General features: G+C 42.5%; 1 protein-coding gene and 1 non-coding gene across 2 annotated transcripts; one reads left to right on the top strand and one right to left on the bottom strand.

Moving 5' to 3' along the window:
* Positions 1–55,752: 55,752 nt before the first annotated feature.
* On the top strand, positions 55,753–115,888 carry LOC124606587 (facilitated trehalose transporter Tret1-like). Its single transcript, XM_047138573.1, has 6 exons — positions 55,753–55,765; positions 59,741–60,102; positions 73,606–73,752; positions 80,973–81,278; positions 99,336–99,444; positions 115,596–115,888. Exons 1-6 carry the CDS (start codon positions 55,753–55,755, stop codon positions 115,886–115,888), a joined length of 1,230 nt encoding a protein of 409 aa, XP_046994529.1.
* A 2,403-nt stretch (positions 115,889–118,291) lies between these two features.
* Trnat-ugu lies at positions 118,292–118,366 on the bottom strand. Its single transcript has one exon. It is a non-coding gene; the product is annotated as a tRNA-Thr (tRNA).
* Between the last annotated feature and the right edge of the window lie 25,813 nt (positions 118,367–144,179).

Here is a 144,179-nt window from a genome sequence, read left to right as displayed (position 1 = left end):
CTCATCCCTAAGGCAGGCGCGAGAAGTTCACGCACGCAGCCCACTGCATCTGTCAGGGATCAACTTACGCCCTCACACCTATGGGATTGTCGCGGAGCGTGCACACGGGGTCGAACCAGTCACTGAGTGCTGCCGCATAGTGTTTAAGGTGTTCCCGAGTGAGAAATGCGAAGACGACGCCGCTGTGAAGAGCCCATAGGCACCCAGCGTCTCATATCATAAACCACAAGTAGTCAATTGCTCGCAGGACATAGTCCAGGTAACCAAAACGTTTGTTATTTCTCTGACTGTCAGGGATATAGTCCGCTCGCATGTAGCATCTTACACCAGACACTCGACCCTCTCCATGTTTAAGTCTTTACTTTCACGAAAATGTCACAGGAGATACACTCTCGCAAAATGGTTCCCCATAGACTTTATTGTAGTTCCCACACACTATTTTCGCTTTGTAGCTTGTTGTAGTTGTTTTTACATGGGACAGTAACAATTCAGATTCGTCCCTGCGTATTGTGAGTTAACGGGCATATCGACGTCATTTAACTATATGGTAGAAAGAGTCAGCCCTCAGGAATTGTGAAACGAAACCTATCGTCCAGGACCGTGTGCCACAAAGAGCGCAGATTCGTCACGAGATGGGGAAATTCACGCGCGTCTATTGTGCTGAATGAGGCCTAGGCGCTGTAGTCTGCGAGTGACACAAACGAGAACCTATGTCATAGGGAAACCCCATAGAAGCCATTTATGGCCAGGGAGAGGTAGCAGTGTTAAAATATGGTGGACCTAAGATCGGTTACAAAGGGAAATATTTATGAAAACTATTTAATTCTGTAATAATTCAGGGAATGAAGCCACAGTAATTTTAATCTACCGTCCTTCATAAATTTTCATGAAGATCCCAAGAAAACCTGAATATTGATAATATCTAAAATAGTTTAGGATTAATTGTTAAAGAGAAATTGACAAGTTTTGTAGCAAAACCTGAATGCTTAGATCAGAACGCTTTGGTAGATCTTAACGATCGACATTTCATATAGAAGCGCATCATTGAAATGAAAAACGTTGTAAATATCGCCGCGCGGGATTAGCCGAGCGGTCTAGGGCGCTGCATTCGTGGACTGTGCGGCTGGTTCCCGGGGAGGTTCGTGTCCTCCCTCGGGCATGGGTGTGTGTGTTTATTTAGATTAAGTAGTGTGTAAGCTTAGGAACTGATGACCTTAGCAGTTAAGTCCCATAAGATTTCACACACACTTGAACATTTTTTTATTTTTGCAAATATCAACTCTGTAATTTTATTTATTTAAAAGATATACTGAATTTAAATTATCAGTATTTTTCAGTTAAGCATCAGATCATCATTTCATCCACACAAAACACATTGAACGATGACACTATGACAACTTATTGAATCATTAGGTAATAGAATATTTGTTGTAAACTTTAGTGCATAATAATTACTTTTGTTCTTTAATTATTTATCAGAAAGCAAATTGGGGCAATGCTACTCCCTGTGACATTCAAAGTTAAGAAGGAAATTGTATTGATTTTATGTAAAAGAATTAGGTAATGGATATTATTGTTAGTTTATTTAGGACGTGAAAGTGGTCAAGCTTTCGTTATTTAAATATATTAAAATGTAAAATAATGTAGAATAAGTTGTAGCCAATCATATGGACGGCTTCAGTGATGGGAACTGTCCTAGTCAGTTGAGCGAGGATGTTCAGCACGCTGGAGACGCAGTCGGGGACGGGCAGAGGGACAGTTTGTATTGGGATGCGAAAGCGGACGGTCGGTCTTTAGGCAGCTACACTACTGGCCATTAAAATTCCTACACCACGAAAAAGACGTGCTACAGACGCGAAATTTAACCGACAGGAAGAAGATGCTGTGACATGCAAATGATTAGCTTTTCAGAGCATTCACACAAAGTTGGCGCCGGTGGCGACACCTACAACGTGCTGACATGAGGAAAATTTCCAACCGATTTCTCATACACAAACAGCAGTTGACCGGCGTTGCCTGGTGAAACGTTGTTGTGATGCCTCGTGTAAGGAGGAGAAATGCGTACCATCACATTTCCGACTTTCATAAAGGACGGATTGTAGCCTATCGCCATTGCGGTTTATAGTATCGCGACATTGCTGCTCGCGTTGGCCGAGATTCAATGACTGTTAGCAGAATATGCAATCGGTGGGTACAGGAGGGTAATAGGGAACGCCGTGCTGGATCCCAACGGCCTCGTATCGCGATGGTGTACTCAACGACGAACTTGGGTACACGAGTGGCAAAACGTCATTTTTTCGGATGAATCCAGATTCTGTTTACAGCATCATGAACGCACATTGGAAGCGTGTATTCGTCATCGCCATACTGGCGTATCACCCTGCGTGATGGTATGGGGTGCCATCGGTTACACGTCTCTGTCATCTCTTGTTCGCATTGGCGGCACTTTGAACAGTGGACGTTACATTTCTGATGTGTTACGAATCGTGGCTCTACCCTTCATTCGGTCCCTGTAAAACCCTACATTTCAATAGGATAAAGCACGACCGCATGTTGCAGGTACTGTACGGGCATTTCTGGATACAGAAAATGTTCGACTGCTGCCCTGGCCAGCATATTCTCCAGATCTCTCACCAATTGAAAACGTCTGGTCAATGGTGGCCGAGAAACTGGCTCGTCACAATACAACAGTCACTAATCTTGATGAACTATGGTATCGTGTTGAAGCTTCATGGGCAGCTGTACCTGTACACGTCATCCAAGCTCTGTTTGACTCAATGCCCAGGCGTATCAAGGCCGTTATTATGGCCAGAGGTAGTTGTTCTGTGTACTAATTTCTCAGGATCTTTGCACCCAAATTGCGTGAAAATGTAATCCCATGTCAGTTCTAGTATAATATATTTGTCCAATGAATACCCGTTTACCATCTGCATTTCTTCTTGGTGTAGCAATTTTAATGGCCAGTAGTGTAGGAAGTGAAACGACTTCGAAAATTTCGCGTTATAAGGTATCGCGGGACTTAGTCTCTGAGCGTTGAGCAGCCGCGCGCCTCGTGTGAACTCTTTAACTTTTCGTGTGAATATCGAGGTGGATTATTGGACTTGTGTTTCACGATTACGTTGCGAATGATCAAACTGTGTCAAATGGATATGCGCTCGAGTGTAACAGTAACCCTAAATAAGACCATTTTCACTAATAGTTTGCTTTCGGAATAAACATTATTCTAACCAAATCGCAACTGTGTGACCTACATAATTTATGGGTCGTTAATTCGCGATATTGTTATTACTGTTATTATATGTTATATTAACTTTGTATTTCGCAAACTTGCCATTAGCCATACAGTTTAACCAAAGAGTCACAGGTGTCTAATTTAGGGCGTGTAATGCGAGACGTGCGGTTCAACCCCTAGACGAGTTTGAGCCTAGACATTTCGGGGAAGAGGAACCGCATGTGAGCCCGAACAACTCAGGGATGATAGTTCGCAAGATCTCTGGAAGAAATAGATTTACTTGTTCCGTGCATTCTACTTTGAATCAGTTTTCTTTTGTATGTAAGACTCTACTCTTGTTCTTTACAGAAGTGTATAATTTGTATCTCATTAAACCATGTACAGACAAGTAAATAGCAGTTAGGCCGATCTGCGTTTCTAAATACTCGTTACGATACAGACGCCACACTATTTCAATTCAGACATTAAGGCATACCCTATATCTCGCAGCAAACGTCTGCACGCGGTAGAGCAAGAAAAACCGACAACGTGAGTTAAGTCAAAGCAAAGAAAAGCTCAAACATGGAGCATCACTGGACAGTGTACCTACAATCCACTTCAATAAAACGTTCGTCCACCAGACCCTGCTAGTGTTTTACTCTGCCTAAAGCTATCAGAATAAAGCCTCAAATAGGTTCTGAAGTTTCTTAGAAAAATTACACAAGAACAAAATAAGTACTTTTAGAGAACTGCTTCATTGTAAAACATTTACATAAAGAAAATTTCTTTGGTGCTCGCCATAAGAAGTTACGTCATATGTAGTCATGGGCGTATAGCAGTTTAGTTCAAATGGTTCAAATGGCTCTGAGCACTATGCGACTTAACTTCTGAGGCCATCAGTCCCCTAGAACTTAGAACTAATTAAACCCAAATAACCTAAGGACATCACACACATCCATGTCCGAGGCAGGAGTCGAACCTGCGACCGCAGCGATCGCTCGGTTCGAGACTGTAGGGCCTAGAACCGCACGGCCTTTCCGGCCGGCAGCAGTTTAGTCAGCACTACTCTGCATAGTAAAACTTATACATTAGAATGTACAACCATACTCATACTAGTCTTCAACGTAAAGTCATAGTAGTCACTAAAGACAGTATAATTGATGCCTCTTTTTCATAGAGCACAGTGGTCACGTATTACTCATACAAGTTGCTCCTATTGCTCTGAGTGTCCACATTGGTTATACAGTAGTACCATGGAAGCAACAAAACTTTTTCACATTCAAGTCATGCTTTCACGATGTCGTAAATAAATAGTGAAACGGAGACTGATATCTCAGAACATAAGTCCATGTCTTTTCATACTAAACAAAATAATAGAGGTACAGAATAGACGTTTAGATATCACACTGCTCCTTATTCTTTCATACAAACAATTCTACTTCTTCAGTATACCGCCAATAATGACTTTTCAGAGAATGTATAGTTGTATGTAGAAAAACTTACAGTTATTGGTAATAAATAGATATTTTTATGATGTTCCTCGCCTTGAAAACTTGGTGGCTAGTTACATAAATATCTGTTCAGATCCTGACGGGAATGTAAACGCTTAATTTTCTCTGATACTGCAAAAGCCAAAAAATAACTGCCAACGTTATGCACACTAACGATATTATACGGACAGGGCAGCGGAGCAGTTGCCATTTGTTATTGCGTTCATGCACTGCAGAATATTTCGGATGTGACCTCAGCAAAATTATTTGTCCGACAATGTATGTCTGAACTCGTCCTAACGCTTTATCGTGTGTTTTCTTTCGAATTCCGGCGTGTCCTGCCAGGGCGATTAGTGTGTCTCTTACCTTTCCTTGTAGAGCGACTTCCTCTTTCGACAGACGTGGCAGTGGGTTTATCTAATCGTTTGCTTCTTTGTTGTTGCTCAGCAATTCAGCAGGCGTGTTCGGTGTCGTGTTAATTGGCAGTTTATTTACTATTTGCTCAAAAGATTGTATAAACTCTACCCAGAGCGTGTGTTATGTAATTGCACATGTTTTTATCAATCGGTTAAATTCCCTAAAACTGGCTTCGACGGGGTCAGATAACATTCCACGATAACATTCTGCTAATCTTGCGACGTACAGCCTCACGTTTCGACCACGGGATGCGGTACGATTTCCTACCAAAATTATCATGTGGGGCCACGTCCATATCGTAGACATAAGTGTTTGTTACTCCAGGTTTTTCATCGAACATGTATAAATGTGCCGTTAGTAATTCTATCAGCTGTTGTTGTTATTGTTGCTCATCAAGATGTGGTGATTTAGATACATCATCAAGCACATTAGTGTTATCGGAATAATTACTAGAACAGTAACCCGATGTATCTTCTACAGGTGCACTCTTAGTCTTTAAAAATCGTACTTGTATTCCTTGATAGCGTTTACCAGGTTTAACTGGAACTCATATTAAGTCGACTCCAACATGTTCACTCTCACTCAGAAGCAGCACTTATCTTGGCAGAAGCCTGCCGTTGCGTCCTTATCCTTCATAAACTCAATGCGTATCAGATAGTCAGCTACAAAATTCTTTAAAATTAGCAGTGGGCGTATAGTCACAACATTACCTATAGACCATTTACTTGAGTTTGCCATTTGGCAGGCTGCGACCTTGAAACCAAGAGCTCCTATTATCCGACAGTTCTGTACCATGCGTGTTGGTACTTTGTTGATGTCTTTAATTCTATTAAATTGATTTTGTGATATGACAGTCACAGAAGCAAGGGCTCTAGAACTGTTCTTACGGTTGCACTAATAGCCGGCCGTGGTGGCCGAGCAGTTCTAGGCGCTACAGTCTGGAACCGGGCGACCGCTACGGTCCCAGGTTCGAATCCTGCCTCGGGCATGGATGTGTGTGATGTATTAAAAAAAAAAACTAGAAACCCGCCTCGATTGCGAGAAAGCACCTAGTGTTAACCTTGGTTTCGGCGTATATAACTACACCTTCTGCAGAACAATAAAACCCACAAGTGCCTAAGAATACCTATGTCAATGATTAAAAGAACACCATAGCTGTACATTTATAAAGGAAAAAAAGCGAAACACAAACAGTACAAGTGTACAAAGTCTAATCCGTTACTTAACTTAATCGTGTAACCTCCACCTCACACCGCCCTATGTTCGATCGGCCATGACCCGCCATAAACTGCAGCTACCAAGGTGTAGTTATCTACGCCGAAACCTAGGTTAACACTAGGTGCTTTTTCGCAATCGAGGCGGGTTTCTAGTTTTTTTTTTCATATATTAACCAACGATTGCTGAAGCGCTGCGATGCTGAAGGTTCTTAAATTGTGTGTGATGTCCTTAGGTTAGTTAGGTTTAAGTAGTTCTAAGTTCTAGGGGACTGATGACCTCAAAAGTTAAGTCCCATAGTGCTCAGAGCCATTTTTTTTGCACTTATAGATGCTTGCACCATAACTTACATATGTGCGAATTTGTACGCTGATCATTATACAATTCTTCTCAGATTACCTTCATTATAGCGCAACATGTAACATTGCACCCACCCTGCAATTCGACCATCATCATGATGCTTCATGAGATCGAAATTGGGCGTCTATGTAAATGGTTACTATTGCAATTCTCAGTCACATAGAGTGGGCACCGGCGTGCAATAGTATTGTTGGTGTTTGGTGTTGTTACCAGGCCAGGCAGGGTATATTAGGATGCGAATAGAGTCCCGTGTTGAGTGTGATCGCAGTGGAGGACACAGTAATATCCCGAACTCTTATGAGTCAGCGTAATCAGCAGCTCACAAAGTTTAAACGGAGCAACATTTTGGGTCTCCTTTCGGCAGGCTGGTCGAATCGTGCAATATTCAAATCTCAGCCATTTTCACATGTGACGGCAGCTCGATGTCGGACTGCATGGGAACGTGAAGGTAGTGAAGTGGAACAAGCGATGTATAGTTTGTGAGATACAGAGACGAGTGAGTGTGCCGGGACTTGCTCCAGTTCACTGCTAGTAGCACCACGTCATCTTAACGCGTCTGCACGTACCGCACAAGCATTGCACCATGTTGTTATTGTTGTTGTGGTCTTCAGTGCTGAGACTGGTTTGATGCAGCTCTCCATGCCAATCTATCCTGTGCAAGCTTCATCATCTCCCAGTACCTACTGCAACCTACATCCTTCTGGATCTGTTTAGTGTATTCATCTCTTGGTCTCCCTCTACGATTTTTACCCTCCACACTGCCCTCCAATGCTAAATTTGCGATCCCTTGATGCCTCAGGACATGTCCTACCAACCGATCCCTTCTTCTAGTCAAGTTGTGCCACAAGCTTCTCTTCTCCCCAATCTTACGCAATACCTCCTCATTAGTTACGTGATTTACCCACCTAATCTTCAACATTCTTCTGTAGCACCACATTTCAAAAGCTTCTATTCTCTTCTTGTCCAAACTATTTATTGGCCATGTTTCACTTCCATACACGGCTACACTCCACACAAATACTTTCAGAAACGACTTCCTGACACTTAAATCTATACTCCATGTTAACAAATTTCTCTTCTTCAGAAACGCTTTCCTTGCCATTGCCAGTCTACATTTTATATCCTCTCTACTTCAACCATCATCAGTTATTTTGATCCCCAAATAGCAAAACTCTTTTAGTACTTTAAGTGTCTCATTTGCTAATCTAATTCCCTCAGCATCACCCGATTTAATTCGACTATATTCCATTATCCTCGTTTTGCTTTTGTTGATGTTCATCTTATATCCTCCTTTCAAGACACTGTCCATTCCGTTCAACTGCTCTTACAGGTCCTTTACTGTCTCTGACAGAATTACAATGTCATCGGCGAACCTCAAAGTTTTTATTACTTCTCCCTGGATTTTAATACCTACTCCAAATTTTTCTTCTGTTTCCTTTACTGCTTGCTGTATATACAGATTGAGTAACTTCGGGGAGAGGCTACAACTCTGTCTCACTCCCTTCCCAACCACTGCTTCCCTTTCATGTCCCTCAACTCTTACAACTGCCATCTGCTTTCTGTACAAATTGTAAGTAGCCTTTCGCTCCCTGTATTTTACCCCTGCCACCTTTAGAATTTGAAAAATTCTTCCAGTCAACATTGTCAAAAGCTTTCTCTAAGTCTACAAATGCTAGAAACGTAGGTTTGCCTTTCCTTAATCTTCCTTCTAAGATAAGTCGTAAGGTCAGTATTGCCTCACGTGTTCCAACATTCCTACGGAATCCAAACTGATCTTCCCCGAGGTCAGCTTCTACCAGTTTTTCCATTCGTCTGTAAATAATTCGTGTTAGTATTTTGCAGCTGTGACTTATTAAACTGATAGTTCGGTAATTTTCACATCTGTCAACACCTGCTTTCTTCGGGATTGGAATTATCATATTCTTCTTGAAGTCTGAGGGTATTTCGCCTGTCTCGTACATCTTGCTCACCAGATGGTAGAGTTTTGTCAGGACTGGCTCTCCCAAAGCCGTCAGTAGTTCTAATGGAATGTTGTCTACTCCCGGGGCCTTGTTTCGACTCAGGTCTTTCAGTGCTCTGTCAAACTCTTCACGCAGTGTCGTATCTCCCATTTCATCTTCATCTACATCCTCTTCCATTTCCATAATATTGTCCTCAAGTACATCGCCCTTGTATAGACCCTCTATATACTCCTTCCACCTTTCTGCTTTCCCCTCTTTGCTTAGAACTGGGTTTCTGGCTCTCTTTTCTCCAAAGGTCTCTATCTTACCCCTAGTGAGATAATCCTCTACATCCTTACAATTGTCGTCTAGCCCTGCATGCTTAGCCATTTTTCACTTCCTGTCGATCTCATTTTTGAGACGTTTGTATTCCTTTTTGCCTCTTTCATTTACTGCATTTTTTATATTTTCTCCTTTCATCAATTAAATTCAATATTTCTTCTGTTATCCAAGGATTTATACTAGCCCTCGTCTTTTTACCTACTTGATCCTCTGCTGCCTTCACTACTTCATCCCTCAGAGCTACCCATTCTTCTTCTACTGTATTTCTTTCCGCCATTCCTGTCAATTGTTCCCTTACGCTCTCATTGAAACTCTGTACAACCTCTGGTTTAGTCAGTTTATCCAGGTCCCATCTCCTTAAATTCCCACCTTTTTGCAGTTTCTTCAGTTTTAATCTACAGTTCATAACCAATAGATTGTGGTCAGAGTCCACATCTGCCCCTGGAAATGTCTTACAATAACCTTGTTCCTAAATCTCTGTCTTACCATTATATAATCTATCTGATACCTTTTAGTACCTCCAGGATTCTTCCATGTATACAACCTTCTTTTATGATTCTTGAACCAAGTGTTAGCTATGATTAATTTATGCTCTGTGCAAAATTCTACCAGACGGTTTCCTCTTTCATTTCTTAGCCCCAATCCATATTCACCTACTATGTTTCCTTCTCTCCCTTTTCCTACTGTCGAATTCCAGTCACCCATGACTATTAAATTTTCGTCTCCCTTCGCTACCTGAATAATTTCATCAATTTCTTCGTCATCTGCAGAGCTAGTTGGCATATAAACTTGTACTACTGTAGTAGGCATGGGCTTCGTGTCTATCTTGGCCACTATAATACGTTCACTATGCTGTTTGTAGTAGCTTACCCGCACTCCTATTTTTTATTCATTATTAAACCTACTCCTGCCTTACCCCTATTTGATTTTGTATTTATAACCCTGTATTCACCTGACCAGAAGTCTTGTTCCTCCTGCCACCGAACGTCACTAATTCCCACTATATCTAACTTCAACCTATCCATTTCCCTTTTTAAATTTTCTAACCTACCTGCCCGATTAAGAGATCTGACATTCCACGCTCCGATCCGTAGAATGCCAGTTTTCTTTCTCCTGATAACGACGTCCTCCTGAGTAGTCCCCAACCGGAGATCCGAATGGGGGACTACTTTACCTCCGGAATATTTTACCCAAGAGGACGCCATCATCATTTAACCATGCAGTATAGCTGCATGCCCTCGTGAAAAATTACGGCCGTAGTTTCCCCTTGCTTTCAGCCGTTCGCACTACCAGCACAGCAAGGCCTTTTTGGTTAATGTTACAAGGCCAGATCAGTCAATCATCCAGACTGTTGCCCCTGGAACTACTGAAAAGGCTGCTGCCCCTCTTCAGGAACCACACGTTTGTCTGGCCTCTCAACAGATACCCCTCCGTTGTGGTTGCTCCTACGGTACGGCCATCTGTATCGCTGAGGCACGCAAGCCTCCCCACCAACGGCAAGGTCCATGGTTCATGGACCATAATTAAGTATAAAATTCAAAGTCCAAATTTCTTTTTCTAAACTTGTCAACATGTACTTTAACGTGATAACGGTTTAAATGTCAAAAAATTCTTCAAACGGCTCTAAGCCCTATGGCACTTAACATCTGAGGTCATGAGTCCCCTAGGCTTACAACTACTTAAATCTAACTAGGCTAAGGACATCACACATATCCATGACCGAGGCAGGGTTCTAACCTGCGACCGTAGCAGCAGCGCAGTTCCGGACTGAAGCGCCTAGAACCGCTCGGCCACAGCGGCGGGCCTTAAATGTCAAGTCTTAAAGTTATGAAAATCAATAGTTTTCATAAAAATACCGTTTTAAGAAAAAAAGTGGCACTAAATAATAAATCTATAAAGCCAGAATTCCGTCAGAATGTGCCAATGCATGTCAAAAATAAATGGTGCAAGTTTCAACAGGATAGAGTAAACATTACCGTCAGAATCTACATTTTTAAGAAAAATTGAAGGCGCTAAATATTAAACTTAAAAATGTAAAATTTTTTATGATGCTTCAGTTCAACCTAAAAATAATAACTAAGAGACCACGTTAAGCTACCTCTAATAGTTTTCAAGTAATTTAATGAAAACCAGATTTGTAACTAAAACATACCCATTTGTAGTAGATTAAGTTCCTGTAATTTCAATGCTAGAAAAATATGATTACGGCACATGAGAAAATTTCAAATGATTCAAATGCCTATGAGCACTATGGGACTTAACTTCTGAGGTCATCAGTTCCCTAGAACTTAGAACTACTTAAACCTAACTAACCTAAGGACATCAACACATCCATGCCCGAGGCAGGATTCGAACCTGCGACCATAGCGGTCGCGCGGTTCCAGACTGTAGCGCCTAGCACCGCTCGGCCACTTCGGTCGGCTGAGAGAAGTTATTAGGTAATAGAGCTATTACAAATTTTAGGACCGAAATATTAATAACAACCAATACAAGGTCTTTTAAAGTAATAGTTCAGAGGTAACGATCTACTGTTAGTTCCACTATAAATAATCCAGAAGGCAAAGTTTTTATTCAGGCTGAAACTTTTTCTGTAAACAACTTAACAGAATGTATGTAAAATTAAGAAGATTCTAAATTAATTCGTAACTTGGTTATTAAGATTATGTTTTCGAGAAGGTGGTCATTCAGAGGCTGCTGCCGTGTGCATAAGGCAGTTGACAGCAGGTGTCCCTAGGCCGTCCGCTGCGGCACATATATCAATACAGCGCGAGAGGCAGGAAGAAGGTTCACTCCGCACTCAGCAGCGTCTGTTAAACGCCGAAATTGCGCTCTGCCTCGAAATTGTGCGTATTTTCTGTAATAACTGATTGTGAACTCGCGAAGTCTGTATACCGTCCTGTATGGCTTAGATTTGTGCTAAAGTATCGTTTAGTGTGCTGTCAGTGTTAATTCTTCAAATCCGCGTGGCAAGTGGTGACTATTATTTCCACTTTTGTGGCGAGCATTTATTTACAATAATTATTGGAGTATTAGCAGTCAGAGCGAAAGACAATTTGGTAGCAACGTACCGTAGAGGTTGCCTCTGAACTGATAATAGTGCTGTTTACGATAGAAAGATTTACTATCAATTGAACATAGTGACTTGCAAATTGTCGTGCATGAGATGCTTTACTAAATATATGTATGAAATGGAACTCTATACCTTCATTTATAATCATAGTCATGATCCCATTAAGCAGAAAGAGAATAAAAACATTTCTTTCAGTGGGATGGACAAGAATGTGGACGTGCAGACTGGAAATTATTATTAGTATGTTCTCAATCACTTTCTGGCTAACCACGAAAGTACACATCTGGCCATTAAAATTGCTACACCACGTTGATGACGTGCTACAGACGCGAAATTTAACCGACAGGAAGACGATGCTGTGATATGCAAATGATTAGTTTCTCAGAGCATTCACACAAGGTTGGCGCCGGTGGCGACACCTACAACGTGCTGACATGAGGAAAGTTTTCAACCGATTTCTCATACACAAACAGCAGTTGCCGGTGTTGCCTGGTGAAACGTTGTTGTGACGCCTCGTGTAAGGAGGAGAAATGCATACCGTCACGTTTCCGTCTTTGATGAAGGTCGGATTGTAATCTATCGCGATTGCGGTTTATCGTATCGCGATATTGCTTCTCGCGTTGGTCGAGATCCAATGACTATTAGCAGAATATGGAATCGATGGGTTCAGGGGGGTAGTACGGAACGCCTTGCTGGATCCCAACGGCCTCGTATCACTAGCAGTCGAGATGACAGGCATCTTATCCGCATGGCTGTAACGGATCGTGCAGACACGTCTCGATCCCTGAGTCAACAGATGGGGACGTTTGCAAGACAACCACCATCTGCACGAACAGTTCGGCGACGTTTGCAGGAGCATGGACTATCAGCTCGGAGACCATGGCTGCGGTTACCCTTGACGCTGCATCACAGACAGGAGCGCCTGCGATGGTGTACTCAACGACGAACCTGGGTGCACGAATGGCAAAACTTCATTTTTTCGGATGAACCCGGGTTCTATTTACAGCATCATTGATGGTCGCATCCGTGTTTGGCGACATTGCGGTGAACGCACATTGGAAGCGTGTATTCGTCATCGCCATACTGGCGTATCACCCGGCGTGATGGTATGGGGTGCCATTGGTTACACGTCTCTGTCACAGCTTGTTCGCATTGACGACATTTTGAACAGTGGACGTTACATTTCAGTAGTGTCACGACCCGCAGTTGTACCCTTCATTCGATCCCTGCGAAACCCTACATTTCAGCAGGATAATGCACGACCGCATGTTGCAGGTCCTGTACGGGCCTTTTTGGATACAGAAAATGTTCGACTGCTGCGGTGGGCAGCACATTCTCCAGATGTCTCACCAATTGAAAACGTCTGGTCAATGGTGGCCGTGCAACTGGCTCGTCACAATACGCCAGTCACTACTCTTGACGAATTGTGGTACAGCTGTACCTGTACACGGCATCGAAACTCTGTTTGACTCAATGCTCAGGCGTATCAAGGCCGTTATTACAGACAGAGGTGGTTGTTCTGGGTACTGATTTCTCAGGATCTATGCACTCAAATTGCGTGAAAATGTAATAACATGTCAGTTCTAGTATATTTGTCCAATTGTAAGTAGGCTGTGTATGTTTTCTTATTGGCAACGTTACGTAGCACTCTGTATGAAAATCACTGGCTGTGCTGTGTGCAGTCTGTGGCTAGTTTGCATTGTTGTCTGCCATTGTAGCGTTGGGCAGCTGGATGTTAACAGCGTATAGCGTTGCGCAGTTGGAGGTGAGCCGCCAGCAGTGGTGGATGTGGGGAGATTGATGGCGGAGTTTTGAAATTTGTAATACTGGATATCATGAACTGCTATATTTATTATGACTTTTGATGACTATTAAGGTAAATACATTGTTTGTACTCTATTAAAATCTTTCATTTGCTAACTATGCCTATTAGTAGTTAGTGCCTTCCGTAGTTTGAATCCTTTATTTAGCTGGCAGTAGTGGCGCTTGCTGTATTGCAGTAGATCGAGTAACCAAGATTTTTGTGAGGTAAGTGATTTGTGAAACGTATAGGTTAATGTTAGTAAGGGCCATTCTTTTGTAGGGATTATTGAAAGTCAGATTGCGTTGCGCTAAAAATATTGTGTGCCAGTTTAAGCACAGTCATGTATAATTTTCCTAAGGGGACATTTCATATGTCGACCCTTAGCTGAGGATGCCTCACTGGAATCTTCTGATTTTTTCTTGTAGTTTGTGTAATTAGTGTAGATTTCGTTTATTGCTAGCGCGTAATTGTAGAGAGAATCTCCTTTGTAGTTGCAGTCTTTCATTGTTGTACAGTAAAACAGTTGTGGCATGCATGTAAATTTGCACCAAGTATTTTGCAGCTGTGCTTGCAATTAACTAGATATTATTTTCAGTGCTATGTTAATGTGTTCCCTTATTTTTGCTCTTCAAATTGTGTTTTTATGTGTTGTCGTGTGAAATATTGTGACAATAATGGCGTGTGAAAAACATAATACTAGGCTCCAAAGTAAACTGAGAAATGACAGTGAAGACGAAAGCAGTGTGTTTGCGCCACCATGTAATGAATTAACTAATGTTCAAAGTAGTAATTTGGTAATTGTACATAGGGAAATGGAGCAGGCTGCAAATAATGGTGTAGGCAGTGAAACAATTAGTGAACAGGGAACCATTATCGATCGATCGGTCGGCAATAGCTCGCCTCAGGAATCCGAAACGGCAGGACACAATTTCGCAAATACTGTAGATTCAGGTTTTGGGTCCTCACCGTTTTCTCAAATAAGTCAAAACACATTTTCTGCTTGTCAAAATGTGAATGCTGCCGGTGCAAATGCACTGCCGAAAAGCATAGAGGAACAGATTCCAGACACTAATACTTTATTACTGCAATTAATGCAGCCAATGAAACAAAATCAGAGACAAACACAGCAACAGTTAGACACAATGGAACAAAATCTTCAAAAGTTAGACACAATGGAAGAAAATCTTCAAAAGTTAGACACAATGGAACAACACCAGAGACAAACACAGCAACAGTTAGACACAATGGAACAAAATCAGAGACAAACACAGCAAAAGCTTCAAAAGTTAGACACCACACTTGAACAAACACGTGAAGATTTAACTACTGAGTTGCATAACATTGAATCGAAATGTCAAAAAGTCTGTAATGACATAAAAACACAAATTTGTGAGCATTTTCAACCTATTTTTTCGCGGCATGAAAATGCATTACAGAATCACGAAGCAGCCATAAAAGAACTGCAAACTATTGTTCATGAAAATCATGAGACCGTGCAAGCTAAAATTGACTCAGTTGCATCTACCAATTCGGTTACGCAACTTGCAAAAACTCAGGAAAACTTAAAGGACACAGTAGATACTCTGAAAATTGGTTCAGAAAGACACATGGAGGAAATTAGTTCATTATCAGAGAAAGTAGTTGAACTTTCGGATCAGCTAAATAATTTATCTACAAAGGTAGATGATAATCTGAATGACACAAAACCGGTAGTCTTTAATGACACAGAAGAGTGTGAACAAATTAGGAAATTCAAACAAAATCAGAATCAAATTAATACGAAACACCAAAGAGAAATCCGGGAAGTACAAGATCAGATGACACAGGTAATACAAGAACTACGTATTTCAGAGGACACTCGCGCCCCAGTATGGGAAGAGGGACATAGAAATACGGAACAGCCACAAAAGAATAACACAGCGCAATTCGGAAATTTCGAAAGAAATTGGCAAGGTGCACCGAATTTTGAAATGGAACCGCCGAAACGACGTAACAATGACCGATATGCGACTCGCCGACATGATGATTTTGACTATAAACTGTTCATTACTACACGTAAATTTAAAACATCTAAGAATTCTTGCAACGACATTCATCCACAAGCATGGCTCCATCAATTCTCTCATTGTTTTCCTCCCAACTGGTCATTAGAGCACAGACTAGAATTTATGTGTGGCTATTTAGAGAATGAACCAGCTGTAAGAATGCAATCGGTCATTCACGACTGTCACAGTGAAGGAGAATTTTATCATGCGTTCCTCTCAGCATATTGGTCTCAAGCTACACAAGACTGAGTAAAACATAGCATCATGATGATGAAACACTTTGAACAATCTGAATTTTCCAGTCTTGTGAAATATGTTGAAGACATGTTGCACAAGAATCAGTACCTGTCAAACCCATACAGCCCCTCAGAACTCATCCGCATTTGCTTAATCAAATTACCTGAACATTTACGACATATTATTTTGTCAGGACGTTGCAAAGGCGACATTGAAGCTTTTCAGGGACTCTTACAAGAATTAGAAATTGACACTGACAATCGCGGAACGCGAAAACAGGAACACAACAATAACAGGTCACATCCGTCGCAATTCCGCGATGAAAGAAATAATAACTGTACACGACAAGACTATTCTCACAACACAAATCGTGACCAAAACAGACACCACCCGTATAACAACCATTGGCAGAGTAGTAATAATTACAGGGAAAGATCACCTCTCCGCGGTAGTGACTATCACAGAGACAATCAGAGAAACAGACAATATGGGAACCAAAATAATTATTATCAAGGGAGACAGAATAACTTTAGACGCAACGGTCCAGCGCGCAGTTTCGATTCAGGGAGAAATTCTCCACCACGTGACCGACAAGAAAGAAACTACAGGAACTACCGACATGACGACAGACGATATAATCATAACGACAGACCTGAATTTCATCAGAACTGACGGGATTTAAACAGGGCTGGGCCCTCTGGGCAAGGTGAATTTGTAGAAGTTAGACCTCCAAATCCCAATAATGACGTGCGCCAACAAAGAAACAGACAATGACTCGCACCGCAGGCAGCCACGTGCGCCAGCTGGCTCAGAGAAAAATAACATAGATGCTAACATTGAGAAAAATTCCAGTATTCTTTACCGACGTATACCAGATGATAATTGCGTCGAAGTTGAAACACTGCGTACTAGGATGAGTAAAGATTTACACCACATTTCACATGTAAAATCATTTATTGAGAGATAATCTGCTTTTTAACTTAGTCTTTGCTATAAAATTTTTCACTTTACATTACTAGTATGCTTTGTCAGACTTAGAATCTGTTAACATGCAACAATGTCTGAAGTTAAATATCCAGTCAAGAACCAAGAGAACTTATTTAAACAGAAATTACCACTGCATTGTGATAGTGAACAGAGGACACAGTGTTACTGTGTGTGTACATTGTTGCTTGTTTGTTGCACGATTACGTAACAACTATAAGGCTCACATACTTAGAACATTTACCAGTACTGCTAATGAGATTTTAATGCAACATTTTGGTTTACTTGAAAATACATTCTGGATTTAAAGTACTTTCTGTGAGACACCAGATGACACAGTGGTTAGTTTATTTGACAGCTACACGATTATATCACGACGCTACTAATGAGTGACACAATTTATATTATTGCTTTTGCGCTGTATCTGTTTTATATCTGCACAGTTTTTCTGAATTATTCTGGAAAGCAAAACATGTTTAATAGTAACTTTTGTGGTATAGCTTTCCGTAGCACAACAATACATTACAGCACAGTACTTTCTTCATCACGGCAATAAGCGTAATAACTAAGATATCTATATGCAAAGTATTTCACTTTCGTTTATGATGAGGTAAGTACATCGACTTCAGCAGAGCTTTGCTTACAGAGGACGATAATTACGACACTTCCACAGAATTATCTTACAGCAAGACGCACATTTAGCGCTACAGGACACGCAATTGAGTGATTAATTTTGTACTTAAACCATTTATTTTTCAAGATTTTTGCATTTCAAAGAAAGTTTCCCGTGATACATTTCATTCCATTGCTGTAATCTGTAACACCTGAGGGTATAATTACATTAATCCTCAGGGGGTACACACCTACTTTGTGTACCATGTGTTTGGCAAGCACAAGGAGCCCTAGCTAATATGGTATTTGCTTATACAACTTTACACATCGGTTCCATATTTCTCTAACACAGAATTACACAGCTGTCTGATTATTTAACAGAGAAACAAAATTTTTTTTACTACGTCAGTGACACATGTTTACGTAATTACACAGTTGGATAACTTCACACTTATGAAATTGTATTTTGTCTGTACTTTGTGAACTGTTCATATTTTTTCGTAACCATTGTGATGCTATGAGAGCTTTGAATGATGTATTTGGTATGGGATCATGGTTTTTAAAGTACGTTTGAGGTAGATGACACTATTGAAGTGGCAGAGAATTTTCTTTAGGTTTTGAAATTATTGCAGAAAGCTACGACGATTTTGAGGTTTGACTGAGGTGTTATGATGTTATTATTACGACGACAATGTGTATTATGCTGTTGAGGTATGTTTATGATCAATAAGCTGATGCTATAAGAGGAATTTGATTATGCTACGTATTTATTATGATGAAATATTGAAGAATGTCGACGAATATGTATATATGTAATAAGGTAAGGAGTAATGAATAGTGGTTAGGGACTCTGACTCGTGAAAAAGTATGTTGGAAACCAAGAATCGTACTTTAAAGAGTTATGAGATGTATGTAAATGCGTGAATGTATCACAATGCTGACGAAAATTTTTCTGACACTGTTATATCAATAGGATTTTGTTTCTACAGATTTGTAACGCAAATTCTTGACCGGTGAAATATTTTTATCTGAGACTGTCACTGTAGCGGAAACTGCTGTCGTAAAAATTTCCGTAAGAAAGTTAAGTGACCACCTGCACGTAATGCGTTGTGGGCACCCAGCTGTGTCAGACACCTGGAGAAAAAGCCATTAGTGTGTGCCTTTTCAGAGGCACAGGTAGAAAAAAAAGGGAGTTCATTAACCTCACTATTGACATTCCTTTGTAGAAAGCATCGCAAATACGACACGCTCGTTACTTGGAAATATATCGTACTTCCTGATATTTACTGAAATGCCTAATGAAATGACGAGAAATAGTTTATGTCTACACACCTGATTATGACTACTGTCTTTCTAGATGAGAGATTTTTTTACTACTTATGAAATGCCACATGACAATTGAATGATAATGTTATGCTTTGCTTTACATAGTTGGTTATTTCATTTTATATCTGTTTTCCAGCTGTGCTGCAGCATTGATTTTATAAAATTAAATTAAATGCATTTGCTAATGTGAACACTTTCTGTCAACAGATCTATTAAATAATAATTTTATGACGCACATTCTTCAAAAAGGAGCACTTGGAAAGGAAAGAACAATAAGAAGTAACTAATAACAGTAACTGCATACATAATTTCCTTTTCAAGTACTTGGTAATTTCTTTTGTAGAATAATTTGTGGTGCACCACTTTAATGACATAGATATTAAAATGTGAACAGACATTTCCCTTATCTGTGTTGTTGTCTTTAGTGTACTGCACTCCTGGAAATTGAAATAAGAACACCGTGAATTCATTGTCCCTGGAAGGGGAAACTTTATTGACACATTCCTGGGGTCAGATACATCACATGATCACACTGACAGAACCACAGGCACATAGACACAGGCAACAGAGCATGCACAATGTCGGCACTAGTACAGTGTATATTCACCTTTCGCAGCAATGCAGGCTGCTATTCTCCCATGGAGACGATCGTAGAGATGCTGGATGTAGTCCTGTGGAACGGCTTGCCATGCCATTTCCACCTGGCACCTCAGTTGGACCAGCGTTCGTGCTGGACGTGCAGACCGCGTGAGACGACGCTTCATCCAGTCCCAAACATGCTCAATGGGGGACAGATCCGGAGATCTTGCTGGCCAGGGTAGTTGACTTACACCTTCTAGAGCACGTTGGGTGGCACGGGATACATGCGGACATGCATTGTCCTGTTGGAACAGCAAGTTCCCTTGCCGGTCTAGGAATGGTAGAACGATGGGTTCGATGACGGTTTGGATGTACCGTGCACTATTCAGTGTCTCCTCGACGATCACCAGTGGTGTACGGCCAGTGTAGGAGATCGCTCCCCACACCATGATGCCGGGTGTTGGCCCTGTGTGCCTCGGTCGTATGCAGTCCTGATTGTGGCGCTCACCTGCACGGCGCCAAACACGCATACGACCATCATTGGCACCAAGGCAGAAGCGACTCTCATCGCTGAAGACGACACGTCTCCATTCGTCCCTCCATTCACGCCTGTCGCGACACCACTGGAGGCGGGCTGCACGATGTTGGGGCGTGAGCGGAAGACGGCCTAACGGTGTGCGGGACCGTAGCCCAGCTTCATGGAGACGGTTGCGAATGGTCCTCGCCGATACCCCAGGAGCAACAGTGTCCCTAATTTGCTGGGAAGTGGCGGTGCGGTCCCCTACGGCACTGCGTAGGATCCTACGGTCTTGGCGTGCATCCGTGCGTCGCTGCGGTCTGGTCCCAGGTCGACGGGCACGTGCACCTTCCGCCGACCACTGGCGACAACATCGATGTACTGTGGAGACCTCACGCCCCACGTGTTGAGCAATTCGGCGGTACGTCCACCCGGCCTCCCGCATGCCCACTATACGCCCTCGCTCAAAGTCCGTCAACTGCACATACGGTTCACGTCCACGCTGTCGCGGCATGCTACCAGTGTTAAAGACTGCGATGGAGCTCCGTATGCCACGGCAAACTGGCTGACACTGACGGCGGCGGTGCACAAATGCTGCGCAGCTAGCGCCATTCGACGGCCAACACCGCGGTTCCTGGTGTGTCCGCTGTGCCGTGCGTGTGATCATTGCTTGTACAGCCCTCTCGCAGTGTCCGGAGCAAGTATGGTGGGTCTGACACACCGGTGTCAATGTGTTCTTTTTTCCATTTCCAGGAGTGTATTTTTTCTGCTTGAGCTATGTCATGTTTAGATATAAGTTATTTCATTTGCTGCTGCTGCTTGCCAGGCATAGTGTTACTGAATTTGACTTTGTGTTACTCTGCTAAGCCAGTTTACTATTTTTCTTGTTTGCTGCTCATTGCCTTATATTAGTTGTAATATTGTTCCTTACTTTGCCAATTTGTATTTTTTTTGTCCGTGCTGTTTGTGTTAATTTGTTATGTGCTGCTGCATTGCCTCATCCCTTGGTATATATATCTGAGCTCAGTAGATTTAAGTTAGCTTAAGAGGGGGTAGACTATATAAGAAACTAACTATGATGAATTGGAAGAAATGCATTAAGAAGCTATAAGAAAATAGTTTGGCCAAATAAAAGTAGTGCACAATGGAGAAAAACTATTTTTGAAAGAGGATGTGAACAGAATACAGAAAGCATGCTTGGATAGGATTTTTTTTTGGCTGGAGCAAATGTTGAAATAAGAGGGACGATATATGGAATGAAACTTTGGGTTGGACAGCAGTACCAAATGTTACACTGAAAACGAACCCTATCCTTTCCATTGTGTTATCCCCGTATGTGTTTGTGTACTCTTGTATATTTGTGTTTTTCCTGTCTTTATGTGTTCAGCTAATAAGAGTTATGTTGTAGAATTTTTCTGATAATATGTTATTTTCTTTGTAAAGATGTTTAGACATTATGTATTCTGTTCTGTTTTAATGCTCATGTGTGAAGTTGATGTTTCGAAAGTTATTCTGATCTTTTATGTATGTACTCATGTCATAATTCCTGTAACACTGATGTATATGTTATTTCGATTCTTTTGTAAAGCCTGTACTACAAATGTTATCTGTATTGTTATGTTCTTTAATGATGTATTTTGTACCTTTGTAATTGTATTCTATTGTTATAAAATTGTAATTGACACCAGTTCATTATATTATTAACTTGTAAGTTCCATTTCACTGCACACGTTTCTGTTGGTCATAGTATATGGACAATATGTGAGAAGTAGGGACTGTTAGTGTTTGCACGTGTGTTAATAATTCAGCAAGGGACTGGATAACAGCATTGCTGGTTCTAAGGACAATTCCAAAAACTTTGTGAGTGCACAAGTGGTGGTTGTGGACTTGCTATATTGTCCGCAAGACTCTTCGATGGTGATTGTGCACCTGCACAGTCGCAGCAGATGGCTGCTGGCCATCTCTACAAGGACTACAGTGGGTCTACACCTGTGCTGACTCACCAGTACCATTATTTCTACAAGGCCTGCAGTGGGTCTGCACCTCTGGTGGCCCACCAATATCGTAATCTCTACCAGGACTACGGTGGGTCTGCTCTGTGATGACCTACCTACCAATATTCATCAAAACTTCGACTGACTCTGCAGTGGGTTTGCTCTGTTGTGGCCCATTACCTGTCAGCATGTCGAGAGTCAGCACTGTCTTTCCGTTGGAAGGACAACACTACTTCTTCAAGACAGCATGGAAATCCACTACTTCTGTGTGCATTTTCTTTTACTGCTCAGACTTTGAGAAAATACTGCAATTTTACTATGATGAATGATCAGGACTGTCTTTATGGACTGTGAGAAAATTTTAGCTTTTGACCAACGTTGTATAAATAAGTGTGTGCATTTGATATCTTTGTTATTGTAATTATGAAAAATTTTATCAAATCATTATTGGCCACTGCCCAAAACAATTTGTAACATTTTTTTTTGGGGAGCATGGGGGCTATGTAAGTAGGCTGTTTATGTTTTCTTATTGGCAACGTTACGTAGCACTCTGTATGAAAATCACTGGCTGTGCTGTGTGCAGTCTGTGGCTAGTTTGCATTGTTGTCTGCCATTGTAGCGTTGGCAGCTGGATGTTAACAGCGTGTAGCGTTGCGCAGTTGGAGGTGAGCCGCCAGCAGTGGTGGATGTGGGGAGATTGATGGCGGAGTTTTGAAATTTGTAATACTGGATATCATGAACTGCTATATTTATTATGACTTTTGATGACTATTAAGGTAAATACATTGTTTGTACTCTATTAAAATCTTTCATTTGCTAACTATGCCTATTAGTAGTTAGTGCCTTCCGTAGTTTGAATCTTTTATTTAGCTGGCAGTAGTGGCGCTTGCTGTATTGCAGTAGATCGAGTAACCAAGATTTTTGTGAGGTAAGTGATTTGTGAAACGTATAGGTTAATGTTAGTCAGGGCCATTCTTTTGTAGGGATTATTGAAAGTCAGATTGCGTTGCGCTAAAAATATTGTGTGTCAGTTTAAGCACAGTCATGTATAATTTTCCTAAGGGGACGTTTCACAATGAATACCCGTTCATCATCTGAATTTCTTCTTGGTGTAGCAATTTTAATGGCCGGAGTGGCCGAGCGATTCTAGGCGCTTCAGCCTGGAACCGCGCTGCTGCTGCGGTCGCAGGTTCGAATCCTGCCTCGGGCATGGATGTGTGTGATGTCCTTAGGTTAGTTAGGTTTAAGCAGTTCTAAGCCTAGGGGACTGATGACCTCAGATGTTAAGTCCCATTGTGGTTAGAGCCAATTAGTAGTGTAGTTGCCAGGCTCCAATGAGAAAGACGGCGAACTACAACAACAAAACAAGTTACAAATTGTACCCGTCGCCTCACAGTAGGCATACTTGGGGTGCCGGTTCCTCTAGACCGTCATAGGACAGGATCATCGTACAGTGCACTAAGCGTATTGTAACTCGTCCATATCTGCGCCTGCCTTTAGAGAACAAGTACTGGACTCCCTGGAACATGCAGTGTTGTTTCGCTGCATTGGCTGGAGACTTGCGGCAGCCGGATTAGGGGATTACCGCCCCATGCGTAGGCGATCCTCAACATGGCACATACGGCTGCGTTTTCACAGACGCCATGAGCAAGAAGCAAGGAGTGCTGGTGAACGGTGTCGCATTATATTCAGCGACGTGATGGTTCTGTACTCTCTGCATGAACATCGTCAGCGAGTCTACTGGCGACCTAGAGAAAGGTCGAATTCCTCCAATGTTTTGGAGAGGCAGAGCAGTGTTACTTCTGGAATCATGCTGTTTGGACTTCAGACCACGGTGGTAGCGGATGAGGAGACAGTGACTATACGATGGTGCGTCATCTACACTCTTGGAAATGGAAAAAAGAACACATTGACACCGGTGTGTCAGACCCACCATACTTGCTCCGGACACTGCGAGAGGGCTGTACAAGCAATGATCACACGCACGGCACAGCGGACACACCAGGAACCGCGGTGTTGGCCGTCGAATGGCGCTAGCTGCGCAGCATTTGTGCACCGCCGCCGTCAGTGTCAGCCAGTTTGCCGTGGCATACGGAGCTCCATCGCAGTCTTTAACACTGGTAGCATGCCGCGACAGCGTGGACGTGAACCGTATGTGCAGTTGACGGACTTTGAGCGAGGGCGTATAGTGGGCATGCGGGAGGCCGGGTGGACGTACCGCCGAATTGCTCAACACGTGCCCGTCGACCTGGGACCAGACCGCAGCGACGCACGGATGCACGCCAAGACCGTAGGATCCTACGCAGTGCCGTAGGGGACCGCACCGCCACTTCCCAGCAAATTAGGGACACTGTTGCTCCTGGGGTATCGGCGAGGACCATTCGCAACCGTCTCCATGAAGCTGGGCTACGGTCCCGCACACCGTTAGGCCGTCTTCAGCTCACGCCCCAACATCGTGCAGCCCGCCTCCAGTGGTGTCGCGACAGGCGTGAATGGAGGGACGAATGGAGACGTGTCGTCTTCAGCGATGAGAGTCGCTTCTGCCTTGGTGCCAATGATGGTCGTATGCGTGTTTGGCGCCGTGCAGGTGAGCGCCACAATCAGGACTGCATACGACCGAGGCACACAGGGCCAACACCCGGCATCATGGTGTGGGGAGCGATCTCCTACACTGGCCGTACACCACTGGTGATCGTCGAGGGGACACTGAATAGTGCACGGTACATCCAAACCGTCATCGAACCCAACGTTCTACCATTCCTAGACCGGCAAGGGAACTTGCTGTTCCAACAGGACAATGCACGTCCGCATGTATCCCGTGCCACCCAACGTGCTCTAGAAGGTGTAAGTCAACTACCCTGGCCAGCAAGATCTCCGGATCTGTCCCCCATTGAGCATGTTTGGGACTGGATGAAGCGTCGTCTCACGCGGTCTGCACGTCCAGCACGAACGCTGGTCCAACTGAGGCGCCAGGTGGAAATGGCATGGCAAGCCGTTCCACAGGACTACATCCAGCATCTCTACGATCGTCTCCATGGGAGAATAGCAGCCTGCATTGCTGCGAAAGGTGGATATACACTGTACTAGTGCCGACATTGTGCATGCTCTGTTGCCTGTGTCTATGTGCCTGTGGTTCTGTCAGTGTGATCATGTGATGTATCTGACCCCAGGAATGTGTCAATAAAGTTTCCCCTTCCTGGGACAATGAATTCACGGTGTTCTTATTTCAATTTCCAGGAGTGTACATCATCTTGTGTTGCCTCTCATGCGGCAGTATCATGTGCTCCTCCACACGTGGCACATGTCTCTATGAACTGCCGGCGTCATGTTAAGGTACTCCTATGGCCAGCAAGAGCCCCAACTCTGTAACTCATAGAACGTGTGTGGAACCAGGTAGAAAGTCAACTTCATCCTACCTATCCCAGATATCCACTATATTAAGGACCAGTTTCAACATTAGTGGGCCAGCTTGCCCCAGGAGAGGATACAACAATTTTACGACACCCTTCCCAACCAGATCAGTCCATGCATCAAAGTCATACTGATAACTGGGCTCATAGTATCAAGTTCTTCTGAAATCTGACTCGATTTTGTAACCAGTGAAATAACATTACATACCATTCAACCATTTAATTTTCATTTAGTTTTCTCCTCCCCTGTGGGTGCCTCACTTCGTTGTCAGACAGCATGTTTCTGGTGTAATGCGGTCACACATCTTGAGAGCGAGTTATTTTTACAATAACTCCTTCACGTCGCATTTACACACATCAAAAATATGTCCGCCCCCGGTAGCTGAGTGGTCAGCGCGACAGACTGTTAATCCAAAGGGCCCGGGTTCGATTCCCGGCTGGGTTGGAAATTTTCTCTGCTCAGGGACTGGGTGTTGTGTTGTCCTAATCATCATCATTTCATCCTCACTGACACGCAAGTCGCCGAAATGGGGTCAAATCGAAAGACTTGCACCAGACGAACGGTCTACCCGACGTGAGCCCCTCGTCACACGACATTTCATTTCATTTACATCAAAAAAGTTTTGCATCACCCCGGTTCCCAGATCTCCTGAAGATAGACGTTGCCTGTGGGTATCGTATCACAGACACAGCCCCTTTGACTGTTCAGATATGTCATTAAACACGCCCAAAGATGTAAACAACGATGCATGAGCATCGCCTATTAGACGGAGAGGGTCCGACACCAATCAGCTCCAGTCGTTCCACCAGGAAGGACGTACACGGTTCATGTTGTCTGTAATTCAACCATGCCTAGACGGTCAATTCCGCGGTTCGATCGCGTCCGCATTATTACTTTGTGCCAGGAAGGTCTCTCATCAAGGGAAGCGTCCAGGCTTCTCAGAGTGAACCAAAGCGACGTTGTTCGGACATGGAGGAAATACAGAGAGACAAGAACTGTCGATCAAATGCCTCGCTCAGGCCACCCAAGGGCTACTACTGCAGTGGATGACCGCTACCTACGGATTATGGCTCGGAGGAAACCATGTTGAATAGTGCTTTTCGTACAGCCACAGGACGTCGTGTTAAGACTCAAACTGTGCGCGATAGGCTGCATGATGCGCAATTTCACTCCCTACATCCATGGCGATGTCAATCTTTGCAACCACGACACCATTCACCGTGGTACAGATGGGCCCAACAACATGCCGAATGGACCGCTCAGGATTGGCATCACGTTGTTTTCACCGATGAGTGTCGCATATGCCTTCAACTACACAATCGTCGGAGACGTGTTTGGAAGCAACCTGGTCAGGCTGTTCGCCTTAGACATACTGTCCAGTGAGTGCAGCAAGGTGGAGGTTCCGTGCTATTTTGGGGTGGCATTATGTGGTGCCGACGTACGCCACTGCTGGTCATGGAAGGCGTCGTAACGGCTGTACGATACGTGAATGCCGTCTTCCGACCGATAGTGCAACAATATCGGCAGCACATTGCCGAGGCATTCGTCTTCATGGACGACAATTCGCGCCCCTGTCGTGCACACCTTGTGAATGACTTCCTTCAGGATAACGGCATCGCTCGACTAGAGTAGACATCATGTACTCCAGACATGAACCCTATCGACAACGCCTGGGATAGATTAAAAAGTGCTGTTTATGGCCGACGTGACCCACCAACCACTCTGAGGGATCTACGCCGAATCGCCGTTGAAGAGTGTGACAATCTGGACCAACAGTGCCTTGATGAACTTGTAGATAGTATGCCACGATGAATACAGGCATGCATCAATGCAAGAGGACGTGCTACTGGGTATTACAGGTACCGGTGTGTACAGCAATCTGGACCACCACCTCCGAAAGTCTCGTTGTATGGTGGTACAACATACAATGTGTGGTTTTCATGAGCAATAAAAAGGGTGGAAATGGTGTTTATGTTGATCTCTATTCCAATTTTCTGTGCAGGTTCCGGAACTCTCGGAACCGAGGTGATGCCATACCCATTTTTGATGTGTGTAGTATAGGTGAGAAACACTTGGTCAATATTTTACGATGGCTATCGCAAATGTTTTTTAAGTAACTCTCTTTATAGGATGATTTCATTTACCCAATAGCAAACCAGTGAACCGAAGTCTGCGAACTGGTTTACTTCTGACTGAGCATATGCTCTCCTATATCCCTACAAACTGTTACAACCTGATGTTCCTATGAGCTGACCAATACCATTTGTGACTTACTGATTTTCCAGTCATGAGGTACCACTTTTTTTCGTTGTGTGAAGTACACACTTTTTCATTTGTCAACATTTAAAGCAATTTGCCAGTCTTCGCAATACTTAGAATACTTATCAGGTTCTGACTGAACATTTGTGGAGCTTTTTTCAGGCAGTACTTTATTATTGATGACTGCATCCTCTGAGAACATTGTCAGGTTTCTATTAACATAGTCCACCAGATCATTAACATGTAACATGAACAGCAAGGGTTCCAACATACTTGCTTGAGGCACGACTGAAGTTAACTTCTGTATCTGTTGGTGACTTTCCATCCGACAAATCATGCTGCGTCCTCCGACGAAGAAATTCTCAGTTCAGTTGCAGATGTAATCTTACACCGCATACGATGGTATTTTCGTGAATAAACGTACCGAGTCAAGTATTTGGAAGTCAAGAAATACTGTATCTCTCTGATTTCCGTAGTCCAGAATGGCTTTCAAGATGTCATTTGAGAAAAGTACGAGTTGGCTTTGTTGAACTTTCATCTTCTTTTACTTCCTAGTCACTTTTCTGTATTTAAATACCCGTCATAGTTATCTCTCATTTATAGATGTTAAGATCCTTTACGGAGATTTGCATATCAGCTTTATCACTGAAATTCAGGATGTCTACATTACTGTTTCTATAGTCTTCCTCTTGTTTGTTTGGGATACTTACCACAAACAATTTTGTTATCGCTTTCCGCTTCTGTATTACAGCAAAATTTGGATTGGATGCAATGAAAGTGAATTCGATGTTAGAAAATTCTTACACTAAACTAAGTCTACTAAGTAGCTTTTAAATTTCCCAGTTTGTTTCGTTTGGAAATGATCATAGTTGTTAGTCTAGAAAATTAATACATTCACTCTCAATCCATCCCGGATAATAGATAAAACCAGTCTGTATGAACAAAAAAGACAATGATTATTTTAATGTATTAAGTATTAGCAAAGATTACTTTCTTTTCTTTACCGTTCTCTGGTATTTATAATTTAAGGTACGTAATTATCTTCCGATTTAAAGTGTTATCGAACGGTATTAAGTTGTATGATGCTTTTTTGTCGCCATAGTTAGAATTTAATGAATACCTCATTAGCCTTGAACAGTTAGTGCAAATACCAGCTATTGTTCTGGCCTGCGCAAGGACGGAATTGACTGATTATCTTGGCTTTTGAGATACGGCAGATACCGTTTCTCTCGTTTATATACACCGAGTTGTAGTTGTTCGATGAAGATCTGAAGAGACACTTGTCGACTGTTGTCACACAAAGCCGGTGCAGACGCTACAAACTTTTACATCTCCTCATGCTGCGTGGGGGCCTACGGAGACAGCTCCTTGCTGTTTCAAGTAGTAAGTAAACACATATTTTCGTCATTTATATTAATAATACTTTTGTATTCTAATTCGCGCTTGTTCAACAAGTTCGTGTTCCTTTACATAACTTCTCGATTTTAACTCTAATAACCGAAGAAATATCTTATTAAATTGTCAACAGATGACTTCTTAACCATCTTGCACTGTATTTTAATAGTTATTTTCTTCCTTGTAGCATCCCGCAAAGCAGGGGCCCAACCAATATTTCACTGCTCCTGACCAACCTGCCCTTTTTTCTCCTCTCTGGGAATATTCTCTGACGACACAGAATCGTCTTAACTGACGGAAACCTACACTATGTGATCAAAAGTATCCGGACACCTGGCTGAAAATGACGTACAAGCTCGTGGCGCCCTCCATCGGTAATGCTGGAATTCAATATGGTGTTGGCCCCCCCCTTAGCCTTGATGACAGCTTCCACTCTCGCAGGCATACTTTTAATCAGATGCTGGAAGGTTTCTTGGGGAATGGCAGCCCATTCTTCACGGAGTGCTACACTGAAGAGAGGTATCGATGTCGGTCGGTGAGGCCTGGCACAAAGTCAGCGTTCCAAAACATCCTAAAGGTGTTCTACAGGATTCAGGTCAGGATTCTGTTCAAGCCAGTCCATTACAGGGATGTTATTGTCGTGTAACCACTCCGCCACAGGCCGTGCTTTATGAACCGGTGCTCGATGGTGTTGAAAGATGCAATCACCATCCCCGAATTGCTCTTCAAAAGTGGGAACCAAGAAGATACTTAAAACATCAGTGTAGGCCTGTGCTGTGATAGTGCCACGCAAAACAACAAGGCGTGCAAGCCTCCTCCATTAAAAACACCAGCACACCATAACACCACCGCATCCGAATTTTACTTTTGGTAGTACACACGCTGGCAGACGATGTTCACCGGACATTCGCCATAGCCACACCCTGCCATTGGATCGCCACATCGTGTACCGTGAGTCGTCACTCCACACAAAGTTTTTCCACCGTTCAGTCGTCCAATGTTTATGCTCCTTACACCAAGCGAGGCGTCCTTTGGGATTTATCGACGTGATATGTGGCTTATGAGCAGCCACTCGACCATGAAATCCAAGTTTTCTCACCTCCCGCCTAACTGTCATAGTACTTGCAGTGGATTCTGATGCAGTTTGGAATTCTTGTGTGGTGGTCTAGATAGATGGCTGCCTAGTACACATTACAACCCTCTTCAGCTGTCGGCGGTCTCTGTCAGTCAACAGACGAGGTCGGCTTGTACACTTTTGTGCTGTACGTGTCCTTTCACGCTTCCACTTCACTATCTCATTGGAAGCAGTAGACCTAGGGATGTTTAGTAGCGTGGAAATCTCTCGAACAGGCTTCGACACAAGTGATACCCAATCACCTGACCACGTTCGAAGCCCGTGAGTTCTGCGCTCTCACACGATGACCAAAGACTACTGAGGTCGCTGATTGGTGTATCTGGCAGTAGGGGACAGCACAATGCACCTAATATGAAAAACGTATGTTTTTGGGGGTATGAAGACTGGTGTCTTTTGGTTTTAGAACTGTTTATGTTTTCGAGGTACCCTGGGGAACTTTGTCGCTTTTATTAATCATAAATATATAATATCCGTTCCAAATCTCTGACGCCAGAATCAGTATCTCTGGAATCACTGACGTCATCATCATCATCATTCTTGGAAATCCTTCCCCTCCTCTCTCATTTCCCAGAATTCTGTCCACCCTCCCCATCTCCCCTCTCACAACGAACATGGCCAACAGCGTTACGCATATCATGCTCACAGCCAAAGGCCTTAGGACTCTTGTGCACCAATGTTTCACCGAATGGCGCACGTATTCAGTCCCTCACCCTTGAGCAATTTTAATTTTTATAATTCGATTGCGTCAATGTCATGATTTGTGTTTGTGGTTCGAGCATGAAAGGTCCTTCTGCCATTGGGAAATGTGCTCTCCATTGTCGCTCATTGCCTGAGTATTTGTTATAAGAAAGTAGTGCATTATTATTAGGTGAATTTTGTCATTCGCGGTAGTAATAATAATAATGACTGGGGGCTAGGACCTCCCGTCGGGTAGACCGTTCGCCTGGCGCAGGTCTTTCGAGTTGACGCCACTACGGTGACCTGCGCGTCGATGGCGATGAAATGATGATGATTAGGACAACGCAACACCCAGACCATGAGTGGAGAAAATCCCCCTTCCCAGCCGGGAATCGAACCCGGGCCCTGGGGATTGACATTCTGTCACGATGACCACTTAGCTACCGGGGGCGGACATTTGCAGCAGTGAGATAGCGAGATACTTCAACACCACAATGTGTGTGACGCCGTAGCATATCCCGCAATATGTTAGCCCAGTAGCACCAAATCCAGAGAGAGGATCTGTGCCCAAAAGTATCTGAACTATCTGACAGTGTCGCACTGGTGTCATGACAGCGTCACACACAGCGTTATGCTGGCGTTGCTTACATCACACCACCGTTACACCAGCATCAAACTGGCTTTCTGTTGGCTTCACATTAGCTAAGTTCATAACGCACTGCTGAGGCCCTTGATTAATTTAGTGCTCAAAAACACCTCTATTATTTATCTACCATGCACTGCTCCTCCACATTAGATGCATGTGCTCTGTAGTTAGGGGATCACACTCGTTTTCCAATTATACAACGCTGTAGTGAGACGCATAGATTAAAAAATGGTGAAGTAAGATACTTCGCCATTGCAGTTTGTGTGACATACTAGCATATTCCACAAAATGTACGTCGAGTGGCATAAAATCTAGAAACTGGTAGTACTGGCTGTACAACTGGTAACCTGGTAGGATGCCAAATCTGCAAATTCGTAAAAGTGGCTGCAACGATGGTAATTTTGTAGGACTCCAAACGCAGAAATTGACGGTTTGGAAGGACACCAAATCCGAAAAATGGCGAACTGGTAGGACAGCCCAAATTTCAGGTGTACCAGCCAATTAGGTTCCTTTCGGCGTATGCTGATGCATTAGCTCCATACTTAACAATCATATACAACCGTTCGCTCGACGAAAGATCCGTACCCGAAGACTGGAGAGTTGCACAGGTCACACCAATATTCAAGAAAGGTAGTAGGAGTAATCCACTAAATTAACGTCGATATGCAGCAGGATTTTAGATCATATATTGTGTTCGAACATAATGAATTACCTAGAAGAAAACTGTCTATTGACACACAGTCAACATGGGTTTATAAAACATCGTTCCTGTGAAACACAACTAGCTCTTTATTCACATGAAGTGCTGAGTGCTGTCGACAAGTGATTTCAGATCGATTCCGTATTTATGGATTTTCGGAAGGCTTTTGACACTGTGCCACACAAGCGGCTCGTAGTGAAATTCCGTGCTTATGGAATATCGTCTCAGCTATGTGACTGGATCTGTGATTTCCTGCCAGAGAGGTCACAGTTCGTTGTAATTGACGGAAAGTCATCGAGTAGAACAGAAGTGATTTCTGGCGTTCCCCATGGTAGTGTTATAGGCCCTTTGCTGTTCCTTATCTATATAAACGATTTGGGAGACAATCTGAGCAGCCGTCTTCGGTTGTTTGCAGATGACGCTGTCGTTTATCGACTAATAAAGTCATCAGAAGATCAAAACAAATTGCAAAACGATTTAGAAGAAATATCGGAATGATGCGAAAAGTGGCAGTTGACCTTAAATAACGAAAAGTGTGAGATCATCTACATGAGTGCTAAAAGGAACGCGTTTAACTTCGGTTACACGATGAATCAGTGTAATCTAAAAACCGTAAATTCAACTAACTACCTAGGTATTACATTTACGAACAATTTAAATTGGAAGGAACACATAAAAAATGTTGTGAGTAAGGCTAACCAAAGACTGCGTTTCATTGGCAGGACACTTAGAAAATGTAACAGACCTACTAAGGAGACCGCCTACACTACGCTTGTTCGTCCTCTTTTAGAATACTGTTAAGCGGTGTGGGATTCTTGCCAGATAGGACTGACTGAGTACATCGAAAAAGTTCAAAGAAAGGCAGCACGTTTCGTATTAGCGCGAAATATGGGAGAGAGTGTCACAGAAATGATACAGGATTTGGGTGGAAATCATTAAAATAAAGGCGTTTTTCGTAGCGACGGAATCTTCTCACGAGATTCCAATCACTAACTTTCTCCTCAGAATGCGAAAACATTTTGTTGACACCAACTTACATAAGGAGGAACGATCACAAAGACAAAATAAGGGAAATCAGAGCTCGTACAGAAAGATATAGGTGTTCATTCTTCCCGCGCGTTATACGAGATTGTAATAATAGAGAATTGTGAAGGAGGTTCGATGAACCCTCTGCCAGGCACTTAAATGTGATTTTCAGAGTGTCCATGTAAAAAAAAATGAGTTGATGGATGTTTATCTGACTACCACTTAATCGAAAAGAAAAAAAAAGTCGCTGTGAATATTATTACGTTAGATGCTGTAACACTTCTGCTACTAAATGTATCTGGATTTTCTCTTTTGGTGCTAGTCAATTGTCAGGATGAGCATTACTGCAATGGGCATTTAATTCTAAAGCATTATGTCAGGGTGAAAATACTAAATAAACTAATTTTTCTCTCTTAACAACATGTGGGCAGGGTGGGTTCTTCCTTGGCTCGGGTATGGGGTAGAATGAAACAGCATTTTTACATAAGATCACTTTTATTGAAAGTTTGGTACAACTGTTTCCTTATTGGATCTTCTAGCTCGGAGAGCGGCAGCTGTGTCCTTTGTGAAGCCTTCTGCTGCGGCAGCGGCGGCGTCTGATTACGCGTGGCGGTGTGTATCTCGTGTCACCGTTTCGCCCAGTTGACTGGAGACGCGCCTCGTGCGGTGGTCCGTTTAATTATTGCGAGCGAAGTCGTGCATCGGATGGTGATACCTTGGATGTGGCGTCCCAGTGTTTGTTTCTCTTCTCTAAGCGGCCGCGTGTGTTGTGCGTCGGCCAGCGGAGCGGCGCGGCGGGGGAAGGCCAGTGTCCCGGACTCGAACAACGGACTCCCGCTTGCCACTCTTCGGCTGTCAGACCTTCATCCCAGCTCACAGGTGACTGCTGATGTGAGGCCGTCTCCTTCCCGTCCTCACGAGTCACCCGGGTACGTAAAAATCAGACTTCAAATACCTTTTAACTTCTGTCTTCTGGCGCCGAGGCTGCTGCTTGGTATTCCATTACAGCGGCGGACTTGGTGCGTCTGTGTATGATGTAGTCTCTTCTTGCATGACGGGCTTCAGCACCGAAACTGACTGAAAACTACTGCTACTCTTGTCGGGCCCAATGCGTCTCGCGTATTTATTCACTTCAGTTCACTGGAGGTGAACGACTTCAAGGTCATTGCCTCTTCTGTCTCGTTGAAAAGCTTCTCGATGAATCTTCTTAACGTCGGTCATTGGCTCTTGGAATGTAGGTCAGGGTCTTTGATCACATGTGACAATTGAGAAACACGTGAGCCGGTCGGGCGATGCCCTGACGGCTGAATCGACAGCATCCGCTTATGTGTGGAGGGCGATGGCTTCTCCTGAACTCGCTGACTTCATGGTCATTGGCTCTTCTGTCACTGGTGCTCTGCTCGCTGTTTGCCCGTGTGTAGCTCTTCTAAACTAAACTAAGTTTTTCGTTTATTTTCTAATTTCTACTTCACATTGATTTCACTAATTTATTCACCTTTCTTAAGTACCACTCAACATTCCTCCACTCTTCGGAGAAATTCGCCCTCGAATTTACCACTCAACAATATGTTTATACTGCACGTGTTTGTGATGTCACAGCATGTTCCACAAAAATGGTGCGAAATATTAACGTATGATGAAACTTCCTGGCAGATTAAAACTGTGTGCCCGACCGAGACTCGAACTCGGGACCTTTGCCTTTCGCGGGCAAGTGCTCTAACAACTGAACTACCGAAGCACGACTCACGGCCGGTACTCACAACTTTACTTCTGCCAGTACCTCGTCTCCTACCTTCCAAACTTTACAGAAGCTCTCCTGCGAAACTTGCAGAACTAGCACTCCTGAAAGAAAGGATATTGCGGAGACATGGCTTAGCCACAGCCTGGGGGATGTTTCCAGAATTCTGGAAACATCCCCCAGGCTGTGGCTAAGCCATGTCTCCGCAATATCCTTTCTTTCAGGAGTGCTTCAGGAGTGCTTTTAATCTGCCAGGAAGTTTCATATCAGCGCACTCTCCGCTGCAGAGTGAAAATTCTCATTCTATTAACGTATGATACTGTGACATTACGGTGTGAATTCTACAAACAATACTAGTCCTCAAGCTCAGGATTGGGCAACCTTTGGTGACCTGTGTGTCAGATTCACGTACTAATTTACGTTCACGGGCAGCCTCGTCACGACGCGACAGCAACGCTCCTAGTGAATAAAGTCACACCATAGTGTCTGTGACATTAATGTTTATGAAGTAATGCACTGATACAAAGGGCACTCCTTTCCAGACACGCCAGCTCAACAAATTAATCCTTAAAACACATATTTTTAAGAAAACAATCATTTTATGTTCACCCAGAATTTCTTGCTCGGGCCGAATCAAAGCCAATCGCAGGCCATCGGTTGCCCACGTGTGCTGTAGGTGAATTGTGTGTGACTAAACCTAAAACTGGTAGCCAATATTACCATAATTAATGGCATTTGTATCTTAATAACACAGCAGCAGAGTATTAGGCTTTTTTGTAAACACTATACACGTATCTGCTCTAAGTATCAGACTGGACAGTACATTTGTATTCAATATTCGGTTGCTGTGAAACGGCCTTAGCGATCGCGTATGTAAAAGCATTTGTTTGGCTAAAATGTTGATTACGTGACGACAAATTCAAATTCGCATTTTTTGCAGGTCCCTACACACATGCATTTCTGTCAAGTCAGTCTTTGCTGAAAGTACCAAGTACTTTTACAAGCCCCATCTTTTCAGGATGAACACTCTATCTGCCGGGCCTGCATAAATGTTGTATTAAAGCAGCATCAAAAACTGGTTCAAATGGCTCTGAGCACTATGAGACTTAACATCTGAGGCCATCTGAGGCCATGCCTCGGGCATGGATGTGTGTGATTTCCTTCGGTTAGATAGGTTTAAATATTTCTAATTTCTAGGGGACTGATGACCTCAGATGTTAAGTCCCATAGTGATCAGAGCCATTTGAACCATTTTGAGTACACCGTAAAAGGTGTCAACACAGCCACACGCCACCATTATCGAGAGTGACCAACAGTAAAAAGTAGTGGAATAGACCAAAATGTAAGCGTTAGAAATTGGTATAATTAGGTACCTGACGTTAAGATAACACATCTCCGTTTGAGCAATTCCATGGCTGCCTTTAACATAATTAGGAGCACTGCCTCCAGTATAAAGTGCTCTAGAAAAGAAGGGAAACTTTTACTACTTACTGAAGAGTTAATACATTGTCTGTAAGCACTACAAAGTATGACGACCACACATCTTTCTTCCACCATGTATTCATGCATTAATATGACACCTATATACATCATCACACAGTAAAGCGATCTCTCTATCAAAAATGTTTCACGTATCTATAACGTTTTTGATGAATGTGACTCTCTGGTAAATTAATATTGTCCTGTGGCTGCAGAGCACTGGAATAATGTGCATCCCACATCTACATATGTACCACCACCAATTCTTAATTCACAGCTATAAATTAACATAGAGAGACTGTGCAGTTGTCACACAGCTGGTCATCCATATGCTGAGTGCATTTCACGAGGTGCAGCATCTCCCCTCTTACCTCAGCTAGCTGCTGCACCACACGCACATGTCCCTAGCCTTGACATCCGTATCAGATACCACATGCGGATGGTACACATCTTGATGCAGTGCACTCTCTTTCCACTGTGTAGAGTTCAACCGTTTGTATAGATGCTTTGGTAGTATTTCCGTGTTAAATAATTTAATGTGTAGATAACAGAGCATAGTTTTATAACCTGTTATAGGTCCTGAAACTTCCTGGCAGATTAAAACTGTGTGCCGGACCGAGACTCGAACTCGGGACCTGTTTACCTGGAATTGTGTACTTTTACACAACTCAACCTTCATCTTTAATGTATTTACATTAACTCTCCAGAAGGTGTTGCTTTAGTTCCCACTTGAGTCTGTCGTAGTATTTTTATACTTGTAGGGCAAATATACCAAGGCGTTTTAGTATAGCAATGTAATCTGAATGGTTGATGCTTTCTTGCTGATGATGATTATTCGAATTGGTAGTAAAAATCTGTAGACCAAGGTGGTAACACTTCTACTCACATGTTCTTCCTGTTATGTGGTTGTACTTGCGATTCAATTACATTATTGTGTGTGTGTGTGTGTGTGTGTGTGTGTGTGTGTGTGTGTGTGTGTGTGTGCTGTGATATGCATACCAGTCAGGGCCGCTTTTCGTTTTAAGGAGTTATTCCACTTGAGGCTGAATCCAAATATTTTACGATTCCAAATTCTCGTTACTTGCAACTCGTATGCGCTGGTAAAGAAAACCACAGCATGTGGAATCCGAATACAAAGTATCTTAAAAAGTCACTCTACATTACCAATAAAACAACTTAAAGTAAGAAGACATGGTGCATATCAGCGAGCTTTTTTTCCGTATATTCTTATGTATAGAAAAGACGATGAGCAAACAGATGGATGCCTACCACTTTAACTCAGAACACAGTCTTTTAGCTGGGAACAGAATGAATTGTGTATTTCACCCTGTCGAAAGATCAACAAACACTATTTAAAATCTGCTCCGTGGTACTCTAAGCCAATCACTTCCATGTAGTATCAATTAGCAAATAACTATAAGAACAGCTGCTGCGTCGTGTTTAACAGTGTACTGCAATTTGTTTGGTGCGGTTATAAGAACACCCAAAAAATTGACTGGCGTTCAAGTAAGCCTTCCAAACACGCAACGAGCAAAGCATGTAAGTTACCTACGTCAGCAAACAATTTTAACTGTCTACTTGTAAACCACATGGAGTATCTTAACAGGGGCTTAAGTATTATTGAGAAGTGCAATTTTAAACAGGCAAAATGTATTTTTTTCAGTCCAGGATATTATTCTCCAGGGTACCATTAAATATGGGAATTTCCGAATTGGGATTGATTCCTATAAATAATGTTATTCTATAGGTGTTAGGAACAGGAACCAATGTGTCAAACAGACTTAAACCATTTCCCTGTGTAAGAAATTATTCCCACACGTATGATTAATGTGTTATGCTATGCAAACGAACAAGAAAACGGAATATGGTGAACATGAAAGTCAAGAAGGAAATCTGGAGAATATGGCGAAGACTACTGCCGTAGAGGAAGAATATAAACTGCAAATGGAAAAAGAAGACTCTATTTCAGATGCGCAAGGAAGGTTTACTTATTGCTGTAAACACAGAATATGGAGAAATCTGAATGCAACTGGGGAATACATGATATTTGCATTTACTGTAAATAGCAATGCTAAGTGACCATACATTGGAGTACTGGACGAACAATATCGGAATCAAGACTGCTTACCACATTAACGTATACACGAGATTTCGTTTATAAAGCCCCAGTCACATCTGGATCTGCTTAAGAAGTACGGCTACACTGCTTTCAAATGTGGTGGACTTGATATTTTGCTCCTAGAAGTATAACAACCATTTGCATAGTTTAAAATCAATAGAATAACAGCTTTTAACGGTGAATCGTTTGCGAAAATTGTTAACTTCCTTTTAACGGTGAATCATTTGCTAAAATTAACAACTTAAATTCCAAACGAAATTCCTCAAGAACGAGATATAAAAGAGCTGGCAGCGTACAGACGGGTCGATGTAGATGGTTTTAACAACAGCATCATGCAAGAGATAAGAGGTAAAATAACATACCTTCTTGTCAAATTACTGGCTGGAGAATGAAATATATGATTCAGATGTACATTTACATTATATGCTAAAAATAAATCTGAGTGTTGTTAAAACTACACCAAACAAAAATAAGTAAAAAATCGTTTTCACATGTTGACTCTCTCCATTTGCACATAAAACTAATCAGCAGCTGTCAGCCATCCTTTCATACTCTAAAGAACGAAGAAAAACGTACTTTGGCGGGTTACGGCAGGTTTTGTGACATTAAGGTGCTAGCACAACCATTTTAAGGAGAACATCTAACTCAGTTGTGCTGATTTGTGTGCAAGATGTGGGTTGCAGGGAGAGAGGCATAGGTTACAGGCAAAGGAAACTGTTTGGGCGTTTCCTCCAGGCTCTACGCACAGAGGTGATGAACAATCAATTCTGGGGATGTGTAGCAACAGTGCATCTCGTTCTTAGAGCAGATAGTTGTGGCGTTATTACTGAAAAATACCCAATACTTCACTGTTAAATGTATTAATTAAGATACCAAATTTGGATCCAACGATATTACGAACTACGAAACCATTACTTATAATAATAATAATGGCTGCCATTTTTAAGTTAGATAGCTCCTCCGTTCACACACAATTCGTCTAGAGCGCAGGCGCATGGCATTGCAGCAGAGCCCTAGTTCTGTGTACATGGTGGCAGAATGGCTGAACGCTTCACTAAATGCCACATAGCGTTTCGACTTCTAAGAACTGCACATACGACCCCATGTGCAGATGACTGCTATCACATATTAACACATGCAGTTGAAGATCGAAAGATTGGATGTGATGATGATGCTGAGGAACGTGTTCATTTGCACTAACTACGACTGCCTAAAGCAGGGCTTCACAACATACGTGCTCGCGGAGCAAGCTGTGAGCAGCAAGGCGCGAGCACGGAGCAGCGCGAGCACGCTACCCCCCACTACCGGACCAGAGCGGTGAGTGGGGAGAGTCACATGGGGCACACAACAGCTGCCGCCAGTCAATGTAAATCCGCGGCCGCCTGCAGCGATATCACTCACGAATTATTACTGTGACAAATGAAACAAATAAGGGAAAATGTACACGTGCCACATAATTTTATTAGCTTAGTGTATGCCTCTACATTCGCATTAATTTGTGAATTGTTACACAATAAAAGGTGTCACTGAAGTGTGGGATTCTCGGTTATCTTGTACTTTTTGCCCATTACAATTGCGTCTATGTTCGGAGTAATTGTTCTTGTGCATTTTAGGCGCAGCGTGCAGTTTAAATTTCGATCAGACAATGCGTTTCTCAGGCGCGTCTTGTTACATTTCATTGCAGAGAACAGTTGTTCACAAACATACATGGAACCGAACATTGATACTATTGTCGCCGCCAGTTTGTGCAAACGAGGAAATCTATCCTGAGGGAAGTGTCTGTAGAATTCCAAAATGTTTTTCTTGTTCTGAAATTGGTCTCTGTATTCTCTGTCACACTGCAGGTCAATAATTTCTTGCTGCAGCTCAGGACGAATCTCTTAAATATTCGCTGAATATGGAGAGAACAGATCAAAATCACTGTCTAGTGCTGTCAGATTTTGAAAGTGCTGATCAACTAAACTATATGAATAACGTTCACAGTCTTTGTGAACATCTTGCATGGATGATAATTCAGGAAACAGAGCTAGGTTTCCTGTTTCCAGCTGACTCACCCAAAGTGTCAATTTCATTTTAAAAGCTCGTATTCGATCGATGAAATGAGTAATTAGCAGATCTTTACCTTGTAGTAAAATGTTCAAAGCATTCAGATGGCTAGTTAAATCTGCTAAGAACGCGAGATGACGTTCAAACGTGCGCGCGCATTTCCCCTCCCTCCCCTCCCTCCCTACTCCGCCACCTTGCACCTGCTCGCGAGCACGTGCCTGAGCAGCCGCGAGTACTCGCGCTCAAAACCGGCCAGTTGTTAAGCCCTGGCCTAAAGCACCCCTTTTCCAGAGGTTTTCTAAGAAAAACTAGTAAGACTCATTGTATCCGTAGTAGTAACTCCGAGAGTGCAAAGAATAGCTATAAATCTCTGCTAACAAAGGAGAGGCCTGACGGTCTTACTGGCGAAGACCTGTTTTTTGTCGTCGGTCTTCTGACTGGTTTGATGCGGCCCGCCACGAATTCTTCCCTTTTTCTAACCTATTCATCTCCGAGTAGCCCTTGCAATCTATGTCCTCAATTATTTGCTGGATGTATTCCAATCGCTGTCTTCCTCTACGATTTTTGCCCTCTACAGCTCCCTCTAGCACCATGGAAGTAATTCCCTCATGTCGTAACAGATGTCCTATCATCCTGGCCCTTCTCAGTGGATTTTCCACATGTTCCTTTCCTCTCCGATTCTGAGCAGAACCTCCTCATTCCCTCACCCTATCAGTCCACCTAATTGTAAACATTCGTCTGTGGCACCACATCTCAAATGCTTCGGTTTTCTGTCCCGGTTTTCCCACAGTCCACGTTTCACTACCATACAGTGCTGTACTCAGACGTAAATTCTCAGAAATGTCTTTCTCAAATTAAGGCCTATATTTGATATTAGTAAACTTCTCTTGGCCAGGAATGCCCTTTTTGCCATTACTAGTCTGCATTTGATGTCCCCCTTGCTCCGTCCGTCATTACTGCTTAGGTAGCACAATTCCTTAACTTCATCTACTTCGTGACCACAATCCTGATGTTCAGTTTCTGATTGATCTCATTTCTACTACTTCTCATTACCTTCGTCTTTCTTCGATTTACTATCAATCCATACTCTGTACTCATTAGATTGTTCATTCCGTTCAGCAGACCAAGTAATTATTCTTCACTTTCACTCAAGATAGTAATGTCATCAGCGAATCGTATCATTGATATCCTTCCACCCTGAATATTAATTCCACTCCTGAACCTTTCTTTTATTTCCATCACTGCTTCCTCGATGTACAGATTGAACAGTAGGGGCAAAAGGCTACATCCTTGTTTTACATCCTTTGTAATACGAGCACTTCGTTCCTGGTCGTTCCTGGTCGTCCACTCTTATTATTCCCTCTTGACTCTTGTACATATTGTATATGACCCGTCTCTCCCTATAGTTTACCCCTACATTTTTCAGAACCATTTTATATTGTCGAACGCTTTTTCCAGGTCGACAAATCCTATGAAAGTGTCTTGATTTTTCTTTAGCCTTGCTTCCATAATTAGCCCTAACGTCAGAATTGCCTCTCTCGTCCCTTTACTTGTCCTAAAGCCAAACTGATCGTCACCTAGCGCATTCTCAATTTTCTTTTCCATTCTTCTGTATATTATTTTTGAAAAGAAACTAGGATGCATTAGCTGTTAAGCTAATTGTGTAATAATTCTGGCACTTGTCAGTTCTTGATATCTTCGAAATTGTGCGAATGATGCTTTTCCTAAAGTCAGATGATATGTTTTGTTGCCACTTACCCCAGTGATTGTAGAAATTCTGATGGAATGTTATCTGTCCCTTCTGCCTTATTTGATCTTAAGTCCTCCAAAGCTCTTTTAAATTCTGATTCTAATACTGGATTCCCTATCTCTTCTAAATCGACTCCTGTTTCTCCTATCACATCAGACAAATATTCCTCCTCATAGAGGCTTTCAATGTATTATTTCCACCTATCCGCTCTCTTCTCTGCATTTAACAGTGGAATTCCCGTTGCACTCTTAATGTTATCGCCCTTACTTTTAATGTCACCCAGGGTTATTTTGAAATGCCGGTTATCTAAATTTTCTCAGTAGAGTTTCTCGAAAAGAATGTCACCTTCCCTCCAGGGTTTCCCATTTGACTTCCTGAAACAGCTCCGTAACACTTCAGTGTTGTTCAAAAGCCCGCCTCTGAATAGCTTGGATGTCTTCCTTCAATCCGACCTGGTACGAATCCCAAAAACTCGAGCAGTACTCAAGAATAGATCGCACCACCGTCCTACATGCAGTCTCCTTGACAGGGGAACCATTCTTTTCTAAAATTCTCCCAATAAACCGAAGTCGACCATTCCCCTTCTCTACCACAGTTGTGACATGCTCATTCCATCTCATATCGCTTTGCAATGTTACTCCCAGCTATTTAAACGACTTGACTGTGTGAAGGGGGACACTAGTAATACAGTATCCGAACATCACAGGTATGTGCTTCCTACTCACCCGCATTAACTTACATTTTTCACATTTAGGTCTAGCTGCCATTCATCACACCAACTAGAAATTTTGTCTAAGTCGTCTTCTCATTCAACTCCGATACCTTACCGTACACCACGGCATCATCAGCAAACAGCTGCAGACCGCTGCCCACCCTGTCCGCCAACTCATTTATGTATGTAGGGAACAACAGTGGTTTTATCACATTTCCCTGGAGCACACCTGACGAAACCCTTGCCTCTGATGAACACTCGCCGTCGAGGAAAACATGCTGGATTCTGTTAGTTAAGAAGTCTTCGAGCCACTCACATATCTGTGAACTTAGTCCATATGCTCCTACCTTCGTTAACAGCCTGAAACAGGACACCGTGACAAATACTTTCCGGAAATCTAGAAATGTGGAATCTGCCTGTTGCCCCTCATCCATAGTCCGCAGTATATTATGTGAGAAAATGACAAGCTGAGTTTCCAAGCTGAGTTTCGCACTAGCGATGCTTTCTACAACCATACTGATTCGTGAACATAACATCGGAAACTACTTTTCATGTGTCAGCTAACGAATTAAATGAATTCTTCTCTGCACCTCTGAATACCCGCACGGCTGATAATTACCGTCCACAAGAATCCCCAAACAGGATAACTAACAACGATACCTTCCATCTAAAACATGTAACAACAAATACGGCAAGAAAAGCAATAATGAGAATCTCTTCTGATGCAATAGGCAACGGCAGTATCGGTATAACCATGATTAAGAATGTTGCCGATATCTTAGTGCCTGTCTTAACTGACATATTTAATTTTTCCCTCGTGAACGGAATATACCCCACTGCATGGAAAAGAAGCATAATTCGACCCATCTCTAAGATCGAAAACCCGCAACTGCCTAGTGATTACCGGCCAATTAGCATACTGCCTGCTGTTTCCAAAGCACTTGAACATATTGTTCATGACCAAATCATTGAACACTTGCATGAATTCAACCTATATGACAAATTTCAATCCGGTTTCCGTAAACATCACAGCACAAACACTGCTCTAATTAAAGTATCTGATGACCTGAAATATGCCATCGACAATCGAAAGGCAACAATAGTGACGCTACTGGACTTCAGCAAAGCTTTTGACACTGTTAACTTTGACATATTGCTCAGAAAAATGCAACAGCTTAATTTCTCTGATAGTGCAATGAGATGGTTTGAAAGCTACTTAAAAGACAGACAGCAATGTGTTGTCTGCGTAAATGAAAAATCTTCCTGGAAACATGTTTCCTAGGGAGTGCCACAAGGATCAGTCTTAGGACCACTTTTGTTTTCTTTATATGTCAACGATATTTCGTCGGTTCTGTCCTCCTGCAAATATCATTTCTATACCGACGACCTCCAGCTCTACCTAAGCGTCAGACCTGAAGATGTAAACACTGCAATCGCTCAGACGAATGATGATCTGTCTTCAGTAGTGACATGGGCGAAAAACCTGGGGCTTAAACTAAATGCAAAAAAGACGCAAGAAATCTTAATAGCCCATCAGAAATTAATAAGTTCAGATTTCCGCGAACGGCTACCTCCTATTCTGCTCGACAGTACTCCAATGCCATATCAGAAAACAGTTAAGAACTTGGGTGTAACTTTGGATGAGCGTCTCAACTGGGCGGAGAATACAGTCGCAGTGTGCCGAAAGACGTCTGCTTGTCTCTATGCTCTCAAAAAGTTTCGGAACATATTTCCACAGGACTTGAAACGCCAGCTCGTGCAAGCACTCGTTCTACCGAACCTCCACTATTGTGATGTGATTCAACAAGGCATGAGTAGTGAAAAAAAAAAGACGGCTAGAACTAACCATGAATGCCTGTGTGCGTTACACCTGCAACACTCGCCGATATGATCATGTTAGTGCTTCATACTCCGAGCTAGGGTGGCTGCGGCCGGACAAATTGCGTGACTCCCACACTCTATGTCTACTTCACCGACTCCTCGTCGCGCAAGCACCCCAGTACCTTGCTTCAGAGATTAAAAACCTGTCATGCCATCATAATCGAAACACGAGGTCACGCTTATTTGGTATCCTAACTGTGCCCACTCACAAAACAAAAACTTTTGCAAACTCCTTCTCAGTTGCCGCTGTCCGCCTCTGGAACAAACTGCCCCTTACCTTGCGCAAAATTCAATCTCCTGCTGCTTTTAAGAAGAAATTGAAGCATTTCCTACTATCATCCTCATAACGTTCTCCACAAAATTAATGTACGAGGCCAATTCTCTCATCTGTCAAATAGCAAAGCTAGCGTCTCCTATCTTGCACCTGAGATGCCTTCTTCTTCATCTATCTCTATTAGCCACGCAATCTTCTTTTCCTTTATATTTCCTTAATTATGTTTCATCATGTCTCACTATTCTTCTCCTCCCTTCACCATGAGTCTCCCTCATACTCCCTGCTGCTAGCACTCCTATCTAAAATCTGTCTCTTCAATAACGTCTAATTATAACAGTACTTATGATCTACGAATATAAACTCTATATGTATGTATTTTTCCAGGTGTACCTTTCTAATTGTTTATTTCACTTTTTGTACTAGATGTAGTTTAACATGCCTACTAAAACATATGAATGTAAAATAAATAGAATGCCTGGTTAAATGTAAGAGAGGGCCTGATGGCCCTAATCTTACCAGGTTAAATCAATCAATAAAAAAATAAGATTCTCAGACTGAAGAAAACTTGTTATATTCGAACTGAGAATATGTTCAAGGATCCTGCAGCAGACAGAAGTTAGGGATATTGGTCTGTAGTTTTGTGGGTCCGTTCTTTACCCTTCTCATATAATTGAGTCACCTACGCCTTTTTCCAGTCGGTCAGAACTCCGTGCTGGGCGAAAGATTCACAATAAATGAAGCTAGGTAAGGGCTCGATGGCGTAGAGCACTCTTTGTGAAATCGAACTTGGATTCCATCCGGACCTGGTGATTTATTTGCTTTCAAATCTTTCAGTTGTTTCCCTACACAAGGAATGCGTCTTACTGTATCGTCCATACGGGAATCTGTCCAACGGTAAAATGGCGATATGTTTGTACGATTCTCCTGTGTCAGCCATCTTTTGAACGTGAAATTTAAAACTTCAGCTTTCGTTTCAACTGGTATTTGGTGGTCACGGATTAGTCGTTCATGCGAGGGCTGTTGCTTGAAATGAACTTCATCAGGCTCCTCTCGTGGTATTCCCCCGTAGAACACTTGCCTCACGTCTTGTAAAGATGTCCCTCTCGCTGCAGTGAATACACTTGGTCGTGGTCTCGGTTAGAAGTGGCGCTGTGACAGTGGCAGTGGAAGCAAAGCCCTTAAGTACTTTTCACTAAATAGTACGTAGTCATTATTCCAAGGATGCCTTTTATTAAGTGCTACGATTCTAAACAGAGTATGTTCGGAACAATGGGCCACTAAGAGGAACATTTATAATGCTTCCCCCCGCACAAGAGAACTTCTAGCTCGAGCGTTTCAGCCAATCACGGCAAAAAAATTTTATGCTACTATATATGGTGGAGCTTTGCTTACCCATTAGCGAGCGAGGATGCTGTTACCGGCTGGGTGACACCATGACACATCAGCAAACTGCCCTGCTGGGAAAACCACATTGTCTTTCTGCCCAGACAGTAGGTCTTGTGACTAATTGCACTATATTACGAATATTCGATAGTAATTTTAATATAAGTGTTATAGACGCTAAGAGCTGCCAGTAACCCGTGTGCTGTTTCTAGACTGGTAAGTTCTATAGCCTATCCCGCCACTTGAAACGAATCTCAGCTACTCTCATGGTTATTTAACAACACTTATTCTCTCTGTGGGGTTTTCCCCAGGGTGAATTTGAAATTCGAACTTTTTTGCTTCCTACGTAACCGTAATAGCTATTTGGTCTACTGGCATATTACAGTTCCGCTACAACATGCTAGAGGCTGGACCAAGCGAACTTCTCTGTCTCTTTAATACTACGAGGGCAGTTCAATAAGTAATGCAACACATTTTTTTTTCTCGGCCAATTTTGGTTGAAAAAACCGGAAATTTCTTGTGGAATATTTTCAAACATTCCCGCTTCGTCTCGTATAGTTTCATTGACTTCCGACAGGTGGCAGCGCTGTACGGAGCTGTTAAAATGGCGTCTGTAACAGATGTGCGTTGCAAACAACGGGCAGTGATCGAGTTTCTTTTGGCGGAAAACCAGGGCATCTCAGATATTCATAGGCGCTTGCAGAATGTCTACGGTGATCTGGCAGTGGACAAAAGCACGGTGAGTCGTTGGGCAAAGCGTGTGTCATCATCGCCGCAAGGTCAAGCAAGACTGTCTGATCTTCCGCGTGCGGGCCGGCCGTGCACAGCTGTGACTCCTGCAATGGCGGAGCGTGCGAACACACTCGTTCGAGATGATCGACGGATCACCATCAAACAACTCAGTGCTCAACTTGACATCTCTGTTGGTAGTGCTGTCACAATTGTTCACCAGTTGGGATATTCAAAGGTTTGTTCTCGCTGGGTCCCTCGTTGTCTAACCGAACACCATAAAGAGCAAAGGAGAACCATCTGTGCGGAATTGCTTGCTCGTCATGTGGCTGAGGGTGACAATTTCTTGTCAAAGATTGTTACAGCCGATGAAACATGGGTTCATCACTTCGAACCTGAAACAAAACGGCAATCAATGGAGTGGCGCCACACCCACTCCCCTACCAAGAAAAAGTTTAAAGCCATCCCTCAGCCGGTAAAGTCATGGCTACAGTCTTCTGGGACGCTGAAGGGGTTATTCTGTTCGATGTCCTTCCCCATGGTCAAACGATCAACTCTGAAGTGTATTGTGCTACTCTTCAGAAATTGAAGAAACGACTTCAGCGTGTTCGTAGGCACAAAAATGTGAACGAACTTCTCCTTCTTCATGACAACGCAAGACCTCACACAAGTCTTCGCACCCGAGAGGAGCTCACAAAACTTGAGTGGACTGTTCTTTCTCATGCACCCTACAGCCCCGATCTCGCACCGTCGGATTTCCATATGTTTGGCCCAATGAAGGGCGCAATCCGTGGGAGGCACTACGCAGATGATGAAGAAGTTATTGATGCAGTACGACGTTGGCTCCGACATCGACCAGTGGAATGGTACCGTGCAGGCATACAGGCCCTCATTTCAAGGTGGCGTAAGGCCGTAGCATTGAATGGAGATTACTTTGAAAAATAGTGTTGTGTAGCTAAAAGATTGGGGAATAACCTGGTGTATTTCAATGCTGAATAAAACAACCCCTGTTTCAGAAAAAAATGTGTTGCATTACTTATTGAACTGCCCTCGTATTTCAATTCAGATATTTCTTCATGTGTAACAATGCTATTCACACTGATAATCCGGTACAGTGGATTAGTCGCTCCCATAACGGAAAAGCTGACGCAAATTTGATTTGTGCTGGAGTATACATCAAATTGCATTAAATCCTCCTTTCTGATTCTTTTCTGTAGTCATCATAACAGTACCGGTATATTCTTATGGCAATTTCGACAGGAAGATCTGCAGTACGACCAGAAATCCGACGCTGCCACAGTCATGGTGACAGAATTTCTCTGATGCTAAGAAATTGCTTGAGAGTAGGGAATGAAGCAAAAGGCGACAAACAAACCTAGGTGTTACGCCTCAAGCAGTTTTTGATTTTACAGGAGAGTAAAATATGTGGACGTTTGAAGAGATTACTTTTATTTAGGTTATTGTTTTGTTTTAAATTTACAATGAAATTATTTTTCCTAGTGCTTAGTCTTTCATTCCATTCAGTTCCATTCCAAGACACAGATGCAGATGAACAGATGGTGCAAAACATGTTTTGAGCAGTTTGTATACAGACTTTGTCTTTCAGTTTGAGGCACATAAACTTCAAAAACGCCTCAGCATGTCACTATTTCTACACCGTATCTTCCAAACTCCACAGGAATCTGTGCGTCAACCAGTTTTCGGACAATGGTTAAAGCTTAGTGTTTATCGTTACCACTGTCTCAGAAGCATCACTGCGAGCGAAAGCATTTAACGTCTGGGAAAGTATATAGTGCAGCGTTGATCTTTTCAGAGCACTCCTCCCAGAAATATGTATTCAAATCCCAATCGGCCACATACCTTACTGCAAATGGTCAACACAGCGAGCAATTTAATAATCGATTACTGAACTAAAGTCGATCGTGACACCTAACAACAAATTCCTCGATCCTAACCAAAACTTATAAAAAGTGAATTCCATTTCTCTATTACATAGACATATTTATGACACCATAACAATATTGCTGATCCTTTTTCAATTCATAGATGCTTCTGAAGTTGTATTTTATGATTTGTTTAAGTAATCCATGTTTAGAATATTGAAACCACTTTAATACATAATCCAGTATTTCGCGACCATGAATCGAGGATCTACAGGCTGTGAAGAACTGTTTACAACGTATCACAGTGACGCTGGGAAACTGCCTCAAATAGGATTACAAAAGCGACCTAAAGTTACAGCACATGTGCGCCATGAGAGATTTTAGATAAAGTCGTTCCTGAATATTAGAAACCTCTTGTTCTTGCACTTCAAAATGTAAGAGTATCGTTTGCGTAAACTGTACCTCAAAATTTTTGAATTTTAACATAAAATTAACAATTAAATCGTTTTCCTTGTTTAGCCTTCTTACTGTGAATCTATTGTGCTTCTGAGGGTTATTGAAATTAGTGTGTGCACAGCGTTTACAAAAGTCTTTTCCTTTCATTACCATCACTGCAAAGTTTAATAATTTTAACGAAATAGCTGACTTAAACGACCGGCTGTATGAACATCACCGATTGGAGATCAAATTTGACATTAGATAAGAAACTGAACTATGTTCAGGACTCAACTATATTGTATAACGCTAACCTTGGATGCACCGAAGCAGGTTCAGATTTGATCTTAGGTAGCAAATAACAAGATTAGCAAGACGGCTAAAATTGGCTGTCGACACGAATATTTAGCTTCGACCTCAGATATTTATCGTGCATCGCAATACGCAGTAATGATTATCGAAGGTGTCTTGCCATAATGGGAGCAACCAAACAGAAAATGGAACGATCGTCAAATTTCTCTCAATGAGAGAAAGATTTGCTGCTGGAAATTGTGTTAGGCCAGTATAAACATACTGAATCCAAAAAACTGATTAAGTTACAGTAGCCAACAAAATAAAGGCATGGAGAAAAGTTGCTGTTGACTTTAAATCTGTCGTAAGGCCGATGCCTCATGGACAGCTCTGCAAGCTGTTGCTATGTCTGATTTAAGGAGATCACCAATCACTATTTGAGAGGTTCTAGTGGCGTAAAATCTTAAGGTTAACAGCAACATGCACATGTCAGTGGTTGGTTTCTTTTGGTTGGTTTCATCAGGTAGTCTCTAAGCCTTAGTTCCAACTGCTCTGCAGTACTTTTCTCCAAACGAAACCTCAGTTTAAATAAATTGTTATGTATCCAGAATGAGATTTTCACTCTGCAGCGGAGTGTGCGCTGATATGAACCTTCCTGGCTGATTAAAACTGTGTGCCCGGCCGAGACTCGAACTCGGGACCTTTGCCTTTCGCGGGCAAGTGCTCTACCATCTGAGCTACCGAAGCACGACTCACACCCGGTACTCACAGCTTTACTTCTGCCAGTATCTCGTCTCCTACCTTCCAAACTTTACAGAAGCTCTCCTGCGAACCTTGCAGAACTATAACTCCTGAAAGAAAGGATACTGCGGAGACATGGCTTAGCTCAGATGGTAGAGCACTTGCCCGCGAAAGGGAATGGTCCCGAGTTCGAGTCTCGGCCGGGCACACAGTTTTAATCTGCCAGGAAGTTTCATATCAGCGCACACTCCGCTGCAGAGTGAAAATCTCATTCTGGAAACATACCCCAGGCTGTGGCTAAGCCATGTCTCCGCAGTATCCTTTCTTTGAGTGCTAGTTCTGCAAGGTTCGCAGGAGAGCTTCTGTAAAGTTTGGAAGGTAGGAGACGAGATACTGGCAGAAGTAAAGCTGTGAGTACCGGGCGTGAGTCGTACTTCGGTAGTTCAGATGGTAGAGCCCTTGCCCGCGAAAGGCAAAGGTCCCGATTTCGAGTCTCGGCCGGGCACACAGTTTGAATCTGCCAGGAAGTTTCATATCAGCGCACACTACGCTGCAGAGTGAAAATCTCATTCTGGAAACATCCGCCAGGCTGTGACCAAGCCATGTCTTCGCAGTATCCTTTCTTTCAGGAGTGCTAGTTCTGCAAGGTTCGCAGGAGAGCTTCTGTAAAGTTTGGAAGGTAGGAGACGAGATACTGGCAGAAGTAAAGCTGTGAGTACCGGCCGTGAGTCGTGCTTCGGTAGCTCAGATTGTAGAGCGCTTGCCCGCGAAAGGCAAAGGTCCCGAGTTCGAGTCTCGACCGGGCACACAGTTTTAATCTGCCAGGAAGTTTCAAATTGTTATGTAGTTCCAAGAGTGGGTTCAGACTTTCACAGAATGTACGGGGAACTCGTTAGGTCCAGTCATCGACATCCTCAGTGGGTATATCTGAATGCTCAGATACTTGTAAACGACAGGAAACAACGTAATTCATGTCGCGTGGCATCATTGCACACAGAATTTTGCCCATTTTTACCATAACGTTCCGAAAGCGGAGAGTGTGGTATGGTTTCAATGGTATGGAATGGTGTGCTAATGTTGTTATCATTATATTTACGACTAGTAACGTGGAGAAAGTAACAACAAATGGGAAAAAAATCAAGAATTGACGTGGTTTCGCACATGTGGCCTTCTGCACGAAAGTCCACAACGCAAAATCTGAGCAACAGAAATGAATGAAGGTGGCTTTGTTTAAGGATCAGTTCGGTAGTTAAAAATTTCATTCGAATTTCGTAGTTGCTGTTACTTGAGCAGAATGAGAACATATACAGGGTGTCTCAGAAGTGATGGTCAATATTCGGGGATATGGCAGGAATGACCATTTGAAACAAAAAAGTCAAGTAAGCGTGGGACCTAAAACACATACGTTATGAGCTATTAGCAAATCTTGATTTTTGATACTGTGAAGCAAATCTCTTCTACTGCAAGCTCTTTGCTTTCCATACTTTGAGAAATGGTAGTATGGACCAAAACAAGAAAAAAATGTCCAGTAAACATGTGCTCTATAATGCACACGTTAACAACTATGAGCACTTTTTCATCTTTGCTACTTTGAAACATAACTCTTCTAATGAACAAATGCTCATAACTTTTAAGGTATGCATTTTAGAGCACTTGTTTACGGGACATTTTTTTCTTGTTTTGGTCCATACTACCATTTCCCAAAATATGGAAAGCAAAGAGTTTCCAGTAGAAGAGATTTGTTTCACAGTATCAAAGATCAATAATTGCTCATAGATCTTAAGGCATGTATTTTAGACCCCATGTCTGCTTGACTTTTTTGTTTCAAATGGCCATTCCTGTCATATTCCTGAATATTGACTATCTTTTCTGAAACATCATGGCTAAGTAATGTTGAATCGTTATTGACTGCTGTCAAAATTCCAATGCTTAACTGTTCACTGCAAATATTTCGAAATCTTCTTTCTTACCCTGCTACTAAGTATCTGTAAAATGCCTTTCATATAATCACATAAATTACCAGTCCTCTCCCAAGAGCTTTTATGAGACTAATTATTAAGTACACACGGAACCATCCGACCGCCGTGTCATCCACAGCTAAGAATGCAGATTGGAGGGGCGTGTGGTCAGCACACTTCTTTCACAGTTGTTATGACGGTTTTCTTTGACCGGAGCCGCTACTATCCGGTCGAGCAAGTCCTCAGTTGGCATCACGAGGCTGAGTGCACCCCAAAACCTCTCAACAGCGTATGGCGGCCCGGATGGTCACCCATCCCAGTGTCGGTCAGGCCCAACAGCGCTTAACTTCGGTGATTTGACGGGAACCGCTGTAGCCACTGCGGCAATGCCGTTGCCATTACGTACACCCGATAGCTGCTAACTACCTTAATCTAACCTTCCGGATTGAAAAAAAAAAGTATTTTGAGCATCAGCAGAGTGGAAATAGCGTAGTCGCATATTTACTTGTCCTTTTTTGTGTTAATAACAACTTTTTTTATTATTCCCGTTGGTATCTGTTAAAAACAAAAGCGATGAATGGTAATGCCAGTAGACTATAAACTGACGATTAGAGCTAAACCTGACTTTCAACTGCGAATTCTCGTCGGTCAAATATGATCCTACTCCACGGTGATATGATCTAGCATTAACGTTTATGTAATGCAGATTTCCAGGCTAAGCTTGATCTAAGGTCATTTTCTGTTTTAACCTAAGGTTAAACGCTTTATACAATCGGCTCTAAGCCGGCGGTGAAAAACAGGGGAAGGACATTGAAAATCTTACAAGGCACGCATACGTTGTAACTTAGGTGGCTTTTGCAGGCCACATTCGGGTTATTTCCTGGATTGATAGGCCACAAGGATGCCATATCAAATTGTTTGACTGCCCCTCCACCCTTTTGGTAGATGGTGAGAAGTCATCATTTACACCCTGTATAGTAACCAGTTCATTGGCTAATTCAAAAGTTATCACACATCTGAACACAGGATGCTGCATAATATTCAGATTCAATTACTTGATAAACATTAAGTTCTACAAGTAGAACTGCGTTTCAGACGCATCAGCTGGGTTAATATTACTGAAAAACAAGCTAGAATATGAAATCCTTCATAACTTCTGAAATATGACACTCTGGAAAAATCTAAGAACAGTTGTGGAATCAGCATAGGAATTCCTCCGAGATGAGTCGTGTTATAAAAAAAAAATCTTGCTCGTCGTAAGTTTCGTAAAAGTTCACATATTTTATTTTTTGTAGATTGAAAGTGGAAGGGGAGAAGGAAACGGAAGGAACTGATGATATCATCTGCATCGCGACTTTTTGCGGAATCAGTGGTGACGAGTTAAAATGTGTGCTCGACCAGGATGCGAATCAGGGATATCCTGCTTAGTATGCTATCTTGTTACGTTCATCGGCCGACTCACACTCACACTCCCATCTAGCGCCACCTATCCGCAATCCACAATACCCCTCCTTGTCCTCCACGCTCGCTAATTTTAGATTCCTGCTGGAGGTCGAACGTAAATGTGAATCCACACTGCAGGTTGTGGATTCATTGTTCATCAAGGTGAATCAATTATATGAATGCGTGGTGTCTCTTCTTCCAGCAGGAATCTAAAATTAGAGAGCACACGCTGAATTTAGATTTAACACTGTGTCTATCTGGATAGTACAGTGGTTAACGCACCCACCTAGTAAGATGATGATGATGCCAGGTTCAAGTCCCAGCGTAGTACACATTCACCCATCACTGCTGATTCGACAAAAATTCCCAATGCAGCTGATACCATTAGTTCCTTCACTTTCGTTCCTTTCGCCCCTCTCCACCTTCAGTTTCTATAAAATGTATCACGGCTGTGGATTCTGTGTGGTGTCTTTGCTGAGATGGCACATAGGTTTGTGAACATAATTGTGCATTCATACATAGTTGCTACCACATTAATATTGTTGTGGACTGGCAAGACAGCCAATCCACAGTGACGGGTAACCGAAAGGCACGCGCTTAAACTCACGCAGGCTGGCGTGAGGTCTGAAACAGGATACGTAATGAATGCTATAAAGAAAAGTACGTAGCTGCTGGAATACTTAACTTTAATCCACAATTGGTGAACATTGGTCTTGTTACTGTACATGCTTCATTAGATACATAGCAAAGGATAAATGGCGCCTTGCTAGGTCGTAGCAATTGACTTAGCTGAAGGCTATGCTAACTATCGTCTCGGCAAATGAGAGCGTAATTCTCAGTGAACCTTTCCTAGCAACGTCGGCTGTACAACTGGGGCGAGTGCGAATAAGTCTCTCTAGGCCTGCCGTGTGGCGGCGCTCGGTCTGCAATCACTGATAGTGGCGACACGCGGGTCCGACGTATACTAGCGAACCGCGGCCGATTTAAAGGCTACCACGTAGCAAGTGTGGTGTCTGGCGGTGACACCACAAATATAAATTCAGACAAATTTATTTTGTAACTGAAAGGCTCATTTAAATTAATACTAATATAAATGAAAAACGTTCTAGTGTTCAGGCAGCTTAATTCTTTTATTAAACAGATTCTTATCGTTAATTTTGTGACATCACATTTCTTGAAATATATTTTAAATACAACAGGCATCACTAGAGAGTGAGCTAATGTTGTGGAAGATGACAAAAAAATGTTCAAATGTGTGTGAAAACGTATGGGACTTAACTGCCAAGGTCATCAGTCCCTAAGCTTACACACTACTTAACCTAAATTATCCTAAGGACAAACACACACACCCGTGCCCGAGGGAGGACTCGAACCTCCGCCGGGACCAGCCGCACAGCGCCTCAGACCGCTCGGCTAATCCCGCGCGGCGAAGATGACATAGACTTGCAAGGTCTGTGAATGTCAAGCAAATGTTGATTCCCATGACTGATGTCAAGCATGACCATCTTTTGTGAGATTTTTACAAAATAAATCTGAGCTATGAAACCATGTTTTCATCTATCCATTTTTACATTACACACATCTACATCTACATCTACATCTACATCCATACTCCGCAAGCCACCTGACGGTGTGTGGCGGAGGGTACTTTGAGTACCTCTATCGGTTCTCCCTTCTATTCCAGTCTCATATTGTTTGTGGAAAGAAAGATTGGCAGTCTGCCTCTGTGTGGGCTCAAATCTCTCTGATTTTATCCTCACGGTCTCTTCACGAGATATACGTAGGAGGGAGCAATATACTACTTGACTCCTCGGTGAAGGTAGGTCCTCCAAACTTCAACAAAAGCCCGTACCGAGTTACTGAGCGTCTCTCTTGCAGAGTCTTCCACTGGAGTTTATCTATCATCTCCGTAACGCTTTCGCGATTACTAAATGATCCTGTTATGAAGCGCGCTGCTCTCCGTTGGATCTTCTCTATCTCTTCTATCAGCCCTATCTGGTACGGATGCCGCACCGGTGAGCAGTATTCAAGCAGTGGGTGAACAAGTGTACTGTAACCTACTTGCTTTGTTTTCGGATTGCATTTCCTTAGGATTCTTCCAATGAATCTCAATCTGGTATCTCCTTTAGCGACGATTAATTTTATAAAGTCATTCCATTTTAAATCACTCCAAATGCTTACTCCTAGATAATTTATGGAATTAACTGCCTCCAGATGCTAACCTGCTATATTGTAGCTAAATGATAAAGGATCTTTCTTTCCATGCATTCGCAGCACATTACACTTGTCTACATTGAGATTCAATTGCCATTCCCTGCACCATGCGTCAATTCGATGCAGATCCTCCTGCATTTCAGTACAATTTTCCATTGTTACAACCTCTCGATATACTACAGCATCATCCGCAAAAGGCCTTAGTGAACTTCCGATGTTATCCACAAGGTCATTTATATATACTGTTAATAGCAACGCCCGGCCGTTGTGGCCGAGCGGTTCTAGGCGCTTCAGTCCGGAACCGCGCTGCTGCTACGGTCGCAGGTTCGAATCCTGCCTCGGGCATGGGTGTGTGTGATGTCCTTAGGTTAGTTCGGTTTAAGTAGTTCTAAGTCTAGGGGACAGATGACCTCAGATGTTAAGTCCCATAGTACTTAGAGCCATGTGAACCATTTAATAGCAACCGTCCTACGACATTCCGCTGCTGCACACCTGAAATCAGTCTTACTTCGGAAGACTTCTCTCCATTGAGAATGACATGAAGCGTTCTGTTATCTAGGAACTCTTCATTCCAATCACACAATTGGTCTGATAGTCCATATGTTCTTACTTTGTTCATTAAACGAATGTAGGGAACTGTATCAAACGCCTTGCGGAAGTCAAGAAACACGGCATCTACCTGGGAACCCGTGTCTGTGGCCCTCTGAGTCTCGTGGACGAATAGCGCGAGCTGGGTTTCACACGACCGTCTTTTTCGAAACCCATGCTGATTCCTACAGAGTAGATTTCTAGCCTCCAGAAAAGTCATTATACTCGACCATAATAAGTGTTCCAAAATTCTACAACTGATCGACGTTAGAGATATAGGTCTATAGTTCTGCACATGTGTTCGACGTCCCTTCTTAAAAACGTGGACGACCTGTGCCGTTTTCCAATCTTTTGGAACGCTACGCTCTTCTAGAGACCACAGTTACGAAACCTCCCAGTGCAGGTGTGCTTCAGGACCAGGGACCTGCACTACCGACTAGCACCATTTCACTGCCATGAGTCAAATCCACAGTGCAGATCACGTGACTACCTACATCGTCTAAATCACCTACAGTGCTCCAAGGCGACCAGCCCGTTCTTTTAGACAGATGATAGATATTTCGTCCAGTGACCCTATATTCGCTGTATTGCATCCGTTCTGTCAAACCGACCATCGTTTGTCATCATAAGCTGTACCAATTCCCTGATCTTTCACCCCAGTCCACGTGTGGTCCAAGGCTTTGTCCTCTCTCCTCTCCTGTGTAACCTGCACCCCACCACGTACTTAAACAGCCCCCTCCTGGTCAGTGCATATAGCACGCCGTTAACATCACTCTCTCGCAACGGACACCCAAACCTGTTGTTAGCCTTCCAATTCAACCACAGGCTCATAAGGCCTAATCCTTCCGAAACCAAGGCGACATTTACAGAACGAACCACCCACTGCTTCCGTCCCTATGACTCCTGCCTAACCATTTAAAGATAAGAGGTCCAAAGATTATAGGTGGAAGATGTGCAGGCACTGTCTTCAAGTGGGACCAATCATCATCATCATCGTGCGACTGTGGTATGGAACACCAGACAGTCGTTCATGTTGTATCAACATGTCCTACACGTGCCTACAAGGGTCGTTTCGAAAATTCCCTGACAGTAGCGAGTGATGTGATAACATACACAGAAGACCTTGATATCCATATGCAGCTGTAGTCATTTGTGTTATACAGGGTGATTCAAAGAGAATACCACAACTTTAGGAATTTAAAACTCTGCAACGACAAAAGGCAGAGCTAAGCACTATCTGTCGGCGAGTTAAGGGAGCTATAAAGTTTCATTTAGTTGTACATTTGTTCGCTTGAGGCGCTGTTGACTAGGCGTCAGCGTCAGTTGATGCTAAGATGGCGACCGCTCAACAGAAAGCTTTTTGTGTTATTGAGTACGGCAGAAGTGAATCGACGACAGTTGTTCAGCGCGCATTTCGAACGATGTATGGTGTTAAACCTCCTGATAGGTGGTGTATTAAACGTTGGTATAAACAGTTTACAGAGAATGGGTGTTTGTGCAAAGGGAACAGTTCTGGACGGCCGAGAACGAGTGATGAAAATGTAGCACGCATCCAGCAAGCATTTGTTCGCAGCCCAGGAAAATCGACTCGCAGAGCTAGCAGAGAGCTGCAAATTCCGCAATCAACTGTATGGAGAGTCCTACGAAAAAGGTTAGTTATGAAACCTTATCGTCTGAAATTGGTTCGAGCACTGTCTGCAGCTGATAAGATTAAAAGAATCGATTTCTGTGATTTTATCCTTGCTCAAATGGAAACAGATGAATCTTTCGTTTCAAAGATTGTGTTTAGGATGAAGCAACTTTCCACACTAACGGGAAAGTCAACCGTCACAATGTCTGTATATGGGGCACTGAGAATCCGCGGGAAACAACTCAGTATGAACGTGACTCGCCTAAGGTGAACGTTTTCTGTTCCATTTCAGCCAATAAAGTTTTTGGTCCCTTTTTCTTCGAAGGTGCTACTGTAACTGGACTACAGTATCTGGAGATGTTAGAGAATTGGCTGTTCCCTCAGCTCAAACAAGAAGCACAACAATTCATATTTCAGCAGGATGGAGCGCCACCACATTGGCACTTAACTGTCCGTAAGTACCTGAACGTCAACTACCCGAGGCGATGGATCGGCCACCAGGCAGCCCGTGACAGAGCACTTCATCACTGGCCTCCAAGAAGCCCTGATCTTACCCCCTGCGATTTTTTCTTATGGGGGTATGTTAAGGATATGGTGTTTCGGCCACCTCTCCCAGCCACCATTGATGATTTGAAACGAGAAGTAACAGCAGCTATCCAAACTGTTGCGCCTGATATGCTACAGAGAGTGTGGAACGAGTTGGAGTATCGGGTGGATATTGCTCGTGTGTCTGGAGGGGGCCATATTGAACATCTCTGAACTTGTTTTTGAGTGAAAAAAACCTTTTTAAATACTCTTTGTAATGATGTATAACAGAAGGTTATATTATGTTTCTTTCATTAAATACACATTTTTAAAGTTGTGGTATTCTTTTTGAATCACCCTGTATTATGCTGGAGGGCTGTGCTTAAATATTGACATGTAGTAGTTTTCTAATCTTTGTATATGTACCGCCATATCATTAATAAATACCTGCCTTATTGAACGAGGTGTTAGATTATTCTTTTTATCAACCCCAAGTGTAGAATTCGAATTGCCTTGCCTCGCCATGAGTGTCGACCGTGGTGCCTCTTCTGGCAGTGAGCCTGGGGATCATGTCGATGGGTGTGGTGCTGGCGTGGTCGTCGCCGGCGGTGCCCAAACTCCCCCACCTGACGGCCGCCGAGGCGTCGTGGGTGGGGTCTCTGCCGTCGCTGGCGGCGGCGCAGGGTCCCTGGCTGGGCGGATGGGCGGCGGACCGCGTGGGGCGGCGGACCACGGCGCTCCTGGGGGCGCTGCCAATCGTCGCCAGCTGGGTCGCGCTCATGTTCGTCGAGCACGCGCCCACCTGGCTCTGCATCGTGCGCTTCGTCTCGGGGCTCGGCATCGGACTCATCATGCCTGCGCTCGGCATCTACGGCGCCGAGATCTTCCAGGTATGAGTGGCTACTCCGTTTGGGAGAGTCTATGAAATCATCGTGGTAATAAACAGGAAACTGCAGTGTCGCGGAATAGTAAAGAGTTGGAAACGTGGTATATTGTCAAAGCTTGGTTGCCTATGGCGAGAGCCAGAGGCAGCAGGTTAGCCAAGAGGTAAGAGGATTGCGCATGTATCGGAATGTGTCCTCACGCAGGGGCAGTGACTTGGTTGCACACAACAGGCGAGAGAGAACTTCTTAGCACGCTGATTTGTGTAGACAGAGACTTTCGTAGAGTGTAAGACAGAGGTATAGCGTCAGCTGTACTGCATTTCACAACTTCGCATAAGTCTGCCGTAACAACACGTAACTCTGTCTCAAGAACACCTAAAGGGCGAGTACGACAGGTAAGTCAGCTGTATAAGTGGAACGAATGCGTTCATTACAAACGAGCATGACGTCAGGACGTCGCTCGTGCTTCCTTTAAATAGACCATCTTTGATAGCAACAAGACAGTCGCAATTAGACTTGCAGTTAGATGTGTACTGGGTCTCTGCGTAGCGCTCAGCTCGGTGATCGACATGTTAATCTTTATCAAGGAGATGTTGCAGCAAGGGTGGCCCATCCAGCAGTAGATGTGAGGGGACAGTAGCAGCTCCGGTCCTCTCTGCTGCCGCTGTCAATCATCACCCAGGATTAGCAGACATAGCGGCAGACTCGCTCGTCGCCAATGCTGACCACATCAGTGAGCCGTCGTCGAGATCGTGCGGGGCCTAGGCCCTGTGCATCCGCCGTCACAACCGCGTGAGCCGACGGCGCTGGGGAACTGCAGCTAGTTCCGCCCGTCAACCGCGGACGAGCCGTCAGGAGGAGCAGGGAAGAAGACGGGGTGGGATACAGTACACTCCGCACTACGAGAACGCTTCTCGTGCCGACAGCGTCGGGACTCCAACCCGGAGCCTCCTACGGGCATCGGTCAGCCGGGCGCCACCAGCCACGCGTGGCCGAAGTACGAAGTAAGGACATTCCTCCGCTACGTCACAGCACGCGGCGCTGCGCTAGCAAGTCTGGTGCATCCCGGAGCTGGTGTCATCAGTACGAGTCAGTGAGGACTTGGGGAAGGTCGTTGATATCACCAAGCTCAACCATACTGTGTTATGCGAGCCACATTGTACTCGGCAGGAATAAAGGTGTCATGAATTAATGATGTTTCTTTGGCGTTTCTGATGCGTGCCTCCACAGTCATTTCCTAGCATCCTGTCAAATGGAGAGGTCACCGCTCGGCCTCCAGTCCACCGTAGGCGACTGGGACCACCGGGGCGCCTACAAAACTAAGGATATCTTACACGACGACCAGTTTGGCTTTTGGAAGGATAAATGCATCAGAGACAGTTTTGACTTTGAATTTGATAATGGAAAGAGAAATCAGGAGCAGTGCACTTTGAAACGCATTTGAAAACGTAAAATGTACATATTTGAGTGGTGTCTTTTCTATTGGACATGTTCGACAGAACGGAGACCACTCAAATATGTACATTTCTGTAAGAGCGCGACGGCTCCTTGATGTTTGTTTTGTGCCGATTTTCGGCGCGATTGTGTTCTGGCCGCGAGTGTTAAGGTCGATATTGGCCTCGCCAGAGATACTGGGGTGCCGAGTTGGCGGCGAGTGGTCCTCTGGCGACGAAGGGTGGAGGTTTGGACAGTACCGAGCGAGAGGGACAAAACGGCAGAGTGTTGGGGTCCAGATGGTCCCAATTGTGCATTTAATAATTTCGGCACTCTGTGGTTGTGGACTGATGGTGAATCCGAAACGCTTGGGAATTCAACGCTGCGGTGGAACGATAAGCCATGGGCTCTGCAATTGTATCGACGCAATTACGGCGAGCTGTGGCCGATGTCGTTTGTGGGTGTTTATCCACGGCAGATAAACATGACTGGGTGGGCCCAACCTGAACACGCTGTGCTGTAGCATGTTCGCCCACAATAAGGATGTCATGATACTGGAGAATAAAGTAGTGGATTACGGTACATGTATTAGCCTTCAGTGAAGTCTGCGGTGTTACTTTGCTTAACTGTGTGGAGACTGAGCAGTAACTGTCACTTTTCAAAGGAACTGACGAGTGTGAGAAAGTGTGGCCAATGCCAGATGGGTGTTGTCATAAAGTTATTATATTTCTTATTTGTGAATATAATTTTGTTATCAGTATTACTCATTGGATAGATTTGAAATTCAGTCCTGCGCTGTAGTTCAGAGGGCTATAAATGCTGGAATTTATCGTTTCTACTAACTGTGAGTTTTGTACATGTTTTGAGTCTGTAAGTTTTTATTTGGAGGTGATGTTATTTGCTACTGTTATTGGTTGAGAATTTATTACCCAAGGGAACAATTATTTAATCAGCCTTTTATGAAGTGTTTTAAGACTTGTTATTTTTGGTGAACTATTAGTAATAAATTACGTTAATTAGTAATGTTGTGTAAGCAGTTATTGAAGGCACCCTATTTCCATTAGCCAATCAACCATGGCCAGTTGGGAATGGGCTTTGATGTAACATTAGGGAACTAGAGGCTATTTGATAAGTTGTCGCAACGCTAATCCTGTTTTTGTTGTTATTGTTGAAGTGTCTAGTCACCCCTAAATTAAATAATAATTCTGCACAGTTTCAGTGCAAATGCAGTAATATCGTCCGAATTCCTACGGGAATAATTAAATCGCATGTAAGAGGTCAATGGATGAGCGATGTTGCATTGCAGCATGCTATTAATTGAAAATCTGAGTCTCTCAGGGACCATTTCTGGATGGCCAAGGTGGTTGAGGGAACTGCTCGTGAAAAGCCGTTAATGCGGTTTCGAGTCCTAGTGTGACATAGATTTTCAATTTTCACCATTGCTTTACCTCAACGCCCTGTGCAACTAGAAGTCACGAATTCCCAAGCATCCCTTCCCCCCCCCCTTTCCCCATTCTCTGTCTCATGTGTAAAATGTCCCAGGATGTTAGAAAGTTTCAGACAGATAGGTGTACACTACAGGGATAAACAGATAATTTACAATATCCACAAAAAGCAAGAAGGAACTATAATGTAATAACTGCTTGGGTTGTGGACACCACTAATGCCACCATAGTCATCATATGATAATAGTGTGTGCAGGACTGTGGGTTGATTACCAGCTCCATGCTGGTCATGGAATCAGAAGAGCTCAATTCGCAACAAAAGTCTTTATTCGGTAAGATATTCATATGGAGGTTGATGATAGCAACTCAGTGGTGTGTAAATACCTAGACACCGGATGCTAGCCCAGCATAGCACATAGCAGCTTTTTTGGCCATGACAGCACAGGATGCCAGGGAGGCAACAGCTCATGCCCCAAGAATCGTCAACTCTAGCAGCAACCTGCAGACCAGCAGGTATTGGATGATGTGTCTAGATGTAGGTGATGTTGATTGGGCCACATGGGGCTGATGTCTCACGTGGAATATGTCTTGGTGCCAGCAGTAGTTGAACACTAGGGACACCTACGGTTCAAAAAGTTCAAATGTGTGTGAAATCTTTTGGGACTAAACTGCTAAGGTCATCTGTCCCTAAGCTTACACACTACATAACCTAAATTATCCTAAGGATAAACACACACACCCATGCCCGAGGGAGGACTTGAACCTCCACTGGGACCAGCTGCACAGTCCACGACTGCAACGCCTAGACCGCTCGGTTAATCCCGCGTGTTGACACCTATGGTCTGGGCATTAACTGTGTGTAGTGGATCTGTCCTACTTTGTGGTGATAGGGCCCCACCAGGGTCATATAAGTGACCAAGGCAGTGTTGGGCCCAAGTGTGAGAATATTCGGTTTGCCACTGTGGCAGACTGATCCCACGCACCAGGCTGTTTCAGCAATATTGTGGCCCTAGCAGCAGGACCTCATAAGCAGCTCACTTCCCATCTCACCACTGTTTTTGAAGTCTCTGTGGAGAGGGAGATTCACTCCCTAAATTACAGGTTGCTGCTAAACCTATGAATTACTTAAGATGATATGGTACTATTTACATTTTCTTACATCCTTATTTACAGTTTTCAACTTGATATCTTTCCTTCTTTGCTCACTCTGTCACATGGTGTACGGAGACTGCACAAGTCTTAAGGGTGACCCACTCAGTCAGCATTTAATGTAACTGAAGTTCAGGAGGGCAGATGGCACTCTGCTGTTAAAAAGATAAGAGTACTCTTTGCAAGAGAGAAACAGGTTTAACGTGGTACCTGAAGACTGGATTCCTGTTACCATCATCCTGTGCTCACACCTGCTGCAAAACTATAGAATATGTTGGAACCTATGTTCCACGTTAATGCTCCCCAATAGTATGGCTATCATTTCACTGAAAGAACTGAATATGTTGGGATTCAGAATTCACACAGTTAGTCAGTTCCTGGCTAACAGTATCCAGAGGATTATTCTACAACTGCAGTATTAATATTTGAATCCCTGTTATTGTTGCTCGAAGCCGAAAAATTGGCCCCTGTACGTCACACTTGTAACATTCGGTATTATTCCACTCTCCCACTGTTCTACGTTTCCTATTCCCTTTGAATGTCCCTGCCTGCAGCAAGTGGTGACTCGGTCGTACATTAAGTCTTCCCAGTGAGATCATGTCTTTTGTAACTGCAGTTGGGTTGGAAAGATGTCCCGTCGACATCTTTCCATCTCAATCTTCCTAGAAACTTTCTCGCATGTCTCCGTGAGTTTTTGGACTGTCAGGAAGAGCATGCCAAATCTGTTCTCTTTGGCATTGCCGCAATCTGCTGACATGGTTTATTGTCTGATGTAACTAGTAACACATCCTTCGTTCTAATATGTACAAATTTCCCTAAAGTTCACCATTTTACAGGATACAAGTCATTTGCATATCCGCTACTGGTACGTCTACAAGCACACAGAGGCAGACATGTTCAGCTCTAAATCCACTGACTCCAGCTGCCGCTACAGAGGCAAGATTTCTTTCCTCTGGAGATACAGTAAATTCCAGGGCAGCTAGCAGCTTCTCTTGTGCCCGTTGTAGACTGGTCAGAAAGTCATTCGACGACTTCAGGGCAGGAATTAGCTATTCATGCACTGCATAGTATAGGACTTCCTCAGACTCAGCTTGTTCTACAGGTGTATCCTCCACACTTTCGAAATGGTTAAAATGGCTCTGAGCACTATGGGACTTAACATCTGAGGTCATCAGTCCCCTAGAACTTAGAACTACTTAAACCTAACTAACCTAAGGACATCACACACATTCATTTCCGAGGCAGGATTCGAACCTGCGACCGTAGCGGTCGCGCGCTTTCAGACTGAAACGCCTAGAACCGCTCAGCCACACCGGCCGGCTCCACACTTTCGGCAAGAGCACATAGGTGCCTTACCGTGGTAAGAAGGCATCCAGGAGATTCAGTTGGGCCTGCAATATTCTCAAATCTCGATTCACGGAAGTGATAGTCGCCTTTATCTAGCTTGTCAGCTCTGCCATTGGCCCTGAAACAGTCTGGTATTACATGACGCCAGTTTTTTCATCAGTTTTTTTCAATTGGGTGGTATGCCATTCGTCTTGGATTTTGGTACCTTCTGCTTCCCTTTGTAACCCAAACCTGCCTTATATCGTTGCCATCAGTTATTCAAACACAGTTTTTGAAAGCCGCGTCCTGCATCTATCCACTCTTGCTTATGTTTTTTCAGAGTGTTAGAAACCAAAGCCATGGCCTGCTGTAACTGTCCCTAAAAATAATCGTAATAATCCTGCAATCCCTGGTACTTTCCTGACACTTTGCTTAGTAATCCCTTCTCTTCACCTTCTTGGTAAAGCCCATGAAATTTTCGTCCAGCATCTGCACTTCATTCCTGAGCGTCCATGCATTGTATGTCAGCTTCAGCCCCCCCTCTAGTGGTCATACCTGCAAGACGTCTACACCAACAACGCTGTAGAAGTGCAGTGCTTTCAGTGCCCATCTTCTTTTATCGTGTTATCTGAAGCAGGGAAGCCTGAATCATTCTCCTTTCGTAGGCCTTACGGCGCATGAAGAAAAGCGCACGTACAGGGTGTTTCAAAAATGACCGGTATATTTGAAACGGCAATAAAAACTAAACGAGCAGCGATAGAAATACACCGTTTGTTGCAATATGCTTGGGACAACAGTACATTTTCAGGCGGACAAACTTTCGAAATTACAGTAGTTACAATTTTCAACAACAGATGGCGCTGCAAGTGATGTGAAAGATATAGAAGACAACGCAGTCTGTGGGTGCGCCATTCTGTACATCGTCTTTCTGCTGTAAGCGTGTGCTGTTCACAACGTGCAAGTGTGCTGTAGACAACATGGTTTATTCCTTAGAACAGAGGATTTTTCTGGTGTTGGAATTCCACCGCCTAGAACACAGTGTTGTTGCAACAAGACGAAGTTTTCAACGGAGGTTTAATGTAACCAAAGGACCGAAAAACGATACAATAAAGGATCTGTTTGAAAAATTTCAACGGACTGGGAACGTGACGGATGAACGAGCTGGAAAGGTAGGGCGACCGCGTACGGCAACCACAGAGGGCAACGCGCAGCTAGTGCAGCAGGTGATCCAACAGCGGCCTCGGGTTTCCGTTCGCCGTGTTGCAGCTGCGGTCCAAATGACGCCAACGTCCCCGTATCGTCTCACGCGCCAGAGTTTACACCTCTATCCATACAAAATTCAAACGTGGCAACCCCTCAGCGCCGCTACCATTGCTGCACGAGAGACATTCGTTAACGATATAGTGCACAGGATTGATGACGGCGATATGCATGTGGGCAGCATTTGGTTTACTGACGAAGCTTATTTTTACCTGGACGGCTTCGTCAATAAACAGAACCGGCGCATATGGGGAACCGAAAAGCCCCATGTTGCAGTCCCATCGTCCCTGCATCCTCAAAAAGTACTGGTCTGGGCCGCCATTTCTTCCAAAGGAATCATTGGCCCATTTTTCAGATCCGAAACGATTACTGCATCACGCTATCTGGACGTTCTTCGTGAATTTGTGGCGGTACAAACTGCCTTAGACGACACTGCGAACACCTCATGGTTTATGCAAGATGGTGCCCGGCCACATCGCACGGCCGACGTCTTTAATTTCCTGAATGAATATTTCGATGATCGTGTGATTGCTTTGGGCTATCCGAAACATACAGGAGGCGGCTTGGATTGGCCTCCCTATTCGCCAGACATGAACCCCTGTGACTTCTTTCTGTGGGGACACTTGAAAGACCAGGTGTACCGCCAGAATCCAGAAACAATTGAACAGCTGAAGCAGTACATCTCATCTGCATGTGAAGCCATTCCGCCAGACACGTTGTCAAAGGTTTCGGGTAATTTCATTCAGAGACTACGCCATATTATTGCTACGCATAGTGGATATGTGGAAAATATCGTACTATAGAGTTTCCCAGACCGCAGCGCCATCTGTTGTTGAAAATTGTAACTACTGTAATTTCGAAAGTTTGTCTGCCTGAAAATGTACTGTTGTCCCAAGTATATTGCAACAAACGGTGTATTTCTATCGCTGCTGGTTTAGTTTTTATTGCCGTTTCAAATATACCGGTCATTTTTGAAACACCCTGTAGATTGCGCAGGCACGGTCAGATCCAACTGTCTTCACCTTCCTACCCCCTGCCCCTTTTTTGTGCTGGTAATTGTGGTAAAAGTCCAGAGCACGCTGAAAAGGGCAGATACACCCACCGTATGTGTAGTATGCAAAGGAAGTTACAGCTTCACGTTCATCAGTGGCGTTATTTAAATCACTTGGTAAATAGACCTTCGTAACGAGTGGAGAACTTCTTTGTATTTCGCTTCAGGATGGACAGATACTTTAACACCATCATACAATATACAAGTAAATTTGCATTCTGTTGTCCCTTTTGTTCCCCGACTTCCTGTACTTGTTTACATACCTCTTGCAAAATTTTTACGAAACTCCCTATTTTAGGCTTCACTATCGGTAATGGTGATGGCCTTTTCTAGTTATATGCTGCCTTGTGTAAAGACAGACCCATACTTTCATAAAGCTTAGAATTATATGATGTGACAATATACGGTAGCACAATACCTCAGTCATTGCAGCGCCTATTTACATAGTGACTTAACATCTCCGCTGTTGTCTAATGAACTCACTCTGTTCTCTCATTGAATAGTGAATTTGATACTCTTAACTTACATATATGCAATAAATGAAAAAGTTGTTTCATTAACTATGATACGAAATTTGTCCCATGATCTATATTCAGTGTCTCTGGAACAACAAACAACCAGTTATTTACCATAGCCCTAACTATTGCATTGTCTTTCTCATTTAGATAACCACCATTCCCACATATAACAATATGTGATCTATTATTGTCAGTACCCAGTGATCCCTTGTCAGTGTTTGGGCAAAAGGACCAGTGATGTCTATACCAATCATTTAAAGTAGCTTACTAATCTATGATAATCTACAGTGAAATACGTCGGTTGCTCAATCGAGCGCAATATGCATATGGTACACAGTTCTGCACATGTTCCACATCCTACTTACCTCCACAGCTGCTCAGCCACATGCCCCCATAGCCCACTAACATGTGATCATATGCCTGTCTCAAGGCACCATTGCTGGAACTGCAGTAAAAGGTCTGAGTTTTGTGTTTTTTCGTAATACTCCAATTTGCACCATGAACTGTAGATGACATACTCTTCGTGACACACCAACCTTGCCTTTAACTTAAGCTATCAGATGGTCCATTCCATCTACATCTTGACTCAATACACAGCTACGTGTGTTGTTGTTTTTATTAAAAGACAAGATGAATCCCTTCTAATAATTTAGAAAGCAGTGCAAAAACTGTCAACAATTCTTTTAATCATCCAAATACATCATCACACTATGATGTGCAGTGGGATGCCAATCCCTTTTTAAATACTGGAGTGAAAGATCATGATATATCTGTAAATCTTGAGACAAACTTTGTAAGGCTATGGTTGGGTGGTTTCTTATTCTATGACTGAACACAATTGTGTAAGGTGTAACATTGTTTAATATTGCAATTTTGTCACGGAAATACACGCTTCTACACAGTTTACAATGTGACAATGTTAAGACAGTTGTCAAAATGACGCATCTCGGCCTCTGAAAGTGAACTAATTCTAAACAGAACAGTATTAAATTGTAATTCTCAGATAGTTAAATACTCCTAAACACAACAATATTAAATTTAACTAGAAGTTTCTTTACAACATTATTCTTACGATTACGTTACGACGTTGGACAGTACTACGAAAAATTATCCGATTCCGGTTCAAAGTTCAGCATTATAATTAGGATGACAATCAAGTCTACGGAGGATGGTTAGTTTTGTGACAAGTAGAGCAAAAGATTACCCAAGGTCGCTCGTCTTTACAGTGGACGCAAGCTGGTGAACCAACACGTTTCCGCCTCTGCACGTGGTATCTACCTTAGCTGCGATGAGTTGTCGTCTGTCTAGCTGCTCTCGCCCTCTGGAATTCCTATAAAACTAATTAAACCTTTGCTGAATTTTCCAGCAGAAACTCGCTCTATGTTTCTCGATATGCGAGATAGTCTCAGACTATCACAACACTTGAATTAGCAACAGAAAGCAAGTATTCCGCAATGTTATGAGATGAGTGATGACGTAATTGTAGCTATGAGGAAGGTAGTTGCCAGAAAAAGATCCATGAATTATATTAAGTGAAATTCCCTCACGACGAAAGTCATTTACAAAAGCTCTTTTCAACCAATTCTTAAATACTATGATCATTAGTGAATCATACTCACGGAACTGAATGAGAGCGTACGAAGGAGAACTGCACAATGCTTCACAGAAAAGCTCAAGAAATTTCGGTGGGAAACGCCATAAGAAAAGCGTTGAGTGGTGCGGAGAGCTTCAGTCTCGAAAAGTTGTAAGCTTGAGTAAAGAAATGTTTTATTTCCTGGGAAATGTACGGATGTGCACAGATACGAACTGATAATTTTTCTTGGCTTGAATGGAACTAGAATGATTGGAGGAGGGTAATTGATTTTGGGACACTATTTACTGTCCGCCATACAGTGTACAGTAACTTGTGAACTGCAGATGATAATGTGCTTACAACAATTCAAAGTATTTCTTCTTGGTAATCATTAATATACCCAAGGATAAAAACATCTATGAAGCTTTTTACTGGATAGAAGCCATTTACTTGCCTCACTGAAATAACGGCGTCGGTTTCAGTATTAGACTTCTTTCGTGTTTTGGAACTGCCTCGCAGATTACAACTGCGTGCCGAACTGGGACTCGAATCTCGGACCTTGCTTCTCTGGAGAAGTACTCTTACTAACTGAGCTATCCAGGTATGATTCATGACTCACCCTCACAGCTTCGCTTTCACCAGTACCTCATTCCCACATTCAAAACAGCCGGCCGCTGTGACCGAGCGGTTCTAGGCGCTTCAGTCCAGAACGCGCGACTGCTACGGACGCAGGTTCGAATCCTGCCTCGGGCTTGGATGTGTCTGATGTCCTTAGATTAGTTAGGTTTAAGTAGTTCTAAGTTCTAGGGGACTGATGACCTCCGATGTGAGTCCCAAAGTGTTCAGAGCCATTTGAACCATCTGAACCATTCCAAATATCACAGAAGCGCTCCTGCGTTCCTTGCAGCTCAAAAGTGTAATAGAGGTACTGGCGGGAGTTAAGTTGGTAGGACTGCTCAAGAGTACTTCCCACGAAAGACGAGGTTCTACGTCTAATCTACACCTACGCTCTGCGAGCCGACTTTCAAGTGTGTAGCAGAGTGTACCTCTGCTACAACAGTGATTTTCATCCTTTTATGTTTCGTTTGCCAATAGTACGTCGGAGGAACGACTGTCTTGAAACTTCTGTTTGAGTTCCAATTACTCTGATTTTCTCGTCCGTCAAGGTTATTTACGAGCAAGTCGTAAGTGGGAAGAAGTATTACGTAGCCCGACACTCCTTCGAACGTACACTCTCGAAATTTAGACAATAACTCCGTATTTGATACACAACGCCTCTCTTGTAGCGTTTGCCACTGGAGTTGTTGAGCATCTCACGCCGACTAAATGATCCCGTGGCGAAACGCGCCGCTCTCCTTTCATCGTCTGTTAACACTTGATTCTATATGATAATCGTCCTATAGTGTTAAATAAGAATTGATAATCGGTGGAACAAGTGTTTCGCAAGCTGCTTCTTTCGTGGATTAATTACTTTTCCTTAATATTCTTCCAGTTAATCTCAACCTGGCATCTGCTTTTCCTGCAATTAACTTTATGTGGCCATTTGATACTTTACGTGATGTGATTCCTGCATTTCGTTCGTTTGTTCTTAAATTCTACTGTCGGGCATAATATTCATAATTGAAGGAATAGTTTCAACTTTCTTAATGCTCACCATAGAACTTTTGCTGGAGCTGCAATGAGCTCGGATCATCACGACTTTCATTGCGTTTTTGTTCTATTGTGTCATGTTTGTATGCCCCGTAACGTAGTTCCCATGAAAATGCAGCGTCTATCTTATACACGGTGGCGCACGAAATGTGTTACCAACCGTTTCTTTCACAATTTACGACGCACATTAGATATCCCCCTGGGATCTCTACAGCAGTACCAACAGAGCTTGGAAAAACAAATGAGTTACGAAATGACGTGCAATTCACGATACTGCCGCTAGGAGACTAGTAAGCAGCAATGGCTGACAATGGAAGACTCACGACACAGCAACGATCGGCAATTGTGTTACTTTTTCATGAAACGAAAAGCCTTGTCGTGACTCAGAGGCGTTTTCGACAACAGTTTAACACACGATGGGTCCCTTGCAAGAAGCCCATCCGGAGGTTGTACGATAAATTAGCACAGGAAGGAACAGTATTGGCCTAAACCTGTTTGTTCGCCGGAGAATATTGAAGCGGTACGAGTTGCTGTACAGAGAAGTCCCGGGAAATCGTGTAGAAAGGCAGCAGTGCAACTGGGAATATCCAGACACTCTGTTCAACGCATTCTTAAAAGTGACCTCCATATGTACCCATACAAGATGACCTGTGCACACAAGCTCACTGAAGAACATAAGCAGCAGAGACTACTGTTTGCTCAGTGGGCGGAGGATAGGGAAGAAACTCTCAGCAACGTTTGGTTTTCAGACGAGGCGCATTTTCAGTTAGTCGGTGAGGTTAACAAACAAAATGTACGCTTTTGGGCCACTGAAAATTCACAAGTGCTTCATGAACGACGACATTATGCTCCGAGAATTACAGCGTGGGCAGCAGTTTTCAGTCACGGACTTACTGGACCCTTTTTCTTTGAAGAAACTGTGAACAGCGAGCGTTATTTGAGCATGCTTCGCAATAGCTTCATTCCACAGCTTCTTGTTTCTGCCTTGCCCTTCAACACGCATTGGTTCATGCAAGATGGAGCAAGGCCACATACCGCAAACACTGTGTTGGAGTCTTTACCCGAGCATTTCGACATGCGGATCATTTCACTCAGGTTTCCAGGTCGCTTCAATGACGGACAAAATTGGCCCCCCAATAGTCCAGACCTCAATCCATGTGACTTTTTTCTTTGGGGGTACCTAAAGGAAAAAATTTGCCCGAAACGTCCACGTGATTATTCTTCAAGCTTGCAATGAAATTACGGAAGACATGTGCTGTAGGGTAACCACTAACTTCAGTGTTCGTTTGAAGGAAGTTAGGAAACGAAATGGTGCACATATTGAGCATGTGCTGAGTTAGAACAAATCTCCATGGACGGTTATTCATTGTAGTATATGTTTCTTTCAGATTGTATTGACAATAAAGTTTATATTCAAAACCAAAATGGTAACACATTTCGTGCGCCACCCTATATTTCGTTCACTGTGGTTGCTATTGCGTCTTTCCCAGGCGCCTCAGCCATGCATGCGTTGTTACTGACCAGCGAGTTTTCACCGTTAGCGTAATCGTAGAGAAATGCATTTATTGGCCCGTTTACGTGTAATATGTTAAATTTATGTACGTTCAGTGACAACTACACCAGTCATTGACCCTGTCCACACGGCATCATCTGCCTAAAGGCTCGTGGAATTTCCAACGTTACCCACTAGATCATTTACGTACATTTTGAACGGTAAATCGCCCTTAACCACTCCTTTGAGGTATTCCAAAAATTAACTTTACCTCTGTAGATTTCTTTCTGTTCTGTACCGAGTTCGATTCCCGGTCCAGAAAACAGTTATAGTTTGCCAGGGCGTTTTGAAATACCACACATTCTGCAACAGATACACTCTATCCTTTTCTGTTATTTGTATTTAAGTTACCGACTATAGTTTTAGCCCTGACGTCACTTGCGCTAAATAAGCACGATGAATACACATTTTTCTCTACAAGCGTACTTTTCGCTACAAACGCGGTACTTTCTGCCTACAGGCCAACATCAGGGGCGCGCTGTCGATGGTACAGCAGCCGTCGATAACGACGGGCTTCATGATCGACTACTGCATCGGCCCTTTTGTGTCGTACGCTGCTGTTTCTGGCGACCTTCTTCTGGGTGCCAGAGTCGCCCTACTACCTGCTGGCCAAGGGCAGGGATGAAGACGCCGCAGAATCTCTCCGGCGACTGCGAGACGACAACAGCGACATCTCCTCTGAACTTCAGAGGATGAAGGTACACGCTTCATACGATCTGTACTCACAAGGGGAGGCCGCCAATTGTGAAATTCAGATTCGATTCATACTGCGCACAATAAAAGCTCATGGCCAGAGGTGTAATGTGGCAAAGCACCAAGATGCACTTCTCAGCCGTTGTCGAGAAAATCGACAGTTAAAAGAAACCGTTGCGGTGAAATACTCTCTAAGATTAATAATTTTCCACAGCGTCGTGGCGCAGCGGTAAGCGCTCGGGTTTGTAATCCGAAAGTCGCCAGATCGAGCCTCGCACCATGCAACTTTTTTTTTTTTAGTATTTGTTTTTTGTAATTCAAATGTGTATATATATATATATATATATATATATATATATATATATATATATATATATAAAATTCCCGGCAATCAGTTGCAACAATTATGCATATAATAAGTTGTTGAAAGCCGTTTGTCGTGGATAAACTGGCGACTTCGAACATCATTATGTTTTCCGCAAACAAAGTTGTATTTCACAAATGTTATTAATTGTCTTCATAATGTTAACCACGTATAGTTAACGGAAGACGTAGAAACGATATTCCGGAACGAATACGTATAGCGTAAGTCAAATGTTCGAATTAGAATAGAGACCCCAAGAACACAAATTCGCTGTGGCAGGTATGAAATATAAACTCCGTTACTCGCTCGTTACACTTGAAGGATAGATGTTGAATGAGCCGAAACGAGCCGCCGCATAACAGCGTAGTTGCCTGCTAACTTCGAAAGAAGGTAGATGCGGTCCCTAGCGCAACTTATAACATCGTCGAAAATCAGTGCGGACGGGAGAGCTTTGGTACACCCTGTTAAAAAAACGGAAAAACGGAAGCGGTACAATTGGAGAGCGATCCGCCTTCACCAACATGCATAAGCAATTCATTAATAGTATATATATATATATATATATATATATATATATATATATATATATATATATATATTTGAATTACAAAAAACTAATAATAAAAAAAATTGCATGGCGCGAGATTCGATCCGGCGACCTTCGGATTACGAACGCGAGCGCTTACCGCTGCGCCACGATGCTGTGAAAAACTTTGAATCGTAGAGAGTATTTCACCGCAACGGTTTCTTTTAACTGTCGATTTTCTCGACAACGGCTGACAAGTGCATCTTGGTGCTTCGGCACATTACACCTCTGGCCATGAGCTTTTATTATGCGCAGTATGAATCGAATCTGAATTTCACAATTGGCGGCCTCCCCTTGTCAGTGCAATTCCAGCCTAATCATTTCTCCTCCACTGCAAGATACAGTGGTTACAATTGTCGCCTGAAGCTTGCATAGATTTTCTTAATAGTCTTAAATTCACCCCCCCCCCCCCCCCCCGCCCCCCGTCCTTTCAGATCCCACAACACACGTCATCCCACTGTATGCCTTTTTTTAACAAGGTACTAAATTAACTGATGTGAGACAGTTCCGACTGTAAATTATAAGAAATCACCGTCCTACAAATGCTACTACTGTGTCCACAGTACTAAACTCATCTATACTGAGACTGCAGCCCATGTGGGCGTCGCAATTGGATCTTTATGCACGTACAGATGGCTGTGCTCTGTAAGTTGTACCGACTCCAAGCAGTTTGCCCCAGCGCTTAACAGGCAAGGCGTCGGTTCTTGATCAATTACTGTTGGCTGATATGGATTGCTGCTGTATGACTCGGATATTCAGGTCTTGGCACACTATTAATTAACACACCTGACACCATCTCAACGTTAATTAATGAGAGGACACACACTCAATAGACCTTAACAAAAGGACTGAGTGACAACTTGAACATCGTTTGTTTCTTTAAAATAATATCTACACAAATTTGTTACTACAATACAGCAAACCAATATATTACCAATTTACATAAGTTCATTTCTATTGGCAATTAAAATTTGCTAGCTGCAAGAATTTTTCTTTTTTTATTAAAACAGTGCAACATCAGAAAAGATTAACCACATTGAGAATCGATTTTTTTGCATTATGTTTCAAAAGTATTACAAGAAGCAGTGTACTAATATCAGGCATTAAATCTTTTCTTACTAAAAGAGTGTAAGAAAATATTTAATGCCTGACATTAGTACACTGCCTCTTGTAATACTGTTGAAACATAATGCAATATATATATATATATATATATATATATATATATATATATATATATATATATATATAATGTTTCAACAGTATTATATATATATAATTTCAAGCAAACCAATTTGCTCAAAGAGATTCTGTCGACCACTGCAAATTATGAGGGACCGGCTTCATGTGAGATCAGGGTGCAAGCCCATTCACGGCACATTACACTTTGAGGTAGACCTTGGGCACCCAATCTACGGTGGCAAAACGTGAAATTAACACTGGCTCAACTAAAACACACATAAAACCTTTCTTAAATAAATCGGGGATAAAACAATCGTTCATTGTTCCACGTGATAAAACACTGTACTCGAGGCTAGAGCAGAAATTGGCGCGAGAAACTTTAAAGCATCAAAACGCGAACATTAACCTCCAAAATATCTCATACGCACCTACTACCAGTGAACAAATGCTGGGTTAAGGAATTTGAGTTAAGGACACCATAAGTCCCAAGTGCTTCAGTACAGCTGAAGGACTGCTCACGCAACTATTAAATAAAATTTGACAAGAATTTCAAATCACTAATGCTTCCTTTACAACTTGTTACTACTACCAGGGTGAGATCCCTTCTTGATAAACAAAAGCTGAACACTTGCAATGAAAAAAAAAAGAATTTAAGACGAATAACACTAAAAGACTTAACCTAAATTGATCTCGCTGCGGTATTTGTCTTTTTAGTTTAAGGGGAATTAGCCATAATAGATCCAGTAGTCCACCTACGAGGAAAAGGACTGAGCACACACGACGAAAGTTCAGAAACAGATATTATCAACACAGGGCTGCGAAACGGATGGCTGACAGTTGAACAAGCAGGCAATAAGCACTAAAACAGAGCATCACACACAAAAACCAGAACGAATGTCACAGAAATGTCACAGAATGCTCACCATTAAAACAAGTAGTGGCAGATCCCAAACTATTTCTCGAACAAGCATGGCAAGCAAGCCAGGAAAACATCCGCTCAAACTGCTCATCAAATGTCTGGCACGCCGCAGTCACTGTCGCTGATTTCTATACGAGAGATGGCCAAGATTTTGGCTTGTGGGCCACGACCAGACCAGAGTGCCAAAGCGCTCGGCCTCACTTCACCTTTGCCCCACCGCCGCCCCACTCCGTCTGAGCGTGAGGAGGGGGAAGAGAGGAAAACAGTGAATGCGCCGCATTTGAATGGCACTTCAGTCATATCGCATATGACTTGGTTGTATATGTCACATTTCTCAACAACATAGATCACTAATAAAATACAGAGTTATTACAAATGATTGAAGCGATTTCACAGCTCTACAATAACTTTATTATTTGAGATATTTTCACAATGCTTTGCACACGCATACAAAAACTCAAAAAGTTTTTTTTAGGCATTCACAAATGTTCGATATGTGCCCCTTTAGTGATTCGGCAGACATCAAGCCGATAATCAAGTTCCTCCCACACTCGGCGCAGCATATCCCCATCAATGAGTTCGAAAGCATCGTTGATGCGAGCTCGTAGTTGTGGCACGTTTCTTGGTAGAGGAGGTTTAAACACTGAATCTTTCACATAACCCCACAGAAAGAAATCGCATGGGGTTAAGTCGGGAGAGCGTGGAGGCCATGACATGAATTGCTGATCATGATCTCCACCACGACCGATCCATCGGTTTTCCAATCTCCTGTTTAAGAAATGCCGAACATCATGATTGAAGTGCGGTGGAGGACCATCCTGTGGTACGTTTAGCTCCCTGCTTGCTTTATTCGTCGACTTCCGCGGGCTACGCGTGAAACTTGCCCGCACGCGTTCAACCGATTCTTCGCTCACTGCAGGCCGACCCGTTGATTTCCCCTTACAGAGGCATCCAGAAGCTTTAAACTGCGCATACCATCGCCGAATGGAGTTAGCAGTTGGTGGATCTTTGTTGAACTTCGTCCTGAAATGTCGTTGCACTGTTATGACTGACTGATGTGAGTGCATTTCAAGCACGACATATGCTTTCTCGGCTCCTGTCGCCATTTTGTCTCACTGCGCTCTCGAGCGCTCTGGCGGCAGAAACCTGAAGTGCAGCTTCAGCCGAACAAAACTTTATGAGTTTTTCTACGTATCTGTAGTGTGTCGTGACCATATGTCAATGAATGGAGCTACAGTGAATTTATGAAATCGCTTCAATCATTTGTAATAGCCCTGTAAGATTTTAGTATTAATTAATTATTTTTGGCGCACTGAAGTCATAATACTGTATAATTTGTATATTGTACATTGTGTCGGCTTATGGACAGACAGAGACAATTTCACAGAGTTTTGCACTCAAGTTGTCACATAATCATGAATTATGTAGTTTTATAATCCAAAAATGGTCTTTCACATAAATACATTGAATTAGTGTAACCACATTATCATCTGCAGTCCACAATTTACAGTACACTGTATGGCGACCAGTAAATGGTGTCCCAAAATCACTTACCCTCCTTCTAGTTCAATCCAGGCCAAGAAAAATTGTCAGTTCGTATCTGTGCACATCTGTACACTTCCGAGGAAATAAAACATTTCTATACTCATGCTTAAGACTTTTCCACAATGAAGCTCTCCGCAACACTGTAAGCTTTTCTTATGGCGTACCCCACGGAAATTCTTGAGGTTTTCTGTGAAGTAGTGTGCAGTTCTTCATACGCTCTCCTTCAATTCTGTGAGTATGATTCACTAATGATCGTAGTGGGATGTGCAGTATTTAAGAATTTGTTGAGAAGAGTATTTGTAAGTGACCTTTGTCGTGGGGGAATTTCACTTACGATATAACTGATGGATCTTTTCCTGGCAACTACCTTCCTCATAGCTACAATTAAGTCATCATTCACCTCATAACATTGCAGAACACTTGCCATCTGTTGATCGTTGTAATTTTTTGCTCCTTATTGTCATCTAAAAGTTTAAATTCTTTCTGCATGGTATTGTAATGTCGTTTCGTAGCAAATATGCAGCAACGGTCGCCTTTGCAAATTGAGAATTTTCATTCGACTCTTCTATCATTCCTATTCATTTTAAATGATTGTAACGATAGATCACTAGACTGCATCATCTCTCGGTGGAATAGTTTTCGAAAAATATATTTAGTATTTCTGCCTTTTTTCCGTTATCTTCCGTTTCAATGCCATAGGGTCACAGAGGGTCTGGACAGACGGATTTAATCCGTTTACTGATTTAACTTAAGGCCAAGATTCTTATGATTTTCTGTCAAGCCGTTAGATAGCGATACTGATAGGCTACTTCCAAGTACATGACTATGCCAGAGGCAGGAAACCACAAATAATTTCTTCGTCCTCCGACGAATGTCTTGCCACGTTGCTCCTTCTTTTCCCACGTAAACAGCTTCTCCCTTTGCCGATGACACAATTGTTATTGTGAAAGATGTTGAATGTATTGTAACTGACGCAGCTGATAGGGTAAGTCAGGATGTGGTTCTCAGAGAAAAGATTACGACTTAGGTGCAACAACACGTAATGCGTACTCACGGAACTCCTGTAAGAGCGAAGTTGTACTGTCAGAAGGTGGTCAAACAGGCAATGAAGTCAATCGTATTGAATTATTAGAACTGAGGGTAGACAGAAAGCCTACTTGCAAATACCACGTTCAAGAGTATCTGCAGAAGCTGAATGCTATTGTCTGCACTACAAGAGTAATCTCCACTTTGACTGATACTTAAGCGCAAAGGCTTGTTTACTTTTATTACTTTAACTTCATGGTTTCTTGTGGTACCATATTTTGGCTGTGCTCTCACCAACAATATTCTCAGCCAAAGAAAGAGATATCAGGTAGATCTGAGGTGTCATTTCGCGAACTTCATGATGGCCAAGACCGTTGTTCAGGTGCCACGGGATTCCATACACACACTCACACACATCATCGTCATCATAACCATCATGGGATTTGTAGTTGACAATATTGCCTCACCTAGAAGAAACTGCAACGTTCGTTCAGTGACCTCTAGATGTAAAAACGATTTTCACGTGAGTAAGACTTGCTTTATTGGTTCAAATGGTTCTGAGCACTATGGGACTTAACATCTGAGGTCATCAGTCCCCTAGACTTAGAACCATTTAATCCTAAGGACATCACACACATCTATGCCCGAGGCAGGATTCGAACCTGTGACCGTAGCGGCCGCGCGGTTCCTGACTGAAGCGCCTAGAACCGCTCGGCCACAGCGGCCGGCAGACTTGCTTTATTATTGTACAGAATAGTGTGCACGATTCAATAGTTTCCTCTTATAGCAAGTTTTCCACAGAACTAAATAAGAATTAAGTGATAATCCACAAGTCTTCAATGCATTATTCGTATTTATACTCTCCCACATTTTGTACTGTTTTCACCTTTAGTTCTTTTTGTCCATAATTTTTCTAATAATCAGTCTGTAAACAATCCACTGACACATTCCATGGTCAAAAATTTTTGACTCATCTGGTCCCAAGCAACGTGGCAGGTAAAAGAAAAACACCATCCAGACAGGTCTTGAAGGCCCAACGGCACCGACCGGCCGCCATGTCATCCTCAGCCATGAGCCGTCATTGGATACGGATGAACATGTGGTCACAACACCACACTCCTGGCCACTGTCATTTTTGGTGTCTGGTGCCACTACTTTTCAATCAGGTAGCTCCTCAGTTGGCCTCACAAGGGATGAAAGCGCCCCACTTGCCAACAGCACTCAGCAGACCCGGACGGTGACGCATCCAAGTGCTAGCCAAGCCCGCCAGCGCTTAACTTCGGTGATCTGACGGGAACCAGTATTATCACTGCGGCAAGGCCGTTCTCTGTGATAGGTAAACATGTAAATGAGGAGATCGCTTGTTTTTCAATAGCTGGAAAACGTTACGCTTTTAAACAAACCCTGTAGGTACCAGGAATGGGGTCAGGAGTATCTCTGTCCTGCATGTGTGTTTCGAAATTGCACTGTGGCATTCTTTTTAACAGTAAGATATAGATTAGTTTCTGATGCGGTCTTGTAGATGAGGAAGCTCCAAACTTGAAGCACGCCATTTGGTGTCGAGGCCTGCTGACTTGGACGGTGTGGTGGTTTCTGCTCACAGAAAGCTGTGGAGGACTCCAAGGTGAACGAGGCCTCCGCGCTGGACCTGTTCCGGTCCCGCAGGTGCCGCCGGGCGCTGGCCATCTCGCTGGGCGTGGTCTGCGCCGAGCAGCTGGCCGGCATCAACGCGGTGTTCTTCTACAGCCAGAACATCTTCGACGCCGCTGGCGGCGAGGACAGCCGGGTGGCGCCCATCATCGTCAACGGCGCCATGCTGCTCGAGTCGTGCGTCACGCCCTTCCTGGTGGACCGCCTGGGCCGCAGACCGCTGCTCATCTTCTCCTCCACCGTCATGTCCGTCGCCCTGGTGAGGACTCGCCTCTCAGAAATATCTCATTACTATGACCGTACATCCGATTCTTATGATACGTCCTACAGAAGTGGTGCACCGACTTCATATCCTAAAGAATACTCATAATCTATATAGCATGTTAAAAAGAGTCAATACTTTGAGAGAAGGTTAAACAAAAGGTTTCGAACGCTTGGCATATTTTTTGATTTAACTCAGGCATTTGATTGTGTTGATCACAAAACATTTCTCCAGAAGTTGGACCATTACGGAATACGGGGAGTAGCTCACAATTTGTTGACCTCTTACTTTAGTAACAGGCAGCAGAAGGTCATTATTCACAATGTTGAGAATGGGTGTGATATGGGGTCTGAGTGGGGTACTGTCAAGTGAGGGGTGCCGCAGGGATCAGTGTTGGGGCCACTCCAGTTCCTTATTTATACAGGGAGTTACAAAAAGGTACGCCCAAACTTTCAGGAAACATTCCTGACACACAAATAGAGAAAAGATGTTATGTGGACATGTGTCCAGAAACGCTTAATTTACATGTTAGAGCTCATTTTAGTTTCCTCAGTATGTACTGTACTTCCTCGATTCACCGCCAGTTGGCCCAATTGAAGGAAGGTAGTGTTGACTTCGGTGCTTGTGTTGACATGCGACTGATTGCTCTACAGTACTAACATCAAGCACATCAGTACGTAGCATCAACAGGTTAGTGTTCATCACGAACGTGATTTTGCAGTCAGTGCAATGTTTCCAAACATCAAATTTGATGTATGGATTAGCACGGGGCAATAGCAGTGGCGCGGTACGTTTGTATCGAGACAGATTTCCAGAACGAAGGTGTCCCGACAGGAAGACGTTCGAAGCAATTGATCGGCGTCTTAGGGAGCACGGAACATTCCAGCCGATGACTCGCGACTGGGGAAGACCTAGAACGACGAGGACACGTGCAATAGACGAGGCAATTCTTCGTGCAGTTGACGATAACCCTAATGTCAGCGTCAGAGAAGTTACTGCTGTGCAAGGTAACGATGACCACGTCACTGTATGGAGAGTGCTACGGGAGAACCAGTTGTTTCCGTACCATGTACAGCGTCTGCAGGCACTATCAGCAGCAGATTGGCCTCCACGGGTACACTCCTGCGAATGGTTCATCCAACAATGTGTCAAGCCTCATTTTAGTGCAAATGTTCTCTTTACGGATGAGGCTTCATTCCAACGTGATCAAATTGTAAATTTTCACAATCAACATATGTCGGCTGACGAGAATCCGCACGCAATTGTGCAATCACGTCATCAACACAGATTTTCTGTGAAAGTTTGGGCAGGCATTGTTGGTGATGTCTTGATTGGGCGCCATATTCTTCCATCTACGCTCAGTGGAGCACGTTATCATGATTTCATACGGGATACTCTACCTGTGCTGCTAGAACATGTGCCTTTACAAGTACGATACAACATGTGGTTCATGCACGATGGAGCTCCTGCACATTTCAGTCGAAGTGTTCGTACGCTTCTCAACAACAGATTCGGTGACCGATGGATTGTTAGAGGCGGACCAATTCGATGGCCTCCACGCTCTCCTGACCTCAACCCTCTTGACTTTCATTTATAGGGGCATTTGAAAGCTCTTGTCTACGCAACCCCGGTCCCAAATGTACTCTTCGTGCTCGTATTGTGGACGGCTGTGACACAATACGTCATTCTCCAGGGCTGCATCAGCGCATCAAGGATTCCATGCGACGGAGGGTGGATGCATGTGTCCTCGCTAACAGAGGACATTTTGAACATTTCCTGTAACAAAGTGTTTGAAGTCACGCTGGCACGTTCTGTTGCTGTGGGTTTCCATTCCATGATAAATGTGACTTGAAGAGAAGTAATAAAACGAGCTCTAATATGAAAAGTAAGCGTTTCCGGACACATGTCCACATAACATATTTTCTTTCTTTGTCTGTGAGAAATGTTTCCTGACAGTTTGGCCGTACCTTTTTGTAACACCCTGTATAAATGACATGCCCTCTAGTATTACGGGTAACTTTAAAATATTTCTGTTTGCTGATGACACTAGCTTGGTAGTAAAGGATGTCGTGTGTAACATTGGCTCGGTTTCAAATAGTACAGCACGTGACTTCAGTTCATGGCTTGTAGAAAATAAACTAACGCTAAGTCACAGTAAAACTCAGTTTTTACAGTTTCTAACACACAATTCAACAAAACCTGAGGTTTTAATTTCACAGAATGGGCATATGATTAGTGAAGCTGAACAGTTCAAATTTGTGGGTGTTCAATTAGATAGTAACCTGTCGTGGAAAGCCCACGTTCAGGATCTACCGCCATTTTTACTATTCGAACGCTATCAGAAGTGAGTGATCGTTCGACACGAAAATTAGTCTACTTTGTTTATTTTCATTCGCTATTGTCGTATGGTATTATATTGTGGGGTAACTCTTCCCATTCTAAAAGGATATTTTTGGCTCAGAAACGGGCGGTTCGGGCAATAAGTGGTGTTAGTTCACGAACCTCTTTTCGACCTCTGCTCACGAGTCTGGGTATTTTGACATTGGCCTCTCAATACGTATATTCCTTATTGTCGTTTCTTGTTACTAATATTAGTTTATTCCCAAGAATAAGCAGCTTTCACTCGGTTAACACTCGGCAGAAATCAAACCTCTTGTTCAAAAAAACCTCTTGTTCAAAAAGATGTGCAGTATACTGCTGCATCCATTTTCAATAAGCTGCCACTCGAATTCAAAAATCTTAGCAGTAATCCACGCGCTTTCAGATCGAAACTGAAGGGTTTTCTCGTGGGTCATTCCTTCTATTCTGTCGAGGAGTTCCTTGAAAAATTAAGCTGATTTTTATTGTATTGCTGATAGCGTGTACTTAAACTTAAGGACTGACTTTTTTTTTAAAGTTCATGAACAATTATTTATATCTGTTATTACGTTTATGTTGTAATTTCATGTACTGACACGTTCCATGACCTTGCAGGTTTGCTCCTTAATTTGGTCCTACGGAACTTGACGAGTAAATAAATAAATAAATAAAACCATCAAAACAAGAAAAAATGAGAATAAACATGGTCTCCAAAAAGCATACCTTTAGAGCTGTGGGCATTTCTTCATCTTCGCTACTGAGAAACACATCTCTTCTACCGAACAAGTGCTCTTAGCTCTTAAGGTATGCATTTTATAGCCCTTCTTCGTTGAAATTTCCCTCTTGTTTTGATGTTTGCTACCATCTCTCAAAGTATTCGACAGTTTACCAGGCAGGTTTCGTGGCCGTTGTCACTGATGACAAGATCTGAGTCGTTAGGTAGCGTCATACTCTCTCTCGCAATTCTTCAGTGCTCGACATTTAGAACTCTCTCTTTAAACTTCTACAGAATTCCACAAGTGTCGCTGGCAGGCGGAACTCTGTCGAAAGACAGTGCCATGTTCGCCAAGGCTCTTTTCCTTAGCTTTTTTTTTCGAGAAGAGGAGATCTTGGACAAAAATGTTCAGGATACTATTGGTGGCCCGCCGTCATTGCGTAAACGTTGTAGCCACATACTTAAAAAAGGAAATATAATTGTCGTTCCGCCACATCGTTTGTTTCTTTACTGCTCTTTACGGTCCTCGCTCTCCATGTCAGTGTGTTTACTTCCGGAATACCGGGAAGCCATACAGATGGAAGCCTGTAACAGTCCTCTCTATTAAAATTGGTCACATTCTTCGATTTTTCGACTGCTTCACAGACTTTCCTTCTGTGTTTTTGGCTATCACGTGTAGCCCTCTATTCTTAAAATCCACACTTTGCCACTGATTTCATATTTTGTCTTAAACGTCTGTAGTGTTTGTGCTCTTTAACGCGTTCTTTGTTGTCGTATCAGTCGACATATACTTTTGCACAACTGTAAGTAGCTTCCTAAACCTCCACAGTGTGGAAAAGGTCACACACGTTGATTACAGGTCGGAAAAAATCTTTAACCTTGTAAATTCATTCCTTATATCACTATTACGAAAGATTTTGACTGAATATGCCGTCGTCGTTCAGAGATCTGTTTGTAGTGGTCGGCCTACTAAACATGTTCTGTGTACTACAGTATTGTCAGGTCTTCTGTAGATCAACACATTTAAAAACGGGAGACCGATCTCAATCTCCAAGGTGAAGCTTATTAGTGGACGAGTGCTGTTTAGAAAGTCTTGGAACTTATGAAATTTATGTAACTCTTTTCCCTAGTGTGGCCGTACATGGCAAAATGGCTTTTTATCAGTGAACGCGCCACTATTTTCAGACAGTGTTCAGCCAGTAAGTGGAATTCTGAACAAGATCCCAGCAGAGGGACCGAAACGTCAAATGAAGGTTGTCGCAGAGTGTCACTGCGATAAAAATTTCCCGTTTTTTTCCCCCCCGCAACGATCTGTTTCCCTTTCAATCGTAGCCACCTTTTCGAACATTTAGGATAATAACTGATACGAAGAGGTTAGCACAGAAAAAGTATTGAGGGTTCATCAAATGAACTTGTCGATGTTGCTATATATGAGCGGATTTTCACTGTCTCGTTTGGTGTGCACTTACGAGGGCTGGTGATCAAGTTTTACTTACCGCTTGAAAAAAGGAAAAAAAAATCGAGCTGTGTCCATGAAACCTGGCGATATTGCTGATCACCCTCTAGATAGTCAACCTTCAATACGACACATTTTTCCCAACGATTCGTGACTTAGAGGGGACACTGGCTGTAGATGCTAGCATTCTGTTGAGGAAACGTTTCATCTGCGAAATCCCGTCATCGTCAACGAGAATGCTACACAATGAATGCCTGCTACGCAATGGTATCTTCATCTGGTAAAAAAAGTCTGTGGGTACCACGCCAGGAGCATAGGCGGGGTGAGATAAAATTTGACATATTACGCAAGTCGCATGTGTGACTGTATGCATGCAGGACGAGCCACACTCTGTAGCAACCCTATTATCATTTTTTTCTGTTCTCAAGTAGAGTATTCATGAGAGTCTAGTCCCGTCTGTGAACTTGTGTGATCTTGCTTCGACTCTGTCTATCTTGCGTAGCTTCAAATTTCGGACACGCGAACCGAACCAACAATATTGACACTTTGAACACTATGTTATTGTATCCTGTATTCCTTGAGTAACATTTCATCAGGTGTTTATGTGACTGAATTTTAATTCAGCTATCGAACTTCTTCTGATACATTTAGCGGACCTATTACTGAGCATTCTGTATACACTCGTGTTCAGAAAAAAAAGAACACCTTGAACTACTACATACGGGACATTCATATTGAAAGGTGGCGACCCTGCCAGGATTCGAACCTGGAATCTTCTCGTGCATGGGGGCTTAATTAGATAAAATGCAAATATTTTTAATTTTAGTAGCTGTCTGTCCGGTTACGCAGTCTCATAACCGGTTGGCCCTGACTGGTATTAGTACGCAATCTGACTGCATAGAATAACAACAAAGAATGAAAGAAAACTTCCATTAGCACAATTAATTAATTAAGTCCCCAGCAACTATAAAACCTATGAAACAACAAAACACAAGTGTAGCTGTTCTGTGTGTGGAAGTGTGAGTCAACGTACACATCTGGCACAGTTCTTCCTCAATAAGACCAGATATTTTAAACACCATTTATACTGAAGTAATTAAAAAAAACCAGAAATACTATAATTGCACATAGAAACCAGGAATACAGTCTAATACAAGAACACGAGCCAGATGCTTTGTTGACTGAACCTGTGACCAAGAGGCATTATTGTTTAAGACGTTGAAATAATTAAAAAAAGGAATTTTTTACCTTCATAAATATTGACGAAAAGCACACTCTGATCATTACAGCATCCCCAATCCAACAATATCTGGTGTCTAGCCCATCAAAACAATATGACAACATCTGAACAAGTACTCTCCATGGGAACTTCTCAACAACGACTCACCACTGCTACATCTCAACAAGCACTGCCTACTGCTACTTCTCAATAAGCACTGCCAGTGGAGGCGGCTGAATAATACTCTTTGGCGCAATCTCTGGCGCTGTGGCTCAGTGTAACCACCTTTCATATGCCCCTCCTCCACGGGCCAGAATTTGATGGTATTTTTGCCAGCATTGGTGGTGAAAATACCACCAAATTCGTCCAAAAGAAACACAGACAGAAATAAAAGATAATATTAATAATTAAATATCACATAACTAGATAAAATTTTGGCTTTGCACTGACATTTCCATATCCTAATATATAAAATACAGTAAGGAATACAAATGCTTGCATACATGTGATTTTACATAATAGTTTACACAAGTATCATGTGGTTAAAAAATTCAATCAATAGCGTCAGCAATGACGAATAAGTATAGGTAAGAGTTTCATAACATTTCATAAACAGTAAATACACAAAAAATCAGTTTATACAAATATTCACATAAAACCCTTTCAATAGTTCAATAAACAAGTAGGACTCCTCAGAGTAGTTGACAGTTCCAACAGTAGCACCCAGCAATGATTAACAGCTGCAAATAGCAGTCTCATAAAATTTCATCAGCAGTATTCAAACAGCTCCAACAGTGGCACCCAGCAATGTCAAGCAGGTGCAGACACCAACAAGTGACATTATTTCAGTAGAAGCTCTTCATCAGTGGAGACCCAGCATTGTTGAACAGGTGCAGACACCAACAAGTGACATTATTTCAGTAGAAACAGTTCCATCAGTGGCACCCAGTAATGTCGAGCAGGTGCAGACACCAACAAGTGACATTATGTCAGTAGAAGCAGTCATCAGTGGCACCCAGTAATGTTGACAGGTACAGACACCAACAAGTGACATTATTTCAGTAGAAGCAGTTCCATCAGTGGCATCCAGTAATGTTGAACAGGTGCAGAAACCAACAAGTGACATTATGTCAGTAGAAACAGTTCCATCAGTGGCACCCAGCAATGTTGAACAGGTGCAGACACCAACAAGTGACATTATTTCAGTAGAAGCAGTTCCACCAGTGGCACCCAGCATTGTGGAACAGGTGCAAGTAACAGTCCATAATATTCACTATCACTAATCAGAGAGTTCATCAGAGTTTATCAGTAGAAATTAAACATTTCCAAGTGGCACCCAGCAATGTTGAATAGGTGCAAGCACGAACAACAGTTTGAAGGCACACACAATTGCTTTTACAAAATTATTATCAATGCTCTTACACTAAACATACAAATTATAAGAAACACACAAATGATATCAGATAATTGTCATATTAAATATTACAAATACACAAATATCAGTAAACCTATAATATTTATGGGTGTCAGTGCAAGCCACAACAAACAAGTAAAATAATATTTAGGAGATAGGTCGGTACCAATTATTTGGGATTAGGAAAGGAAAACACACAAAACATACTCACTCATCCTTCATCCACTTTAGGTACTACTGTGTAATTGAATAGTGTTAACTGTGTAAATGCAATTCTGTCCAAAATTTTATGTTCAATTTGTGTATCAAGTAGTAGTGGTAACAGTGTATAACAGTCAATAATAGTTAGTCAACATCGTAGTCATCATGTCAAGACCAATGTTTGCCAAGCCAAATAAAAATGTACGGTTGCTAAACAACTGTCAGTGTGCCAAGATATGCAATTACTTCCTCTCTCCAAAAAAAAAAAAATATATATACTGCTTATTGATTTAACAAAGTGTGTGTGTAGACAATCTTCCTTCTACTCGAGTGTTCTAGTCTGCTATCTTCATCCTCCTTGTTCCATATAGACCAACAAACAAAAAAAACAAATGCTCCTCGCTTACTTCACCTCCTATCCACCAAAACTCCAATAATCATTATCATCACATAATCTTAATACTTCAATAATACCTCTTACATCGATACATATAAACCTTATTACCAATATCATTTCACTTCCATAGCAACTCTTTCCTCTAGTCAGTCTCCTCGAACAAGTACAGACAAAATCCTAGTGCAAACTTCAATTTATACTAGTCTGCTATCTTCATCCTCCTTGTTCCATATAGACCAACAAAAAAAAAAAAAAAAAAAAAAAAATGCTCCTCACTTACTTCACCTCTTATCCACCAAAACTCCAATAATCATTATCATCACATAATCTTAATACCTCAATAATACCTCTTCAATACGTCGATACATATAAACCTTATCGCCAATATCATTTCACTTCCATAACAACTCTTTCTCTAGTCAATCTCCTCGAACAAGTACAGATAAAATTCTAGTGCAAACTTCAATTCATTATCCCATACAATCCGAAGACACAATGTCCACACACAGCCTCTGTGTAGTCCACCTGAGCCAAATCTTCTACTCATTGTGAATTATAAAATACATTTTGGTTACTTTGTCCATCATAAAATAAAAGAAATGCATACATGACCTCTAACAGCCTTTAGTTCGAATAACTTTCAGTAAGTAAGTATGAGTACGGAGTGTGTATGATAACAATTTTTTACAGTGTGTACACCACTTCAAGAATCACGGCAAAACAGAAAGAAGCAAACATGTGGAGTATTTCTTGTGTCAAGTGTCACTTGCTATTTCAATTGCTCACGAAAAATGCAGTCTAATAGCTATCAATGGTCTAAACATAGTGTTGGTATGTCATGTCGTTAGCTTCCTTCCTATTAGCACAAATTTATACAGCTTCCATGAAACCTCCAGCTCATGTGACTTCAATGAAGTTTCTTGTACCAATGTCGTTCGTAGAATTATAGCAGTTCATTTTCTTATCTTAAAATATAAAGCACTGAGCGTAAGCAAAACATGCAACAGCGAGACAATATACCAGTAGAGAACATAATGTCAACAACTGGATGCAGCACAATTCCTACCACTAGGCTCTGCCAAGCGAATAATCTACAATTAATACCATAGTGTGACCTAAACTCTATGTTTGTACACAGTATATCAGCATTTCTATATACCAAATTAAAGAGTAGTTATGACAACAAACAGAAATGTATAAATCCATACGCAAAGCAGCAAATATATGTCTTACATAATAAACAGGTCATTAACATCATATCAGCATAAGCAAATAAATGTTCATATGTAATCTTAATAAGTAAACATGAAGGCGCAAGCAGATAAATCACAAAATATAACTTACATACATAACCATATCAGCACAACTAATCAGGTGACAATTATAATTTAAATAAATAGGCACAGCAGGCACATTATAAAAAAATGTGACATCAGTGAAAAAGCAGTGCAGCCAAGCGATGCATAATATAAATAATTAACAATCCTGTTCATTAATAAAACATTGTCAAAATCAGCAAATGTACGCAAGCACGTCGCTTCACAAGTAAATTCATAGAACACGAAATTTAGCACAAAGTGTAAATCACGTAATCGCGAGCAGGAAATTGCGTCTAAAGTACGTACCTAAGCGGAAATATGTTACCTGAAAAATAAACTCAATTAATAGTTACCTTTTTAGTTTATTAGTTTCTTCTTCGAAATTACATTCTTCCTGAAAATTTCTCGATAGCAAGTCCTCTTAACGTCGGACACACACAGAATTTACCTGAAGTTCTTAAATATTTTATACAACCGTATTCTGAAAAATACTGAACGTTAATAACATAATTTATCAAGTCACTATAGCTTTATACTGATTTTATTCGGAGAAATTAGACTGTGTATTTGTTTACAGCTGTCAGTGCATTCGCACTGAGCGCTCGATCTGCTGTAGGTACGCGTGACGTAGGAAGTAATTGTTTGCGGTCAACGACTGCCTTGTGCGCCGCGCAGACTTGACTGTTGCTTTGAGTATGTGCCGCCGCCGGAACACGGCGTGGTATCCTTGTACTCTCCGTATGTTTACATATAACTGTTGGTTTCTCGAAAGTATGTCATTCTACAAAAATTTTAACGTTCGATATATGATGTATTCCCTTAGAGCGCCGAGATTTAAGAGTTTCTACTTCGACAGTGTTATCATGAATAATTTTGCGAACCCTATATGGACCGTTATAAAGCAGAAAAAATTTGCGACACAAGCCTTTTCCTTTGTGAGACAAACGGTGAGACTTAATTAACACCTTTTGACCAACTGACAAGATTTTTAAACGACCAGGATGTTTAGCTGATTTCTCTCTTCTAGCAGCCGCAGATGCAATATTTTGCAGCGCCAGGTTGACAACTTCAGAATGCCGCAGTTTCCGTGTAGGCGGAAAAGGAACGATTTCAGAAATACGATTTGTCGGTGCTTTATTCTTTAATATCAATATAGGCGGTAAAGAAGTTGAATCATTAGGGAGTTCATTCAGAATGTTTTGAAAAATATGAAGATACTGATCCCAAGTTCTGTGATTCTGATGACAATAAAGTCGACACAATTTATTGATTTCCTTCATCCTTCTCTCTGAAGCGTCAGATTGAGGGTGAAAAAGTGAAATGAAAATTGGTTTAATCTTATGACGCCGTAGAGTAGGAAGCCAAATCTTAGAGCGAAACTGTGATCCATTATCTGATATAACCTTATCAACATGACCTACCTCTTTAAGAAAATGTTTGATGAAAGCGTTAGATACTGAACGAGCTGTTGCTTTGCGTAAAGGTGTAAAACACACATATTTTGATGTCAATTCCACTGCTACTAAAATGTACGCAAAACCATTAGTAGAACGAACCACTGGACCGAACAAATCGACTGCAGCCATCTCCTTTAATTTCGCTGGAATGATAGGAAACAACGGTGCTCTGTGAGAAATAGTTAGCGGCTTAGCCTTTTGACATAATTTGCATTTGGCAAGAACAGATCGAATACGTCTTTCCATATTACTGACGTAGCAATTTTCTCGTAATTTATGAAAGCATTTTCTGGGACGAAAGTGTGCATAACTGAAATGTGTGTACCAAATCAGTTTATTAACCCACTCATCAGGAATGCAAACTAACCAAACAGAGTTGTCGACCGATTTTCGTTTAAAAAGAATATCATTGCGAAGTAAATAATACTGTCTGATCGCTACGCTTTCCTTTCTCATCCACTTCTCCTTAATGTACTTCCAGATTGGATCCTTATTTTGCTCCTTAGCGATGTCCTAGAGCGAACATGAAATACAATTCTCAAACGCAACACCTTGAATATACATCAAACAATAATTGTTTTCTTTGCAGTCCTCCTTAGCACTTTGTTTCAAACCCATAGGTGCACGTGATAAAGCATCAACAATAATACTCGAAGAAACCTGTATGTAAACAATACTAAAGTCAAATTCTTGTAGATACAGCGCCCATCGTGACAATCTTCCATGTGTTAATTTTGTTGACATAAGAAATTCCAGAGCTCGATGATCGGTGTAAACCTTAGTATGTCTGCCATACAAAAATATGCGAAATTTTGTGAAAGCCCATACAACAGCCAAGGCTTCAAGTTCCGTAATCGAATAATTCTTTTCTGATTTAGAGAGAACACGACTTCCAAATGCAATAGTTTTCTGTACTACAACGCCGTCTTCTTCTCTCATGAAATAAATGTGCACCTAGGCCTTTGTATGATGAGTCCGTCGCCAAACAAAAATCTTTAGATAAATCCGGATGTGAAAGAAGTGGAGCAGCAACTAAAGCATGACGAAGTTGTTCAAATTCTGACTGAGCTTCCTCATCCCAACACCAATTAGATTTCTTTCCAGATAGTTCACATAAACGAGGTGTGGTCAAATCGTCCAATTTAACAAAGCGTCTAAGAAAATTACAGACACCAAGGAAACTACGAACAACACGTTTTGTGGTAGGAACAGCATAATTACGAATAGCGTCTAGTTTCTCTGGATCAGGAAGAATACCTCCTGTAGAAACAATATGATCAAGAAATTTCACCTGAGAACGACCAAATTCAGATTTTTCCAAGTTCACTGTGATGCCAACTCTTGCAAAAATACGTAATAATGAATCCAAAATTTTGTTATGCTCACTCCAAGAACGTTTAGCAATAAGAATATCGTCAACATATGAAGTAATATTGTCACGAAGATGAACAGGTAAAATTTCGTTTAAACTACGAATGAATGCTGCTGAAGACACAGTAAGTCCAAACGGTAATTTCCGAAACTGATAACAGTTACCAAAGGCTAAAAAGGCAGTGTATTTTCTACAATCAGGGTGGAGTTCTATTTGCCAAAAACTTGCGCGCATATCAATCGTGGATAAAACTTTAATTCCATGGAAATGTTGAAGAAGTTCATCAAGATTTTGTGGACGGTCAGTTTCAGGAATGATGATATTATTTATCTGTCTGGAATCCAGAACCAAACGAATTGACCCATCCTTTTTAAGAACGACGTGTAATGGGCTGGTATAAGGACTGACTGCTAGCTCAATAATGCCTTGATCTAACATGTATTGAAGTTCACTCTTAACCTTGTCTCTGTAAGCCAAAGGAATAGCGTACGTTTCCCCCCCGAAATGGTATGTGTTCTTTTACTTTAAATAAATATTGTAAGCCTTGTATAGTTCCTGTGTGATGACTAAATACTGTAGCATTTGAAGTCAAAATTTGGTGCAGTTCTTCTCTTGCAACGTCATCTGGCACTTCAGCTTTCTTAACCTTTTCATTAATTAATTCTTCGCTATTAGTTACATCATCCATCGCGTCTCTGTATCTATTGTCGTTGTCATGAATGAACACATTGTCGTCATAATACTCAGCGAAAACATCAGAAGTAAGAAACCTTAAACATTTTGTATCTGATTCAAATCTTGTTAAACATTCGAAAAATTTCAAACATTTCGGCATTCCGGCAACAGTCAAATTCACACTTCCTTCTTTAAAGTTCAAAATTGCCTTATGTGTGTTAAGAAACTCCATACCTAATATAATTTGTGTACTGAGTAATGGAACAATAATAAAATTAGTAGAAAATTCGTATCCTTGACAAATGAAATTTAAGTTGGTCTGTTGTTTGACTTCCACACTTTTTCCAGAAATAGCGCCTCGAATTGTAGTTTTAGAAACAGGTAACACAGGACAGGCAATAGTTCTTACACATATACGAAAAACTGATTCACTAATGACATTCAATGGGCTCCCAGAATCTAAAACTGCAGTGAACTTATTCTTACCCACACATACTTCAATAACAGGATGTAAAAATGCGTCTACATTATTTTTCTTTTCGTCTAGCAAAATGTCTCTCATGTCTTCCAGGCGTACGTAGTGTAAAGTCGTAGAGTCATTACTTTCTGAACCGTCTATATTGATGCCAGAAGCCGAAGCTACAAGTCATTGTCGATTGCCTGCGTCACGTCTTTGATTATTCGCGTCATTTCGCGGATCAATTTCTACGATTTGCACTTGTCTCTCGGAATTTCTGTCACGCGGAGGATGCCAATTAGGTCCCTCCTGTCTGTTAGATGTAAATTCTTGGTTGTGTCTGTTATAAAAATCTCTATTTTCCTGTCTATCTGCATGACTGCTTCTTGTGTAATTTCGACTGTCACTTCTGAAATTACTGTTAGATCTACAACCCCGGTTATTTCTGTAGTAAGAATTTCTATTATTGTATGAATAATTTCTGTCTTGATGATACCGATTACTGTTTCCGTATGATTGATCATTCCGGTAGGAACTACCGTTATTATAACTGTCTGTGTAATTTCTGTTAGAACGTCTGTTATTGTCATAAGGCTGGTATCTATTGTCCTGTCTGTTTCGTCTGTCATTCTCAAAATTACCTATATAACGTCCGTTACGATCACTATGCCTTTTCTCTGAAAATCTATTGTAATTACTGTTACCGAAAAAATTACAAGAAGTCCCGTCGTCGTTGTCATACTCAAGTTCTTGTAGCAACGTCTTAAAAGTCTCAATGTCGTCTTTACATCTTCCGGCTAAAGCAATTTGTCTTATCGATCGTGGCAGCTTAGTTAAACAAATGCGAATTAATTCAGTCGGGCTATAAGGGTTGGACAGGAATTGATTCTTTCGAGTTGTGTCTTCAAAGTATTCTGTTGGCGTGCGGAACTCAGACTGTTTAAAATTACGCTGCATAATAAGACTATGTTTGACTCTGTCTTGCGTGTTTTCGGACCAATATGCCGATAGAGATGCATGATAAAAATCATTTAGATTATTACAATCTCTAATAAGTGCGCGCATCCGCGTCGCCGGTTCGTTTTCTAAATATCCACACATAAATTCCAGTTTGTGACTTAGTGGCCAATTTGGTGGAAGTGCGTACATAAATTGATCTAACCATGAACATGGATGTATGTCATTCTTAGAATTGCGAAAGATCTTAAATTTCCGAACAGTTAAAAAGTGTTTATAATCAAAGTTTTCGCCTCGTGGCGACAAAGACCTACCGCGTCTGTCCCAGTCCGAATGTCGATTATTGTCAAGTTCGCGCGCCTGGCGCTCTCTTCTTGCATCTCGTAAATGAAATAAATTATTTTCTTCAAAGCCCTCTGCTATCTGTGATTCTAAATTTCTTCTGCTGTCTTTTCCTACGATTTCACCTTCAATTTGTTTGACTTGCTTTCGTAATGCCTCAAATTCCCTTTTAACGCGTTCATTAAATTTTCCCTGATTTTCAACATGTTTATTTATGTTCTGGTACTCTTCGGTTTCTGCAAATGGCAATGGAGCTGTATCATCTGAATCTCTGTCCCCATTTAAACTAAGACTTGTCAATTTATATGCAATCTCCTCAACTCTTTCCGATAAATCACCTATTTTTCCTTTCTGTTTATCTACGTCTTCCGTAAGTGTCGCGACTCGGGATTCAGTATTGACACATTTAGTAGTTAATTGTTCATACTGTTGTGTTAAGTTATTTATTCTGACCTTTGGTACGGATTCCTCGATTCTTTCAAATATTTCTTCCTTATCGTGTGCACGTTGTAAATTTAACTCTGAAAATTTTTGTACTATCGCGCGATCTCTTTCTTCCTGTTCTCTATCCTGTTCCTTTTGTCTGATTTCTATTGAAATTAATCTATTATTGTGAGCATTCAAAATCGGTTGTACTTCTTGTCTAATTTTTTTCTTTAATTCATCTTTCATGTTTTTGAAACATGTCCCTACTCGTGAGTCTAACTGTGGTTCCATTGTTTCCATCTCTGTTTTAATTGTTCCTATTTGTGAGTCTAACCGTGATCCCACTGTTTTTAATTCAGATCCCAAATTTAATATTGCACTCATCAACTGCTCCACATTGACTGGTTCGAAATTCTTTTTGCCCCTAACATTTCCCGCAAAACCAGCTTCGTTCGTCATAGCTGTAAAGCTATCTGTGTTCGATACTATTCCAGAATCTTCTGTCGTTAATCTCGTATTCTGAAAATTTTTTGATTGTGAAAAATCTTGAAATGGTTCCGGACTATTTTCCCGACTTATTAAATTGTTTTCAACTTCATTATTCATCATACTATTCTCATGTGTTGGCGAGTTCGCCATGTTAACAATTTCGTCATTCTCACTATCCATCATTTTTGCCTTTTTCATCGATCGCGTAATCATTTACAAAACATACAAAACTCGTCACTGTACGAAAATTACACACAATGACACTTTATCTCCAACAATACCATTCACACGAAATGTTTCCCAACAAACACATCTAACGAACAATTAAAACCTTCACAATTCCACAAAATTGTCAGACCTGTATACAAGACATCAAAAATTTAATTCTGCAAAAATACCATTAGAAGAATGACAAGACAACTACACATGTTCAATTAGCAAATCTACACATGCAATATTCTATTACTACAAATTACTACAACAATACTGCTGTCTGCTATTTTTACTATCAAAAGAATTCCAAGGGGCGATCCGAAGCAGCGGTCGCCACGTGCATGGGGGCTTAATTAGATAAAATGCAAATATTTTTAATTTTAGTAGCTGTCTGTCCGGTTACGCAGTCTCATAACCGGTTGGCCCTGACTGGTATTAGTGCGCAATCTGACTGCATAGAATAACAACAAAGAATGAAAGAAAACTTCCATTAACACAATTAATTAATTAATTCCCCAGCAACTATAAAACCTATGAAACAACAAAACACAAGTGTAGCTGTTCTGTGTGTGGAAGTGTGAGTCAACGTACACATCTGGCACAGTTCTTCCTCAATAAGACCAGATATTTTAAACACCATTTATACTGAAGTAATTTAAAAAAACCAGAAATACTATAATTGCACATAGAAACCAGAAATACAGTCTAATACAAGAACACGAGCCAGATGCTTTGTTGACTGAACCTGTGACCAAGAGGCATTATTGTTTAAGACATTGAAATAATAAAAAAAAGGAATTTTTTACCTTCATAAATATTGACGAAAAGCACACTCTGATCATTACAGCATCCCCAATCCAACAATATCTGGTGTCTAGCCCATCAAAACAATACGACAACATCTGAACAAGCGCTCTCCATGGGAACTTCTCAACAACAACTCACCACTGCTACATCTCAACAAGCACTGCCTACTGCTACTTCTCAATAAGCACTGCTAGTGGAGGCGGCTGAATAATACTCTTTGGCGCAATCTCTGGCACTGTGGCTCAGTGTAGCCACCTTTCAATATTCACAGGATATGTACATTAGTATGTTATTCAGAAATAATAGCTTTCGAACCATGTTGGTCTGCAGGTTCGAGGTTAATATCGATATCGCGGTCCTACCGGTAAAATGTGCCTCCGGCTCTCGTTGTGGCTGGAGACCGAAGCTAACGGATCAGTGTGACTTGAGCATACGTGCAGAATGCCCCACAGACGTATGCGTGAGCCGTACCATCAAATTAGTGAGTTTGAAAGAGGGCGCTTTATTCGCATGAGAGAGTGTGATACATCCATTCGGGAAAATGCTACTCACGTGGGACGAAGTGTTTCGGCAGGGTAACGGGTGTGTGCAGAATGGTTCATGGAGGGCCGCAGAACACGACGACGTGTGTCAGCTCGCGCCACCCGGACCCCTCCCCACTCCAAATGGCCAAATGTGTGAATTCTTAAGGGGCCAAACTGCTGAGGGCATCGGTATGTAGACTTACACACTACTTATACTAACTGAGAACAACACACACACACCCGTGCGCGGGGTAGAACTCGAACCTCCTGCGGGAGGGGCCGCGCAATCCGTGGCTGACGCTCAGACCTCGCGGCTTTGTCATGGATCGGTTGGTAGGACATGTTTTGAGGCATCAAGAGATCACAAATTTAGCATTGGAGGGCAGCGTGGAGGGTAAAAATCGTAGAGGGAGACCAAGAGGTGAATACACTAAGCAGATTCAGAAGGATGTAGGTTGCAGTAGGTACTGGGAGATGAAGCAGCTTGCACAGGATAGAGTAGCATGGAGAGCTGCATCAAACCAGTCTCAGGACTGAAGACCACAACAACAACAACAACAGATTTTCATCACTTTCTTCTCTATGTACGAGGGACGCTGCGAAAGTACGTTTCGTCATTGTTTTTCACGCTGAAACATCATTGCCAAAAGCAAATTTCCACATGCCCATTCATGGCGGATAACAGCGCGCACTTCCATTGGCGACCACATTGTCAGCACATGTCTGTCTGCCATCGTGAGGGGTACTCGAATAACTTCGGCCACGCCGATCTGTTGTTTCCTCTTCTTCGGCGCTCTGCGCATGCGTCACTCCTCTTCCGCTGACGCCTCTTCCGTCACTAAACTATCGACGAGTGTGGACTCATAAGGTGTTTGTGTCACCTAGTGTACCATCTTCTCTTTCAAAAACAATGATGAAACTTTCTTCGGAACGCCCCTCGTGTTCCATGTAAGAGCGTTGATGATCTCGCCGTTTCGCACCGTAGAGCACCAATCACATGACATCACTTCTAAAAGTCACTAATCACGTTCACTTATTCCGTTTGGAATACTCGAATTTTCTTCTTCTGTGATTCTGTGTTAATATAATCAACTTATGCATGTCTTTTTGAATCATTTCTTGCAGAATTCTCATCTCATTACGACGATTAGCGAATTTTATAGAGTGTTAAAAGAGCATTCAGTGTTGTTGTGCAACAGTCCTGTCAGATATCTTTGATGTTTTACTAACCCTTTTACCGTGCATTTACTTTTCAGACTGTTTTGGCTGTGTATTTCTACCTGAGTGACACAGGGAAAAGCGTCGAGGACATCGACTGGCTGCCACTCACTGCCCTCGTCTTCTACATCGTCACCTACACCGCAGGTTTGTTCTTCTACCTCTACCTCTGATCACTACACACGCTCATTGTTAGAGTCCAGAAAAAGCCTACACATCTTTTGCACGTAGACAAGGTATATCAACTGAAACAGCTGAAACAGCGGTTTCAATAGACAACGTTCAACGAATGAGAATTGAAACTCTCATTAATTTGAAATGTATCATAAAGCAATTTATGCATGTTAGTAAATTAAGCTAACCGTCCGGGACTATTAATTAGTTAAATACCGGTTTTCGGCTTCGTTCTTTAGCGCAGTGCATCTGTCTGATTGCTGCCTCACGGTATCCATTCACCAAAACTGAAATAAGCAGGCATTGTGTTACACTATTAAAGCTCTAGCAGTTAGTCTCCTGTGTAGAATACAGATTACGGTAATACGCGGTCACTGCAACACTTCCCTGTCTACACTAAAATGTTCCCAAGTTTGTATTTTTATCAGGATAAGGATACGAAAAAAAATTCGTTATGAACGAACGCTACGTCATTACTTCTGTGCAGTTTATTAACGTGTCTGAAATGTTATTTTCCAGAAATATACACGAAAGCCGACAGTTTTGTCTGACTTAAATACGAAAGGACCATTCAGCCTATAATAGCAGTTACACTACTGGCCATTAAAATTGCTACACCAAGAAGAAATGCAAATGATAAACGGGTATTCATTGGACAAATATATTATACTGGAAATGACATGTGATTACATTTTCTCGCAATTTGGGTGCATAGATCCTGTGAAATCAGTACCCAGAACTACCACCTCTGGCCGTAATACCGGCCTTGATACGCCTGGACATTGATTCAAACAGAGCTTGGATGGTGTGTACAGGTACAGCTGCCCATGCAGCTTCAATACGATACCACTGTTCACCAAGAGTAGTGACTGGCGTATTGTGACGAGCCAGTTGCTCGGCCACCACTGACCAGACGTTTTCAGTTGGTGAGAGATCTGGAGAATGTGCTGGCCAGGGCAGCAGTCGAACATTTTCTGTATCCAGAAAGGCCCGTACAGGACCTGCAACATGCGGTCGTGCATTATCCTGCGGAAATGTAGGGTTTCGCAGAGATCGAATGAAGGGTAGAGCCACGGGTCGTAACACATCTGAAATGTAACGTCCACTGTTGAAAGTGCTGTCAATGCGAACAAGAGGTGACGGAGACGTGTAACCAATGGCACCCCATACCATTACTCCGGGTGATACGCCAGTATGGCGATGACGAATAAAACGCTTACAACGTCCGTTCATCGCGATGTCACCAAACACGGCTGCGACCATCATGATGCTGTAAACAGAACCTGAATTAATCCGAAAAAATTACGTTTTCCCATTCGTGCACCCAGGTTCGTGCAGATGGTTGTTGTCCTGCAAACGTCCCCATCTGTTGACTCAGGGATTGAGACGTGCCTGCACGATCCGTTACAACCATGCGGACAAGATGCCAGTCATCTCGACTACTAGTGATACGAGGCCGTTGGGATCCAGCACGGCGTTCCGTATTACCCTCCTGAACCCAACGATTCCATATGCTGCTAACAGTCATTGGATCTCGACCAACGCGAGCAGCAATATCGCGATACGATAAACCGCAATCGCGATAGGCTACAATCCAATCATTATCAAAGCCGGAAACGTGATGGTACGCATTCCTCCTCCTTACACGAGGCATCACAACAAAGTTTCACCAGGCAACGCCGATCAACTGCTGTTTGTGTATAAGAAATCGGTTGGAAACTTTCAACATGTCAGCACGTTTTAGGTGTTGCCATTGACGCCAACCTTGTGTGAATGTTCTGAAAAGCTAATCATTTGCATATCACAGTATCTTCTTCCTGTCGGTTAAATTTCGCGTCAGTAGCACGTCATCTTCGTGGTGTAGCAATTTTAATGGCCACTAGTGTACTTCAAGACACTCAGCCATACAAATCTTTGATTTTGAAATAGGTTATTTCGTGAATCACGTAGTTTAGTTGCAACTAGCTGTGATAAACTTCTCAAAACAAACAAGTTTCCATCATTGGCAGTTTCTCATTTCCATTCTATTTTTATTTTGGTAGTACGACGTTACTGCTGTACAGCCATTGTCAAGTGCAATCGTTAACCCATTAACTGCACATGTTTTGTACACATTAAAAACCGCGGAAATAAAGTAATCAAAATTCTACCATAATTTTAACTGATACCACAAATTACTGCAATGTTCAATTCGTTTCACGGGACGTGTATAGGAGTAATAGAAATTTTGTTATCCGCTGCTTGTAGTACAGTTCGTCTGGAATAGCTCCTGTCTTTCCCGCTGTCACCCGGAAGATGGTCGGCTCATTCTTTATGGTTATATCTGCCTTTCCACATAAGCGGCAGCTTTCGTCAGAATCGCTGATCAACTCAACCAAGCTGCAAATGTTACTTGTGTTCAAAGAGTTTCCTGCTTCAGGAATATCGATCCTGTCAAGGAATCTTTGGTTCAGCTGATACTTCGTCAACTGAAGGTTGACAAAGTACTATAAGCGCGATGAAAGTCACGTATGAGTAATGTTTATTGCCGTACCTACAGACAACACAGCTAATTTTGAAGTATCGTTACTTATCTGTTGTTTTCTGTATTGATCGGTTAGTTGGGTTTTATCTGTATCGCCACTTCTTATCAGAGACCATAAAATATTTTCGATAGGCAAAACATTGGAGAAACAAGAATCAGTTTGCCTGTGTTCTGCCTGTGAAACTGCATGTATGTAACACAGAAATATATGTGTGCAATGTGCAATATTTTATACAAGTATTCGATATGTACTGTGTGATCAAAACTCTGTAAAAAAAAAGAACTATTGTTCAGAATGGCGTCAAATGTTAATGGAAATTTATTGAAGAAGGGAGAAACCGTATACATATAAAAACGAAACAAAAAATATCTACATCTACACCCATACACAGCAAGCCACCTGACGGTGTGTGGCGGAGGGTACCCTGAGTACCTCTTTCGGTTCTCCCTTCTATTCCAGTCTCGTATTGTTCGTGGAAAGAAGGATTGTCGGTATGCCTCTTTGTGGGCTCTAATCTCTCTGATTTTATCCTCATGGTCTCTTCGCGAGATATACGTAGGAGAGAGCAATATACTGCTTGACTCTTCGGTGAGGGTATGTTCTCGAAACTTTAACAAAAGCCCGTACCGAGCTACTGAGCGTCTCTCCTGCAGAGTCTTCCACTGGAGTTTATCTATCATCTCCGTAACGCTTTCGCGATTACTAAATGATCCTGTAACGAGGCGTGCTGCTCTCCGTTGGATCTTTTCTACCTCTTCTATCAACCCTATCTGGTACGGATACCACACGGCTGAGAAATATTCAAGCAGTGGGCGAACAAGCGTACTGTAACCTACTTCCTTTGTTTTCGGATTGCATTTCCTTAGGATTCTTCCAATGAATCTCAGTCTGGCATCTGCTTTACCGACGATCAACTTTATGTGATCATTCCATTTTAAATCACTCCTAATGCGTACTCCCAGATAATTTATGGAATTAACTGCTTCCAGTTGCTGACCTGCTATTTTGTAGCTAAATGATAAGGGATCTATCTTTCTATGTATTCGCAGCACGTTACACTTGTCTACATTGAAATTCAAATGCCATTCCCTGCACCATGCGTCAATTCGCTGCAGATCCTCCTGCATTCCAGTACAATTTTCCATTGTTACAACCTCTCGATACACCACAGCATCATCTGCAAAAAGCCTCAGTGAACTTCCGATGTTAAATAACAAAAGTTTTCCCACTAGGTCGCTCCGTAAGCGTCGTAACGTAAGTCGGTTCGCCCACAAATGACAGATGAATCCTAAATCGACTGCTGTGACGTGAGTTGCACATTAAACCAACCGCGCTGTGCCGTGTGCACAGCAGCACAAGTTGGGCATTCAACAGTTGTGGCTCTCCGAGTTAGGTAAGGTCGTCCACCACGGCTAGGTCGTACCACGGGGATCGAAAAAATCGGTCTGTAATAGTCCTGAGGTCAAAAACCAAATAAAAACCAACAATGAAATCGTGGTTTATGATGTGTCGACAGAAGTGCCGACACAGTGTTATTTTGAGGGGGCCGATAGGCACGCTATCTAACGCAGACGGGCGTGAATTCTGGAACAGGATAAGTAGTGAATTCTAATAAGAAAAGTATTCAGCTCCTCGAATACTTAACTTTATTCTATCCTTGTGGTACATCGCTCTTGATAATACAAATAAGACTATCTTCAGATACGGTTAATGGCGCCTTGCTAGGTCGTAGCCATGGACTTAGCTGAAGGCTATTCTAACTGTCTCTCGGCAAATGAGAGAAGGCTTCGTCAGTGTAGTCGCTAGCAAAGTCTTCGTACAACTGGGGCGAGTGCTAGTCCGTATCTCGAGACCTGCCTTGCGGCGGCGCTCGGTCTGCGATCACACAGTGGCGACACGCGGGTCCGACATGTACTAAATGGACCGCGGCCGATTTAAGCTACCACCTAGCAAGTGTGGTGTCTGGCGGTGACACCACAGTTTAAATGCCCTGAGGCTGGCCCAGTGTGCTCTCCACCTTCTAGGCGCTTCAGTCTGGAACCGCACTGCTTCTACTGTCGCAGGTTCGAATCCTGCCTCGGACATGTATGTGTGTGATGTCCTTAGGTTAGTTAGGTTTAAGTAGTTCTAACTTGTAGGGGACTGATGACCTCAGATGTTAAGTCCGACAGTGCTTAGAGCCATCGAGAAACAGCGTGTTCCACAACAAATAGGAATATCTCGAGGGTCACGTTCAGAATGCGCAGCTCAATGTGAGCATTCAATTCAGCTACGTATGTAATGAGAACACTGAACACAGCATCTTTCAGACAACCCCACAGACAGAAGTCACTGGATTAACCTCAGATGACCAGAACTGCCAAGCTGTAGGGAAATGATGGCTGACAATTCTACCATTTCGAAAATGCCTCTGCAGCAGCTGTTTCACTGGCTGTGCGGAGAAACACCGTCTAAGTAAATAAAAATGTAAATGTTCGTTTGTTGAAAATCGTTATCTCCGAAAGTCTTTGACCATTTGCTTTGGAATTTTGACACAACATTGAATTGTAATACGGGCCTGTTTTAGGTACCTAATCTGCGATCAGGAGCATCCAAATATTCTATAATTTTCAATGCGATAGGGTCCCCAGCTGCGATGAATTTTTTGAATGATTTCTTGAAGCCTTCAGCTGCCATTTTCTTTATTTCCTGTACGATTGTACAATTTCGGCCTTAGGCCAGACTTGTACGTTCGTTTATTCGAAACTCAAATCTACGAAAGTTCTTTATGGTTCGCTGTGAAATTCTGACACAACGTTGCATTCGAATACTCAAGTGTTTTCATATACCTACTGAGTGTATGTAATAAAAGGGGAAACGTTATAAAAATGTAAATCTTGGTTTGTTCAAAATCGTTAATCTCCGAAAGTTCTAGACAAATTTCCTTGAAAGTTTTGGCACAATGTTGAATTCTAATATGGGCGTGTTTTTGTGTATCTAATTCTTAAAATAATGGGGAAAAATTGTTACCAAAAATCTCAAAATGTACCTTTCCGAGTTAATTAAAATTTTTAAACGTTAGGTGTAATAAAATTTTGGACATACATCGACAACATACTTTTTAATATAAAAATATGTATGTATAAAATATACAATAGTGATACGTTAACAGCAAACAAGCAAGTTGTATTTATGGTTTATTTGTGTATGATTATAATATTACTATAGAATCTGAATTTTCAGTAACAATGAACAAGGCTCAATGTGAAAGAGAGGGGGAAGAGGAGATGGACAGAGGAGTGGGAGGAAACGGATATAGAAAACGGGAAGTAACAGATGGACAGAGAGAGAGAGAGAGGGAGCAGGAGGAAGTGAAGAGAGGAGGGGAGGAGAAGATGGACTGAAAGAGGGGAAGAGAGAGGTGGCAGGAGGAGATGGTAGAGGAGAATATGGACAGAGATTGGATGGGGGGGGGGGGGGGGAGGTCATGGACAGTGAGAGGGGTAAGGAGGAAGCGATGGACAAAGAAAAGTGGAATGGGAGATGGACAGAATAGAGGGAAGAGAAGAAGGTTAGGACGTATATACAAATCCCATACATATTAGAAACGTGTGTTTTATCTATGCTTTCCTTTCCATGTAAGCGGTCTGAGCGAGAGCAAAGCGTGGCCAGACACAGCTAGTCTTGCGTAAAATTGATCATACTGACAAATACACGTTGTTCAAGGGTTGGAATGATGCTGGTGTGCAGAAGACCCTCACAGCGGTTACCAGTGACGGTACAGGCATCAGGACCTGAAGGATCATGTTCTAGAAGAATATGGCCATGCCATAAACGATGTCGTGAACAGACACCACACATTTATCTTGGCAGAATGAAGCGGTATCGGTTAATGGCCGACCTTATGGCCCGAGCGGTTCAAGGCGCTTCAGTCTGGAACCGCGCGACCGCTACAGTCGCAGGTTCGAATCCTGCCTCGGTCATGGATGTGTGTGATGTCCTTAGGTTAGTTAGGTTTAAGTAGTTCTAAATTCTAGGGGACTGATGACCTCAGATGTTAGGTCCCATAGTGCTCAGAGCCATTTGAACCATTTTTGAACTGGTTCATAAGTGAGAGGATTTTCCGTTGGCCATATTCTGCAATTCTGTATACTGAGACCACCTCCGAGATGAAAATTGGGTTCGTCTGTTCACAGAATGTTCCGTGACCATTCATTGTCCAATTCCACGCGAGCAAGAAAACTGGCAGATCAGCATGAAGCAACTCTTGAACATAGGTAATTTTGTATGGATAGCAATGCAGTATGTTCCGTAAAATTTTATGCATTGTCCTCACAGGCATGTCCAAATTTCGAACAGTTCCAAGCGCACTGCATGTCTGCACACCACCGCTCGGCCCTTCCTGTAACGCTGAGGCCACATCCTCTACTGATACTGGATCACTTGTGACACTGCACTTCAAAAGAAACTGTCATTTCGGATTTCGTAACTATTTGCGCCGGACCCTCGGCAGACATCCATACGCTTCAATGTGTGGAACTTCTGCAGAGCTACTGGCGCTCCGTCACCGTTCTTGTGAAAGCGCTTTACCAGCAGCGCACGATCCTGCATTGATGCAGACATGCCGAGCAAACTGAGGAACAGACGCATGCCCCGCGTCTACTACGACGGTTGGAACTTTAACAGTGGCAACTATTTATTCACAACCGATACAAAAGAGTTACATGTTTTCACCTGTTACTGTCCTTCAAAGTAGTCACCAGCATGGTGTAGAACCCGTCCCCAGCGATGTGGAAGGCGTAGTATACCGTTAGCAGAGCCTGTTCTGTTGATGGTGCGAGTGGAGCGGTCTACTGCCTGTCGAATCTCTGGAACAGCTCTGAAGCGAATGCCACGAAGCCAAAACTCAAACGCCAATCCAACGAATGGCGTCATTATGGGTCGCCGCGAAAGTCGAAAGTTCGTCAGAATCCAGTATGGTGAGAGTTATGGTGATTCTCGTGTACGACTGTCATGGAGTTATCCTAAAGCAGGGCTTAACAACTGGCCGGTTTTGAGCGCGAGTACTCGCGTCTGCTCAGGCACGTGCTCGCGAGCAGGTGTAAGGTCGCTGAGTAGGGAGGGAGGGGAGGGAGGGGAAATGCGCGCGCACGTTTGAATGTGATCTCGCGTTCTTAGCAGATTTAACTAGCCATCTGAATGTTTTGAACGTTTTACTACAAGGTAAAGATCTGCTAATTACTCATTTCATAGATCGAATACGAGCTTTTAAAATGAAATTGACACTTTGGGTGAGTCAGCTGGAAACAGGAAACCTAGCTCATTTTCCTAAATTATCATCCATGCAAGATGTTCACAAAGACTGTGAACGTTATTCACATAGTTTAGTTGATCAGCGCTTTCAAGATCTGACAGCACTAGACAGTGACTTTGATCTGTTCTCTCCATATTCAGCGAATATTTAAGAGATTCGTCCTGAGCTGCAGGAAGAAATTATTGACCTGCAGTGTGACAGAGAATACAGAGACAAGTTTCGGAACAAGAAAAATATTTTGGAATTCTACAGACACTTCCCTCAATATAGATTTCCTCGTTTGCACAAACTGGCGGCTACAATAATATCAATGTTCGGTTCCACGTATGTTTGTGAACAACTGTTCTCTGCAATGAAATGTAACAAGACGCGCCTGAGAAACGCATTGTCTGATCGAAATTTAAACTGCACGCTGCGCCTAAAATGCACAAGAACAATTACTCCGAACATAGACGCAATTGTAAAGGGCAAAAAGTACAAGATATTCGAGAATCCCACACTTCAGTGACACCTTTTATTGTGTAACAGTTCACAAATTAATGCGAATGTAGAGGCATACACTAAGCTAATAAAATTATGTGGCACGTGAACATTCTCCTTTATTTGTTTGATTTGTCGCAGTAATAATTCGTGAGTGATATCCCTGCAGGTGGCCGCGGATTTACATCGACTGGCGGCAGCTGTTGTGTGCCCCACGTGACTCTCCACACTCTCCGCTCTGGTCCGGTAGTGGGGGTAGCGTGCTCGCGCTGCTCCGTGCTCGCGCCTTGCTGCTCACAGCTTGCTCCGTGAGCACGTATGTTGTGAAGCCCTGTCCTAAAGCATTACGTTCCTCCACGGCAGACCGTCAGTGCAGAGTACTGATGTTCGTTTTTGGAGCATTTCTTGTCTCCCCAATTCTATTCAGTACTTCCTTATTATTTACATGATTGACCCACAGTGATCTTCAAAATTCTTCAGTAGCCTCACATGTCGGAAGTTTCTATTGTATTTTTGTCTAAACTGTTTATCGTTTGTTGCTGTTTATCACTTCACTCCCGAACATGGCTACACTCCAGACAAATACCTTCGGAAAAGACTTCTGAACACTTAAATCTATACTCGATGTTAACAAATTTCTCTTCTTCAGAAATGCTTTTCTTCCCATTGCCAGTCTACATTTTATATCATCTCTACTGTGGCCATTATCAGTTACTTTGCTGCCCAAATAGCAGAATTGATTCCCTCAGCATCATCTGATTCACTTCGACTACATTCCATTATGCTTCTGTTTCTTTTGTTGATGTACATCTTATATCCTCCTTCCAAACCACTGTCCATTCCGTTCAGCTCCTCTTCCAAGTCCTTTGGAGTCTCTGGCAGAATCACAATGCCATCATCAAAACTTAAAAGTTTTTATTTCTTCTCCCTGAACTTTAATACCTTCTGCAAATTTTTCCTTGGTTTCCGTTAATGATTGTTCAGTGTACGTATTGGATAACATCGTGAAGTCTACAGTCCTGTCTCGATCCCTTCTCAACCTCTGCTTCCCTTTCTGTCTCTCTTATATCTACCATCTGGTTTCTATACAAGTTGTAAATAGCATTTGGCTCCCAGTAGTTTACTCCTGATGCCTTCAAAATTTCCATGAGTGTATTCCAACCAACATTGTCTCTAAGCCAGCAACAGCTAGACATGTACAATTGTCTTCCTTGACCTATCTTCTGAGACATGTCGAAGGGCCAGTATTACCTCGCGTGTTCCTACATTTCTCTGGAATTCAAACTCATCTTTCCTGAGGTCAGTTTCTGCCAGTTTTTCTATCCTTCTGTGAAGAATTCGTGTTAGTATTTCGCAGCCTTGACTTATTAAACTAACAGTTGGGCAATTTTCATACCTGTCAGCAACGACTTTCTTTGGAATTGGAATTACTATAGTCTTCTTGAAGTCTGAGGGCATTTAGCCTGTCTCATACTTCTTGCACCCCAGATGGAAGAGATTTGTCATGGCCGGGTCCCGCAAGCTATCAGCAGTTCTGACGGTGTATAGCTTACTCCCGGGGGCTTGTTTCGACTTAGATCTCTCAGAGCTCTGTCAAATTCTTCTCGCAACTTCATATCTCCCATCTCATCTTCATCTCCATCCATTTTCTTTCCTACAGTATTACTTTCAAGTTCACCTCCCTTGTTGAACCCTCTACAAACTCCTGCCACCTTTCAGCTTTTCTTTCTTTGCTTAGAACTGGTTTTTCATCGGAGCTCTTGATATTCAAACAGCTTCTTCCTTTTTCCCAAAATGCCTTTTTAATTTTCCTGTAGGCGATGTCCGTCTTTCCCCTAGTGAAATATGCTTCTAAATCCTTATACTGTCCTCTGGCCATTCCTGCGTTGCATTTTGCACTTGCTCTTAATCTCGTTTCTTAAAATGTTTTTATTCCCTTTCGCCTGCTTCATTTGCCGCATTTTAAAATTTTCTCCTTTCATCTGTTAAATTCAATATCTCTTGTGTTATCCAAGGCTTTCTTCTAGGCCTTGTCTTTTTACCTGGTTGATCATCTGCTGTCTTAACTGTTTTATCTCTTAAGTTACCCAATCATCTTCTGCTGCATTCCTTTCCCCTGTTCTAGTCAACAGTTGCCCAGTGCTCCATATGAAGCTGTCACCAACCCCTGGTTCTTTTAGTTCATCCAACGCCCATCTCCTTAATTTCCTATCTTTTTGTAATTTCTTTACTTTTAATTTAAAGTTCATAACCAATAAATACTGGTCAGAATCTACATCTGCCCCCGGAAATGTTTTACAATTTAAAGCCTGGTTCCTAAATCTCTGTCTAACCATTAAACAATCAGTTTGAAACATTACATTTTCTCCAGGTCTCTTCCACGTACCCCAACCTTCTGTATGACTCTAAAATCCTGTGTTAGCAATGATTAAATTATGCTCTGTGCAAACTCCTACCAGGTGGGTTCCTCTTTCATTCCTTACCCCCATTCCATATTCACCTTCTACTTTTCCTTCTCTTCCTCTTCCTACTATCGAATTCCAGTCCCCCATGACTGTTAAATTTTCGTCTTCCTTCATTGTCTGAATAATTTCTTTTATCTCATCATACGTTTCTTCAATCTTTCCATCATCTGCGGAGCTAGTTGGCATGCAAACTTGGAGCGGGTCCACCCGCTGGAGGTTCGAGTCTTTCCTCAGGCATGGGTGTGTGTGTTGTCCTCCTTTGTGTAAGTTAGATTAAGTAGTGTGTAAGCCTAGGGGCGGATGACCTTAGCAGTTTGGTCCAATAGGAACTTAACACAAATTTTCAGTGTAAACTGATGTTATTGTGGTAGGCGTGGGCTTTGTGTCTATCTTGACTACGATAAAGCGTTCACTACGCCTTTCGTAGTAGCTTACCCGCATTTCTATTTGCTTAGTCATCTTTCAACCCACTCCTGCGGTACTCGTGTTTGACTGTGTTTATAATCCTGTATTCACCTGACCAGAAGTCCTAGTCCTCCTGCCATCGCACTTCACTAATTCCCTCTATACCTAACTTCAACCTATCCATTTCCGTTTTTAAATTTTCTACCCTACCTGCCCGACTGAGGAATCTAACATTCCACACTACTATCCGTAGAATGACAGTTTTGTTTCTCGTGATGACGACGTGCTCGTGAGTAGTCCCCACCCAGAGGTCCGAATGGGGGACTATTTTACCTCCGGCACATTTTTCACAAGAGGACACCACTATCATTTAACCGTATAGTAGAGCTGCATGTCCTCGGGAAAAGTTACGGCTGTAGTTTCCCTTTGCTTTCAGTCGTTCACAGTACCAGCCCAAGGCTGTTTTGGTTGTTTTTAGAAGGCCAATCATCCAGACTGTTGCCCCTGCAACTACTGAAAAGGCTGCTGCCCCTCTTCAGGAACCACATGTTTGTCTGGCCTCTCAACAGATACCCCTCTGCTGTGGTTGCACCTACGGTACGGCCATCTGTATCGCTGAGGCACGCAAGCCTCCCCACCAACGGCAAGGTCCATGGTTCATAAGGAGCGAATACCGGTATGGCTATTAAATATTTGTACATGAAGCTCACGGTGTGCAGAAAGATGTCTTTAAACTGATTTTCCTTCAATAATTATCGTTTGATTTTAGTATCCTATGTTAATTCAGTGAACATCAGATTTGCCAAATAATTCGAACTCTACACTATGTACATGATATCTCACATGACGGTTTAAGCATCGAAACGAGGTTTTCAGCAAATGATCTTACGCAAAAGTCTTCATTTGTGTGGCCATAGTGTCCGTAATTGCTGTATAATTCATAAGAGTGTTTTTGTTCTGTCGTTGCAACTACAAAAACGCGTGAATTTTTTTCATCAGATGCGTTTCGATTAATTGAGGTGAAGCATCATCAGTGGTCTGTAGTTAAGTTATTTACATTTTGATTTGATTTTAGATCGCAAAACGCTTCGTAAAGAATAAACTGATTTGTAGTTACGTGATTTTCGGTTGATTTCTCGCTTACACCGGGAAATGTCGTCTGCTAGCACATAGTTGATTTTCAGCATTAGACACTGAAAATTTTGGTCTAATTTTTAGATGTTCTGCAGCACTATACATTTCTCATGTTTTTGACAACGCACTTTTATGCACACCACTGTATTCTGTTTGTTTTTGTACTTCAAGTATGTGTTGTGGTTTGTGTTTTGTAGTGTTGCCAACATAACCTTTTCACTACTTTGTCTTTTTAAATTACATTATTGTATGTGTGTAATTCTACTATGTTTCTGTGTATTTATGCACTGTGTAAGAGTAGAGAAGGAATAGAGATGGAAGGATCTTTTTGTGGGGGTAGGGGAGGGGGAAACGTTGATGAGCAGGCATAAGTATACAGCAGTGTGATGGACTGTGAGTTTAAAGGAGAAGGTGAGGAGCTTGAAGTGAAATGAAGAAACTGTGAGTGGTGGGGAGGGGGGGGGGGGGGTGTGTGGGAGAGTGGGAGGTGGTGAAGGAAGGAAAAGGCTCTTTTCTTTTCCATGCAATTTCATCAATCACTCTATATAGAGTCTGGTTTTCAATATTTATTTCATCATTGAGCAACTGTTTATTTTGTGTTAACGCTTTTTGTATGTGGAAATTTTCTTGGAAAGGGAGGAGGTGTCTGTCTTCTCTGATTTTTATGATATTCATATCGTTTTTTATATTGTTTGGTCTATGGTGTTCTTGTTTTAGATGCTCCACAAATGTTGAACGATTTGTACCGTATTTGAATGCTCTGATGTGTTCTTTATATCTTGCGTCAAATGTCCTGCCAGTCATTCCAATGTATATCTTCTCACAACCTCTGCAACTGAGCGTTGTGAAAAACAGAAGAGATGCGTAGTGTTGCAAAACATCTAAAAATTAGACCAAAATTATCAATGTCTAACGCAGAAAAACAACGGCGTCTAGCAGACGGCATTTCCCGATGTAAGCGAGAAATCAACCGAAAATCACCGTAAGTACAAATCGATTTATTCGTAACGAACTGTTTTTCGATCTAAAAGCAAAAAAAAAAAAAAAATGACAGAACAAAAATACCATCAAAATTTACGTAAATTGGTTCGTTATTTTCTTTCACGTTTCATTCTCTTAACTTTTGCGGAAATCGAATATGGCTTTTTTTTCTTTCTTTTACGCTGGACCATTTTTGCAAAAATATACGAGAAATGTGCTCAAATTGAAAAGCAAGGCTGCCGAATTTAGCAATCGCGATATAAGTATCACCAGATTCCAGTTCCGTCGTTTTGTGGAGCAAGAAGATAAGCCTAAGCTGCTTGGATAAAGCGTATTTGCTCTTGGCTTTACTTTGCCTTGTAGTAACAGGATCAGCTACGATTTTTACAAATGGAACTGAATGTGAGTTTGAAGAGCATTAGAAGGGGTTTAGGAAAGCGATTTCAAAAGTTTGTACGTTCTCATGTTTTAGTGCGCACCTTTTGTGGAAACAAGTAAATAGTTGTAAAGCTTGATACACCGATGGAGAATGGCAGGAATGCCGCACATGGTGGTGTTTACGCCGCAATAGCCTCTTCCCGCCGCTCCTTCTTTCAGTCTTAGCACATTTGCCAGATAGTGTTGTGAAAAGTTGTAACACCATCTTTCTTCTTCTTAAGGTACGTATTCTCTTCGGAGGTTGGCTATCATTATCACTAATCTTGTCTTTGACTTTGTGGACAGAGAATGACAATCGATTACTCTTAATCATAAATGATGACGCCTTGCAAAGATAGGCACACCGTCGGCATCACGTGACGAATGGTGGTGCCCTCTATGCGCTCTATAAATGCGAGAGTACCTGGAGCCTCAGTGGCAGTAGCCGTACGACCTCACAAGATGTCTCCCGCAGATGGAGACGAAACGTCAGGTGGAAATTTTATGCATCGACCACGGCCTGTCAGCCCGGAAGTTTCAACTGAAGAGTGTAACAAGTACAGTCAACATACTCTGTACCACAGAGATCCATATCAATTTCAACATCGTACAGATTTCATACCTAACACATCGTCATCTGATAGAGACGCAAATGGTATAGAAGGATATTCGGAAAGTAAGATCTGATTGGATGCGACATGGAACCCACACTGAAAATCTGATGAAACCCTTCACGAATGTGTTGGGCAGCGTCTCTGGTACGCCCGTCCATCATAGCATTGTAACTGTAAACGAGATAAATTCATGTGATGTGTTATTTGAAATGATGAAACGTACTTTAACTATTCGTAAAATATGGCTCATGAGACAGTAAAGTTAGCAGATATAAGTTCTACTGAACTACGTTTGCAGTCCGAAAAAGTCCGCCTCTGGTAGCTGAGTGGTCAGAGCGACGGAATGTCATACCTAACGGCCTGGGTTCGATTCCCAGCTGGGTCGGAGATTTTCTCCGCTAGGGAATGGGTGTTGTGTTGTCCTTATCATCATTTCATCTCCATCGACACACAAGTCGCCGAAGTGGCGTCAAATCGAAAGACTTGCACCAGGCGAACGGTCTACAAGACGGGAGGCCCTACCACACGGCATTGCTACCCAGAAAAAAAAATGTAAACGCTGTTCTTACACGTAACTTGCCATAGTGTGGTATGTTTTGAGATGCTTAGACACACAAAGAGCTACATCACAATTCGGACACCACCAGGACGTTTCTTTTCGGCAAGTTTTTCCCTTCTGGCTCTTACTGACAGACGAAAGTAGAATGGACGCAACACGATGCAGAAACATACTCTGACTCAGAGTTCGAATACTACTTGATAGCACAAAGTAGTTCTCTTCTTGTGTTGAGTACACGGTTAAAGATTTAGGCAACAAATCGCAGTGGCAGCTACGAAATATTACACAATGCACGGACAAGACTAGGGTAAGGCCGTCTGACTAACTGACGTTGCCCTAGTCGTACTCGGGTTCCGTTGTGAAAGTGCTAACACTCGTCAATACAGTCACATCTCGAATACTTCAGTCGTCTTAATTGTGGTGTCATTAACCGTGCTTGCCCTACCATTTGAAAGAAGAGTCTCATCTCATTAAAGACAGTGTTAAATTCTGCTGTTAATTCCCTGGGTGTTATTAAGTATGTCATTGATCCAAGTACCGAGATGTTTATATTTGAACATCCTTTCGTTGGGTATGGCATTAATCAAGGAACAAAGGAATTAAAGAAATTTTCTGCCTGTGGGCGTTGGTATATATAAATGGAGAAAGTTGAAAACTTATCGAACGCTTACAGGAATCGGCGAGATGCCGTTAGTAATGAGGTTAATGTGCAGGGGCGCTACATCAGTAGTGTGTGGTATTACCTGAGAATGAGTCCGACGGGAGCCGTGCTAAGAAAGTCCGTGCAGGTATGCTGACCACTGTGTACAGACTACGATATCTGGACAAAGTGGTCAGCACAACTGCCTTGTAAGCAGGAGACCTGGGTTCCAATTCTGGTCTGGCACAAATGTTCAACTTGCTCCGTTGATGTAAATCAGTGGCCACCGACAGCTAATGTCTTTAATTCTTTGTGTCTTGATTCATAAGTGGCTGCAGAATCAGAATGGTGTCTGTTCTTTGAATCATGTCATTTGATAAAATATAAATGTTCGTAACTTAAACAAAAATAATAATAATAAAGCCAAGATTATTGGACCAAATTATACAGAATTTAAAAATTAATTTGAAAATATTAATAACTCAAAGTCGGAAATTTTCGACAAGAGGTTCCTTTTTGCTTTCCGCCTCATAGTTGATGATGTCTCTGATCTGATGTGTGTTGAGCATTACCCAGAAAGGCTTATCTGCTGCATCTTTGTATTGTTGCAGGATACGGCGGCCTACCGTTCACCTTTACAGGGGAGATCTTCGCGCAGAACGTCAAGTCTGTGGCTCTACCTGCAGCTGCCTGTGTTTCGTGGACCATGTCCTTCTTGGTGACGAGGTTCTTCGAGGACATTTCCATCGCCGTCGGCAACTATGGGCCCTTCTTTCTGTTCGCAGCTTGCTCCTTGCTCGCCTCGCTCTACGTGTACCTGTTACTGCCTGAAACGGAGGGGAAGACTTTAGAAGAGATACAGGTTCTGCTTGAAAGCGGTAGGACTATCAGAGCATGTCGCTGAAGAGATACGCGATTGTTTGTTTTGGAACGTCTCCGCATCTGGTGCTCATTGTTTTCCTTCACGACTGACTCGGAAGCAACAAAACGTAATGCTTCACATCGAGCATAATTCTTACCTGAGAACTGATCCAGCTGGAAGAAATCACGTCGAATGTCATTCACTTTCATTTTGTGAGAACTCGTTATGAGTGCACTGACCAGTACTACTCTCTATTTATGATTTGTTGACCGAGATTTATATGAGAAAATTAACCTTAATACTCATTGATTATAGTGAAAAGTATTCTCTTTTCGACCATGGTGACGAAGAACGCCAATATATAACTCATTTTTAATTGGTCTCCAGAATACGAAACCGTGTGAATAATGAGATATACCTTTGATTAAATGTGTTGCCTGTCAATCACATTCTGTTACCTATTTCGAAATAAAATATAGACTAAGGGTAATGTAATGGTAATGCTTGTGACAAAGTTTGTGACTAATTTTATCTGAGGAATCTTTGTCAAAACATGACATTTTCGTTGCAATTACTATTACTGTATTTGAAAGTTGTATTTAAAAATAAGAAAGAAAGTCATAGCCAACCAGTACGGAAGAAAGAGATGGAATCTTATTTTTAAGTTTGGAGTGCTTCTACCAGTAATTTATTTTGAAGCAGATATCCTGCAAAATGTTCAAACTCAAAACGGCCTTCTCCGTTACTAATTAGTAGCACAAAAGATTATTATTGCCCTCCTGTTAGCAGTAAACCTGATCTGCACATTGATCCCTTCTATCAGAAGTCATTACGTTCTACGAGAAGGTAATGAGGACACACACACACAAAACTGGCATTTCCTGAATTCCATACATTGATCGCTAAATTTATTATGATATACAGGGTGTAGAAAAAAATACCGCACTTGTGATCGGCGTCGCAATTCAAGACAAAATTGCATCTAGAAGGACTTAGTCCTGTCTGTAGGTTTAATAGAAAGGCTGCTTAAGAAACGAGCTCTGACAACACTATAACTGCGTACAGCGTGGCCAAGAACAGGTAGCGAGAAGTCTGCACTCTGTTCGAGCGGTCCCATTAGGCCAGTGAGATGAAGGAATGCTGTGGAGAGTGACTGAGCAGACTCGCTAATGTTGGAGTCGCGTTCGCCAAACACTTCTTTTTTTTTTAAGTTAAAGCATCAAATTGTATCCAGTTTACATCTCCTCAACGCGGTATCTTGTGTATTTTTTTCTGTTACTGTGACCTTTATTTAACCATTAAGATATAACATGACTCTCACAGACATAAACGACCACTTTGTTTCATCCGTGACACAAATAAAGCCAATAGAGAATGATAGTGGATACAATGACATCGTTTGCATCCAATGAGGTTAAAAAAACAAAATAGGCAGGCTACATTAGATTGCACATTATTCTGAGCACAATAATTCCATTCTGTACGTTTGACGTCTTGCCTTATGTTCACAGAGCCGGTACATACAGGTACAAGCAACGTTCACTTTACATATAATGTTCAGAGGGACCTCCTTGCATTTGCAAAGACTTCACCACTCGCCGGATCATAATTTGCTGGACTATAGGCAACACACGAGCATCCAGCATTGCCCAAACAGCACGCACACGAACTTCACTGAAGCGCCAAAGAAACTGGTATAGACATGCGTATTCAAAAACGTAGATATGTAAACAGGCACAATACGCAATGGTCGACAACGCCTGTGTAAGAAAAGTGTCTGGCGTAGTTCTTAGATCGATTACTGCTGCTACACAGGCAGGTTATCAAGATGTAAGTGAGTTTGAACATGGTGTTCTAGTGAGCGCACGTGCACCTCTTAGGTAGCGATGAAGTTGGGATTTTCCTGTACGACCATTCCACGAGTGTACCGTTAATATTAGAAATCCGGTAAAACCTCAAATCTCCGATGTCGCTGCGGACGGAAAAAGATCCTGCAAGAAAGGGACCAACGACGACTGAACATACTTCCGCTCTGCAGCTGTAATGAAAAAAATACGAGCGTATCCACTGTCAGACCAACTGTGTGACTGAGTGAACAGTTTCTATCAAACACAACACGTCATTGTCAACCGAGGTATGTCTTCAGACACACAAGTAGCTTTGGCCGCTCCCCGAGGGAGTGTTACAGGACCACTACTTTTCACAATATATACATGTGACCCAATACGAGGGGCGTTTAATAAGTAATGCAACGTTTTTTTTTCCTGAAAGTAGGTTGTTTTTATTCGGGATTTCCCACTCTTTTGGCTACAAAACCCTTATTTTCAACATTCTCTCCGTTCAATGCCACGGCATTACGACACCTCACTGGGAAGTAGAATTACGTTAATAACTGCAGCTGCTAACAGGCGTTGATATACATCAACGGGGACAGGTGAAATTGCGTGCCCCGACCGGGACTCGAACCCGGGATCTTCTGTTTACATGTCAGACGCTCTATCCATCTGAGCCACCGAGGGCACAGAGGATAGCGCGACTGCAGGGACTACACTCCTGGAAATTGAAATAAGAACACCGTGAATTCATTGTCCCAGGAAGGGGAAACTTTATTGACACATTCCTGGGGTCAGATACATCACATGATCACACTGACAGAACCACAGGCACATAGACACAGGCAACAGAGCATGCACAATGTCGGCACCTTTCGCAGCAATGCAGGCTGCTATTCTCCCATGGAGACGATCGTAGAGATGCTGGATGTAGTCCTGTGGAACGGCTTGCCATGCCATTTCCACCTGGCGCCTCAGTTGGACCAGCGTTCGTGCTGGACGTGCAGACCGCGTGAGACGACGCTTCATCCAGTCCCAAACATGCTCAATGGGGGACAGATCCGGAGATCTTGCTGGCCAGGGTAGTTGACTTACACCTTCTAGAGCACGTTGGGTGGCACGGGATACATGCGGACGTGCATTGTCCTGTTGGAACAGCAAGTTCCCTTGCCGGTCTAGGAATGGTAGAACGATGGGTTCGATGACGGTTTGGACGTACCGTGCACTATTCAGTGTCCCCTCGACGATCACCAGTGGTGTACGGCCAGTGTAGGAGATCGCTCCCCATACCATGATGCCGGGTGTTGGCCCTGTGTGCCTCGGTCGTATGCAGTCCTGATTGTGGCGCTCACCTGCACGGCGCCAAACACGCATACGACCATCATTGGCACCAAGGCAGAAGCGACTCTCATCGCTGAAGACGACACGTCTCCATTCGTCCCTCCATTCACGCCTGTCGCGACACCACTGGAGGCGGGCTGCACGATGTTGGGGCGTGAGCGGAAGACGGCCTAACGGTGTGCGGGACCGTAGCCCAGCTTCGTGGAGACGGTTGCGAATGGTCCTCGCCGATACCCCAGGAGCAACAGTGTCCCTAATTTGCTGGGAAGTGGCGGTGCGGTCCCCTACGGCACTGCGTAGAATCCTACGGTCTTGGCGTGCATCCGTGCGTCGCTGCGGTCCGGTCCCAGGTCGACGGGCACGTGCACCTTCCGCCGACCACTGGCGACAACATCGATGTACTGTGGAGACCTCACGCCCCACGTGTTGAGCAATTCGGTGGTACGTCCACCCGGCCTCCCGCATGCCCACTATACGCCCTCGCTCAAAGTCCGTCAACTACACATACGGTTCACGTCCACGCTGTCGCGGCATGCTACCAGTGTTAAAGACTGCGATGGAGCTCCGTATGCCACGGCAAACTGGCTGACACTGACGGCGGCGGTGCACAAATGCTGCGCAGCTAGCGCCATTCGACGGCCAACACCGCGGTTCCTGGTGTGTCCGCTGTGCCGTGCGTGTGATCATTGCTCGTACAGCCCTCTCGCAGTGTCCGGAGCAAGTATGGTCTGTCTGACACACCGGTGTCAATGTGTTCTTTTTTCCATTTCCAGGAGTGTATCTCGCGCACGCCTTCCGCGAGACCCACATTCTCACCTTGTTTGTCCACGCACTGCTTATATGCTCGCATGGTACCACTCTACTGGTCGACGCCGGAGCCAACATCTTGCTGCATCAATAACATCCCCATCATCCACATACTGCATCCGTGGAGTGCATTCTTTTTTGGGTCAAACGGATGGGAGCCGGAAGGTACGAGTTCCGGGCTGTAGGGTGGATGAGGAAGAACAGGCCAGTGAAGTTTTCTGAGGGTCTCTCGAGTGCGCAGACTTGCGTCAGGCCTCCAATGGTCATGTTGAAGGAGAATGATGATGATGACGATGATGATGATGATGTTTGGTTTGTGGGGCGCTCAGCTGCGCGGTTATCAGCGCCTGTACAAAGTCCCAACTTTTGCTCAGTCCAAATGATGAGGACAACACGAACACCCAGTCATCTCGAGGCAGGTGAAAATCCCTGATCCCGCCGGGAATCGAACCCGGGACCCCGTGCTCGGGAAGAGAGAAAGCGACCGCGAGACCACGAGCTGCGGACATAGAAGGAGAAGTTTGTTTCCATTTTTGTAGTGACGAACACGATGAAGTAGTATGTTCAATTTTCTGAGGGTAGCACATTACACTTCCTAGTTAATTATTGCACCATGAGGGAAGATATCAAACAGAATAAGGTTTTAAGAATCGCAGAAGACCATCACCATGACTTCACCGCCTCAGCGTGCGGCTTTGAATTTTTTCTTCAGAGGAGAGGTGGTGCGGCGCCACTCCATGGATTGCCGTTCTGTTTCCTGTTCGAAGTGATGAAGCCGTGTTTTATCACCTGTGACGATCTTCGACAAAAATTGGCACGATCAGCCCCGTAACGTGCAAGCAATTCCGCGCAGGTGATCCTTCGTTGCTCTTTATGGTGTCTGTTAGGCGACGAGGAAACCAGTGGGCACCCACCTTTGCTTATCCCAACTCGTGGATGAGAGTATGCATGGGGGCTTAATTAAAAAGAAAGGATAAATCCAGTAGCTTTAGTAGCTGTGTGGCCGGTTACGAAGTTTCGTAACAGGTTGGCCCTGACTAGTATTAGCACACAATCTGACTGCATAAAATAAAAATAAAGAATGACAAGAAATTTCCATTAACACAATTGATTAAATAAGTCCCCTGCAACTATAAAAGCTACGAAACAACAAAGCACAAGTGTAACTGTTCTGTGTGTGGTAGTGTGACTCAACGTACATGTATCTGGCTCTGTTCTTCCTCAATAAGACAAGACATTTTAAACACCACTTACAATAAACTAATTGAAAAACCAGAAATACTATAATTGCACATAGAAACCAGAATTATAAGTCTAATACATGAACACGAGCCAGATGCTTTGTTGACTGAATCTGTGACCAAAAGGCATTGTCATTACAGAAATCTGTAATACTTTTTTTTTACCTCAATGTGTATTGACGAAAAATACTCTGTGATAATTGCAACATCTTCCACCTATACATTACACCAACCGAACAGCATCTGCTCTCTCGCCCAACAGAACAACAACTGCACTCGACATCTTCTGAACTACTACTGCCCTCGACAACCTGTGAACTACTACTGCACCAGTGGAGGCGGCGGAATAATAATCTTTGGCGCAATCTCTGGCGCTGTGACTCAGTGTAGCCACCTTTCAAGTGTCAGCACTACCAACAGAGAAGACCAGTTGAGCAGCGAATTGCTTGATTGGGATCCGTCGATGATCTCGACTGAGAGTGTCCACACGTTCCAGCATTGCAGGAGTCACAGCTGTGTGTGGCTGGCTGGTATGCAGGACATTGGACAGGTTTGCGCGACCTCGTTGCGATGATGACAGACGCTTCGCCCAACGACTAACCGTGCCAGGACTCTGAAGATATTCTGCAAGCGCTTATGAATACCTGCAACGCTCTGGTTTTCCGTTAAAAGAAACTCGGTGACAACTCTCTACTTGGAACGCAACTCCGTTATAGGCGCCATTTTGAAGGCTACACATAAAAACGTCACTTCTTGGAACATCAGGGAACTATAGGGGCTGAAGCTGTAATATTTCTCGACGTCCCACAGCAAATTCCGCCTTTTTCAACTGAAACTGGTCTCAAAAAAGCGTTGCATTAGTTACTGAACGCCTCGGAAAGTCCATGAGTCCTTGTGCGGTTGATGCTGTTGTATACGCGCAAGTCGCAACGCTAGAAAATTGTGGCTTAATGCAGGAAGACCGTTTATTGTACGATTATACGATTGCAGAAGAATCGCTGAAAGGACTCACTCACAAAAAGTATCTAGCAATATGCGTACGGAGGGAGTTAAAGTGGAACGACCACGAAAAATCTAATCGCCGCACACACCGGCAAAATGACCACTTTAGGCGGCCAAAATTTAAATGTGTTAAATAATATGTACATTTATACTTAGAAATGCTTCTGACCTTAGGGTTGATGTATGTTCAGACTTGACAAGATTCTGAAAGTACCTACCAACCTAAAACGTGATTTATAGGTAGCTAAAAATGAAAAAGTAGACTGAAAATCGAATTAGTATATTTTACTTAAAGTTTACAGACAGTAAGACAGTTAGTATATCTCATCATAATCATCCATTGTTCCGTCGTCGTCGTCGTCATCATCATCATCATCATCATCAATCATCATCATCCATTGTTTCTTCGTCACCATTATCTTCAAGCATTTTCACAACAGATCCTTCTAACATTAACAGTACCTCCTTAGGAAAGGGTTTTCTTTCTTTAATGTGCCTCCTCCTCTTGGACGCAATGATAGGATCTGAAGCTATCCGCATTCAGTGGACAATATCGGTATTGGTATGCATTCTTGAAGTTTTCCTTGCATGAAAAAGTCTTTAACCTTTATATTCTTTCTGACTAGATTCCAAGACATCTTCTGAAAAAAGCCCCACAGGCAAAGGTAGTTCCTTTATTATGTCTGCACCATGTATTAGTAGCTTGTGCACAGATGCACTCATTTTGTACCACTTGTACGTTTCTAAACAGATTTTTGCTGTTTCGAGGCAATAATTTTTAAAATTACTGTAATTAACATTAAATCCGCAAGACAAAACGCTTAGTATGTTTGCAAATCTTTGTATAATTTTGAGCTCTAGACCTGTTAAAGCCGCAGATTCCGTGGGCTCTGCAAAACATTTTCTTGCAGTATTCCCGTCATTGGAGTTACCTCCTCCTTGCATGGGCTGGTCTACCACTAATCCCATTTCACTATAGAATTTTGTGGTTATTTCTTCTTTTTATATATTCTTTGGCTTCTTTACCTCTTGCTTCCCACTGCTTCAGTTCCAATTTATATGGTATATGTAACAAGTACTCGTAACATCTGAGGTATCAGTGTAAAACAGGTATCCCAAACTTAAATAAACTAGTCGTAGACTACTTTTTTTGCAGAAGTAAGTCAAGGTTGTTGAGTTCTTTGGGTGTTGCCTTGCACACATTACACGCTTGTGTTGACAAAGTGTCAGTGAGCACACTACACGTTTTCCCGTCCACCATTTTACGTACAGCACGATGCTTAAATGTGTAAGATTTATCCTAAAGGGTCACCTCAGTTGGCTGCAAACTTGATATTTGTTCCTCAATTGCTTCCTAATGGAGTTTTACTGATTCCTTTGTCGCCTTTTCAATCTGCAGGCGAATGATGCGATTATATCTCGACGAAGAAGGACTCGGGTTTTGCCAGAAAATCTGTTTACCATTCGTTGTGACCTCTGATTTTTGCAATGGAACTATAGCACATAGAATTATGTTGGTATCTCCATACAGCGAGTTGCTGGCAACACATTGTTTGTAAATGGAATGTCCACCACTACCGTCAAGGCCCCACTTGTAGATGAAATCAATCGCTGTGTTTGCTGTGTGATCGTTGTGTAACAGAAGTACATACTGCTGTACATGAGCAAGTAGTTTGATTGTGTGCTCCAAAATATCTTGAACTGCAATTTGCACTTCGGTCTCCGTGATTGTTATGTGACTCGGGTAACATTGCTTCTTTGTTTGTGCTATGACATTATAGGGTGGATATACGTTCGCGCCTCGATATTTCGCCCCTTTTTGCCAATGAATGTAATCTTCTCTTCCCATGTCAGAGTCAATAATGAGCGCTAAGGCTTCTTCGGGTGGGTAAGGCTTCATAACCGAATATCATGGCTTTTCGTGCATGTGTTTCATGCGTTTGTATCTGCGAGGGCTTGTGGTTAGGGCTAAGTTTACTACTTGTGCAGCTGTTCTTTTCCCACGCTTCTTAAGGATGCTTTGAGCAGCAGTACACAAAACCTCTGGGGTTGACTCAGCAATAATTGGTTGTATTAACAGAATCTTCCGTCGGTTCTTGGTAGAACAACATTATAATAATAAATGAAAAGCACCAGTTTGCTTTTGTTCTACAATATTATTTTTATTGCTAACCGGTTTTCGGCTTACAAGGCCATCTTCAGGCATTTACTGAGTATTATCACGAAAGAAGTTAAATGTTAGCAGACAACACTGGAAGAGAAATAACACATCTAGAGTGAAGTAGAAACATACAGTGAGTAACATCTTTGCAATGAAATAGTAAAAACTGAACAGTACATAAATAACAATGGAGTTGACAGGAAAACCTTTAGCACAATATAAGAATAACATGCCTACATAACGGTATCTATTGATAAACAAAACTATTGAAATAAGATAAACTTAGTACTAGGCAAGGCTGCATCAAGAGGTATGAAACATGGAGAGTGATACACAACCAATTAAAAAAGAAGAGCCAGTTGTCAATGTAAATACAGAATACACGAAGAACTTAAGCTACATCAATACGATAAACAGAAATTAATAAATGCAGGAAAATTGAGGTGTTTGAGGGAACCTACAGTTTGAGAGTGTGGTGGTACTGCATTTTAACATTAACTTTATAATCAAAGCAGTGGCTGTATACCAGTTTACATTAAATAAATGAGCAAAGTAAAATATGAACAGTATTTGATGAGACAACTACAAGGGGAGTTAAACATGGACAGTAATACAAGTACAAGTTAAAAGCAAACCCTTAACTATTGAAACTACAGCATATGTGGAATTCAAAGACAACTGCAACAAATAAAACAACTTAATGACTACAGGAAAATGGGAATATGTAGGAAGAGAGGGTGTGGGAAGTAATGAACAACAAAGATGATTATATGAAGTTTAGGAGAGGGGAAGTGTTGAGTTGTGTCTGGTCATTTAGGATGAGATCTGGACTGTGAGCAAGATGTTTGTTAATTTCCAGGGCTTCCAGCAGGTTGAGTTTATGTCCTTTGTTTGCTAAGTGAAGTACTTGGGACACTGGCTGGTAGTTGTGACCCTCACTCAGTACATGCTCAGCAAATGCAGAGTCTGAATTCTGCAACCTCCAGCTGCGTTCATGTTCAGCCAGCCTAGTTGATATGTCTCTGCCTGACTGACCAACGTAAAATTTGTCACAATCAGAACAGGTGATTTTGTATACCCCACTGTTGGCTAATAACTGGATCTTATCTTTGCTATTAAAAAGACACTGGGCTGTAGTGTTCCTGACAGTAGGAAACCCTATACTTGCAGGATTTCAGTGCTTTGGCTATAGTCTGTGATATCTTACCTAGAAATGGTAGAGTACACCATTTCTTGCAGACAGTGGATGGGGAAGCAGGTGGGGCATAGAGGAGGGGTATAATTTTCCGTTTTTGTTTCGTGTGCAAGATGTGGTCAATAAGAACTGGATTGTAGCCATTGGCTGAGGCAATAAATTTTATTGTATCTAACTCTGCTTTAAAATCATCTCTGGACATGGGGATGGATATGAGACGGTGTACCATTGAGTGGAAAGCTGCATGTTTGTGAGCTATGGGGTGTTGTGAGCAAGAAGGTATTACTGTGTCTGTAGTTGTTGTTTTTCTGTAAATTTTGAAACAATGTGTGTGTGTGTAATGATGTCAATGGTGAGATCTAAGAAGTTTATGGATTTGTTGCCAATTTCCATAGTGAACTGGATATTTTTATGTTGACCGTTTAGGTTTTTCAAGAATGTGTTGAGTTGTCTTGTAGTACCAGTCCACATACACAGGACATCATCTACATATCTAAACCAGTATTTGATGTTTGCACTCAAAGGTTCTGTTTTTAGAAAATTTTGTTCAAAATGGTCCATAAATATTTCAGCCAACAGTGGACTAAGAGGGGAACCCATAGCTAAGCCATCTAATTGTTTATAAAGAGTGCCTTGGAACTGGAAATAGTTCTGTGCAAGGCAGGTCTGTGTGGCAAGTCTCAAGTCATTCAATTCCACAGGATTGACATTAGACTTGTGCATCAGCTCTGTCAGAATGTCTATACATTCTACTACTGGTATGTTAGAAGTCTAATGTCAATCCTGTGGAATTGAATGACTTGAGACTTGCCACACAGACCTGCCTTGCACAGAACTATTTCCAGTTCCAAGGCACCCTTTATAAACAATTAGATGGCTTAGCTATGGGTTCCCCTCTTAGTCCACTGTTGGCTGAAATATTTATGGACCATTTTGAACAAAATTTTCTAAAAACAGAACCTTTGAGTGCAAACATCAAATACTGGTTTAGATATGTAGATGATGTCCTGTGTATGTGGACTGGTACTACAAGACAACTCAACACATTCTTGAAAAACCTAAACGGTCAACATAAAAATATCCAGTTCACTATGGAAATTGGCAACAAATCCATAAACTTCTTAGATCTCACCATTGACATCATTACACACACACACATTGTTTCAAAATTTACAGAAAAACAACAACTACAGACACAGTAATACCTTCTTGCTCACAACACCCCATAGCTCACAAACATGCAGCTTTCCACTCAATGGTACACCGTCTCATATCCATCCCCATGTCCAGAGATGATTTTAAAGCAGAGTTAGATACAATAAAATTTATTGCCTCAGCCAATGGCTACAATCCAGTTCTTATTGACCACATCTTGCACACGAAACAAAAACGGAAAATTATACCCCTCCTCTATGCCCCACCTGCTTCCCCATCCACTGTCTGCAAGAAATGGTGTACTCTACCATTTCTAGGTAAGATATCACAGACTATAGCCAAAGCACTGAAATCCTGCAAGTATAGGGTTTCCTACTGTCAGGAACACTACAGCCCAGTGTCTTTTTAATAGCAAAGATAAGATCCAGTTATTAGCCAACAGTGGGGTATACAAAATCACCTGTTCTGATTGTGACAAATTTTACGTTGGTCAGTCAGGCAGAGACATATCAACTAGGCTGGCTGAACATGAACGCAGCTGGAGGTTGCAGAATTCAGACTCTGCATTTGCTGAGCATGTACTGAGTGAGGGTCACAACTACCAGCCAGTGTCCCAAGTACTTCACTTAGCAAACAAAGGACATAAACTCAACCTGCTGGAAGCCCTGGAAATTAACAAACATCTTGCTCACAGTCCAGATCTCATCCTAAATGACCAGACACAACTCAACACTTCCCCTCTCCTAAACTTCATATAATCATCTTTGTTGTTCATTACTTCCCACACCCTCTCTTCCTACATATTCCCATTTTCCTGTAGTCATTAAGTTGTTTTATTTGTTGCAGTTGTCTTTGAATTCCACATATGCTGTAGTTTCAATAGTTAAGGGTTTGCTTTTAACTTGTACTTGTATTACTGTCCATGTTTAACTCCCCTTGTAGTTGTCTCATCAAATACTGTTCATATTTTACTTTGCTCATTTATTTAATGTAAACTGGTATACAGCCACTGCTTTGATTATAAAGTTAATGTTAAAATGCAGTACCACCACACTCTCAAACTGTAGGTTCCCTCAAACACCTCAATTTTCCTGCATTTATTAATTTCTGTTTATCGTATTGATGTAGCTTAAGTTCTTCGTGTATTCTGTATTTACATTGACAACTGGCTCTTCTTTTTTAATTGGTTGTGTATCACTCTCCATGTTTCATACCTCTTGATGCAGCCTTGCCTAGTACTAAGTTTATCTTATTTCAATAGTTTTGTTTATCAATAGATACCGTTATGTAGGCATGTTATTCTTATATTGTGCTAAAGGTTTTCCTGTCAACTCCATTGTTATTTATGTACTGTTCAGTTTTTACTATTTCATTGCAAAGATGTTACTCACTGTATGTTTCTACTTCACTCTAGATGTGTTATTTCTCTTCCAGTGTTGTCTGCTAACATTTAACTTCTTTCGTGATAATACTCAGTAAATGCCTGAAGATGGCCTTGTAAGCCGAAAACCGGTTAGCAATAAAAATAATATTGTAGAACAAAAGCAAACTGGTGCTTTTCATTTATTAATAATTGGTTGCACTATTCTTCGTTTTGATCGTTGAGAGCTCTCTTCAAAAGATATTGCAGGTCTTCCTCTGGGTTTTTTCACATGTAAATCTTTGTTTGAGGTTGTAGTGCTTAGAGCTGGCAAGACCAAGTCGTTTTTTAACCATTCTGAATTGGATTTGGTAAATCTTTCCATATTCCAATTGGATTTTTTCCACTTTTGTAGCAATTTTGAGACAAACACTTTTAAAATTGACTTAATTTTACATACACTGTCTTTTGACTGTTTATATTCATTAAATTTATCCAATATGTGAGTCATTAATCGTTCTATACACTTAGACTGTGATTGTTCGTAAAAGTTCTCCTTTTTTCACACTAAAACTAGATCCATTTTCGTCATATTTAATTCCGAGTGACTTCGTCCACTACGACTACCTGTAAAGAAAAGAGTCTAGTGTCACAATGCGTTGGTTTGAATTCCTAGAATTTACAATACTAATAGTCAACAAATGCACAAGTGCACGTAAATATATAGGATAGAAAGCGGTACTAAGCGAAAATTTTTTTGAAAGTCTAAGGAAAAATATTTTTTTATAAATTCGTCATTTACTATTAACAAGGGTAAAAAAATGAATTGTAACGTTGTCTATTCAATGAACACACCTGTGGCTTCCACCTCCATGATAAATATTGAGATTTTCGCATGAGATGATCAAAAAATTCACGTTATCATACTTTCGAGTTTCGAATGCAGCTTGCCTGTCAGACCCTCACACGCCTTTATTATTAACATAACTAAGGATATTTTACGGCAGTGCTATGGACCAGTTACCTGAGGTGAAGAATACAAGGACGTTTAGACCTAATCAATCGATTTTTTGCCGCCTAAAGTGGTCATTTGGCCGTGTGTGCGCCGGTAAGGCAGATACCAGACTGAAATACATTGGAAGAATACAAAGAATCTCGTTCGCCGCAATACTTGAATATTGCTCGCCAGTCTGGGATCTGTACTAGACAGTACTGATACAGGAAATAGAGAATATAGAAAGAAGAGCAAAACTTTCCGTTACAGGTTCATTTAGTAAGTGCGAAATTGGAACAGAGTTGTTCAGTCAACTCCAATGAGAGACGGTGCACGAGAGGCGCTGTGCATCAAATTGTTCAAATTATGATAGCATACGATCCTAGAAGCCAGTATATTACGTGCTACTACGTACACCTCGCGTAAAGTTTAAGAAGTTTAGAGAGATTGGAGCCCACACGGAGGCTTACCAACAACCGTTCCACCCACGGACCATTCGAGACTCTAACAAGAAACTGGGGAAATGACTGTGGTTCGCAAAGTACCCTCCGCGACACACCGTGAGGTGCCTTGCAAAGTATGTGGATGTAGATTTAGATCACTGTTGTTAATTTAAAAATTTTATACCTTCGCTATCTAGTCAGTCTGTGATGATACATTTACCTAGCCTGGTTGTAACGACGGTTCGAATTACGAGCAATGATCACATTGCTTCCTTTTTCAATGAGCCGCGATGTGAACAATATTGTTCTTTCCTCCGATGTTGTTGGTGCCTTTCTGTTTTAAGGTATGCACGAAGGTCAGTCCAAAAGAAACGTAAAACATTTTTTCAAAAAACCAACTTTTGCTAAACATCTTTGTTATTCACTGCGGTCATAGAAGCATTTTTCCTGCTTCTATTCAAATTTAATTCTATCTTTCTCCGCAAGTCGCGCTGTCGCAGCACTCCGTCAAGACGGCTGCTGCCCCTGATGTTGTCTGGAGCAACGTGTTAGTAAAGTGTTTCTGTGTTATGTGCACGTGACACACATTCACAAGCGACTGAAGAAGGTATACGGGGATGACACAGATGATTTTTGTGCAGTTAGTCGTTGGGCCAGCAGATTATCTGATGAATGTGGGCAAGTGCAGCGGCAGAACGAGACAATGCGCAACGTACTGACAAAGTGATTTTTGGCTGACACACACATAACAGTGAAGGAACTGTCAGTCCGAGTGGGAGTAGCAGGTGCGAGTTTATGCATAATATTGAAACATTGGAAGCTGAGAAAGGTGGGTTCGACGTGATGAACTTCTTTTCCAAGATCGCTAGTAATGGAAGCTGAGAAAGGTGGGTTAGACATGATGAACTTCTTTTCCAAGATCGCTAATAATAAGCCTTGTTCTCGATAACCGGTCTTCAGATCTCGACAGACAGGTTATAGCATTTTTCTTGAAATAGCAGCAAGAACACTCTTTCTCAAGAATTAGCGGGTACGTGACAAACTTGAACGATGATGCATCGGCGTGTCAAAATTAAAACATATAGCCTACAGGGTGGTCCATTGATCGTGACAAGGCCAAATATGTCACGAAATACGCATCAAACTAAAAAATTACAAAGAACGAAACTTGTCTAGCTTGAAGGGGCAAACCAAATGGCGCTATGGCTGGCCCGCTAGATGGCGCTGCCATAGGTCAAACGGATGTCAACTGCGTTTTTTTAAATAGGAACCCCCATTTTTTATTACATATTCGTGTAGTACGTAAAGAAATATGAATGTTTTAATTGGACCACTTTTTTCGCTTTGTGATAGATGGTGCTGTAATAGTCACAAATATATGGCTCACAATTTTAGACAAACAGTTGGTAGCAGGTAGGTTTTTCACATTAAAATACAGAACGCAGGTACGTTTGAAAATTTTATTTCGGTTGTTCGAATGTGATACAAGTACCTTTGTGAACTTATCATTTCTGAGAACGCATGCTGTTACGACGTGATTTCCTGTATATACCACATTAATGCAATAAATGCTCAAAATGATGTCCGTGAACCTCAATGCATTTGGCAATACATGTGACGACATTCCTCTCAACAGCGAGTAGTTCGCCTTAATGTACGCATTTGTATTGACAATGCGCTGACGCGTGTTATCAGGCGTTGTCGGTGGACCACGATAGCAAATATCCTTCAACTTTCCCCACAGAAAGAAATCCGGGGACGTCAGGTCCGGTGAACGTGCGGGCCATGGTATGGTGCTTCGACGACCAATCCACCTGTCATCAAATATGCTATTTAATACCGCTTCAACAGCACGCGAGCTATGTGCCGGACATCTGTCATGTTGTAAGTACATTACCATTCTTTCATGGAGTCAAACATCTTGCAGTCACATCGGTAGAACATTACGTAAGGAATCAGGATACATTGCACCATTTAGATTGCCATGGGGGCCAGTTATCCTTCCTCCCATAATGCCGCACCATACATTAACCCGCCAAGGTCGCTGATGTTCCACGTGTCGCAGCCGTCGTGGGTTTTCCGTTGCCCAATAGTGCATATTATGCTGGTTTACGTGACCGCTGTTGATGACTGACGCTTCGTCGCTAAGTAGAACGCGTGCAAAAAATCTGTCTTCGTCCCGTAATTTCTCTTGTGCCCAGTGGCAGAACTCTACACGACGTTCAAAGTCGTCGCCATGCAATTCCTGGGGCATTGAAATATGGTACGGGTACAATCGATGTTGACGTAGCATTCTCAACACCGACGTTTTTGAGATTCCCGATTCTCGCGCAATTTGTCTGCTACTGATGTGCGGATTAGCCGCGACAGCAGCTAAAACACCTACTTGGGCATCATCATTTGTTGCAGGTCGTTGTTGACGTTTCGCACTTGGCTGAACGCTTCCTGTTTCCTTAAATAACGTACCTATCGGGCGAACGGTCCGGACACTTGGATGATGTCAATGGTTCAAATAGCTCTGAGCACTATGGGACTTAACATCTGTGGTCATCAGTCGCCTAGAACTTAGAACTACTTAAACCTAACTTACCTAAGGACATCGCACACATCCACGCCCGAGGCAGGATTAGAACCTGCGACCGTAACGGTCGCGCGGCTCCAGACTGTAGCGCCTAGAACCGCTCGGCCACAGAGGTCGGCCTATATTCGCTTCAGACAGCGCGGTTTTGATATGGGTCTCTGTTACTTCTATACTATTTTCTCCGCTCGGCCGGCTGGATGATGTCGTCCAGGATACCGAGCAGCATACATAGCACACGTCGTTGGGCATTTTGATCACAATACCCATTCATCAACAAGATATCGACCTTTTGAAAAATTGGTAAAAGGCCCATTTTAACACGGCTAATGTATCACGAAGCAAATACCGTCCGCACTGGCGGAATGTTAAGTGATACCACGTACGTATACGTTTGTGACTATTACAGCGCCATCTATCCCAAAGCGAAAAAAGTGGTCCAACTAAAACATTCATATTTCTTTACGTACTACTCGAATATGTAATAAAAAATGGGGGTTCCTATTTAAAAAAAAAACGCAGTTGATATCCGTTTGACCTATGGCAGCGCCATTTAGCGGGCCAGCCATAGCGCCATTTGGTTTGCCCCTTCAAGCTAGACGAGTTTCGTTCTTTGTAATTTTTTCTTGAGATATTTGGCCATGTCACTATCAATGGACCACCCTGTATATGTTTTGATTTTGACACGCCGAAGCATCATCCTTGAAGTTTGTCACGTACCCGCTAATTCTTGAGAAAGAGTCTTCTTGCTGCTATTTTAAGAAAAATGCTATAACCTGTCTGTCGAGATCTGAAGACCGGTTATCGAGAATAAGGCACCACATACATCTGTTTTGTTACCGAAACCGGTAATCTAGAATAAAGGTAATTATTAGCGATCTCGGCAAAGAAGTTTATCTTCTCTAATCTGCTATCACAGAACGCCCCTTGCGGCTCAAAATGACTAAACTAAAAGAGAAAGGCGGGGTTACAGACAATTTTGACCGATGCTCGCAAAGAAACATGGAAGACAGTGAACAGCGAAATTTCGCACAGTGTCAGTAATCTGGAGATGACTTCTTTGTAAGAATTATGACGGGAGACGCTACATGGTGAAATCACGTTGAACCGAGACGAAACGGCAGAGGATGGAAACGCATCATGCAAACTCGCCAAACGAGAAGTAATTCAAAACTGAGCCTTCAGTAGGAAAGGTATGGCTAACATGTTTTTTGATGCAGAAGGCGTGTGGCCTATAGACGTCAACCACTACCGATTTTGACGCGTATGTGGGGAAACCTTTAAAATCTTCATGCTAGAATGTCTCCAGATCGACAACATATGTAAAAACATAATGTTTTGATGTTGCTTTTTAAAGCCTGGCCCCACTTCAGTGACAAACCCAGCACAGTGCTGTGTCAGCACAGCATGGAATTCAACTTTTACACAACGACACAAGCTCAGCACAATAGGCTGTGGGGTGGTGGGACTCGACCAACTGACACATCAGGCAATCACCATCGACAGTTGCACTGAACATTTATTTGGCACATTTAAACAAGACAAATAACAAATAAAACCATTAACACATTTTTAAAATTATCATTTATGTGAGAGCAATTTCAAAATTTAAACATTCATAAACCACGGCTCTTATGGGCTATTACACATTTAGTGAAATGAGTTAAAAATTACTTACTCAAAAACTATGACCAACCTGAAGAACACTTTACTAAAATTTAACGAGGAAATGTAGCCTTTCGTTACTGCCGTGATTGGTATTACCAAGGTGATTCAGAGTACAGGCAACAACAAATCAGATACCATGACACACAACCACGTTACTTAAATGGCAGGCACCCTACAATGTAGGATGTAAAATATAAAATTTCATATGACCAAGAAACCTCGTGGGATTCAAGAATATTACGCCTAGAAGTGGACGCCCGCCCACTCAGCTGTTTCCAATACAGGCTCGGCAAGCACCCCCAAAATGGAGCAGCAACGGTCGCGAATAGGCACGAAAAATCCCAGAACTAGTGGCTATCTACAACAGATTGACATCTGCCTTAAGTAACTAGAAACATAACGATTCATTACAGTATTCATTAATAGACTCAGTTTCAAACTATTTAAACACACAATAACAACTGGCCTCTCAGTAACTTGTAAGAATTTATGAAACTACTCATTCAGAGTTAGACACGTGTCTCTCAGACGCACGCCGTGGTCCCGCGGTTAGCGTGAGCAGGTGCGGAACTAGAGGTCCTTGGTTGAAGTCTGGCCTCGAGTGAAAAGTTTAATTTTTTATTTTCAGACAATTATCAAAGTTCAGGCACTCACACATAATCAACTTCGCTCCTCAAAATTCCAGGACATGTTCAGATTTGATTGGACATATGCAGGGTTTGACGGTCTACACAAGGAAAAATTTGAAAACGTAAAAAACATATCTTTTGACAGAGCACAGGGAAAAGTGTGCGAATGTGAGACTTTTGGATTCATTTGTTGCAGTTTATGTGACAAACTCTTATGTTTTCATCACTTTTTTGGGAGTAATTATGACATCCACAAGAAAACCTAAATCAGGCAACGTAGAAGAATCTTTTTACCCATTCGCCAAGTGTACAAGTTAGGTGGGTCGACAACATATTCCTGTCATGTGACCCACATGCCGTCACCAGTGTCGTATAGAATATATCAGACGTGTTTTCCTGTGGAGGAATCGGTTGACCTATGACCTTGCGATCGAAAGTTTTCGGTTCCCATTGGAGAGGCACGTCCTTTCGTCTACTAATCGCACGGTTTTGCGGTGCGGCCGCAAAACACCGACACTAAACTTATTACAGTGAACAGAGAGGTCAATGAACGAAAGGACAGATCATAACTTTGCTAAAATAAAGAAAAGTTTTTCGCTTGAGGAGAGACTTGAACCAAGGATCTCTCGTTCCGCAGCTGCTCACGCTAACTACGGGACCACGGCGCTCCTTGTCTCAGTATGTCCATGATTTTGCATATCTTCGCGTGGACTACTCAGTTTGTATATTTTGCTTATTTTTTTATAGTTCCACACAACTTCTTCCTGTTTTCTCGATTGATCTGTGTTCGGTTTTTCAAGGCCTATCCACTATGCCAACTTATAACTAAATCTGAGGGGGGTGCGATGGGGAGGTTCCCTTGTAAGCATTTTGCAATTAACACATTCGACGACAGACTCAGTAGGAGTAACAACAGCGGGCCAAGAAAATGAAGCCTACAGCACTGAACCCAGTAGTCGATTCCGGCCACATTTTACAGCACAAGCAAGTCCCTCACCCTCTTGCTTGTTCGACAGAGCCTGCCGCCGCAGATCCCGGTACCAGGAGATATGCACGAAGCGAAATACACTAACGGCTTCCCAGTAACGCGACTGCTTCCACGCCGGCGATATTTGCTACGGCGCCGTCAGCCAGGTAAACAGCCCCTTTTAGATGTGCTCTTCCTGCTGCGTCGCACGGCGCCTGTACTGTCCGCCAGACTTCCCAAACGACGTTACTGCTAGGCGTTCCAAAGCAAAATCCTCGCTACTTGCTAGAGCTTACCCCTCGCTCGCCGATCGGCCCGATAGGTGGCGCCACCGCGCGCTCTGCGCACAACCCCGGTAAGATGACCCACACCGGCGGCGGGAATATCGCTGATCGAGGACAACAATGAAAATTTCACTCTACAGGCCTGAGCTGGTACCATGTTATTAACACTTCTTCCGTAAACTGAACGATTCCTTTCGTAGGACGAAAGATAATAACTTCTACATCTACATACGTACTCCGCAATCCACCATACGGTGCGTGGCGGAGGGTACCACGTACCACAACTAGCATCTTCTCTCCCTGTTCCACTCGCAAACAGAAAGAGAGAAAAATGACGGCCTATATGCCTCTTACGAGCCCTAATTCCCTCATCTTATCTTTGTGGTATAAAACGTCCCCTTAGAAAAATTAGTGAATTACGGTACTGGTAAACCCCTGAATTACAGTACTGGTAAACCCCTTACGTTATTTGATTTTCAAACAGCTGAGCAAAACTGAACGTACTCAGACATTTCTCTCTTTACTTACTCTGATCATCACTAAACTGAGACAATATTTTTAGCGCAACGCAATCTGACTTTCAATAATCTCTACAAAAGAATGGCCCTGACTAACAATAACCTACACCTTTCACAAATAACTTACCTCACAAAAATCTTCGTTACTCGAACTACTGCAATACAGCGAACGCCAATACTGCCAGCTAAATAAAAGATTCAAACTACTGAAGGGATTAACTACTGATAGGCATAGTTAGCAAATGAAAGATTTTGATAAAGAACAAACAATGTATTTACCTTATTGGTGTTCAAAAGTCATTATATATATATATATATATATATATATATATATATATATATATATATATATATATATATATATCAGTTCATGAAATCCAGTCTTACAAATTTACTGTCTCTGATGGACACACGTCCACATCATTCGCTCTCAAAACTCCGCCATCTCTCTCCCCACATCCACCACTGCTGGCGGCTCACCTCCAACTGCGCAACGCTACGCGCTGTTAACATCCAGCTGCCCAACACTACAATAGCAAACAACAATGCAAACCAGCCACAGACTGCACACAGCACAGTCAGTGATTTTCATATAGAGCGCTACATGGCGTTACCAACATAAAAACCTAAACAGCCTACTTACAGTCGTCTTTCCGCGAAATATAAGTTGGCGACGGTAAAATTGTATTGCAGCCTCAAATGCTGGTTCACTAAATTTCCTCAACAGCGATTCACGAAACGAACGCCTCCTTTCCTCCAGAGACTCCTACCCGAGTTCCTAAAGCATTTCCGTAACACTCGCGTGATGATCAAACCTACCAGTAACAAATCTAGTAGCCCGCCTCTGAATTGCTTCTATGTCCTCCCTCAATCCGACCTCATAGGGATCCCAAATGCTCGAGCAGTACTGAAGAATAGGTCGTATTAGTGTTTTATAAGCGGTCTCCTTTACAGATGAACCACATCTTCCCAAAATTCTACCAATGAACCGAAGACGGCTACCCGTCTTCCCCACAACTGCCATTACATGCTTGTCCCACTTCATATCGCTCTGCAATGTTACGCCCAAATATTTAATCGACGTGACTGTGTCAATCGCTACACTACTAATGGAGTATTCAAACATTACGGGATTCTTTTTCCTATTCATCTGCATTAATTTACATTTATCTATATCTAGAGTTAGCTGCCATTCTTTACACCAACCGCAAATCCTGTCCAAGTCATCTTGTATTCTCCTACAGTCACTCAACGACGACACCTTCCCGTACACCACAGCATCATCAGCAAACAGCCGCACATTGCTATCCACCCTACCCAAAAGATCATTTATGTAGATAGAAAACAACAGCGGACCTACCACACTTCCCTGGGGCACTCCAGATGATACCCTCACCTCCGATGAACATTCATCATCGAGGACAACGTAATGGGTTCTATTACATAAGAAGTCTTCGAGCCACTCACATATTTGTGAACCAATCCCATATGCTCGTACCTTAGTTAGGAGTCTGCAGTGGAGCACCGAGTCAAACGCTTTCCGGGAGTCAAGGAATATGGCATCCGTCTGATACCCTCCGTCCATGGTTCGCAAGATATCATGTGAAAAAAGGGCGAGTTGCGTTTCCCAGGAGCGATGCTTTCTAAAAATCTTCATACTTCCGTGTGAAGGTTACTAAACGACACATCAGATGTGCCAGTCCTGTCTCGTATCGCCCAGATGTACAATCCTCAGTTTCACGATAGAGTAAGACAGTTGAGAGGAACGGGAATTATGAGGAAAACTGATACTTACGAATGTATAAACATACTGTAAAAAAAAATCAAAGCTATGGAAAATAAACGCGATGCTCAAAAAACATATGCACTTCTTTTGGAGTGGATCTCGTAATTAGCTTAAAGCGTTATCCAGAGCAGAGATATCTGATACACTTTCGCTATCATAGTTCGAGTTCAATGAATATCGCGATGGCCTTGAACAGTGAGTGCAGACGCCATCTACTGGAGCGTATCTGATTGTTCTATCCTGTACAAGCAGGAAATCAACTGATTATCTTGGCTTTTGAGATGAAGCAGGTGCTGCTTTTCTCAGTTTTATCCACAGAGTTCTAGTTGTTGGGTGAGTACAGTGAGAGACACCTGTTAAGTGTTGCCAGCTACCGCTGCCACAGGCACTGCGAGCACACACATTTCGTCATGCTGCGTGCGGGCCTTCGGAGACAGCTCCTAGCTATCGCTAGCGGTAAGAAAACACATTCTTTGATCATTTATATTACTAATGGTTTTGTATGCACGTCCTTATGGATTCAGCAAGCAGATATTCTCTTAACCCTAGAACGCCCAAGCCTTTTCTTCTAACTTCTTGGATGCCTAAGGGGGGGGGGGGGGGGGCCTTGGCGAGCCCACAGGTATTAAATATGTTTACTGACGAAAAATTACAACTTTCAAAATGGTTTATGTACTTAAACTTCAGGCATCGGTTTATAAATGTAGTTAATTGTTATAAATATTGGACTGAGTGAATAAAAAATTGACATATTACAATACAAAATACAGATGTGTTCATATACAATAGACTACTCTGAGTCCTTAACTCCAAGGCAAGAGACACACTTCACAATTTTTCTGAATGTGTGTTACACACATGTTTATGACACTGTCCACAATACTGTTTTGGTTTACTTAGATTGTTGTACTTCTGCTTCTTTGTTTTAGCTTTTCTTACACAAATACGGCACTGACCTTTCCCTGCAGGAGGCTGATGTGCTTCTGTTGTCACTTCTTTGATTTTCTTTTGTAGAATAGTCTCCATTGATTGAACGATTTGGTTAGATAACCCTCTTGAATTGGCACTTCTTTCTTCTACCTGCAATTTCACTAGTTCCATCCCAGCTTGCAGAAGATAAAGTTTCCATTTGTTGTGTTTCTTTTCATTCCATCTTGGATGTTGCTGGATGAATATGGTGGATGCATGGATGGCACAAATGTCGATGAGAGATTAGAATACAGATAGAGGCCATATCTTTGTTCCCCTCTTACAGGTGTACATAAGCGCCATTTGATCAATGGTATCAATTCCACCTGTAGTGGAATTATAATATGCATTTATCTCTGTTGTATTCTTCTCTCCTACAACAGTGCGTTGTTGACAACATCAGTAAGTTTTTACTTGGTTTCGTTTTTTCTGTGTTGGACACCAAAGTTACTGGAGGCCTACGTATTGGGAACTGCACTAACTCACTGCAAGTTTACAAGATAAATAACAGCTGACTGACATCAACAATCACTTCCTCTGAAAGTAAACCGATTGTTGTGAATATCAAGAATGCCAACCAACAAGAAACTAACTTGCTTTGTAGTAGAGATGAGAAATACGAAATCCTACTAAGGGAAATTTTCTATAGCATGAAAGCCTAAGGGAGGGGGGGGGGGGGGGTTGTTGGACCCATAATAAGTTTATTTATTTTTCCTTTCAAATCAGGATTTTTCTGTAAGATATATTGACACTAACGTTTTACAAAACAACCAACAAACAATAACTCAAAGGGAATATGTAGTATGTAAGTTACTTGGGCAAAAGCAGGGGACATAAAAAAATTGTAGGTTCAACGAACCCCCCCCCCCCCCTTAGGCGTCCTAGGGTTAAATAACTTTTCCATAAAGTGGGAGAAAATCTCGTTAAATTGTCGGTAGCCTAACTTCTTGCCGAGGGTGCACTGTATTTTGATAACTATGTCCTTCCCTGTATCAACCTGCAACGCTGGGGCCACATCTGATATTTCTCTACCGCTCATCATTCTGTCCTTTCATTCACGTGAGTAGGAGTTTCCTTTAACGCCCCAGCATCACCTGAACCCTAGGAAACAAATGTCGTGTACTGCCCCTGTTTGAGAAGTGTATGAAGACTGGTGTCCTTCAATTTGTCAAATGTTTTCGTTTCTGTGGTAACCTGGAGCATTTTCTCACTGTTTATTTATTCGGGAATGCTTAACATCCATTGGTATTACGCTGCCTGGGATCTCATAACTTGTTGCATCAAATGCCCTCTATAATTTATGTTACATTTTCTAATAAAGTTCACGATGGATGTAGAACATTCGATGTCTTCCCATCTTCGACGTCATTGTCCGCCGAAAAGCAAATGGGTGTCTCAGCAATTGTGTTTAACTGTAACCATCCCACACGCCCTGGTTTCTGCACGCTATCAGCTACCACTACTCAGCAGATAAAATTTCTGTTCTGATGACTTTGGTACATCGAGCGGAAGCCGTTTCAGAAGCTGAAAGCCTGCCGAAAGAACTGAACCACTTGGGGAATGTTTTCAAAGGAAACATCTGCAAAAATTAACAAATTTCGCAAGCTAATTTACCGAAGACTCGTAAGCAGAACGCCCCCCCCCCCCCTCTAGGAGAAGCAACGAAAAAAGCATGCCAAATTCAGAACACTGGCTAAGTTTCACGGAAACTCGAAATTTAGTGCGGACGTCAATGCGCGATCCCTTTAATAGTTTACACAATGAAACATTGTCTCAAAATATGGTAGCAAACCCAAAGAGATTCTGGTCGTATGTAGAGTACTTCAGTGGCAAAAACAGTCAATACTGTCACTGCGCGATAGCGATGGAAATGTTACCGATGATTGTGTAAAGCGGAGTTACTAAATACAGTTTTCCGTAATTTCTTCACGAAAGAAGACGAAGTAAATATTCCAGGATTCGAAACCAGAACAGCTGTTAGCATGAGTGACACAAAAGTAGATATCTTAGGTGTTGCAAAACAACTCGAATCACTTAAGAAAGGCAAGTCTTCCGGTCCAGATGGTATACCAATCAGGTTCCTTTGAGACTATGCAGACACACTGGCGCCTTTCTTAGCAATCATATACAACCGCTCACTTGACGAAAGGTTTGTTCCTAAAGACTGTAAAGTAGTACAGGCCACACCAATATTCAAGAAAGGAAATAGGACTAACCCAATGGATTACAGACCCATACCACTGACCTCAATGTACAGTACGATTTTGGAGCATATACTGTACTCGAACATTATTAATCACCTTGAAGAAAATGACTTATTGATACATAACCAACACGGATTCAGAAAATATAGTTCTTGTGCAACACAGCTAGCTCTTTATTCCCATGAAGTAATGAGTGCTGTCGCCAAAGGATGTCAGATCGATTCCATATTCCTAGACTTCCAGAAGGCATTTGATACCGTTCCTCACAAGCGACTATTAATCAAATTGGGTGCATATTGAGTATCGTCTCAGTTGTGTGATTGGATTAGTGATTTCCTCTCAGAGAGGTCACTGTTCGTAGTGACAGAGGGTAAATCATCGAGTAGAACAGAAGTGATATCTGGCGTTCCGCAAGGTAGTGTCATAGGGATCCTGCTGTTCCTGATTTACATAAATTATATAGGTGATAATCTGAGCAGTTCCCTTAGATTGTTTGCAGATGACGCTGTAATTTACCGTCTAGTAAAAATCATCAGACGATTAGTTCCAATTACTAAATGATCTAGAGAGAATTTCTGTATGGTGCGAAAAGTGGCAATTGGCACTAAACAAAGAAAAGTGCGAGGTCATCCACATGGGTATTAAAAGAAATCCGAGAATTTTGGGTATACGATAAATCGCACAAATGTAAGAGCTGTCAATTCGACTAAATACCTAGGAATTAGAATTAAGAGCACCTTAAATTGGAAAGACCACATAGATAATATTGTGGGGAAGGAGAAACAAAGACTTCGCTTTGTTGGCAGTACACTTATAAGATGCGACAAACCCACTAAAGAGACAGCCTATATTAAACTTGTCCGTCCTCTGCTGGAATATTGCTGCGAGGTGTGGGATCCTTACCAGGTAGGATTGACGGAGGACATCGAAAAAGTGCAAAGAAGGGCAGCTCCTTTCGTGTTATCGCGCAATAGCGGTGAGAGTGTCACTGATATGATACGCGAGTTGGGGTGGCAGTCACTGAAACAAAGGCGGTTTTCTTTGAGGTGAGATCTATCTACGAAATTTCGATCACTAACTTTCTCTTCCGAATGCGAAAATATTTTGTTGACATCCACCTACGTAGGGAGAAATGATCATCATAATAAAATAAGAGAAATCTGATGTGACTTCTGAAATTTTCCCGGCGTATTTCTTCTTCTAATAATTTCCGGGTATGCAGCCGGATCCCGTCGACATTCTGCCACGATATTTCGGCCCAGAGACGTCCGGCCATCATCAGGTGAGTACACAACTACTGAAGAGCCCAGGTGCAGTCGCGGTATTTATGCCGGATCTCGCGCATGTGAAATGTACTGGCATCCTACAGCGCATGCGTCAGGTGTTGACATGCGCAGCATAGCCGAGTTGTACGTGCTGCCCTCGGTGGTGGAAATAAAGGTTCATCTAGTCATTGAGTATCGAATGACACTGTCGATTCCGCTGTGATTGTATAATTTTAATAACAGGATTCCAATTTTTATCCAGCTGAAAGCCGTTGTCACGATTTATAAGATTTTATCCCCGGTTTCCGGTTTTTGGGATTCCGTAATCAAGGAAACAGTGGAAATACGGCTTCCCAATAATCTTATAAATCGTGACAACGGCTTGCAGCTGGATAAAAATTGGAATCCTGTTATTAAAATTATACAATCACAGCGGAATCGACAGTGTCATTCGATACTCAATGACTAGATGAACCTTTATTTCCACCACCGAGGGCAGCACGTACAACTCGGCTATGCTGCGCATGTCAACACCTGACGCATGCGCTGTAGGATGCCAGTACATTTCACATGCGCGAGATTCGGCATAAATACCGCGACTGCACCTGGGCTCTTCAGTAGTTGTGTACTCACCTGATGATGGCCGGACGTCTCTGGGCCGAAATATCGTGGCAGAATGTCGACGGGATCCGGCTGCATACCCGGAAATTATTAGAAGAAGAGAAATCTGAGTTCGAACGGAAAGATTTAGGTGTTCCTTTTTGCCGTGCACCATTCGAGAGTGGAATGGTAGAGAAGTAGTATGAAAATGGTTCGACGAACCCTCTGACAGGCACTTAAGGGTGAATTGCAGAGTGACCATGTAGATTTAGATACGAAGAAGCTTAAGTTTCTGGCGTTGTGTGCCTCAGTAACAATAATGATAAACAGGCACGAAATCGAATCAGTCTGCAGGGCGTCGACAAAAATTGGACAATTCATGAATGAAAGACGATGTAGGCCTCAGAACACCAGGAACATACAGAACCCCGACTGGTTGTGGGCTGTTTTATGTTGAACAGACTGTGCTCACTATTGAACAGCGCCGTATAGTACTTGAGAGGTGTTTCCAGCTACGGTATCCTGTAAAATGAAACACAAGACAAATGCTTTACGTACTAGCGTAATAAAAGAGGAGATGGAGATCAAAATACAGGGTGATTCGAAAAGAATACCACAACTTTAGGAATTTAAAACTCTGCAACGACAAAAGGCAGAGCTAAGCACTATCTGTCGGCGAATTAAGGGAGCTATAAAGTTTCATTTAGTTGTACATTTGTTCGCTTGAGGCGCTGTTGACTAGGCGTCAGCGTCAGTTGATGCTAAGATGGCGACCGCTCAACAGAAAGCTTTTTGTGTTATTGAGTACGGCAGAAGTGAATCGACGACAGTTGTTCAGCGTGCATTTCGAACGAAGTATGGTGTTAAACCTCCTGATAGGTGGTGTATTAAACGTTGGTATAAACAGTTTACAGAGAATGGGTGTTTGTGCAAAGGGAAAAGTTCTGGACGGCCGAGAACGGGTGATGAAAATGTAGCACGCATCCAGCAATGTTAGAGAATTGGCTGTTCCCTCAGCTCGAACAAGAAGCACAACAATTCATATTTCAGCAGGATGGAGCGCCACCACATTGGGACTTATCTGTCCGTAACTACCTGAACGTCAACTACCCGAGGCGATGGATCGGCCGCCAGGCAGCCCGTGACAGAGCACTTCATCACTGGCCTCCAAGAAGCCCTGATCTTACCCCCTGCGATTTTTTCTTATGGGGGTATGTTAAGGATATGGTGTTTCGGCCACCCCTCCCAGCCACCATTGATGATTTGAAACGAGAAATAACAGCAGCTATCCAAACTGTTACGCCTGATATGCTACAGAGAGTGTGGAACGAGTT

Source organism: Schistocerca americana, chromosome 3 (genome assembly GCF_021461395.2).
Source record: "Schistocerca americana isolate TAMUIC-IGC-003095 chromosome 3, iqSchAmer2.1, whole genome shotgun sequence".
In the NCBI taxonomy this organism is placed as follows: Eukaryota; Metazoa; Arthropoda; class Insecta; order Orthoptera; family Acrididae; genus Schistocerca; species Schistocerca americana.
Note: the sequence above shows the minus strand (reverse complement) of the source record. Positions and strands in the feature narration are given on the sequence as shown.

Coding starts and splice junctions, on each gene's coding strand:
- LOC124606587 (XM_047138573.1), top strand. Junction 60,103..73,605: donor ACGGCGCCGAGATCTTCCAG/GTATGAGTGGCT, acceptor CTTTTGTGTCGT/ACGCTGCTGTTTCTGGCGAC. Junction 73,753..80,972: donor CTGAACTTCAGAGGATGAAG/GTACACGCTTCA, acceptor TTCTGCTCACAG/AAAGCTGTGGAGGACTCCAA.